Raw genomic sequence first — 126,898 nt, forward strand, 5'->3', positions numbered from 1 at the left:
TTTCAATTGCATGATACTCTGAGCTCCACCTAGTCACTGAAGGTACCAAACATCTCATTCTGGCAATTTCCTCAATTGCATCAGCAGCACCTGATGAGCGATGAGACTTATTCCATATTGCAGCACATTTTGACAATGCACTTCTGTATATTTTTCGAGAAACACCCTGTGAGGCGACTTTGTCAAGATCATTCGTGGCAACAAGATTCAAAGTGTGCGTGGCACATCGATGGTGAGGTGGCAAAAGAAAGTTGAGCTCCTCTTCCTCTGGCTCCTCCTGAAGAACTGCGGAGACATCAGCAAACTGCACATCATCTGTGCTAACCTGCTGCATGTCATCATCCATTTCACAGCCTCCATATTCATTGAATGCCTTAATGAAATTGCTACCATTGTCAGTGACTGTGGCACTGACTTTGCCTTGGATCTGGAATTTTGCATGAAACTGACAGATTGTTGCAGCAATGACATCATAGGTGTGGCGGCCCCTTATCCTTTCACATGCCAACGCAGCAGACTTTCGATCTTATGTCTCTCGGTCAATCCAGTGACACATGATTCCCATGAAACTCCTATGATATGCCGTCCTTATATCTGCTGTTGTACAGACAGTTTGAACATCCTGAAGAGTTTCAGTAAATGCCTCCTTCATATTTAGAGATCCCTTTTCAATGCGCAGCATCAATGTTTTTCTGTTTACATGGATGTCCTACCCCCACTAATTCCTTCAATCATCATATGGAATGTGGCTTTCTCCACTAATGAAAAGGGCAGCATATCTACAATTATGAACTCAAGCACCAAGGAGTTTACTTTCCTTTGGGTGATTGCTGAGGTGCCGAGTGTTACTTGTTTGAGAGGAGGTGTGGTGGCACTTTGTTCACCATCATCTGATGCCATTTCTGCTCTTTGCAAGACCCTGGAATGCCTCCTCTGAAATAAAGAAAGACAGAAAGAGCACAAATTAATTACACTTTCATTGTTTTATGCTGGGAAGAATAAAGAGAACTATTGTAAATACAACGTCCTAGAGGTGCTGATGGTGACATTACACATCACAGTAATTATTATGCATACTCATAATAATAATCATCTGCTTTAAATGTAATGTTTGAAGAAATCTAAAGTCTAAAACTAACTAGGCTATTCAACATACAATGTTGAATACATATTTCATACACAGGAGGTTTTGACATGTAAGGAAACATAAGACAGTAGCCTAACTGACAGTAGGCAGTAGGCTAAATGTAACTAACTGCAATAACTGCACATTAATAAGTAGATAGAGATAATAGCTGTATCACGTTGCAACAAATGCACAGGTAGTGGAGCTAAGCCATGAAGCGAGCTTGAGAGCTGTCAAAAAAACAATGTGCTCTGACCGCCGGGCAGCAACACCTTTCTACCTGGCGAAAGGTTCCCATCTAAATAGACTTTAATTGTAACAGATCGATTTTTGTATTTGTAGACCCGAACTGCATACTACAAAAATCGAACCACAGTCTAAGCTAGTGCTACCACAACAAATTTTTAGCTACCATTAGCTAGCATGTCAAACAGGGCTAGTCCGCCTTTCAACTGCACTGGGGCTAGTAAATCAGATTCAGCATGTAAAGTCGCACGTCAACTAAGCAGGTAGTCGATACAAATAAAAAATAGCAAGGTGACCAATAAAACAACAGCAGAGGACTATCCCTGGCTAATTAAAAAAATAACTTACTTTAAGATTCCTTAAGTTGGAGGTTGAGTCTTTGGATGCTGAAAGGAGGTTGGTTGCTGGCAAGCAGAGGTTGCACTTATATGTTTTTCTCTGTTCTCTTTCTTAAATGTGAAATGCTTTTTGAATTTCCAAGATAGAAACGCATTCCTGCTCTGGCTCTGTTGTGTCTGTTCCGGCTCCAGCACTACCTCTAGCTCCTCTTCCGACTCCATTGATGATCACTGATCAGCGATCAGTCATGCAAATAGATCCGTTTTTTTCGTTTTCATACAGGGGCTTCTGGGAAATGCATGGGGTTGCCTTAATGTATTTAGAGAGTGAATAAACTTGCGAAACAGAAGTATCGTCATGTAATCCATTGATTTCAACAATGTAATTGTATTCTGAATACCAACTATTTAAATTGTAACTAACGGAATACAGTCACTTATAATTTGTATTCTGAATACGTAACGCCGGTACATGTATTCCGTTACTCCCCAACACTGTCCATAGTTAAAAACACGGAACAAGCTGAGTTCATTGTAATCAGGGGAAGTGGTGAACCACTGCTGGGAAAAGAGACAGCAATGAGATTGGGGGTCCTAAGAATCTGTGCCAACATCGCTGCCGTCACAAGCACTAAGCAAATACTCCAGCAGCAGTACCCGAAGTGTTCAGTGGAGTCGGAAAACTAAAAACAAGACAGGTCAGTCTACACATTAACCCAGAGGTGAAACCAGTAGCCCAGCCACTCAGGCTCATTCCATTCCACCTTAGGGGGGCAGTAAAGTCCAGAATTCAAGAATTGGTGGACTTGAACATCATTGAGCCGGTAAACTGACCCACCCCGTGGGTGAACCCGGTTGTGATTGTCCCAAAACCTGGGAATGATGTCCGACTTTGCTTGGATATGAGACGGGCCAATGAGGCCATAGTGAGGGAACGCTTTCCAATCCCGACAGTGGATGAGCTACTTCAAGGCATGAATGGCTCAATCGTATTCAGCAAGTTAGATTTAAAATGGGGCTACCATCAACTCAAACTGACTCCTGATTCATGTGATATCACCACATTTGCTGTGCACAACGGAGTGTACAGGAATAAAAGACTTGTTTGGTGTGTCCTCCGCCAGCGAACAATATCAGCACGAGATTGCCAATGCATTAGCTGGTATTGAAGGAGTGGACAAAATATCTGATGACGTGATCATACACGCATCTGACCAAGAGACGCACAACAGATGGCTGCACGCAGTCATGGCAAGACTCAGAGACACAGGATTAACACTGATATCCGGAAAAGTGTCAGTTCTACGTGGACAGATTGATTTTCATGGGCATTCTGCTGTCTGAAAAGGGCATTGGCCCGACAGAGGAGAGAGTGCAGGCTGTGACAGAAGCACGGGAGCCGGATAGAGGCTGTTGGTCAGTCTGTTGGTCCTGGAGCGGATGGAACAGTATCCTCGTCCAGAGGGCAGTTTCTGGAAGAGATGGTGCACTGGTTGGAACGGGTCCTGTAGGATGTTGTTCACCCGGCGTAGGCAGCGGGAGTTGAAGACTGTGGAGATCTCTGGGAGGCTTATCCCAATGATCCTCCCCACAGCCTTGACCACTCTGTGGAGGGCCTCCTTTTCTGCCCTGGAGCAGCTGGAGAACCACACCAGTAGTCCGTAGGTGAGTACGCTCTCTACTGCGCAGTGGTAGAAGTTGACCATCAGTCCCTGTGGAAGTTTTGCCCTTTTAAGTTTCCGCAGGTAAAAGAGGCGTTGTTGTGCCTTACCCACGGCAGAGGTGATCGTCGGCCACAGTCACGCCCAGAAAGTTGAAGTTGGACACCCTCTCTACCTCCTCCCCTCCGATTAGGAGTGGAGAGTGGCTGAGGTGTCTGGCCCTGCGGAAATTGGTGATCACTTCCTTGGTCTTGGTGGTGTTGAGAACCAGGTTGTGATCACCGCACCACTCTACCAGTCTCTCGGCCTCCCTCCTGGTATGAGGTCTCATCATTTCCTGTGATAAGGCCAAGTACTGTTGTGTCGTCAGCAAATTTCACTATGAGGGTAGATGGAGAAGAGGGGCAGCAGTCGTGAGTGAAAAGAGTGTAGATAAGTCGGCTAAGCAGGCAACCCTGAGGGGCCCCGGTGTTCATGGGCAGGGTGGGGGAGACGTGCTTTCCAATCCTGACATGTTGCGTGCGGTGTGTTAGAAAGTCCAAAATCCAGTTGCATAATGTGGTGTTCAGGCCGAGTTTGTGTAATTTGCTGTGTAGCTTGTTTGGCAGGATAGTGTTGAAGGCTGAGCTAAAGTTAACAAAAAGGAGTCTCCCATATGTGTTCCTGTGCTCAAGATGTTCTAGTAGAGTGTGTAACATAATCGCAATGGCATCCTCTGTAGACCTGTTCTTCCGGTAAGCAAACTGATTATGATCTAATGATGGCGCTATAGAGGCTTTAATGTGTTTCATGACCAGTTTCTCAAAGCATTTTGCGATGAAAGGAGTGAGTGCTACAGGCCTGTATTTGTTCAGACCTGCAACATTTGGTTCCTTGGGAACCGGGACTATTGTTGCTGCCTTGAGACATCGTGGGACCCAGGATGAGGCCAGAGACAGGTTTAAGATGGTGGTGAGAACTGGAGCTAGTTCAGCCGCACAGTCCTTGAGCACCCGTCCCTGGACTCCATCTGGGCCTGCCGCCTACCTGGTGTTGATGTTGCGTAGGCTGAGTCTGACCTCATGAGTGCTCAGGACTAGGGTGGAGCCGTCAGAGGTTTAACTCCTCCGCTAGGGGGGCGCTGCTGTTGAAAGGGGGGATGTTCTTCCCTTGTAGTCTTGTAGTCCGTTATTGCCTGACGCCCTCCAACACCTGCCGTGGGCATGAGGCGCTGTTGAACTGTGCTTCAATGCAGGTCTTGTATGCTAGCTTGGCAGATCTGATGCCTTTCTTCAGGTCGGATCTTGCTGCGCTGTAGGCATTGGTGTCATCGGTTCTGTACGCTGCATTCCTGGCTCGTAGTAATGATTTGACTTTTGGTGTCACCCAGGGTTTAACGTTTGGGAAGACACAGATCTGCTTCCAGGTTGTAACAATATCCACACAAAAAATGATGTAGTCAAGGACTGAGACAAGAGAATTTTTCAGAGACCTACGTGTCAACACTCCCAGTCCACTGAAAATGTACCAGTCTGTGGAGCTGAAGCAGTCCTGGGGCCTAGGGATGGCGTCGTCGGGCAAAATCCTGACAGACCTGACTTCGGGCCTACTGGCTCTGTTCATGGGTGTGTGCCAGGGGTGCAGGAGGAGCAAAACATGATCTGAGAGACCTAGGTGGGGGTATGCCTGGGTTCTGTATGCATGGGCTATGTTGGTATAAACCTGATCAAGTGTGTTGCTCCCTCTGGTAGCACATTTCACATTACAGTGGAAAGAGTGAAGTACAGACCTTAAGTCGGCATGATTAAAATCCCCAGTTTAGCATTGGCGTCGGGTGGAATGTAAACAGCAAAGATGTAAACAGAAGCAAATTCTCTTGGTAAGTAAAACGGTCTGCATTGAAGCAGCAACAATTCCACGTCAGGGCAACAATGTTTGCCAACAACAGTGACATTGGTACACCACGAGTCATTGGTATAGATACACAGACCTCCTACTAGCTTCTTACCCGAGTCAGCTGCTCTGTCCACTCGATAGGCAGTGCGGGCAACTAGCTCAAAAGCCGAGGCCGGGGTCTTGCTATCCAGCCAGGTTTCCGTAACAATTAAGCTGCAGCAGTTCTCGATGTGTTTTTGAGTAGCTGGTTCCAGTCGGATCTCGTTTATCTTCTTGCGGATCAAACGGGCGTTAGAAAGATGGTAGGAAGCGGGGGTTTGAATGGGTTAGCTTTGAGCCTAGCCCACATTTCTCTGCCTCTGTATTCCCCTCTTCTGCAGCTGCTCACAGCATCTCCTCCTCTGCTTCTCGGCCTCAGGAGTGCTGGATGGTGATCTGGTGATCTCGGCTGGGATGGTGAAGTCCGCTGGGAGTTGGCGAAATGCAGCGTTGTTGAGCTTTAAAAGTTCATTTCAGCTGTACTTCACTGTCGGGGTTTGAAGGCTGTGTGAAATAATATTAAGTGCTACCAAAATAACAAAAAACATATGCCAGCTTTGGGGGCTCTGGGCCGCTGCAACTCCATCTTCGAGACAATACCCAAGGGATTGTCTGATTATATTCTCAAATGATTTAAAAAGAGAGAAAGAGAATTTTCACATTGTTCATGGGTTAAAACCTGTAGGTAGATATACAGAATGTTTGACTTGTAGCAATAGAAGAAATTATTAAAGTTCATGGTTTTGAAGGTTTCTTAAAGGAAAGCAATATGTTTACTAAGTAATGAGTTCTGACTAGTACTAACAACGATGTGATTTTGATTGATTGATTGACTTTTGAATAGGTACACGTTACTTTCTGGTGAAGTTATGTTAAGAATCGGACTATTCAGAAAGTAGAAAAAACGAGCATTCCTGGAATGCGAAGTATAGTCTTGACTTATGTTTTCTGTAACTGAAAAGAGTTTAATTCTAAGAAATGGAGGGATGTCATCTGATAGGAACACGCCCTATCAAAATGTTCGTAGGTATTATGGGTGGGGAGGAAGTTGTATTCAATTAAATTACGCACCCAGCAAGCAACTGACGTGTCTATGTGTAGTCCATATTTAGATTCAATTCTGCAATCTCTGTTTAATTCAGAAGTAAAGTAGGGATAAAACAATATCCAAATGGAATTTCGATATCATTTAAACTTTATTCGGAATCCATAGGCGTCAATTACCCCGGGGACGCTCCGTTCACTTGCATGGGCTCTTCACAACTTCCGGCAGTGAATTATATTTGATAATTCACCGTTGACGCTGTCAAGGAAAACAAAGGACTTTTTGCCTATAATGACTTCTTTGGTATCACTCCTCAAGTAGTCTGGTAACTTTTCAACCCCAGCGTCTTCGGTTGCTAAGCGACGTCAACGTCTTTGGCGGACTATTTCTCTGCTGATCAACACTACGAATGCTGGTAACATATAAATTGTAAAAAGACACACCATGTGAAGTCATTTTTTCGTTTTGGCACGTAGCCGTGTAATAAGCGGGATAATGTATAGAACGTCGCCGGTCATTATCGAAAATAAGCCCCTTCAGGGCGAACCAAGACACCTTTGCTTCGCGTCGGTGTCCTGTTCGCCCTGTCGGGGCTAATTTTCCTGATAATGACCGGCGTTCTATACTGTTGCGTTCTTGAAGAAAGTAGTCTAATTCGGATCGCTTTTAACTCACTTTATTTGTTGAAGTATTTCGGTATGGTAACTATGAAGCAAAAGGAGGGGAATTGTATGGATACGACAAACAGCAAGCCTCTGTACCTAACTCCCTAGTATGGACTGCCGGATGTTTCTGATTTCGTTGGCTCCAGGCCCTGCTTTAATACCGAGTAGGCGTGGCCAGAGGCGAAGCTAGACCTTTTTTGGGTGGGCTCAAGCCCACCCAAAACCTGCCTTAGCCCGTCCTATCGTTTCGTCCTCAAATCGAATATTCTACCGGTTTTTTTTTTACACAAGCAACGAGAGGATGGATGCTGTACAGTACACTAATGAACAGGCTCAAATGGGCTAGTGAAATCGAGCGCAACATTCCTGCAGGAAACTCTCACCTCTGATTGGTGGGTGGGCGTCTCCTGTTTGACAAATCCGAAATGCAGCTCGAGCGCTCATAACATAGTTTCTGCTGTTTCGTCTGTCATAACATGACCAGGTAATAATTCATTTTAAAACCTTGACATAATCTGTTAGATATCTATTAAATGACAGTTGACCGCAAGGCGATTCTATCTATGCCTCTTCTTGAATTGCTTCATGCTTTAGTCGGGCTTGTAATGGTCCGTACTCTGTAGCATGATAAGCTAAAGCATGATAAGCTAACACACCGGCGCCGAAGCGCTGCGGTGCGCAGTTTGCACGTCAAATGCCGCCCCTAGCACCAATAGGAAGCGTCGCGCTCCAGCACCGTTGTGATTATGTTTTGAAAGAAGCAGATCACATAGTCGGTATAGGCTAGCATACGATGTACCAGTTGTTTTATGACTACATATATGGCCCTGATGCCCATGATCATCTGTTTGTGCTTACAATGATAGTCATTTTAATTCATAGTTTCTTTATGCAAATTTCTGCTTTCCATAGATGGACATACGTTCTTTTTTTAAAATAAGTCAGCCAGGTGAGATAATATAAATCTAGCAACAAATAATGTGTTAGCCTTTATTTCTTTGTTGTTAGTTGTTATACTGTATTAATTTGTATTTTTTGCTGACAGCACGAAGAAGGGGAGATGAGAAGAGGGAGAAAAAAAGAGAGCAAGATGAAACAGGTGATAACATGATCAGGTAGTCAAGAAGACCATAATAAGCATATTTTTGACCACATTTATTGCATTTGCCCATATTTATCTACTCAGTCTTTACAAACTGCTCTGTCCCACTGCACATGGACAGGTTATAGTGTAGGCCTACTTTATTTACCTCAGACATTTGCCCCTCGGCTTGTTTGCTTTATTTATTATTTCGAAAGTTTATAACTACTTCCTTACTAAACGTTTGAATGTATGTAAAGAGCGAGATAGGAGCATGGAGAGAGTGCGAATGCAAAGAGGGCAAGAGCAGGATGGAGAGATGGGGGACACACTGAGGGTGCGAGACCTGGAAGAAGCAGGTGAGAAAAAGGCATTGATTGTTATAGGGGCAAACAACCTCACTAACTATATAAAGAAAGCACATTATATCTAAACTTCATTTCATGGATGACTGTCTTTAAATATTTATGTTTATGTTACTAAGGAGAAAGAGAAGAGCAGGGAGAGTGTTTGGAAGGTGAGCAGCAGACCAGAGAGGTGCATGAAAAAGCACAGATAGAGGAGCAAGTGGAAGCAACAGTGTCTGCAAATATGGCTTGTAATTTAGGTGATAAGGACACTGGTCCTAAACAACTGAAGCTGCCTCAGTACCCACGAGATCAGTTTGGAATACAAAAGAGAGCCTTTCAGTCTAACTGGTTCCAGAGTTTTACTTGGCTAGAATATTCATTGAGAAGAAATGCTGCATTCTGTTTTGCTTGTAGGGTGTTCGGCAAGAGATTAAAAAAGGAGGAATTTGTGAATGGTGGGATCAAAAATTGGAAACATGCACTGAGCATGTTTCAGAAACATGAAACCACACAATGCCACAAAGACAGTGTACTCTGCTGGCATAGCTATAAAGCAAGTAAATCAACAGGCAGTGTTCTACTGCAAATAGAGTCTGCAAGTTCCAGTGAGATAACTGAGAGAAGGGAATACTTGAAACGTATTGTGGAAGTGACACGTATGCTGGGGAAACAGGGTATTCCATTTAGGGGTCACGATGAATCACCTGAGAGCAATAAGAGAGGGAGTTTCTTGGAGTGCATGGACCTCCTGAAAAAGTTTGACCCTTTCTTGCAAAGCTACACGCCTCCAGCAAACACAACCCATCTTTCATCTGACACTCAGAATCAAATGATACAGTGTTGTTCACAAGAGGTTACAGCAACTATTGTTCGAGAGATGAGGAAATCAAAGATGTATGCCATCATGGCCGATGAGGCCAGGGACGGAAAAACAGAACAGCTGTCACTCTGTGTGAGATATGTTGCAGATGGTGCTCTAAGGGAAAGGCTCCTATCCCTTACAGACTTAAAATATTTTGATGCTGCGTCAATATGCATTGCAATTGAGAATCAATTATTAGTGAATAATATTGATGACTTGAGATGTGTGGCACAGACTTACGATGGAGCAGCTGTCATGAGTGGGGCACTGGGGGGCGTACAAGCCCATTTTCGAAAGAAGCACCCTGAAGCCATGTATGTGCATTGTTATGCACATGAATTAAATCTCGTCTTATGTCACACGTGCAGAGCAGTTTCTGAGTCCAAAGATGTTTTTGACATGCTGGAAAATGTCTACACTTTTTTCAATTCTTCTCTTGTGAACCACCACATTTTTGAAGAAACTCAAAGAAATCTAGGGTTGCAGTAAACTGAACTTGTCCAGTTATCCAACACACGCTGGGCATGTCAACTGCGTTCCGTGAACACAGTACTTGCCAACTTCCCTGCCATCATTGACTGCCTCTCCACTATTAACACACCCCTTGCTGTGGGAGTGAAGGCAAAACTCTGTAAATTCTCTTCAATCTATTTGCTGTTTGTTTTCCAGTCTCTCCTCTCAGTTACAGAAGGTTTGCATAGATACCTGCAGAAGGAGACCATTGATCTTGCCCAAGCAGTGGCCTACAAAAATGCAGTGACTGATTCTCTTAAGGAGAAACGCAGCGATGCCACTGCTGCTGATCTGCATGCTCAGGCTATGGCCCTATGTGAGGCCAATGACATATCAGTGCCAGAGCCATCCTCTTTCCAGAAGAGGAAGGCAAAACGGATGGAAGACTTTGTTGTCGAGTCTTCTCGTGGGGCAGGTAGTGAGGTTAGTCATTCCTCAAGGTTAGAAGACCTTAAACAAAAATTATTCTTTCCTTGTTTAGATACAATGATTTCAGAAATTGATAAAAGGTTTTCTGATGTGAATGAAGAATTGCTGGAAGGAATTATGGCGTGCTGTCCAACGTCTAACAAATTCCTTTCTGAGCCAGATTTGACAGCACTGGCACTTCACTATCGCATTGACCTTAAGTCAGAAGAGGTGATAGCCAGAAATTTTTTGAGGCACAGAAAAGAGGGTGGTGGTGATGTTGGGAACATGCTTGCAGTATATAACCTGCTAGATGCGGAAATGTTCCCCTCTCTCAAGGCAAGGTAAAGTAATTATCACATACAAAACTAATCCTATATTGATGAAAGCCCCCCCCCCCCTAACATTTATTAGCTCACGTTAGCCATCAATCTAAAGCCACAAATATTATCTGATCAATCTTTGTACATTAGATTATTATTCATAGATTAGAAAACAAAAGGAGATCGTCAATACTTGGGAATAACTGGGAATGAATGAAACGCGCATGCGCATTTAAAAGACAGCGTCTACAGGAAGTGCGTCATTATTGCGCATCTAGGACCCCGAGTCGATCTGGCAGCCGAGTCAATCCTGTACCCACACCGGCTCGCTATTCTCTTAAAGACACACACTCTCACACACACACACACACACACACACACACAGTGCAGGGCAATACATTTGACATTTCAGATTCTTCAGTTCAATTCATTTTACATTTCTGCATCTTTAACAATTCTTTGCGCTTTTCATTCAGCAGTCACTTTATTTGTTTCCAACCATTAACTTTTTCTTAAATGGTGTGCATGTTTACATTGTTTACTCCATTTAGACTTTTGAACTTTTGTTCAAATCCCTTCACTTGATTTAAGCCATTTAAGGTTTCTTTATGTCTTAATCTATTTGGCTTTATTAAAAAATATTTTCAACCTCACTTTGTACTACAGCACACACTTTTTACATCTAGATTCAACTTGGGTTTTGGATTGTCGGGGCCGTTAAAGTAGTTAACTATTATTGATACTAACCGGGAGCTAGTTCTGATCTGCGCAGACTTCATACGTCATACTTGTTAGGAAGGCCGGAGTTGCTCGCAACCATTCACAACCTAACATGATTGTCATTTCACGCGTGAATGGACGAGCAGTGTTGGTGCCACCTCCTCGTAGGCGGCCTCTGGTGCCATTTCGGTGAAGAGAAACTATGACACATTGCCGTTGCTATGCAACCTTGACTGGGAGAGTCGTGACGTCCTAAGTCGGCGCAGTTCCGCATTGGCATAATGCTTCTTTATAATAGTTCAACAATCCAAAACCCAAGTGGAATCTAGAAGGAAAAAGTGTGTAGTTAAAAACCTGTGCAGCTTTTACTTCTTCGCCACCTACAGAGTTTGTCAAGTACGATCATTCAAAACCCCCATGTTATTTTCCATAGACATTTTAAACATGGAACCAAAGAGCCTTGGAGGCGGGACTTATTCTTCAGAGGTCTATTGGAGTGAACAGGGATATCTACTCCTGGGACTCCATGAATCGAGGGACCCGTCCACAGCCCGCTAAAACAGCTGCAATACCAGGCTTGGCCGCTGAGCACTGGTGGCTTGCGGAAGTATGCACTGCTCCTGGGGGCCTGGGTTCAGCCCCCCCACCCCATCAACGGTCGACTTTCTGCTCGACTTGCTGTCGGACCAGCAGTCCGCCTCCGAAGAGGATGTTGTGTCACCGTTCGTCTTTAGGACTCTGACGTGTGGAAGCCGTTGTAGTCAGTGATATTCGTTTGCCTGACTGTTACCCTAATTCTCGCCAGTATTTCATGGAACGGTGTGGAAAAGCAGAAGTCGTCTATAATTGACGTACAGGGCACCACTGAGAGGGGCCGTGAGGGGAATCCTACAGCTCAGTGTCTGTCTTATGCAACACAGTTGAGTTCATCTTTAGGACTGAGCCGATGTCACTGAAAGTAAAGACAGACTCAAAGGGCGAGATACGATACGATGACCCCGTCTGGCCCCGGGCCCCCTTAGGGAAGGGGAACACTTCATTGAAGAAACCTTGAGAGGAAGGGAGGACTCCAGGAATCATCCCTTCATTAGACACTTCTCATTCATTCATTTTCACAGAGGCCAAAATCAGATTTTAAATATAATAGGAAATAGTTGGGGGGAGAAAGCACGCCAGGGTAGGCTAATATTGCAAGACTCGTGTTCGATATTCATGCAGAGGCCCACAATGAACATAAATGTAATGACTTCGTTATTCTCCTGGGACACACGTGGATGTCAGGAGGACGGTAGGAGACCTTCAGCCCAACATGAATATTGATAACTTTCGTTGGTAAAACATATCAAATGTCTAGTTGCTGTAAATGTAGACATGCGCACCGAAGTACTCGCATGATTCTGGTAATTTCTGGGGTTTTATCTTCGTCATTGATTGCACTTACACAACGTGTAATGAAGTACACGGTGGCAGTCAATTATATGCATCGAGCTGACTCTTTTGGTAGCTAAATGAATGTAATTTTCTGCCACCGTGTGATGTCAAATACGCTTGGCGGTGTCCAACACACGTCCACTGTGTTGACGACATGCAGCGCTTTGCTGCCCCCGTGTGGTGACAAGTAGGTGGTGTAGTGCGGTGCTGACCTTTTGTGGTGACCAGTAGGCGGTGTAGCGCGGTGCTGCCCCCGTGTGGTGACGAGTGTGCGGTGCGGGGCTTTGCTGCCATAGTGGGTGACCAGTGGGCGGAGCACCGCTTTGAGGGAAAAACGTGTAATAAAACGTTGTTATCAATCGATAACCAAGTAAACCAGAACGTTTACACCGCCAGTTAACCTTTAAGTCCAACAGCATTAAGCCGCTGAGTGATGTTCAAAGACGTCAACATTGTTTTACTAGTTTGGTTCAAGTCTCATCTTTCAATGTTGAAATCGTTGCGATACTGTGTACGAAGTGTCCCATATTTATATTGTAGCGACGTAGTTGGTACATATCGATGTCACAGTTTACAACTACCGACCCACCTCATATAAAATCATTAATATAAAATTAAAATTGTACTTCGTTGTCGGCAGGATTCGAACCTGCGCGGGAAGATCCCAATGGATTTCTAGTCCATCGCCTTAACCACTCGGCCACGACAACTCGATACCATATATGTGGTTTATGCAAAAATTGTAGAGTGGTTAAACCATGTAAATTAAGGTAGTTTAAACAGGTCATTCGTTATTTGAATTAATCTTTTATACACGCAGGTGATCAAGATAACACGTAAAGACAAGCCCTGCCTGTCAACACAAAATAAGGAAATAAGCCTATCCTCAACTAAACCTATCCTTTACTACCACAACACACTTATATTGTTTCCCCAAAAATATAGAATGATATGAAATACGATTTATTAATAAATATTAATAATAATAATATAATAATAATAATAATATACAATTCCCGTTGGTCCCTCCCATTGGTGGACGGCAGACCACGTGACTCCGGGTTCTTCACGGCGGAGAGAGGAGACAAAGATGGCGGCTCAGTGAGGCGCGGAGCGGGACGCCGGGCCAGGGACTATAGCATCACACACCGGGGCACCAGGGACCGCAGGACCGCGTCTACCCACCACACACCCCGCCACCGTGCTCCGCACACCACGCTTGATCGGACCTTCAACGGCTGAGAACCCGCAAAGAAAGATAACCCCAGCCAATTTGTTACCATGAGAGGGAGAAGGGGCAGGCCGCCCAAAGCCCCGCCGGCCGAGGAGCAGCGGAGCCCGGCCCCGGTGCACGGGCTCAGACCCCGCAGGAACCTGAAGCCCCGGGCCCGGGACAGCGGGGACGAGGACATCGAGAGCCCCAAGAGGGAGAGGTCCAAGTCGACCCGGGGGAGGAAGCGGGGAGGCGCGGGGGGGGGGACAACACGGGGCCGGGGCCGAGGCAGGGGGGCAGGCCGCGGCAGAGGGAGATGTTCGGCCGCCTCCAGGACCCTAGTGTACGACGACCACGAGAGTGAGGACGACGAGGACGACGCGGTCAGCCTCCGGTCAGAGGAGGAGGAGGTGGTCGAGGAGGATCCCGTGTCCGAGGAGGAGGCGGAGGAGGAGGAGGAGGCCCTGAAGGAGGAGGTGGAGGGCTTGGAAGATGTGCTGCTGGAGGAGGATGAGGCTGTTGATGGGGATGACGGTGCCAGCCACTGCACTGAGAGCAGCGGCCACACCAGCACCCCGGGTAAACAATCACCGGGTGTCCCGCTTCGGTCACGGCAGGGCGGGTGTGGGGACCCAGATGTCAGGGCAGGTGTTGGGGTTCCAGATGTTAGGGGGGGGGGGGCAGATGTGCAGGGGGTGTTGGGGCAGGTGTGGTGGGCCCAGGTACTTCCAGGTGTGGTGCGCCAAGGTGTCAGGGCAGGTAAGAGGGGTCAGGTGCCCCAAGGTGTGGGGGGGGCTCCAGGTAGGTGTGTGTGTGTGTGGGAGGGGGGGGGGGGGCGCAGATGTGGTGCGCCCAGGTGGGGGGGGGGGGGGGGGGGTCAGGTGTGCCCAGGTGTGGGAGGCCCAGGTGTCAGGCCAGGTGTGGGGGGCGCCAGGTGTCCACTCCTGAGGAGCAGGGAGCTGTATTGTTCAAAATGGAGACTAATATGTATGAAGCAGGCCTCAGTCAGGGCACTAGAGTGCTGCAGGCTGGCTGAACACCCGACGGGTACTCGGGTCGCCTCAGCACAGCACCGGTCCATCATGAGACGGTTTATAACCCGTCTCCGTGTGTGTACTATACGAGGTGTTGTCAGCGGAGGTCTAGCGTTAGCTCGTCGCTAGGCTAGCTGCAGCTAGCGCGGAACTAACGTCAGCTTGGCGCTAGCACGCTCCGGCTAATACTAACGTGCTGTCATCCGTACGTTAGCAGTAGCTGCAGCTAACCTAGCGACGAGCTAACGTTAGCAAACTCTAGTGACGTGCTAACGTTAGCTCGTCGCTAGCTGCAGCTAATGCTAACGGACTGTCATATGCACCAGGACACGTCGAAAACAACAATGGCAAGGGTCTGTTGAGGAAACGGTTATTTTATCTGATGTTTTCGCCTTTTATTATTTATACTTAAGAAATACAATTATTAAATGTGCCACGTTTGCAATTCCCTGAGGCGGAATAGTTGTTAAGAGCGCTTTTACCTAACATACGTTTTAAATCATGCACAAAATATATAAAGTGTATTCTGGCTTCTCTAATGAATTCAACAGTGGTTTTACTTAGGTAGCATCACTACTGTGTGTAGACATATGGAGTAGTTTTGGACAAACGTCTTAAAGTTTTAATTAGATGGTATTAATGAGAGGATGCTCGTCAGCCAACACAAGGCTTCCTCTGTGATGCTTTATGAGCAGTGTTCTGCGTTTACGTGATTAATATTTTAAGCTGAATCCCTTTTAGAGTACAATATCTATAAAGCAACTGCACATCCAACGTTATGAGTACTATATATATATTATAAAACAAAGCTTCTTTTATTACGAGAGGTTCTCTTTTTGCTCTCAGCTAAGGCCTCCCATATGGACTCTCTGTTGACGTGTTCTTGGCTGTGTTCTTCTGTCAGGGAGAAGGAGACCCCGGGCCCCCCGGGCCCGCACCCCCCTCCTGGAGCAGAAGGAGGTGCCGCCCCTGGTGCTCCCCGAGAGCTCGGATGACCTCCTGATCCCCCGGAGGGAGCTCCTCAGCGTGGCCTCCGTCTACGAGGTGCTCCGCAGTTTCAGCGGCGTGCTGCGGCTCTCGCCGTTCCGCTTCGAGGACTTCTGCGCGGCGCTGGTGGGCGGGGAGCAGTGCACGCTGGTGGCCGAGACACACATCGCCCTCCTCAAGGCCATCCTGCGCGAGGAGGACTCCTCCAACACCTCCTTCGGCCCCGCCGACCTCAAGGACTCGGTTAACTCCACGCTGTACTTCGTGGACGGCATGACCTGGCCCGAGGCCGTGCGGGCGTACTGCGAGAGTGACGGCGAGTACCGCCACGTCCTGCCCTGGCAGGAAGGGGAGGAGTTCCCCTACGGGCCACTGCAGAGCAAGGTGAAGGTGCTGCAGTTCCTCACAGACCAGTTCCTCACCACCAACATGGCGAGGGAGGAGCTGATGTCGGAGGGGGTGGTGATCTCCGACGACCACTGCCGCGTGTGCCACCGGCTGGGCGACCTGCTGTGCTGCGAGACCTGCTCGGCCGTCTACCACCTGGAGTGCGTAAAGCTGGCCGCCGTGCCGGAGGACGAGTGGCAGTGCGAGATCTGCGCGGCGCACCGCGTGGCCGGCGTCACGGACTGCGTGTCCGAGATGCAGCGCAGCCGGCCGTACATCCGGGCAGAGCCGGTGGGATATGACCGGCACGAGAGGAAGTACTGGTTCCTGAACCGCAGGATCATAGTGTGAGTGCGTGTGGTGGTGGTGGTTGTTGTTGTTGTTGTGGTTGCTGATCAGTTATTGGAGTCATGTTTAATAATCGAATGGATTTAGAATCCACACTTTCACATATTGAGTAATTATTTCTTATAAAAGGATACAAAAATTACCTTATAAAATTGATTATTTCAAGTCCATTCACCAAATATATTGAATGTAAACTCTACTATTTACATTAATTATATGTATAAACTATCATCAATATATATATATATTTTTAAACCTTGTGATCCTTCTGATCACTTCCTGACACAGTGATGGACTGGCAGTTGAAGGGTTGCAGATGGTTGCAGATCCTGAGAGTTGAGGATCTGTCTGTCTGACACCATATGGTGTGCGTGGGAGAACAGGCATGTTAAAGTGTCGACTCCTCTCTAACTCGCTGTGTAACGCCACTCGACTCAAGGGAGCAGAACCAGTTAACATTCAGGCTGGCCCCCATTGGTTCAGCCTCGGCACTATCATGGTCGGAGTGTTCACTGGCGGTTTAAGAAGCCATCTCTCAGAGTAGTAATTCAGTTTGCGCTGAGGGAATGTCCCACGTGCTGCAGTGTAAGTACCCCAGCAGAGCTCAGGTCCCGAAGAGATTGCAACGCTTCCCTGCTTCACAGGTTCAACCCATTCAGGGAAGTGGTTTGAATGTGAACTAGTAATGCGCGATATAAACGATAAAAAAATGGCCTACGATAGATTTTAATTCTATCGCTCTATCGCGATAATGCATGTTGATGACGCAAAATACAATGTTTAATTTTTGGTTTGGTGCGGTTCCATTTCACATTGCAATTTTCGCAAAAGTGCCAGAATTTGTCAACTAACTCGCATGTGTGCAAAGAACGTTAAATCATTGGACAAAAAGGTCCGGGGGGGGGGGGAAGCACCGGTGAAAGTAAACAATCATGGATATCCAGCGTGATAAACATTGATCTGCGGAGCGATCCAACTCCTTCTCCCTCATCCTGACTCGGAATGTGTTAAATGCATCGGAATTTTTAAGTTATGTTTTCCAGCATACTTTTCACTTTCTTTTGTCGGACCGTCGGGTGGTGGCTCAACATGGAGCTAAGAGGAGAGGGAATGTCTTTTGGATATCGGACCCAAATATCCAATAGACGTTCCGTCTCCTCTTTGCTCCATGTTGAGCAACGTCTCCGAGACCACCTCTCCGGCTGGGTCAACCTCCTTTTGATCGATAAAAATATCACGTAATCGACAAAAATCTTAACAATCAATGATCGATCATCAATTAATCATGCCCATCCCTAATTGTCCGTGTCTGTTCCTTATCTAAAAAGACACCTGCTTTTCCTGTTCTCTGCATCTTGGGTGGCATTTAAGAACCAAGGACTTAAACTAAGTGTAGTGCCTTTTAGAATGGTTTGCACTTAAGGAAAGAAACCCAATACTAATTTTATTTATCTGCAACATTATGTTGAATGATTACAGTGTTTCACAATAAATGTTCTCGAAATGACATGCTATATTTCTCTTTTTTTAAAATACATTTAGCAGTTTGGCTTTCCTTAGAGTCTATGTAACCTGTTTTGAAACGGTTATTTTATGATTTTATATCATGATATATATCGTTATCGCAAGATGCTGCAATGTATATCGCAATATGGATTTTAGGCCATATCGCCCATCCCTAATGTGAACCAGTCAATTCCAATACTTAGTGTGTTTTTGTGTGTCTCTCTCTCTCTCTCAGTGAGGAGGAGGGGGAGAAGGAACAGAAGGAGGTGTGGTACTACAGCACCAGGCAGCAGCTTGAGGAGCTGATGGAGGTGCTGGATGGGCAGTACTGGGAGGTGGACCTGTGCGCCGCCCTGGAGGAGGTGAAGGAGGAGGCGCACGCGCACATGGACGTCACCGACGAGCTCACCGGCAAGGCCCGGGGAAACAACAAGGCCTACCTCACCGCTGCCAACGGTGAGCTGGGGCGCCCCCTGCTGGGAGGAGAGCAGAGGAGGACCTCAGTGGGGGTCCTTCCTTTTAGGGAGGGTTCGGAGAGCAATGAGGGCCGTCATTTACAGAAATGATAGAATTACAGGGAAATATTTTCAATACAAAAAGAGGAGGATACCTCTTGTCTATGGTGATGGGGGGCTGACCTGTGGGGGGACCCCCTCGAACAGGGGGTCTTAAGAGGCGGCCATTCAAGATCCCCGCGAGACACTAAAACTCTGTTGCGATAAGTTGTGAACTCTTTCAACTCACTTACCGTCTGTAATGGAGTTGAAAGAAATGACCGCTTGGTCCACAATAAAAATATACTTACAATTTAAATTTTCATTAAATTTATATTCCATGTCGTTTAGCATTGATCCCAAAAAAGCCACATTGTTTTCACATATTATGAAGCGGGTATGGGTTCGGCATCTCGGGGAACCAAACCCAGTACCTTCCAGTTGGGAGTCGATCAACCTAACCAGGAGACCGCCCCCGGAATCCTACATCCTAAAAATAAACTCAAGTCATAGGATTGGTTTAGTTTATTATCTTTCCTTTCCTTGCGGTGTTTGCAGAGATTATCACGGCGCGCCTGAAGCTGAAGCGAGAGGAGCAGGAGGCCAGGAAGAGAGCGGAGGAGGCAGAGAAGGCCAAACCGGAGTTGGAATGCGCCCCAGATAGAGCAGAAGGCCCCTCACAGCCTGAGGAGCCGGGAGGAGAGGAGGGCTCGGGGCTGGAAGGTGAACCTCATGCTGCTGCTGTTCCTGCAGTCTTTGTGTCTTTCTTTATTCTTGTCTCCTTCTTGCTGTATGAGTTTCTTCTTTCTCTCGTTCGCTCCTTTTTCACATGAAGCAAATTCACTTTACTTTATCAATATCAGGCGGAATTGCTCTGCACAATTTAATGTGTTTATCTAAGTGTTTTATATTTTATTTAATCTTGAGCAGATGATTGTAAGCTAAAACAATTGCAGCATGATTGTTTTATCATACCAAAGACCTAAACGCAAAAAAAACGAGATGAAAACGTTTAATTGACTCTTTATGTTATTTTACCTCCTGTAGATGTCTGTCCTACAGCGCCTCCTGCTGGAGAGGAGGACAGCAGCGACCCGACCCTTAACCCTGCCATGGACCCCTCGGACTCAGCCCATGTTGACCCCGCCTCCAGCCAGGAGAACCTCGCCCCCTCTGGAGAGACCTCACAGGAAGAGACCGGTATGCTTAAACCTTAAATAAACCTGCATAGCATCACACCAGAACACTACGGTTAGGGTCAGGGCTAACCCTGGTAGATGAGGTCTGTGTCTCAATTCAGGGGACGCATCCTTCGAAGGCTCCATTCAAAGGCCGATTGCGTCACTGCGACGCGTCAAGGCTGTCCCATTTCGAAGCCTCCTTCAAATGCGACCGACAAATGCAGCTTTCTTTTCCCGAATTTGAAGGATCCACCGGCTGGATCCTTCACGGCCCAACGTATCCCAAGATTCATTGCGCGTTGAATTTTTTTAGAAATGGCGTCGGAGAGAGTGGAAGCGGCAGTTGCAGCAAGTTACATATTTAATGACAAAACTATGTAAAAACATTTTATTATATTAAAATAAAGTTGGGACTATTTTAAATTTGTAACTTTATTGTCAAAGTTCAATGACATTAACACGAGCCATATAACGTTAAACTAATTAACGTTATATTTTATATAGTTATATAATGGCTCCATATTTCTCGTCCGCCGTCCGGTTTGAACCGCAGCTGTCAGGGTTGCTAGGTGACAGGAGCAGCGCGTCGTCACGCGAGGTAAAGGGTGTTAACGGCTTGTTACGCAAACTGGAAATGCTCCGTAGGCCAGACCGTCTCATTTAAAAACGTTTGTTCGGCCTTCGGCCCGGCCTTCACAGTCTACGAAGGCCACACCTTCATAGACCGCATCCTTCGAAGGATGCGATCCCTGAATTGAGACACAGCCGTAATAATTCAAGTGTTCACCCAAAGTGTCCTGCAGTGGATCGAGATGCATGTTATTGAGGAGCAGTAAGGGTCAGGGGTGAGGTTGACTGCTGGTCAAACTGCTGACCACGGGGTTCGAACCCAGAACCTCCTGGCTGCGAGGCAGACCCCCTAACCACCCACATCATACCAGCTCTAACCTGAATTTGTAATCCATCTGGCAGATACGAGTGGGAAGGAGGTGGAGGGGCCCCAGCCCGCTGAGGAGCAGACCAACGGGGCCCTCAGGGTGCCGGAGGAGCCCGACCTGACGGACCGATCCTCCCAGTGGTCCTTCACCAGCAAGGACGGATCAGGTGGGTGGTTCCACCCCGGTGGCACTGGGCCAGGGAAACTGTCTTCTAGTAGTCAGAGAGTTAGACACCATATTGATGAAGTTCCCAACATGCTCATGAGTTCACCGTTCAGTCGGCACTGGGTTAACTGTCGAGCAGGGGGTCGTTCAGTTAAATTTTATGGAGATGGGAGTATGGTACAACTAGTAACTAACCCCTTCTCACTTTTAAAACATAATTTTGATCTTATATTTTGTCTTCTTCATTAATTAAGATGTAAAAAAGATGAGTAAATGCCTTGATTTCACGACGATACAGTACCATTCAACGACCACAATATGGAATATTGCTCAGCCCTTCTTATAGTCTCCTGTACTCCTCAGCAACCTTTCATTGATACCAAACTGGATATCTTTGTGCCATTAATAAAAAAAAAAAACGATTCTTATGGTACTGTTATCAATAATCAATAATAATCCTTGTAAATATCATAGTGGCAGCAACATTAAACCAACGCAATATTTAATAAATTCAACCAAGATTCATATTTCACGTTTTTTTTGTTGTAAAAAATCAGCTCTTTCAGTGCTGGTCTAGGGAGGGTGGAGGGGCTTATTGCTCTAGAAAAGTAAAAGTTTCCCACCCTGCTACAGAGAGAATGCCGATGTGGGGGATTGAACCCGGAACCTTTGGGCTGGCGGTTGGGCTCTCTAACCACTAGACTAGACAGTCCTGCTTGGTGTGTCAACATTATGGTCTATTTCGTCTCTCCAGAGGAGGGAGTGAAGCTCTGTGGGGGAAGAGCAGCGTCCGGAGGACCTGGGGCTGTCGACCAATCGCTGAGCAGCAATAATGGGGTAAGGGTGTCTGATTGGACAGATCCTGACATGGAAGGAGCTGGTGACGCTGGACCCATGGTTCTGCCATGTGTTGGGTTTTGATAATTTTTCATGATTATATAAACTATTAAACTACAATACTAAGATAAGGCATTCTGACATTTGCATGGCAAAATGAAAAAAAATCGAAATAATGTGTACATATAGTGGGAAATATGTTTTTATTAATTTTATGATGATACATCAAAGCCCAACACCTCATTCTCCTGTCTCCCTCCTTTCACCCCTCCTGTCTCCGGTCTCCTCCCCCCAGCCGTCCCTCTCCCTGTCCCTCCCCCCGCCACCCCTCTGCTCTGACTCCTCCCTGGCCAAGGAGCAGGCGGAGCTTCGGGCCAACGCGGCAAACCTGTTCCGCCTGGGCCAGGAGGGGAAGTACCGCGTGTACCACAACCAGTTCAGCACCAACGTGCTAGCGCTGAACAAGCACCAGCACCGTGAGGACCATGACAAGCGCCGCCACCTCAGCCACAAGTTCAGCCTCACTGCCGCCGCCGACTTCCGCTGGAATGGCTCCATCCACGGCTCCCGCGTGCTGACGGTGTCCACGCTGCGGCTCACCATCATCCAGCTGGAGGGCAGCGTGCCCGGGCCCTTCATGCACCCCAACTGGGCTGCACACAGGTACACACACACACACACACACACACAAACACACACCCCAACTGGGCCGCGCACAGGTACACACACAGACACCCCAACTGGGCCGCGCACAGGTACACACACACACACCCCAACTGGGCCGCGCACAGGTACACACACGCACACCCCAACTGGGCCGCGCACAGGTTCACACACGCACACCCCAACTGGGCCGCGCAGAGGTTCACACACGCACACCCCAACTGGGCCGCGCAGAGGTTCACGCACACACACACACACACACACACACACACACACACACACACACACACACACACACACACACACACACACACACACACACACACACAACCGAACTGGGCCACGCACAGGTACACACGCACGCATGCACACACACCCCAACTGGGCTGCGCACAGGCACACACACACACACACATACACACACACACACACACACACACACCCCAACTGGGCCGCACACAGGTACACAACCCCCGCATGGCCGCACTGGTCAGCGTCTCAGATACCTGAGCTTAAGACGACGGGGACGCACTTCCTCACGCACATTCTGGTGTGTTTGTGTGTGTGTGTTCCTAACTGGTTGTGTGTGTGTGTGTGTTCCTAATTGGGTGTGTTTGTGTGTTCGTTCCAGGTCCAACTGGAACAAGGCGGTCCAGATGTGCAGTAAGGCCCGTGAGTTCGCTCTGGCCCTCGCCATCCTGGAGTGCGCCATCAAGCCCGTGGTCATGCTGCCCGTGTGGAAGGAGTCCCTCGGACACACCCGGTAACCTGGCAACCCCCGTAGCCCTAGCAACCCCCGTAGCCCCAGCAACCCTAGTAACTACACCCAAGCAGCTCATATGAACAGTAATGACCCGAACCATGGTTTTGACATGAGGTGTGATCGGGGTAATGTGATGTTAGTAACAATGCCTAATGATCTGGGTAATTTGAGTAATGATAATTATAATATGGGTATTGTTGGTAATAATAATATTAGTAGATTAGTAATGCTAACAAAGATTCAGTTCAACACATCAAAAAAGGTTAAGGTGCAAGGTGAAGAGAGACATTGAAGCTCATCGGGGCTCTGGATAGTCTAGTCTAACACTTAGGGGGATGGACTCAAGGACGGAATATTCTGGGTTCAAACCCCAACCCCTACCTTGCCCAGTGACCTCGATCGTGGCTTTCGATGATGATTAAATGGAGTCATGGTGCAGAAACTCACAGTGAACCATCCACATATTATTAATCATCCATCCCGTTATCACCTCTGACCTTTGTTCTCTTCCTTCATTGGTCTGTCTGTCCCTCTGTCTGTCTGTCCCTCTGTGTGTCTGTCCCTCTGTCTGTTTGTGTGTCTGCCTGTCTGTCCCTCTGTCTGTCTGTGTCTGTCTGTCGGTCCATCATGCTGTCCCTCTGTCCGTCTGTGTGTTTGTCCCTCTGTCTGTCCCTCTGTCTATCTGTCCCTCTGTCTGTGTGTCTGTCTGTCTGTCCCTCTGTCTGTCTGTCTGTGTGTCAGGCTGCACCGCATGACGTCGATGGAGCGTGAGGAAAAGGAGAAGATGAAAAAGAGGGAGAAGAAGCTGGAGGACGAGGAGACGCTTCAGCAGGCCACCTGGGTCAAGTACACCTTCCCCGTCAAGCACCAGGTACACACACACACACACACAGGCCACCTGGGTCAAGTACACCTTCCCCGTCAAGCACCAGGTACACACACACACACACACAGGCCACCCGAGTCAAGTACACCTTCCCCGTCAAGCACTAGGTACACACACACACACACACACACACACACACACAGGCCACCTGGGTCAAGTACACCTTCCCCGTCAAGCACCAGGTACACACACACACACACACACACAGGCCACCTGGGTCAAGTACACCTTCCCCGTCGAGCACCAGACACACACACAGGCCATCTGCATCAGGAACAGCTTCCCTATCAAGCACCAGGTACACACGCACTTCAACAAGCTTTAAAACAGTGCCATCCCACCTCAGTTCACCCAATGCCCCCATGCATGTTCCTTATGATCCTCTAACTCGGACCCCCTGTGGTGTCGTGACCAGGTGTGGAAGCAGAAGGGGGAGGAGTACCGCGTGACGGGGTACGGTGGGTGGAGCTGGGTCAGCAAGACCCACGTCCCCCGCTTCCTGCCCCGGCTGCCCGGCAACACCAACCCCAACTACCGAAAGGAGCTGGAGGGTAGGGACGCACGCACACAAACACACACATTTTATTTGAAAATTAACAAAAGCAAAATTTGGTTGCCACAGACTTTAGGCAAACTCTAAACAATAATTGATTTTCTGATAAAAATAATTTATTGACCATTTATTTGAATTACGTTTAAAAATCTATTAATCGCCAGCTGTTCCCCGCCCTAACCCCTCCTGCATATTCATACTGTAGTAGTTAAACTGATTCTGTATGGATTCTAGGCCTGATCACATTGCCCCATAGAACGAGGACATCTCTTATGGGGCTCTGGGTTGCTGGAAGGACAGTGTGGGGCTTGACTCGCTGAAGGGTACTGGGTTTAATCCCTGAGGTCTTCGGACAACCTGAAAGTATCAATCCACCAAACCCACACCTGATTGATATCGCCCCGTCTTCTCAGTCAATACAGGAGATCAGACCCCGTCCTGAACCGTCCTCACGTTGCCGTTCTCCTCCTCTGCTGTGTTTGGTGTTCTGCAGCTAAAGCCAGGCTAGAAGGAACACCGTCAGGCAGCACCAAGCCGGAAGACAAACCCACAACCCAGAGCAGCGGGGAGGACGAGAAGCCCCCACCCTGGGCCCACACCGGCGGGGAGAAGGAGAAGGAGGAGCAGCAGCAGGAGGAGAAAAAAACGGAGGAGGAGACAGAAACTAAGATGGAGGTCGTCTCCTCCAGTGGCAGAAAAGGTTGGCAGTTGAAATCCAAGTTGTTATTATTGTGTTCAAGTCACCTCATGTTGATTTGGTCTCTAGTTTTTCTTTCACCCTTAAATTTAGTTTCCTGTAGAGTAAAGTTCCCAATTACGATGCCTCTCTCAGGTAGTGGTCCATTTCAATGGATACCCGGTCCTTGCTATCAACCAGCCCGTTTCCAGTAGACCTCCTCTGAAACCCTCTTATCCTGCTGTGTGTGGTTCTTGACTCCTGACCCTCCGTGTGGTTCTTGACTCCTGGTTCTCTGTGTTTCACAGAGGAGCAGCAGGGAGCCTCCTCGCCCCCCACCGCCGCGGCTGGGCAGCCGGTGAAGGAGGAGGCCATGGAAACGGCCATGGAGGGCCCCGTGGAGACGGCCACGAGCCCCAAGGAGGGCACAGTGGAGAGGACCGTCGAGGGCCCGAAAGAGGGGGCTGTAGAGGGGGCCATGGAGGGCTCAATGCAGGGCCCCACACGGGGCCCCATCGAGGGGGCTATGGAGGGGGGCCCGACGGAGGTTCCAACGGAGGCTGCCACGGAGGGCCCCGGTCCCGTGGAGAGGCCCACAGAGGGGGCCGAGGAGGGGGCCAAGGAGGTCCCTGTGGATGATGCCGGGCAGGGCCCCAAGCCCTTCTACCACGACGTGGTGAACGTCAGCGAGGGCTTCCAGCTGCGCACGGCCTACAAGAAGAAGGTGCGCCCGTCGCGTCTGGACATGCTGCTGGAGCGCCGGGTCAAGCAGTTCACCCTGGAGGAGAAGCAGCGGCTGGAGCGCATCAAACAGGCTGCGCTGCTCGGCCGCTTCAGCAGGGCCAAGGCCGACACCCCCGAGGGCCCGCCGCCCGCGGCAACCCCCAACTCCACCCCCGCCACGGCGGAGGAGGAGAGCCCCCCGGGGAGGGAGGGGAGGGAGAGCGCGATAGTGAAGCGGCTGGAGTTCGACCAGGAGCAGACGGAGAGCCGGACGCGGACGTCAGGAGAGACGGACAACCTGGACGTGAGGTTAGGCGACGCCCCGCCCCACACGGAGCTGAACGGAGGGGTGCGGCCGGACGACGAGTCGGCCAAGCGGCCCCCACCGGACGCGGAGGGGGAGGGGCCACGGGCGGGCGAGAACGGCAGGAAGCGTCCGCTGGGGGAGGAGTCGGAGGACTGGGGGTCAGGGGTCAACGGGACGGCGGCCGACCCCCGGCCCAGCGCCAACGGGGGCGACCGGCCGCACGTCAACGGGACCGGAGCCCAGGCCGGCAGCATCCCGACCCCCGCCAAGCTCCCCCGCCTGGAGAACCACCTGGGCAGGGGCGACGGCGTCGTCACGGCGACCAGCAACAACCTTGGCACCGCGGCCCCCGCTGCCGCTGAGACCCCCCTCAAGACCGTCAGCCAGGTCACCACCATCACCACCGCCATCACCACGGTGACCACCACCTCCCACGCTGTGGTCTCCGGGAACGGCGCCCCTGCCTCGGTCTCCGTGGCGCGCTCGACGGCGCAGTGCAGCACCGTCACCACTATCTCCTCCGTCACCACGACGACGGGGGCAGGCCGGGGCCACCACCGGACGGTGTCGTCCCGGGCCAGCGGCTCCATGACGCTCAGCAAGGAGTACTCGACCCGCGACCGCGTCAGCCTGCTGCGCTTCTCCCGCTGCCGCAAGGCACGCTCGGGCACGGCGCTGCCCTCCTACCGCAAGTTCGTCACCAAGAGCAGCAAGAAGAGCATCTTCGTTCTGCCCAACGACCAGCTGCAGCGGCTGGCCCGCCGGGCAGGGCTCAGGGAGGTCCCCATCTTCAGCTACACCGCTAAGCCCGCCCCCGACATCTGGCCCTACCCCTCGCCCCGGCCCACCTTCGCCATCACCTGGAGGTCAGTGACCAGGAGGGGGGGGGTTTTTAGTTTTAGAACTTTAAGTGTGAACTGTCAGAATGGTTAAGGGTGGGGTTTTCTGTTGGGGGAGTTGATATGATACGAGGAACAGGTTCACCTGGATGTTCGTGTTTAGGTTAGAGTTGTTCCGATAACAATACTAGTATCGGAAATTCATCCGATGCTGCATTTTAGGCAGTATCGGCGGGTACGCAAGTCTATGCACCGATGTATAGACTGCATCTATGCACATCACGTGACTTCTTTACTGCACAGTAGGGTTGGGAATAATAATAGACTCTTCAATGCATCGCGATTCTCTATAGAACGATTCCGTCTCGATGCAGATCAATTAATAATCTGAATTTTAATTTAAAATGTTTTTGTTATTTTTTATTATTATTTATTTTTTAATTTGTTCACCTGCTGTAACATTCTGTTCGCCAGAGAGGGATAATTTTAGTAATTTTAAAATTAGTTAATTTATTTTCAGTGTGTATTGGTCACGATTGCGATTTAGCCTATGCATAGCATGAACGCAAACTCACAGCCAGACACAAGAACTCCTTCTAATTCAAGAGCAGCTTTTTCTTTAATGACATAGAATTGTGTTGTAATGCAAGCTGCATTGATCATTGCATTGTTCATAGAAAGTAATATTTGTGACAAAAGCTTTTTTCTCTAATAAAATATTAGATAAGTTAATTCATCTGTTGATGTCTTTAATGATCATCACAGAAGTAGAAAGTGATTAGCAAACTGAGTAGCAAACTCAGATCTATATATATATTTGGAAATCACGCATGGAAATGTACATCGATTTTTTTGTTGCATCGATAATTGTTTTAGAAACGTTGACCTCATAATCGGAATAGAATCGAATCGTTGACCTCTGAATCGAAATCGAATCGTGAGGTGCCAAGATATTCCCACCCCTACTGCAAAGGCAGAGAACACCGCAAACACTACAGTGTTATGCTGGTCGTTATTGTCAGAGGTGGGAAGTTGGAATGGGAAACGCGTCATCTCCGACCGACGAGTGTGAGAGCTACCAAGAAAAATATAGACTACAAGAATACAAATGTATATGCATACAAATGTATTCTTATAATTATAGATTTTAAATGTAAATGATCTAATTTTGAAAGATTTTAGACAGTTAGTGAACCGACTGCTGTCATCGTAAGAAAACCCTCCAATAAGAACAAGTGCAATTAGTAGTTACAATGCTAGATGCTGTATCGGTACTCTGTATCGGCCAATACTCTGGAATCGGTATCAGAAAGAAATGGTATGGGGACATCTCTAGTTGGGGTTAACCAATGGGTTTATCTCCCCCCCCCCCCAGGTACCGTCTCCAGACGGTACGCTCGCTGGCCGGGGTCAGCCTCATGCTCCGCCTGCTATGGGCCTCTCTCCGCTGGGACGACATGGGGGTCAAGCCCCTCTCTGCCATGGGGACCACCAGGAAAGGTAAACCCTTTCTGTCTCTCTCACCTTCCCTTGACCTCTCACTCACTCACGCACTCTCCTAGCCATCGTTCTCACTATGAATCTGTTAATGTAATAGCTTTGGCTCATTTACTCCACCAGTCTTTTTGCAAATGTACGCCTTTTCTGGGTTACTTCTGGTTTTGACCTGTTTATTTATAAAGTAGTAAACAACCATTAAACTGTATTGAAATTGAATTCCAATACCCACATTGCCCTGCAGAGACCACGGAGACAGACATCATCACCACGGAGATCATCAAGCGGCGGGACGTGGGGCCGTACGGGATCCGCTCCGAGTACTGCATCCGCAAGATCATCTGCCCGCTCAGCATCAGGGACACGCCCAGCAAAGGTACCTCCCCCCGTCTTCCTCTCAACCCCCTCCCCCCTCACCCATCCTCCCCTCCCCTCACCCATCCTCCCCTCCCCTCACCCATACTCTCCTCTCCCTTCCTCCCCCCCCCTCACCCGTCCTCCCCTCCCTCTCACCCACCCTGTGGTCGTCAGGGCGGTTGGGGGCTTCTGAGGAGGTGGTGTGCAGGGAGAAGGTAGATGATTTTAGAGGTGGGGGGGGTTGTCATGTCGTATGAGGGTCTTCAGGAGGGGGGAGGAGGTGTTCAGTAGTTATGGGGGTGGGTTTGAGGAGGTTGGAGGGAGGTCTTGAGGAGACTTGGGAGGTACAGAGGAGGTGTTCAGGAGATTTGATGTGGGGTATGGAGGAGGTACAGAGGAGGTGTAAAGGGGCGTGCGAGGAGCCGGTCTGAGACTGTTGTCCCCTTCCAGCAGAGACCCCCACCCCTCAGAGGAAGGGTCTGCGCTCCAGCGCTCTCAGACCCAGGAAGCCTGAACCCGCCAAGCAGACCGGCCCCGTCGCCGTGGAGACGTGGGTGACGGAGGAGGAGCTGGAGCTGTGGGAGATCAGAGCCTTCGCTGAGCGGTGAGGCCCCCACTAAAACTAGAGATATCAGCACCATGTGGACCCAGGGACCATTTCTTCAATAATGATTATTAGTATTATCGTGATAGAATAAAGATGATATGAGATGTTCCGATATGGATCCAGAGTGGAGACATGTCAAGAGTAATGTGGGGGGCATGTGGCTCAGGAGATGGAGCGGGTTGGCTGGTAACCGGAAGGTTGCAAGTTCGATCCCCGGCTCCTCCTAGCTGTGTGTCGAGGTGTCCCTGAGCGAGACGCCTCACCCTGACTGCTCCTGTCGAGCTGGCTGTCGCCCTGCATGGTGAATGTTCTTATAGAGTTACTATACTTTTGTGAATGGTCCTGACGTCTGTGTGTCCCCGGGTGGAGCAGGGTGGAGAAGGAGAAGTCCCAGGGCGTAGACCCCTCTAAGATGGGGGGCAGTCTGAAGACGGCCGAGGACGTCAAGGCTCACCTGGAGGCTCAGCTCAAACAGGCGCGGCTCGCTGCCCAGCAGGTAGACCCTTAACCTTAACCTGACCCTTACCCTTAACATGAACCTTACCTTGAACATGACCCTGCTTGTGAACCAAACAGGTATGACCCCAGGTTAACCCTCAACCTGCTAGTTAAGGTTACCTATTCTACTTTGTATTCTGAGTGCAACAGGAACAACACAACATTTAGTTTGATCCTATTCATCGTGATTTAAGGACCACTACACTACCCCTGCTGGTCCCAGCAGCAGCTGGTCAGCTTCCACCTTACCCTGACCCTGACCCCTCTCCTCATCTCCTCCACCTTGTGTTCCAGAAACGTCTGGAGCAGCAGAAGGCCGGCCTCACCACCTCCATCTCCTCCATCACGGCCACCTCCCCCGCCGTCTCCATGGCCACCTCGCCCTCCTCGTCCTCCTCGTCCTCCTCGTCCTCCTCCTCCACCTCAGCCCTGCGGGGGGCCGGGCTGACCCCCGGGGCCAAGCTGGTGCTGGCCTCCAAGCTCAGCTCCCCCGTGCCCTTCCAGAAGGACAAGGACCTGCACCAGTCCTTCGCCTCCTGGGTCAAGCAGGGGCAGGCCAGCCAGGCCGCCTCAGGTGAGAGGCCTGCTCGCTCACTCACCCTCTAGTGCGACTCTCTCACTTTCTCACTCACTCACTACATCTCACACACAATGTCTTCTCCAATGGGTTTGTTTGCTTGTTGTCAGTTCTTGGAACACACTGGCCGGCCCAACGCCTCTCTGGTCTCCACTGGTCTCTGTGTCATTCATCTGCGTTTAGCTATGAACACTCACTCACTCACTCACACACACTCATACTCTATATAAATATATTGTGTGAAGGCAGGGTTCTATCTAGTGCTGGCTAGGCTAGCGGTTGCAGGAGCTAGCGGTAGCAGTAGCCTCGGTGCGGTGGTGCGGTGCTTGACACCGGCTGTCCTGGTGTGTGTTGCAGCCGGTAGAAGGGGCGTCTCGTCGGCCAGGGGCCCCGTCGTCCCCAGGGCTGGGCCGCTCCTCGCTGCTAAACCGCCGCTGGCCGCTAGCAGCGAGGTCGAGGCGCCTGGCATTCCCGCCGCGCCCGGAGGTAGGGCGGGAGGCGGGACGACCTTTGTTATAGTTGATTACTTTATTTTTTCCCAATTTAATTAATTTGAATTGTAGTTTGCAAAAGCAGCATGGCTCTGCACAGGCATCTTGGCCCTGATCTGTTTTTGAACAACAACAATAAGAAGCTTGTTTTTATTGTTGGGACAGACCCACTGCTGGTTGATTTGAACAGAGTTCTGGAGGATTTCACTGTTAACGTGGCTTCTAGGATGATTCCCAATTCATAATTCACCTATTCATCCACCCGATGGTTCTGTGGTCGTCTTCTACAGCTAAATAGAGTATGTAAGGACTTGGCATGTCTGTGCTGCTTCATGTTCCAGTTTGACGGTTCATGTTGTACAGAATCAGAGGAACCTGCTCGGTCCGGTCTCCATGGTCCGATCAAAGCCTGAAGGCTCAGCTCTCACCCCGCCTGCTTTTCCTCTGTCCACGTTTCACCGGGAAATCACACTTTTATTTCTATTTCCAATGTCTTACGGAAGTAGGTTGAGATTGGAATGACATTGCATGTTGCTTTCAGTGAAAGATAAATGCTTGGTCTTCAAAACCGTAAAACCTTTTTGTTTAGCATCCTTACTTATACTAATCAACTAGGACAACTCTTTTTGTTTCAATCCACCCCTTATATCTATATCTATATCTATATATCTATATCTATATATATATATATATATATATATATATATATCTATATCTATATATATATATATATATATATATATATATATATATATATATATCTGGGATTAGTATTTTTTTTCATTATTATTAGAATCTCAATTTATTTATTGATTCCCTCGCCAAGCCTTTTGTTTGTGCATGGAATGTGCTCTGTGATAAAGTTTGGTACCTGTCTGATGTCTGCCCCTGTCCTCTCAGCAGGGGGCGCTCAGGACGCGGTGGGGATTTTCCCCTCCGGACCCCCGGCCAACCTGCGCACCTACAGCACCCTGCACCCCACCACGGGGAACCTCAACCTGAGGGCCTCCACACAGAAGGTCCGACACCCAGAGGGGCTCGCTCTCTCTGTCTCACTCTCTATTTCTCCTCTCTCTCTCTCTCTCTCTCTCTCTCTCTCTCTCTCTCTCTCTCTCTCTCTCTCTCTCTCTCTCTCTCTCTCTCTCTCTCTCTCTCTCTCTCTCTCTCTGCCTCACTGTCTCTCTCTCTCTCTCTCTGCCTCACTGTCTCGGTCTCTCTCTTTTTCTCTGCCTATCTTTCTCTGACTCTATTTCGTTGACTCTCTGTTGCTGTCTGTCTCTCCTCTCCTCCGTCACATCTGTAATTTCTCTCCGGCGTTCCTCATATCTGCGAGACGTCGCCACAGCAACCAGCTCTGACTCCTCCTCCTCCTCTCTGTTGCAGAACGTGGCGTCGTATCGCTCTCCGGTCCAGGGGGCCGCGCCCGGCGTCTCCGTGGCCGGAGGTCCAGTAGTGACCCAGCAAGGTAGTCTCAAACTCTGTGGTTCTGATATGCGCTCTCTAGCGTGTTGAGTTGACCTGTGAGACGGGGTTCTGCCCCAGTAGAACCAGGCTCATCAGGAGTTCCTCCCTGTTCTGTGTTTTCCTAGGTTCCCCCGGGTCGAATGCCGGCCCCGTTCAGACCGGCCTGATCCAGAGAACGGCCCAGGCCACGCCCCCCTCGGCCCCGCCCCCCAGCCCCCAACCCGGCCGGCCCCAGCAGGGCCAGGTGAAGCTCACCATGGCCCAGCTGCTGCAGCTCACCCAGGGGGCGCAGGCGGGGAACCCGGGCCTGACGGTGGTGATCCAGGGCCAGGGCCAGACCCAGGGCCAGCTGCAGATCCTCCCCCAGGGGGTCACCGTCATCCCCGCCCCCGGCCAGCAGCTGATGCAGGCCGCCATGCCCAATGGGGACGTCCAGCGCTTCCTCTTCACCCCCATGGCCCCCGGCGCTACGGCCCTGCCCCCCGCAGAGACCTCGGCTCCTCCCCCCATGGGCCCGACCCCCGCGGGCCCGGCCTCCGCCGTCCCACCGGCCCCTGTCCGGGCCCCCTGCCCCGCCCTGACTCCCAACACAACCCACGTCCCCTCCCCGACACAGGCGATAGCCCCGCCCCTGGTGGCCCCTCACCTGGCCCAGGCCGGGGCCCCCACCGTACCCCAGACCCGGGTGCTCACCAGACCCCCGCAGCCCCCCATGGCGTCCCCTCCGCCCACCTACGCACAAACCCAGACTCCGGTCCCTGGACCCGGTTCAGCACAAGCTACGGCCCCGCCCCCCCCACGGCAGGTCTTCACCGCGGCCCCGCCCCCTGCTGTGTCCTACGCCTCCCCCCCGACCCCCCTTACCCCTGCCCTCACTCAGGCGCCGGCGCCCCTGCAGACGCCCGTCGGAGCCCCCGCTGTGACGACGTTCCACACCTCCCCCCTGGCGGTCCCGGCCACATTCCCCTCGGCGGTCCCGTTCCCCGTCCGGACGCAGCCCGGTCTCACGGCCCCCCTCGCTGTCTCCCCCCCCGCTCCGGCCGCACTGCATGCCCACGCGGCCAAGCCCCTTTACGTTCCCATGGCGGCGGCGGTTGTCACGCCAGTCACGGCCACGGCGACCACGCCCTCAGTGCCAGGTAAGACCCGCCCGGACGCACGCACACACCTGCACTAGTACCGCCATGTTGTTCTGTTGTGTCACCGTCGTTCAGGGGTATCAGCTGTTTTGGGGTTAGGGGGCTTGGGGGTGGTGACCGTGTCCTGAAGGCCCTCCCTCCCGGGGATGCAGTGGATCACTGTGGATCATAGTGGATCATGGTTCTGTAGTGGTGCAGCCACATGGTTTAGAAAACACCCAAACTTGTTTTCTGGGGACCCATCATTGTTAAAGCAGTGTTGGAGAAGTCATGAAACCATCTTGTCCTCCTCTGGTTCTCACCCCCCCTCTCCCCTCTCCTCTGGTTCTCTCCCCCCCTCTCCTCTGGTTCTCCCCCCCCCCCCTCTCCTCTGGCTCTCCCCACCCCTCTTCCCTCACAGCGCTGGCGGAGCTCCGGATGGCCCAGCCCCCCCGAGAGGCGGGGGTCTGGACCCCAGCCCCCCCTCAGGCCCAGCCGCCCGCCTTCCCCACGCAGCCTCCCCCGCTGGCCCCTCTGTCCAGCCTCGGCAGCCTCCCTGCCCCTTCGTCAGCCATCAACCAACCGGCCGCCTTTGCTTCCTCCCCCGTCAGCCCCCCGGTCCCGCCCCCGGTCCAGTCCCACCCCCTGGTCCAGCACGCCGCCCCCACACAGCAGCTCCTTCCCCAGAGTCCGGTCTCCCCCATGCACGCCCCCCCTCAGACTCTCCTGTCCTCGCCTGCGGTCTCCCAGGCCGCTGTGAGGCCGCCCCCCCAGACTCAGGCCCAGCTCCGGCCTCAGATTCAGGTCACACAGGCACCGCCTCTGGCCCACATGCAGACCATCAGAGTCCAGATCCAGCCCCAGTCCCAGGTGGCCACGCCCGCCCAGCAGACCTCTCCGCTCCCAGCTCAGGCCCCCGCCCAGACCCAGCCTCAGGTAGTGTTCCAGAACCACCAGACCCTCTCGCCGGCCCCCCACCAGCCCCGGCTGCAGCCCCAATATCACCCCCAGATCCAGGTCCAGTTCCAGACCCAGAACGCCGCACCGCAAGGCAAGACCCACGCCAATATTCAGCCCCAGCAGCAGATCCAGATCCAGGCGCAACAGCCCCTCCAGACGCAACCCATCCAGACCCAACCCCTCCAGACGCAACCCCTCCAAACACAAGCCCCCCTCCAGCCCCACCTCCAGCCCCACCTCCAGCCCCAGCAGCAGATCCAGATCCAGGCCCAGATCCAGACGCAACCCCTCCAGCAGCTCCAGACACAAGCCCACCTCCAGCCCCAGCAACAGATCCAGGTTCAGACTCACCTCCAGCCCCAGCAACAGATCCAGGTTCAGACTCACCTCCAGCCCCAGCAACAGATCCAGGTTCAGACTCACCTCCAGCCCCAGCAGCATCCGCTCCAAACACAACTCCAGCCCCAACAACAGATCCAAGCCCACCTCCAGCCCCAACCACAGCAGGTCCAGACACAAGCCCTCCTCCAACCCAAGCAGCAGGTGCAGACGCAGCTTCTGCCCCAACAGCAGGTCCAAGGCCAGCTCCAGCAGGTCCAAGGCCAGCTCCAGCCGGTCCAAGGCCAGCTCCAGCCGGTCCAAGGCCAGCTCCAGCAGGTCCAAGGCCAGCTCCAGCAGGTCCAGTTCCAGTCCCAGCCCCACATCCAGGTGATCCCCCAGAACCCCCAGCAGCAGGTGACGGTCCAGCCCAAACTGCAGGTCCAGTTCCAGCAGCAGCAGCAGACCCAGAGCCCGCTGCAGGCCCCCCAGCTCCAGGTGCAGTCCCCCCTCCGGCACCAGCTTATCAGCGTGCCGGGCCTCCAGCAGCCCGTCCAGCTGCTGTCCGCCCTGCCGCCACACGTAGCGGCCCAGATCCAGGCCCAGATCCAGGCCCAGATGCAGGCCCAGGGCGGGGCGGTGCCCCAGCAGATCAAGCTGCAGCTCCCCATCCAGATCCAGCAGCCTGGGGGGCAGGTCCAGACCCACCAGATCCAGAACCTGGTGACCATCCAGGCCCAGGCCAGCGTGGTCCCCAGCCCGGGGGAGCTGGGCCGGCTGCAGCACCAACCGCAGCCACAACAGAACCAGCTCCATCAACAGCAGCAGAACCAGCTCCATCAACCACAGCCGCCGCCCAAGAAGAAGAAGACCGAGAGCAAGAGGGAGCAGAGAGAGCAGGCCCTGCTGGGCTCCAGCCCCGCAGACAGCCTCAACAAACAGGTAGAGCACAAGGATCCAGGGGCTGCTGGGGCATCTGGCCATGGTCTGACTGACCATCTAGGTTCTATCAGTCTGTCTGATCATCTAGATGTCTTCTAGGATGTGTTGTGCTGTGATGATCTAGCCCCACCCGCTCCAGCCTCTTGTTGATGTGTTGTGCGTCTCCTAGGCGACGGTGAAGCAGACGGCCTCGGAGCAGCAGAAGCAGAGGAAGAGTCTGGCGGCGGCGGAGCGCGAGGAGAACCACAGGTCAGGACTCTCACCGCGGGGTCGCCGGTTCGGTTCCCGGCAGCTCCTAACAAACTGCCATCGGATATTGAAACGGGAATCCCATCTTAAATGGGAGGTCACCAACCACAGACCATTTACATTCAGGGCGTTTAGCAGAGGCACTTACAATAAATACATTAGTCTGAAGAAAGTTAAACAATATACCTCTACAGTAAGGATGTTCATAGAACCAAGTGCCAAGCACTAGGTTAACCCATTCCCCATACACAACAAAGATAGCTAGGATAAGATGCTACACAATGCTAAGTACTATTTTTAACTGCTAGGACGTACAACTTACAATAAGTGCTTAAGAGGGGGGGTGTAAGGAGGGAGGCTAAGACCAGAGGGAGAGACCCCCTGGAGAAAGACCATACAGCTGATCGAGGGCTCTGAAGGTGCGGCGGCTGACTCTCCTTGCCCCCTCCCCCAGGATGATGGTTTGCAACCAGGTGATGAAGTTCATCCTGGACAAGATGGAGAAGGACGAGAAGCAGGCGGCCAAGAAGAGGAAGAAGGAGGAGGTGGTGGAGCAGAAGCGCTCCAAGCAGAACGCCACCAAGCTGACGGCGCTGCTGTACAAACACAAGGAGCAGCTGAAGGCCGAGATCCTGAAGAAGAGGGCGCTGCTGGACAAGGAGCTGCAGCTGCAAGTACAGGTGGGTGACACAGCGCCCCCTAGGGGACCGGAGGTCCCACAGCGCCCCCAGTAGACCAGAGGGCAAACATTTACTGTGCGTTCACACCAAAAAGCAGCGCAATATTTGTTGAGTTTCCTCGCGTAAGTACACAAACCTACCTCTTTTGAACACCATCTTTTCTTTCCGCCAATTCCTTCTCCACCATGACCAAGATAACCACCACTGCGAGTCTTTACTTGTTGTGGAAGTACCAGAGACGTCGGAGAACTCAATGCTGTCGTTTATGGGTTCATAATATCATAATATAATATCATATAGATATTATATTATATTGATTTGAGACTTTCAGACCAAGGAGACCTCGAAGCTTAGCAGCCTGCGGAGACATGACACTGGATAGAGTCTAGAGCAGTCTATAATCTTGGTTGCCACCTAGATGTCAATTTGTGTGTGTGTCTGTGTACATGTGTGTGTGTTTCTCTCTGTACGTGTGTGTGTGTGAGTTTCTGTATGTGTGTTTGTGTGTGTGTTTCTGTACACGTGTGTGTGTGTGTGTGTGTGTGTGTGTGTGTGTGTGTGTGTGTGTTTCTGTACACGTGTGTGTGCCCTCCAGGACGAGCTGAAGCGGGACATCGTCCGGCTGCAGAGGGAGAAGGAGAAAGCACGGGCGGCCATCACCCAGGCCGCCGCCGCCGTCGCCAAGGCAACGCCTCACCCCGCCCACCCCCTGACGTCGCCGCCGCCCCCGTCGTCATCACAACCCCCCGCCCACTCCTCCCACAAACGCAAGCGGGAGGAGGAGCGGAGCCGGGAGAGAGACAAGCACCGCGAAAAGAGCAAGAAAAGGGACAAGGAGAGGGAAAGAGACCGGCCCCCGGAGAGAGACCGGCCCCTGGAGAGGGAGAGACCCCCCCCGGACAAGGAGAGACCCTCGGACAAGGAGAGGCCGGCGGAGAGGGAGAAGGAGAGAGACAGGCCCCCCGAGAGGGAGAGGGAGAGAGACAAGCAGCGGGAGAGACCGCGGGACAAGGAACGGGCGGAGCGGGACCCCCTGAAGCACAAGAAGAAGAAGGGTCTCTCGGCCTCCAGGGACCACAAGAAGGAGGCCAAGCTGTACTGCCTCTGCAGGACGCCCTACGACGAGGCCAAGTAAGACTCAAACCCCCTCCCCCCTCCTCAGACCCCCCCTCCCCACGGTGCCCTTGGCCTCTGATCAGCTTCAGAGGGCCCCTCATACAGTGTGTGTTTGAGTTTAGGCCCAGTCTGACAATGCTAGAACCGTTTTAGTTTATGAAGTTTAGTCTGGAGCCGCTCTGTCAGGACTCTGCTCTGATTGGACCTACAACCAATTAGACTAGCGTCCCTGCCAGATCGCTACTGGTGTCCAGGTTCTGTGGTTCTCATGCCCTGCGGTTCCTCTTTGGTTCTGTGGTTCCTCTGTGGGCCTCTGTTCTGTGGTTTGCATGCTCTGTGGTTCCTCTGTGTTCTTATGCTTTGGCTCTGTGGTCTCCAGGTTCTACATCGGCTGCGACCTGTGCTCCAACTGGTTCCACGGCGTGTGTGTGGGCATCACGGAGAAGGAGGCCAAGAAGTTGGAGGACTTCGTGTGTCCGGGCTGCAGGCGGGGCCAGCAGGGGGGCGCCGCTGCTGACACAGGAAGCTGTCCCGAGGCCGCAGGAAGTGGGACGGAGGCGGGAGACGGGCCCGAGGCGGGAAGCTGTCCAGAGACGGGAAGTGCTCAGGAGACAGGAAGTGCCCCCGAGATGGTCGTCGTGGTGGAGGAAGTGGGCGGCGGCCAGGAGCTTTACTGCATCTGCCGGACGCCGTATGACGAGACGCAGTAGGTCCACGGTCACACTGGAACGACGTGTTAGAACAACATGTTAGGACAACATGTTGGAACAACATGTCAGAACAACATGTTAGAACAACAGCAAAGTGAGGTTGAAAATATTTTTTAATGAAGCCACATAGATTAAGACATAAAGAAACGTTAAATGGCTTAAATCAAGTGAAGGGATTTGAACAAAAATTCAAAAGTCTAAATGGAGAAAACAATGTTAACATGCACACAATTTAAGAAAATGTAAATGGTTGGAAACAAATAAAGTGACAGCTGAATGAAAAGCGCAAAGCATTGCTAAAAATGCAGTAATGTAAAATTAATTGAACTGAAGAATCTAAAAGGTCAAATGTATTTCCCTGCGTGCATGCGTGCGTGTGTAAGAGAATAGCGAGCCGGTGCGTGACTAAAAGTAGCCCAATAGAGTGGGAAAAAAACAGCCCAATCTGGCAACACTGCCTGAACGTCCTTGAAAAGTAGCCCAATCTAGCGGGAAAAACTGCCCAATCTGGCAACACAGGTTGAAGTACCACTCCGCCGTCCTCTCATTGACTCCCATGTTAAAAAAAAGATAGTATTATAAAAATAGAATATCTTAAAAAGCATAAAATATTTTAAAAATCTGAAAAGAAGCGCGCAATTTCAAGCTATTCTGAATATTTTAAAACTTGAATGGAGTCTCTAGGTGAAAAATTGAGGAAGGAGATAGGCCCTAAAGTTTGTAGAGAATAATAAAGAAAGAAAGAAAGAATAAAACTTATGAAGAAGGAGGGAGGGACCGAAAATACCCGAAGAAACAATTCTTGGAATGTTTTCCTCAAATGACTAATATCCGGAGAACGTCAATTCAGTTCTGATAGTCTAGTGGTTGTTGTGTTGTTGTGTTGATCTTTGCTCACACACTGAGCCTATCACAGTGAGTAAAGGACCCTCCAGCCCTATCCTGAACCTCTGCCCCTCCCCCAGGTTCTACATCGGCTGCGACCGCTGCCAGAACTGGTACCACGGCCGCTGCGTGGGCATCCTGCAGAGCGAGGCCAACCACATCGACGTGTACGTGTGTCCGCAGTGCCAGTCCACCGAGGACGACATGACGGTGCTCACCCCGCTCACCGACAAGGACTACGAGGGGCTGCGCAGGATCCTGCGCTCGCTGCAGGTACTGGGGGCGGGGCACCGGGGGATGGGGAACCAGGGGGCGGGGCACTGGGACACCTGAGACATATTGAAGGTCTTCAGGAGTTTGATATGGGAAGTTGTGCGGCGCCCCGTGGCTCCCTGGGCAAAGCCTGTACCATTAAGGCCCAGTCCTTATCGCAGCAACCAGGGTTTGATTCCTGCCCGCGGTCCTTTGCTGCATGTCCTCCCCACTCACTCCAAGACCTTCATGTCTATCTCTCTCTAGAAGGCATAAAAATTTAAAAAATAAATCTTTAAAAAATGATAATAGTTAGTCATGAAAAAAGGGTAAATTTTTCATGACAGCTAGTGTTGGTTATGTTTCATGCTGCCCAGGACCAAGAGAAATTGTTGCTAGCAGCTATACTGTTTTTAAGTCATCCCCGTGTGATTGAGCATTTAATTGCGTCGTCTCCTCAGACTCATAAGATGGCGTGGCCCTTCCTGGAGCCGGTGGACCCCAGCGACGCCCCCGACTACTACCGCGTCATTAAGGAGCCAATGGGTGAGCAGCAGCTCGCCAAAGAGACACCTTCTTGTTTCTGATTGGTCTTCCATGCTGTCCAGAGATGTCACTTGTATAATCAACCAATGTCTGGCCAGAAATGGTTCTCTACTGGTTCATGTTGTGCAAGGTTCTTTCTATAAATCAAAATCCACGGCCATCTTTGTACAACACCGTTGTTGTACGTCTTGGCACTTATAAACAGTACTTGGCATTGTGTAGCATCTTATCCTAGCTATCTCTGTTGCGTATGAGGAATGGGTTAACCTAGTGATGGTTATTGCTTGGAGATTGGTTCTATGAACATCCTTACGGTGCCAACAGTGATATATTGTTATTTCTCTTTCTTCTGACAACTTTACTTATTGTAAGTGGCTCTGGATAAAAGCATCTGCTAAAGGCCCTGAATGTTAATGTGATCAACTAATGGTTTAAAACCTGATATAAGAGCGTCCAGAATTCAACCCCTAGTTGTTCCCCAGACCTAATGGTTTAATACTCTGTATTAGGGCTGGGCGATTAATCGAATTTCGATTTTAGCGTCAAACGATCACAAAACTAATATTATCTAGTTTTCGATTTTATTTTAATTTTATTTTTATTAAATGTTTTATAGAAAGCGCCGAACAGCTGGATACATATCTGTACATTCTTTTAGATTTGAACATTTTCTTTTTGACCATTCTGTGTATTTTTTTAAGCCGAATTTCAAAGTTCTCAGTTACTAAGTGCTTTTGGGAGAGACATGCTGAATAAATGCATCATGTTTTCAAACTCAAAAAAAATCGTTTGAATAATCGTGATTTCAATATTGACCAAAATAATCGTGATTATGATTTTTTCCATAATCGAGCAGCCCTACTGTAACACAGCGTTTAACCTAGTTTAACCTCTAGGGGTTCTCCCAGGACCTAAATGTTTAATACTTGGTATATCACTTGGTTTAACCCGTGCTTGTTCCCCAGACCTAATGGTTTAATACTCGTTATAACAGTGTTTTACCTTTAACATTGTTCCCCAGACCTGGCCACCATGGAGGGCCGGCTGCAGCTCCGTCACTATCGCAAGCTGACAGAGTTTGTGGCGGACGTGACCAAAGTGTTCGACAACTGCCGCTACTACAACCCCAACGACTCGCCCTTCTTCCAGTGCGCCGAGGTCCTGGAGAGCTTCTTCGTCCAGAAGCTCAAGGGGTTCAAAGCCAGCAGGTAACCACCCGTCCGGTTCACAGCTGATCCCTGACTGGTGGCCCAGCATCGGGGTCTCCCTAGACACTCAGCATCCTGCCCAGGCCCCGGCCCTGCCTCCAAGCCCCGCCCCTACCTTTAAGCCCCGCCCCTACATCTAGAAGCGCTGGGCGGAGTTGATTGGTTACTAAATAAAGCCTCATCCTGTTGCTTGTTTAGTCGCGGCTAATCAAAAGCCTATATTTGGTAAATGAGTTAATAAAACCTGATGTTTTATTAACTCTGACCGTTTGACAGCGGTCAGGTTTGGCCGTATAGTCAAACGGTTCTAGATGACAAACGGTTAACGAATACTAGTGGAGTAACAGGTTAGGTTATGGACTGGTGAGTCGAAGGCCTTTTATGTCTGACCTGGATACAGTCGGGCATCCAGAGGAATGCTTGGTTGCTATGGAGACCCTTGAGCTGTATCTGCAGCCTCCCCATCAGCCTCAGGGGGGCGTATACCTTAGGGTCCTCAGGTCTCCACTGATCAGTTAGATCTCCATCCCCCTCACAACGTCCTCCTCCAGCGTGTCTTTGGCCCCGCAGCGCTGTCGCGTTTCTCCAGAGTTCATCTCCACTGCTGTCTCTAGAGTTCATCTCCACTGCTGTCTCCAGAGTTCATCTCCACTGCTGTCTCTAGAGTTCATCTCCACTGCTGTCTCTAGAGTTCATCTCCACTGGTGTCTCTAGAGTTCTTCTCCACTTGTGTCTAGAGTTCATCTCCACTGGTGTGTTTTGCTTCTGAATGCCTTCCGGTCGTGTCTATCATGTTCCTCAGTGTGTGTCGGCATGTGTTACTGAAGTATGCTAGGAGCTCGTCGCTCCACGCCTCCTCCACCTTCACCGACGTGTTACCACCACTGTGTTACCTCGATGTTCTCAATGTCCTCATGATGTGTCTGTGAGTCCATCTGTCTCGTGCTGCATGCCCCTCTCTCATCATGGCTGCCCGTTCTCTCTCTTCTCTTCCAGATTGTCCGCCTCATAAGTGTCCACCTAGTAGCCTCGGAGGCTGGATGCTGGGGGTCTTGGTAGTCATGGAAACAGGCAGTCTCATGTGTTGATTGTTTGATTTATCTGTTTGAAACACACATTTCTTTTTAAAATGCTCCAAACTTGCATTGACAAAAACAACACAAATCCCTCAAAATGGCCGCCGTGTTGGCATGTGTTCTGAATGCTTTTTTTTGTCTTTTACTTTTTTTTGCTTTTCTTCTGACCGTTTAAAAAAACTCTCAAATCTCCCCCTGAAAACAGTCCTCTGCAAAATGTCAAAAATCATTCTCAAATGTTGTTTATGTAATGTAGCATTGGGTTGAATCAGACATTTTTTATTTTTATGTTGGGCTGTACATTTTATTATAATATAATGATAATATTAATAATAATAAGCTATGACCTCCATTTCTGACACTTTACACCAACCCATTTTCCGTTCAATAAACCTGATGTCAACGTTGAGACGTTTTAAAACACTTATTTTGAAAGAGTTGTACTCATGGATCACCGACTCAGCCATTGGCTGGAGCTGGGTCCAAACCCCAGCCTTACTGGGTCACCTGACCTGACCTGTCACCTGACTCAACCATAGCTCTAGAAGCACGCGTAGCTCACCGTCTGGCACCATTCAGGCATTCTCTGTACCAGACACCAACATGGCATCAGCCCCTCCCCCCGCCCTCATCCTCCATCATGCTATCACATGTCCGACCATTAACCGGTTAATAAAGCCAACAAGTACCTTAACATGTCCCCCCCCCCCCCCCCCCCCCCCCCTCTCTCTGTAACAGGTCTCACATCAACAAACCACAGCCCGCCACCACCGCTTAGAACACACACACACACACACACACACACACAGCATAGAAAAGCACTTGCCAAGAATGCGGCTTTTGACTGAACTTTGGTCCAGGCGCGGGGGGGGGGGCTGCTCAGACCCCCTGCCCCCCCCCCCCCCCCACCTGTTCTTCCCGGGGAACGTCGGGAATACCAGTCCTTGGGGCACGTTGGGGCCTCGGGAACTATCTCAGAAGAAGAACGAAGAAAAGACGTTTAGAACAAAGACTCCTAAGGAGTTCTTTCATTTCCATGTAGTTTTCTTCTTTTTTATGTTATCACTTTGTTTTCTATCATTGCCTGATTGACGGTTGGGAGGCGGGACTCCATGCGGACTCTAGCGGAACACGGATGCTCATTGGCTGTTGGACCCTGAATATGGCCCGCAGGTTTCCTATTGGTTGCGCCCGGAAAGCTTACTGACACGGAAACATTGACTAATAAAGATTTGCTTTGCAGTATGTTGAAGAAGACACTATGTGTATCTGAAGGTATCATGCCCTGTTTGTATAAAAACAAATGTCCCACTTTGAATCTTCTTTTTTTTGTATTACTGTTGAAGAATATTGATGTATATGGAACATAATAAATTGAAATGTCCTATCTGTGCTGTGTGACTTAAACTGAAGCATTGAGTTAATTACACACTCACAACAGACCCAGGGCAAGCAGTTTGAGTACGCTATTGAAAATGTTTTTTTATCAAATGGAGCATAAAGGATGTCTTCAAATATAACTAGACGGCTTTGTGAAAAACAGCAAATCAGAATCACACAGATACTTTTGAAAGGTAGGATTAGTTGGAGGAGAAAAATAAAGTATGTTCTAAAAGGGTTTACAGATTGTGAAGCCCTCAGTTCTTTAGATATACACGGCATCATGCTGCCATCTATCCAGAGTGTCACCAGATCTACCAATGATGTGTTAATAAATCATTTGACAGATTGGTTCTCCGATACTGACACACTGCTCTGACCTTCACTTCAAAAGAGCTTTCTTGTTATAAAAAATACGATTTACATTACAGACAGCCTAGTAATATAATCAAGTTAAATATAAAATAATGAAAAGAAATATAAAATATAAAAAAAGTATAATCTAGAACAGTGGATCTTAAACTTTTTGTCTGGCGACCCCACGAAAATGTATGACGAAGTCTGACGACCCTACTTTCCCCAAACCCACTCTAAGTCCTTACTCAAAATACCCCCTCAAACGTTAACAACTAAACCAAGCAAAAAATAGTAAGCAAAGTAATTAGTTTTGTTTATTCCATATGAACAAGAACCGAGAAAACCAAACAATCACGATTAAACAAGTGTAGACTGCCGCTATCAGATCAGAACGCTATGTGCGTGGCGCGCGCGCACACACAAGCACACACACACACACACACATACAGCATTAGGCCTACAACGTTACATGGATTATATTCATGGCGATAACAATAACGGTATTTTTTTATTTCGCTTTTCTGGTTTACTATCTTTAACAATTTCAATGGGAAGGGTGGGCCTGCTTCCGTGAACATAGCAAGTTAATTCTAGGAGGAATGCTGCATACGGCGACACGGAGATTTTCCTCCACGGTGCTGAGCCGACATCTGTATTTATTTTTTATATATGCGAGGGACGAAAATGTCTTCTCGCACAGATAGGTTGACCCGAAAGGCGTTAGAATTTCCATGGCAGCCTTGGACAATCCGGGGTATTCCTGCGCAACAGACAGCCAGAATTCATCCAGTGATTTTGAGGCAAACGATGTCTGTATGGTTCGGTCACTGGATAGCTCAAGCAGCGCATCTTCGAGCTCAGATGACAGATCGTTTGAAGAGCAGCTGGTGAATGGTTGTCGTATCCAATAATGATTCTCCACATTTTCCGTCGGAAAATATTGATGGAATTTTTCGAGGAGGCTTTGGAGATGAGCGTTGATGGAGGCCTTCAATGAATTGACATTCACGTCATCCTCCTCCAAAAAGTCATGCAGCTCCGAAAACATCTCAAAATCCCCACCCTCCGCACGGACTGCCCAACGCTGCAGCTTTTTTGTGAAAGCATTCACTTTGTTCGAGAGGGTCAGGATGTTAGTGTTGAGGCCTTGTAGTGAAAGCTTGAGCATATTTAATTTGTCGAATATGCATGACAACCTCGCTTCGCAACTCAAACAGGCCTGTAAGGACCTTGCCCCGTGAAAGCCACCTAACTTCAGAATGGAAAAGAAGGGATTCGTGTGTAGACCCCATTTCCTGGCAGAGAAGGGTGAAGAGTCTAGTATTGAGTGGGCGAGATTTGATGAAATTCACCATTTTAATTGCTGTCTGGAGAACATTGTTAAGCTCGGGTGTCTTGGATGCCAGGGCCTCTCTGTGGATAATGCAATGGGTGAACTTGGCATGTGGTGCAACGCTAAGGACCTTTGCTTTCAGCCCTTTATTTTTCCCCAACATAGCTGCCGCACCGTCTGTGCATATGCAGTTGGCCCATTGCAGCCCTGCATCTTCCATCCAACCATTGAGACAATTAAAAATGTCACTGCCGGTACATCTTCCTTCCATCGGAGAGCAGAACAGCATGTCCTCGTGAAGTTTTCCTTCATAAATGTAGCGAACAAACACCAATAATTGCGCGACACTTGTCACGTCAGTAGACTCACCTAACTGTAAAGAAAACCTGCAGTTTTTTACTCTCTCGATTATCTGACATTTCATGTCATTAGCGATCTCGATAATGCGCTTGGACACTGTATCATTGGAGAGGGGGATTTGCTTGAGCGCACTTGCAATGTTTTCACCATACGTTGCGGTGGTCATCGCAATTGCTGCAGGGAGGATGAGGCTTTCGGCAATTGTGTGTAGCTTCTGTGCTTTTGCCACAAGGTGGGCCACTTCGTAGGAAGCTGCCAAGGCTTTGGTGGGCAAGGTAGCTTGCCCATGCACTACGGTCTTCTGCCCTTGCAGGGCAGGTTCTTTTCGCAGAAAGAAAGTAATTGGTATCGTAGCGTCCTCGGGATGGCGGGTTTCGAGATGTCGTTTCATTTTGACAGGTTTTAAGCTCTCATTCGCCAGAACATCGCCGCAAATCACACATTGTGGGTGGTCGAGGTTATCTTTTACTTGGCAAGTGAATCCATATTTTAGAAATTCTTTCTGATAATGCCGACGCCTCGTTTGTTCCTTTTTATTCTCACCGGCCTGTAGACTTGTCCCATCTGAGGATCGCGGAGGAGTAGACGCACTGGTAGCTGGCACTTCCGAGCTTTTGTTCGATTTTTTAAGCAGCCACCTCTTCATTTTGGCTATTAGGCTACCTATGTCTTTTTATTTTGTTTTACTTGAAATACCGGGAACAAGTTGAGTTTGCATATAGTGGGAGCAGATAGTTACATTGTTTCTATCAGCGGAGTAGCCCATAGGCAGAACCAGATCTCGTTGAAAGACGAAAACATATGTTCTCTCTTCTCTTAACTGCGTGTAAATAAGAAAAAGGCAGATTTTTTCCCCCAATATGATTTTCCTTTGTTTCACCTGGCATAATAATAATTTTAGACTGAATACAGAAGATAATTGGCGACCCCACGGAAGTTTTTGGAGACCCCATTTGGGGTCGCGACCCCTAGTTTAAGAATCACTGATCTAGAATACCAGGGATGTACAAAGGAATTCCACAGCTTTACTATTTGCATAAGATTTTTAAGGGTAAAAATAATATAGAATATAATTGTTATAATATTTAGAACATATAATTCTTAGTTCGCTAAATAATAAGAACATATTATGAACTTCCGAATTTGCCACTTCCCCCTAGCCGCACTTAAAACTCGCGATAGTTGTAAACATGACATCACGTCCTGTGATTTTTCAAAACGGTCCAATGGCTGAGCGGCCCGGGATGCTCCGGCTCGAACGGACCAATCACAGAGCTGCGTTGCAGAACTTTAAAGGTCTGAGCCGCTCTACGCTCTCCAGACACACTTCAGCACGACCAGGGTGAGTGCTTTATGAATTATTATATCACAAATATGAGTTAAATTTGAAGTGATTTTGAACAGAAATTATATATTTTTCATCTTAATGTACTTGAAGTTGTAATGGATGTCTTTTGAAGTGTGACTAATATGGAACTCAACGTGTGACTCTATTCGCAGACGCCTGAACCACTGCTTTAGGTCCATCACGACGATCATTAAAATGGCTGAGAACGCAGCACGTCTGAACAAATTCAAGAACCATGGCAAAGACGCCAACGTGAGTGTTTTCCTAAATTCTTCTACATCCTCTTAAACTAACCCTGTAGATTGGAATGCTAATCCTCGTGTTCTGCCTGTTTTGTGAAACTCCAGGAGCTCCGACGAAGGAGAGTGGAGAGCAACGTCGAGCTCCGCAAGTCCAAGAAGGACGACCAGATCTTCAAGAGGAGGAACGTGTCGATCCACCCGGACGAGGCCACCTCCCCCCTGCAGGAGAAGAACCCAAACTGTCCGGTAGGTTCTCACCGATGAGTGGATCAGCCCCTGTTCCTTAGCTTAGAAGCTAATATTAAATGCACCGTTAAGGCTTTTGTAGCCTTCTCTTGTGTGATGTAATGAACGCGGTGTATTGAGCCTCTCCGTCCCGCTATGCAGGCCAACCGGCAGTGGACGGTGGAGGAGATCCTCACCGGGGTGCACAAGGACGACGGGGAATCCCAGTTCCAGGCAACGCAGGCCGCAAGGTAGAGTACACCGCGATCTTTATACTGATGCCTCTGATGCATACTGTAGGTATGGAGAACATTTCAGTTGTATCTAAAGTCAGTTTATCCCATAACAGTAAAATAAATATGTGGACAATATTGGTGTTGCACTACAATCATGTAAAACGATCTATAACTATTACTAATTTAAACTAACACGTCCTCACGGACTCGATTTGTACTTTGTGTTGTCCAGGAAGCTGCTGTCCCGTGAGAGGCACCCCCCCATCGACAACATCATCAGCGCGGGCCTCATCCCCACCTTCGTGTCGTTCCTGGGCCTCGCCGACGCCCCCCCGCTCCAGTTTGAGGCGGCCTGGGCGCTGACCAACATCGCGTCCGGGACCTCGGAGCAGACGGCCTCTGTGGTGGCGGGCGGGGCCATCCCAGCCTTCATCAGCCTGGTCTGCTCCCCCCACCCCCACATCAGCGAGCAGGCTATCTGGGCGCTGGGCAACATCGCAGGTAACAGGACCCCCCCCCCCAACACACACTACCTCCTTATACTGCTGTCAACAGATACTGCGGTCAGAGTTCAGTGTCCGGGTCGTATAATCCAGTTTTCCTTCACACCAGTAGATTAATGGGAGGTAAAAGATACATACAATAAAAAATAAGGGTAAACAAATCATTGGATACATTGACTGAACCAATGAAGTTGCGTAGATGGACTGCAATCAATTCAAAGTCGTTTTAACTCTAATAACCCTCTGACCTCTTCCAGCACAGACAAGAGGGTGATCTATAGATGAGCCATATCTTTGAAGGGATCGTCATTGTATTGTAATGATGATGAACCGGTTTTTTCTGGTTGTCAGGTGACGGCTCGGCCCTTAGAGACAAGGTGATCAAACACGGTGCCGTGGCCCCCCTGCTAAGCCTGCTTGCCGTCCCCGACCTCAACGAGTTCCCTGTGAGTACCGACGCACGATGACGACCCTCCACCAGGTGTTTAAATCAGGGATCCTCTGCTGACGTAACGTGTAGTGCTCGCACCGACCACTAGAGGGGGCCTGTGGTCCGCCGTAGTGTTTAAAGTCGGAGTTGGCCCACGAGGGGAAATTGTTCGTCGCTTGAGTGCTCTTGCCAAGATGGATAACTACTTGGTGTCTCATGCTTAAGAAAAGCCTGAGAAAGCGTTTAGGGGGTTGGGGCTTTAGTGTTTTCACAATCTCAACCATCAGGAGGAACTATGAACACTATGAGGAAAACATAGTGTTCCCCCCCCCCCCCCCCGGACTTAAGGTAAGGTTAAGTACCTTAACCTTACCTAGAGTCGATGGATCCATAACCCTAGTCTGTACCCGCTACGTCAGAGTCTAACTACATGCATGGTGTTTAGCTTCGTCCTCCTCTGACTAACCCTGGTTCCCCTCTCCCCAGTCGGGCTACCTGAGGAACGTGACCTGGACGCTGTCCAACCTCTGCCGCAACAAGAGCCCGTCCCCCCCGCTGGCGGCGGTGCAGCAGATCCTGCCCACGCTGGTGCGCCTGCTGCACCACGGAGACAAGGAGGTGCTGGCCGACACCTGCTGGGCGGCTTCCTACCTGACGGACGGCGCCAACGACCGCATTGACGTGGTGGTGCGCGCCGGCATGGTGCCGCGCCTGGTGGAGCTGCTGGGCTCCGGGGAGCTGTCGTTGGTGGTACGTACGCCGAGGGGGGCCATAGGGGCTTGGACTAGGGGGTTTACAGGGGGCCTGCTTTAGGTGCCTGAGCTCCCCTGTGCTTGTAGATAAAGCTTGGTGGAGTGTAGTCCTTATTTAATGTTTTTATAGGGATGACTATGGTTCATAGTAGTTTTAGTGGTACATGTATTCCAACACTAACTACTTGAAATCTGCCGTTGACGACCTCTCCGCTCAATGTTAACGTCACCCCCACATGGTCCGGTGAACCCTCTGCTGACTCTCACCTCCCCTTTGCCCCGCCCCCAGACGCCGTCGCTGCGCGCCATCGGGAACATCGTGACTGGCACGGACGAGCAGACGCAGACAGTGCTGGACGCGGGCGTGCTGGGCGCCTTCCCCACACTGCTGCGCCACCCAAAGGCCAACGTACAGAAGGAGGCGTCCTGGACGCTGTCCAACATCACGGCCGGCCGCGACTGCCAGATCCAGGCCGTCATCGACGCCGGCCTCGTGCCGCTGCTGGTGCAGGTGCTTGCACGGGTAAGCTCCGCCCCCCCCGCCCTGCATCGCTCCAGAGGCAACTAGACAACGCACCACTAGACTGGACCGACCAACAAAATGCTTTATTGAGACGCTTTGCATAAAAACTGTTAAGACTTGAACATTTACATTCAGGGAGTGTAGCAGAAGCTTCCATCCAAAGCTGACAATAAATACAATAAGTCTATTGGTCAGAACTGAAACAATAATATATGTAAGTATGACATACAATAAGTGTGTACATCGAGTACCAGGAAACAAAATACAATAACGACCACTATCCGTATAGAAGTGAAAAACATTTTAATCTCAGACTAGCTGTTATCACATCAACCTGTACTCTTTTTGTTTGTAGCTGTACGGTGTCGAAGGTACAGGACCTTGTGTCATGAGTATTTATATCTCCTGCTCATCTCTGGTTCCAGGGGGAGTTCAAGACCCAGAAGGAGGCAGTGTGGGCCATCACTAACTTCACCAGCGGGGGCACGGTGGAGCAGGTGGTGTACCTGGTGCAGGCCAACGTGCTAGAGCCTCTGCTCAACCTGCTCTCCACCAAGGACAGCAAGACCATCCTGGTCATCCTGGATGCCATCACCAACATCTTCCTGGTCCGCACCTCCTCCTCCGTGCTTGATGTTGTAAATCTGTACATGTTTTAAAACGCCATTCAAGCCTTGGGCCAGTTAGTTTCTTGTTCATCACACCGTTGTATTGCATCCAGAATTCGAGCCCACTTCTTTTACTTATATTTAAAAATTGTAATGCATTTTTTAAATTTGTCATGCAAGGCCAAAAAACAGTTTGTATTTACATTCAGGGCATTAAGCAGACTCTGTTATCCAAAGCGACTAACAATAATTCCATTTGTCAGATGAAAGAGAAACGACAATATACCGCTGTCGGTACAGTAAGGATGTTCATAGAACCAGGTGCCAAGCACTAACAGTCACTAGGTTAACCCATTCCCCGTAAACAACAAACCTCTTGGTGCACTTGGTGGATGATGGAAAGTGTCTGGTCAGCTCAAAGGAGTGATGTTCTGCTGTGATTTGTGGTTGAGCTCAGAGGTGTGATGTTCTGCTGTGCTCTGTGGTTCCACTGCAGGCCGGGGATAAGATCGGGGAGTCTGAGAAGCTGTGCCTGATGGTGGAGGAGTGCGGCGGTCTGGACCGCATCGAGGCGCTCCAGTCCCACGAGAACGAGACGGTCTACAAGGCCTCCCTCAACCTCATTGACAAGTACTTCTCTGGAGAGGTGAGCGGGCTCTTCAGTTTCTGATCTCCAGTTTCTGTTTTCTGGTGTATTTAGTGGCGGTGATACACTGTTTGTGCGTTGGAGTAACCCTTTGCATTGTTCCCAGGACGAGGAGGTCCAGAGCGTGGTTCCTGAGGTCACCACCGACGGCTACGCCTTCGAGATCAGCGACACTCAGAGCACTTTCAACTTCTAGAACCACTGCCTCTACCTGACCTGTTGTGTCCTCTATCGTCTGTCTCATGTTCATGTGGTGCACAGCTTCTGTGTGTACTGTAAATGTGTACTGTTTTAAAGAAAACGACTGTAAATAATAAAATACTGACTAAGCTTTTGTGGGTGTTTGCGTTAATGATGTTTCCAGTAGGAAAAGACAATATGGTTCAGCATTTTTTCATGGGGCAGTTAATATTTAAAGGTATTTTACTGCTTCGCTAGTCTGTAGAGGTTCTCCAAAGCTGAGCCCAGTTATATTGTAATACAATCACCGGGAAACGTGTACACAGCGCTGTATTGATCTCCAATCTGGTGTAATGTTAGCGTCGTAGATCAAACTGTTTATGAAAAAATTGTCTAGTCACACTCTGGTGCCACATACGACAAATGTTTGACTCCCTGTGTGTGTCGTCACCGCCGAGCTACCGAGAGTAAGGCGGGGGGAGGGTGGCTGAAGGCGGGTCGGAGCCCGGCTGCCCCTCTACTGCGCTGGCCCGACGCGCAGAGAGGGAGATCTCATTCTGCTCCGAAGATCCTCCAGGAGATGTGAACACGAACCCGTCCGCCTGAGTGTTAAAGTGGCTCTAGTTTTAGTGGGAGCGTTCAGGAGTCGCTACGGCTTTTTAAACTCACTTCTTTGGGGATAAGGACGCTTTGTTTGCGGTGTTCCTGAAGGTTATTGGAGTCCTGTCCACATCCGTGCCACCCCGCCGGGACTCCATGATGGTCTGAACCGGCGAGGAGCTCCTGAACCCGGGCGCCCCGACGCTTCATCTACTGGTTTCAGATACTGGTCCTCACCGAGGCTGGGAGTCGAAGATGTCGAACCAAGGAGTCCGGCGGACCGGGCCCGTGAAGCTCCGTCTTACAGGTACAGTTCCTCCGTAGCCCCGGGGTTAGACCCGCGGGTCCGGGTATGTACCGGGCTCCGGCTATCTACTGGTTCAGGACGGTTCCCAGTCTGTTACCATTACAGAGGGGTTTCACTCTCCTGTACGTTACTATTGTTTTTTAAGGTTATTTGTAGGCGTATTGATTTCCATCAAATGATTAAAATGTCATAGTGTCGTTTCAACACCCAGCCAGGAAGTGTAACGGATCCAGGGTTTAGTCGGCGCCCAATGACCACCAACCCCGTTGCCAGGGGTCGGACCCGGGTTCCCTGGCAGCGGGGCCGGTGGTCGCTGGGCGCCGACTAATGTCTGGCAGGACCCTGAGGCCCAGGTCCTTCCCGGCTGGTCCTAGCTGTGTGGTCGGGGTTTAGGTCCAGGCTGTGGGTCATACACGCCCCGGGTGTACCGATAACTTAGTACTGCTATCACACACCGTGTAGTGAAACGGGCGGAACTGTCTGGGGGTCCTGTGGTTGAGTTAGCCTAGCCTGCTAATGCTAACAGCAGACGCTGAGCCTCAGTGGAGCTCCCAGTTCACACTGGTTTTATCACCAGGAGTCCTCAACACATGGGTCAACTACGCAATGAATATAAGATATATATATATATATATATATATATATATATATATATATATATATATATATATATATATATATATATGTATATATATATATATATGTATGTGTATGTAGCTATAGATGTGTATGTAGGTAGATAGTTATAAGATATCATAGCCCGTTTTAAAGACGTATTACATTTGTTCTAAGGTCATCTCTAATCCTTGGCAGAACTGACAGGGTAATACAACTCACAATGTGTTTCAGACTTTAGATTTATTTAATGCCCAACAGATCATACTTTCTCCAATGTTCAGTGTGTATCTGCACATGCCCCCGATATCTGTCCTGGCTGTGTGCTTTTGGTTCGTAACATTTCAACACAAACGGGGAAAAAGGGGTCAGAAAGTGAGGAGGTTGTTTGGTCTGCAGGAGGGAGTTGACAGACTGTGTTTGATGTGCTGGGATTGGAGCCCAGAAGGATTCCAGGCCGGGTCCAGTCTGCCAGCCGAGCCAAATTAAACACCGGCTCCGTTTGTTTCCCTTCCTCCGCTAATGCGAGTAAGATGAGAGAATGACTTACAAGGGCAGGAGTGTGTGGAGGACCGATCTGACATGGAAAAGCCAACGCCATCTCTGTGCTTCTGATGGGAAAGCTTCTTGTGGTTCACTGTATTTGAGAAAAAAAAACATTTATGTTTAGCTCGGTAGAGAGTTCCGTCAGGAATTATGCTAAAATAAGATCCATGCGTGAAGGCAGATTATTGGTTATGAGGGCCATGTTTCCTAAGGGCCATGGAGCTTGGCTTTTTAAGCCCTTCAGAAGAAGTATCCAGACTATTGTTCATTTTATTGGATGGTGAGAGCTTGCTAACAGTGTGGAGGGAGTCAGATATTCAGTTTCTGTCTTAATCCAGTAGTTAAATGATGAAAACCCAGCCCTCGACTATTCAACCAAGCGATCCCATTAATTGAGTTGGAATGCATCAGTTTCTGTTCTGAACCTCAGCTTCCCTCATCCTGACTCACATCAGGGGCTGCGGTCAACATGCTGCTGTTCAGGTGTTTCGTATGACTTCATTCATTCACGTTCTTGTTTTATCATGGATATTTGTCAATACTGAAACATATATGTCACATTTCAACATAAAAAATATCCAAAACGACTAGACCGATGATATGTAGTTGAGTTGTGGGCTTGTCTCAGATGTTTCCCCACCAACATCTTTCGTCGTGACCACAAACAGCCAGATGTATGACGAGTAGATGATTTTAGCAGCCTGCCCAGTGGAGTGTGCTGGTAGGCTGATTCACTGAGCTGTCCACCACACATCTGGACGTGATGTGTGATGTCATTACAGTGTAGGCTTTGACAGGACTCGTAATGGCTCATCAACATCACACCTGGGGCTGATAACCCAGGCCCCCTTCAAGTCTGAGAAGGATGTGGTCTCCAGAAGCAAGGCTCAGTATGTGTTTGCTTCCTGCGTCTTGAGAGAGCTGCTCCTCTCAGACATCCTCCCATCCCCTCCCAGTGGGGCCACAACACCAGCCTCCGCCCAGACACACAGCTGCTATTGTCACCAGTCGGTTAGAGCTGCTGGTATCTCTCTCCCTCTCTCTCTCTTTCTCTTTCTCTTTTCTAGCTCTCTATCTCAGAATAGTTGTCAGGGTGTGAATGTGTTGTGTGTGTGAAGAAGAGAGATGTCTGGGGTGGGTTGGTGTCCCTGGCTGTCTGAATGGACGCAGTCTGTTGGATGTACAGGTCTTTCATGTGTCTGGGTGTTCAATAGAAAGCAGGGCTTTCTTGCTGTTGGCCTTGGTGTGTCTGAGCTGATGCTCCTTTAGGTGTAGTGTGAGTGCTATGTCAGTGTTAGCGCTGTGTTAGTAGTTTAACTGTGGAGTAGAGTCTTTGTTCCGCACACAGGGAGAGTCAAAAGGCTGCAGTCCTCTGGTTTCTGGTGGTGTGGTCCCATGTACACTTTTAGCCTGCAGCTCATATAGGTCTACTGTACACTGTCATTATGTGTGTGTGCTTTATTTGCGTGGCCCAGCTGTGTAAACCAGCGCTGGTTTGCTGCAGCGGGGGGGCACGCCACGTTTCATTGTGACATTACGGTAGCTTGTAGTTATCGGCGGGGCAGGGTATTTTAAACATGGCGCTGTCATGCGTGTTTTCTGCCTCAGAATGATGAGTTGCTACACGGCGCGGCGCGGTCTGGAGTTGAGACGTTGTTGTTCCTGCTGACAGACCCCTCGTCTATCCCCGCCAGATGTTGCATACGTTTGCCAGCTGCTAAACGGAGCAGTTAAAAAAAAAAGCAGAGCAAACAAGGCAGTAAAAGAGCAGAAGCCTCTTGTACACACGGCCGTGGGTCCGGACCCTACGATGGGAGCGGGTCACCTAATGATCCCATCTGTCGGCACCACGGCTAGCCGGGTCCAGCGGAGTCCTCCATGGAGACGGTGTGGAGCCCTGGTCCATCTTGAGGAGGGGTGCATCCTCTGACGGACCCTGCTCTCTGAGCTACAGGCTAATGGCTCCAGGACAGGCTGCTACATCTCTGGCGTCTAATGATTGGAAAGTGGAGCAGTGGAGAAGGTGTTCTGTGTTCCATTCCCACTGAAGGCGGCCTATTGCCGTCTGCACCACTGAACTGTCCCGACACCAAAAGCACCACCACTACTCCAAGCAGCACCATCATCAGCACCACCTACACCACCACCAGCACTACACCACCACCAGCACCACTACACCACCACCAGCACCACTACACCACCACCCCCAGCAGCCCCGCCACTGTGTGTCCTGACGAGGGGGAAGGACAGTGCAGGGACCAGGGTGTTGAGCCCTCAGCCGTGAGGTACCGGGTTTGATCCCTTGGGTGCTTGTGCTATACGTCAAAGTAGTAAATTATAAAAGTAAAGAGAGGATTCTTCAGCTCAGGAAAAAGTAGCAGGATAGGAGCGTCCCGGCAGCGTGATTTATCTGTGTTTGAGTGAGCGGCTGCACTGGAAGTTTCCTTGGTGAGTGTGGGAGCAGCAGATGGTTTTCTCCTCTGGATTCCTGGGGCCATGTGTGAGGAGAGCTATCTCTGCGGGCTTCCCTGGAGCCCTCCGCTGGCTGCCCCCGGCTCTCTTCCTCTTGCCGTGACTCAGCCCACTTCTTTTTTCCGACACTAATATTCCCCCCCCCCCCTCCCTCCCAGCCTCCCCTCAGACGGTCCGGCACGTACATCACCCCCTCGCACCCCCTCTCTTCCCCCCCTCTTCCTCCTCCTGCTGCTGAGGCCGTCCGGTGTCTCTCCTGGCTCTCCTGTCTCTCCGGTCTCTCTCTCCACATCGTCCTGTCTGCAGACGCCACTCCGTCTGGACAGCGCAGCGCTCGTACGTCCATAACCGACAGGACAGATGATAAAACGGAGAAGGAACCTTTTTGTGATGTACCCCATGAATGAATGAATGAATGAGGGAGTGAGTGAGTGAGTAACGTAGGCCTCTGCAGTATGTTTGGGGTCTCCTGGTCGTGCTGTAGGGCCTTTGTTGTTCACCTCTGGGAATCTTGTTTGTGGATTCCAATGTGATACTAGAGGTCAGGGGGACGAACCAATGGCGTTGTGCACACAACAGGAGGGTCTGTGTTTGAATGTTGAGGTGGATGCTAAGGCACCTTCACCTCCACCTGATCCCTGGGTTTTCCTTAGAAGATCCTCAATCCCTCCCAGGGCTGGAAAACAGGACGGCTGTAGGGGAAGAGATTGATATCAAAACCAATCAAGAGAGAGCAACAATCGAGTCATCAATAGTCTGAAGCTGAAGCCTGACTCCTCCTGTTAGCAGGGTAGGCACACTGATAGCAGGGTAGGCACACTGTTAGCAGGGTAGGCACACTGTTAGCAGGGTAGGCACACTGTTAGCAGGGTAGGCACACTGTTAGCAGGGTAGGCTCACTGTTAGCAGGGTAGGCTCACTGTTAGCAGGGTAGGCTCACTGTTAGCAGAGTAGGCTCACTGTTAGCAGAGTAGGCTCGCTCTTAGCAGGGTAGGCTCATTCTTAGCAGAGTAGGCTCACTGTTAGCAAGGTAGGCTCACTTTTAGCAGGGTAGGCTCACTGTTAGCAGGGTAGGCTCGCTCTTAGCAGGGTAGGCTCGCTCTTAGCAGGGTAGGCTCGCTAGGTAAGCTAAGCTAGTGCTCCGTCCCTGACCCTGCAGTCTCAGACGTCAGACTGCTGGAAGCACGCAGACGGAAAGACATCACAGTGGGCTAGCGTGTTGAACACTGGACCACTGTTTGTGTGTGTGTGTGTGTGTGTGTGTGTGTGTGTGTGTGTTCCAGACGGAGAGGCATGTGGACCCGCTGATGAGCGTGTTTCATGTGGGTTCGTCTGGGCGTGTGTGTGCATACGGAGCCTTCATTTGGCCCCGGCTTCCTGTCGGCGCGTCCGTTCAGCGCAGCCGCATGGAAGTGATTTGGGGGGAGGGGGGGTGAGTCCTCTGGCTGGGGCGGATCTACTGTAAATATACAGTCATTAGCTCCATGTGGACCTCTCCACCGGGCCAGGCTGTCAGGGCATCTCCTTCCAGGGAGAAGGTGCCTGGCCCCAGGGCTCCAGGGCTCCAGGCCGGGATCACACACGGTTTAAATGTTCCCCCCGGTCTCCTGGCCCTTCTCATTAATAAGACACAGCTTCATTAATGAGTGACAGTTGACCTGCTGTTGGTTCAGCTGCCCTGTGTCGCCATGCCAGCCCTCTGGACGGTTGCAGGTGTGAGGGGGGGGGGGGGGGAAATTATGGTCAAAACATTTTTTTATTTTCCACCGACCTGCTCATAAAAGGTGGAGTGTATTCTTTATTTTATATACTACAGCATTTCTGCCCATCTGTGGACTCTGTGGACATAAGGGTCTGAACCCAGAACCTTTCGTCTGGGACTCAAACCCCCCTTTCGTCTGGGACTCAAAGGTCACTCTGCCCAGACTGTGTTGCCAGAAGGCTGGAGGGGATGGAGGGGACCTCTTTAAAGGGTCCTGACTCGGGTCCTGACCCGGGGACCTGACCCGGGGACCTGACCCAGGGTCCTGATCTGGGTCCTGATCTGGGTCCTGACCCGGGACCTGACCCGGGACCTGACCCGGGACCTGACCCGGGTCCTGACCTGGGTCCTGACCCGGGACCTGACCTGGGACCTGACCCAGGGTCCTGACCCGGGACCTGACCCGGGGCGCTGACCTGGGTCCTGACCCGGGGTCCTGACCCGGGGTCCTGACCTGGGGTCCTGACCTGGGACCTGAACCAGGGACCTGACCTGGGACCTGAACCAGGGACCTGACCTGGGACCTGCTCGTGGTTCTGATTGGGGGGGATTGGATTAGCAGAGCAGAGAGGAGAGACCAGCGTTCATCAGCCTGTTGTCTGCGGGCGTTCTGCTATCTCTAGCGCCTGACGCCCCCCCCCTCTTCAGTACATCCTCTATGCCAGCTCTTCCTTTGAAGTGAGCGCTGGTACTGGGGGCCGTGTTTTATCAGCGTGGCCCGGCCCTCAGTACCCCAGGCTTATGTAAACCCTTAATAACCCCGGGCCTCCTCAAACTGGGAGTTCACTTTCAGTTCTCCTTCATTCTCAGTTTGTTTTCCCCCATTCTGCACTCCAAGCTTGGTTCCTGGAAACAGGAACTGTTTGTTCTAACATGTTTGGTCCTTCAGGAGCTAATATAAAATAATATTGGTTCTCTCCAGTCGGCCCCCAAACATGAGACATGTGACGTTGTCTCTTGACTCCGAAGCAGTAACAGGATGAAGAGGAAGGCAGGGAGGCCTCTTGGCTGTAGAGGCATGGAGGCTCTCTGTGTGCTCATTTTGGACCCATGTTGGTTGACCGTCATGTTCATCCAAGACTTAACCTACAACATCTGGGTGTGGCCTTGGTTTAAAACTCACTTCCTTTATTATTGGAACGGCTGTCCTCCTGGTAGATGTAGAGGTCATCCTGCTCCACTAGAGGCTTCTAAGGGCTTGGTCTGAGGTTTATGCTGGCCTATAAGTGCTTGGTCTGAGGTTTATAAAGGCCTAAAGGGCCTTGTCTGGGGCCTGTCCTGGCCCTAGACAGGCACCATATGACTGGGGCCAGCTGAAGGGCAGGAGCTGGTCCTGGGTCAGCAGGTATCAGAGAGCCAGCCGTCCTGTCGGCCTCGGCCAGCAGCCCCCACAGCCCTCCTCACCCCTCCTCACCCCCACCACCACCACCCTCCTCACCCCCCACCACCACCCTCCTCACCCCCCCACCACAATGCTCGTCACCCCCTACCACAACCCTCCTCACCCCACCACCACGCTCCACTCGGTGTTCCAGCAGGACGTCTGAGCAGGAGGTTTACGAGGCAGACGGGCGGTCAGCTGACCCCTCTTGTTTAAACACGGCCTTACTGGGCCGCGGCCAGGCGCTCACCAGGCTCTCTGAGTGCCAGCGTCAGAGCAGCCAGGAAGTCTCAGGGAAATGGGAGGGCGGGGGGGCACCCATTCTTCACAACGCTCTGAGCCTGCTGGGTTTGACTCTTTATTATTCAATCGTTTAGCAGAGGCTTTAGCAGGTGACTCACAGTTTGGTATTTTGAGGTACATGACATTAAGGAGCAGGGCGACCAGGGGATCCAGACCAAGAGAGGCCTACAGGTAGACTATAGATGTTGGGGTTCAAACCAGGAACCTATCAGCTGGAGGTCAAACCACCCTCAGGCTTTACCAACTTTGCCTGTAGCCTTTAGCCCGTAGCCTTTCGCCTTTAGCCTGTAGCCTGTAACCTGTAGCCTGCAGCCTTGAGCTCGTAGCCAAGAGAGAGGGATCCCAGAAGAGATGTTTGTATTCACACTGGATCCTCTTTCAAAGGCATCCTAAACAAATACACCAAGGGGAATCCAGCGCACTGAGAGATACAAGAACTGAGAGGAGGCCAGGGCCAAATGACCACTCTGTATGCCCACACACGCTCAGACGACCCCACATGAAACACTCATCAGCGGGTCCACAGCCACTCACGTCTGGGGAGAACGCACGCACACACACATATGTAAGCGCACAAATGCACACGCACACATGCATATTTACGCTCACGCACATGTACACACAACATTCACTGCCTCGTTTCTACTGAGGTTTTGAAGTTTTGTTTCTCCAAGGTTTTTCCTTAAATATAGAACCGTCCTAACTATATAAGACTATAGTTTGACCCCATTTTCTTTTTTTATCTTGTGTAAACACTTTGAGGTTGGCTGTGGACAGCAAGGCTGCTTTTACCACAAGGTTCCTGGTTGGAGAAGTCTCTCCTGGTTAGAGAAGTCTCTCCTGGTTAGAGAAGTCTCACCTGGTTAGAGAAGTCTCTCCTGGTTAAAGTAGTAACTCCTAGTTAAAGAAGTCTCTGTGGGACCCTCTGTGTGTGAATGCCTGGTCTCCCTGTGTTGATGACCATGGCCTTTCCTTCTTCCTGCAGAACCTACATGATTGGGTACCTCCAAGTGCTAAACAAATTATTGAATTAGTGTCATCACACTATGGACTGAGTCTCTTCGGACAGGTGAATAAGTGTCATCACACTATGGACTGAGTTTCTTCGGACAGGTGAATCAGTGTCATCACACTATGGACTGAGTGGCTTCGGACAGGTGTATCAGTGTCATCACACTATGGACTCTGAGTGTCTTCGGACAGGTGAAGGTCGTAAGCCGTAACCGAGTCTGATCGGACGATGAGCGGATCCCAAAGCCCCTGGCGTCCACTCAGCAATCCTACGGGAGGTTGTTGTTTTTCTTTTTGCGTTAATAAAATAACATTGTAGTAACGAAGATGAAAAACGATCAGTGGATAAGAACAAGATTCTGCAGCAGGAGTAAAATAAGCACTATGAACTCACTTTTTATGTTGGTATCATTCCTCTGAATATTCAAATATTCCTTCCGGAATAGCCAGCGAATACTGGAGGCCTGAACTTCTGTGTTGGGGCCAGCTCTGATACATTCAGATGATCCTGATGTGTCCGATTACAGGACGGAGACTTGGATTTCTCCGGTCATTGCGCCACCGTTTTCGGGAGACATCCTGTAGGTTAAAAAAGAACAATCGATAGAATTATTGAGCATGAAAATAATATTCAGAGCCCTCCTAGTCCCTAAAGGGGCACCGGGGGACGACATGTGATACCTAGGCCCCCCCCCCTGACCAGACCAAAATGTAGGCCTCACAGTGGTCCTTACTGAAGTGGACCTGCTTGATAAGAGGGGCAGCGAGCTCAACAGGAAAGCCATCATTTTATTACACAGCCTCCAGGAATCCAGGAGCCTGCACGGCCTCAACAAGGTCTGATGCTGCCGGTGATTCACCGGGCTGCACCCCCGTGATACGGGCCACTCATCGATGAGACGGACGGGGATGAGCGCTAATGTTGAATTTTAACGCTTAGCTTCACCATGTCATTTATGGAGGAGGGGAGAGGGGAGATGATGCAGCCCTCCACATGGCTGATATCACTGATGGGGAGGCAAGGGCCATCTTCGTGGTGGAAACAAGAGGTTGCGGGGATGGTTAAAGGACTGCATTTATACAGCACTTTTCTGAAGAGTGGCCAGTCAAAGCGCCTTGACAAAATTAGCTAACATTCACTCATTCATACACAGAGGGTGGTTGGTGTCTTGCTCATGGTTTAGGCGTGTTGCTCAGTGACACGTTGACAGTGCTAGAAGGAGCCGGGGATCGAATTAGCAACCTTACGGTTACCAGCCAAGGTGACGGTGTAAACTGTGACCAGGTGTAAAACTGTAATGGGTGGGTACCTGTAGCCAGACTTTTAGGTGCAGCATTTATTGGTGTTTAGTATCATGTATCATGGTAGTCATGCAGCGTTTAGTATCATGGTAACCAGGCTAGGGGCGTAGCAGAACTGTTCCCACCTGATGGGTGGTGGTGTGTGGGCGTAGCTGAACCTTACCCACATCAGACCCCTTGAGAGTCTCTCAGCCTCGCTCGTATGACATCATGTCGGCTCACCAGTTGTATATTTAGTGCGTGACAGGCTGAAACCGTCACCCCATATCAGATCCTCTTTGAGCAAGACGTCAAGCAGGTCGGGACTAACACCTCCACCTGACGCGACAGCCCGGATCACATGGTCTTCAACCGAGGAGGTGTCTGCCAGTGACTCACGTCCGCCTGGCGTCGAAGACCACTGATGAAGATCAACACCTCGTCCCGGATTGAGGCCTCAGATGTCCCACACTGGAGGGGGGGTCCTCATGACCCGTCGTTTGGTACACGACCCGCATGCGCGCCAGTCGGTTTCCCCTCGTCTCGGACTCTCTCTTTGTAATGTAGTGTTTTCCCAGTTCTCTGTCCTTAGTGAGGCGGTGGAGCTGTCTCTGCCTGGGCGTGGCGCGGCGTGGTCACCATGTACTCCAAGTATGTCTACTCCAGGGGAGCGGGCGGCGGTGATGCAACACAGACTTGTGAAACCTTTCCTGAGGACCTCTGTGGAAAGTGGCGGAGAACCGGGGGAACGGACTCTGGCAGCGCGGCCGGCGGCGGCTCCAGACCCCAGGGGGGCGGTCTTCCTCCGGCCCTCTGCTGTGAAAACGCTTAGAGCCCCCCCCCTGGCAACACAGCCCCCTGCTGCTCTCCTCCATGACCTCACAGAGGGGCAGGCAGCCAGGGCGCCCAGCCAGCGCATGCTGCCTCCTCGCTCTGCCCCAGCCTGGCCGTGTTCCGGGCTTCAGAGGAACCCCCAAGCGGGCCTCGGGTTCCGTCCACTCTGCCCTGATAAGAGCACTGCAACAGAGTGCTGGTGGTGCTGGTTGTGGTGCTGGTAGTGAGGCAGGCTTTGGTGGCAGAATCGGTTGCTCAGGGTTACAAGGGGGTCAACTGCAAGGCCAAAGGGTACCGGGTTCCGGCCCCTATACCGTCAGCCTGAGCTGTCGTCCACCGTACCCCAACCACTTCCTGCTCCTTAACGGCATCTAAAGCGTTCACACAAGCGTCTCTTAAGCGTTCGTCTCAAACAAGCTTCTCTAAAGCGTTCGCCTCTAAAGCAGCATCTAAAGCGTTCACACAAGCGTCTCTAGTGATGGAAAGACCCCTCAGGTCTCCTCTGATCTCCTCTCCCTGGTCCTGGTCCTGGTCCGGGTCCCTTGTGATGACAGACCCCTCTGCTCTCCCCTGGTCTCCTCTGGACCTGGTCCTGGGTCAGGTCCCGGCTGTGGACAGATGCAGCTGGAGCTCTGTGTTGGGGGGTGCTCTGGTGGAGGAGGAGGAGGAGGGAGGCGGGGGCAGCAGCGACCGGCCTCCTCCCCTCTATGATGTCATGACAGAAGGTCTGCACCGCGGAGGAAAGGGTGACGTAGGGGGGATGAAATGTTCTCAGTCAGAATGCCGTCAGACACCTTTCCTTTACGTGTGTGTGTGTGTGTGTATGTGTTAGACTGGTTGCCGATCCCTGTGTCGTCCTTAGTGGACTCTGTGACTCTGGGCGTGGTGTATTGTAGTTGAAGGTGGGGTCGGTAGGAAAGAATGCATTTGCACGCAAACAATGACAGTAAATAGGTCACCATTAAAGGGTTTTAATTTCTGAAGTGGTACAGGGACACACAGTAGCTCTAGTGCTGCTAGCTTAGATCAGGCTGTCATTAATTCATGTAACTGTAGGGCTGTGTGTCGTGTGAGTCACCTCTCCAGCATTAGTGATAATAGTGAGGACTAGATGTATTGTAATCTATAAGCCTCATCACCGCCTGGGGAGCCAGGAACAGGCTCAACAGGTATGCCCAGAGAGCCTGCTGCCTCTCTCACCACCACCCCTATCACCACCACCATCACTACCACCCCCGCCGCCCCCACCACCTCCGGCCAGGGTGATCCACGGTGCTGGCTGGCTGTCTTTAGTCACCGTAGACATTTGGCCCCTGAGATGCCCTGACTCAGAGAGGGCTGTGCTGCTGGGGGTTTGGGGAGGGGGGTGGAGGTTTTCCTGAGATGCCTGCTCCTTTCCTCCCCTGTGTCCGGACACTCCGGTCCTTAATGCACATCACAGGGCTGCCGAGGGCCTCACAAATTCAACCGGGTGTCTGTCTGACCGCCAGGGGATGACGGCCTCCCTCCCTCCCACTGCGGCGAGACCGGGATGGGATGGGCTGGGCTTATGTCTTAATGGTGGGATTTATTTCCTCAGCGAGGTGAAATAAAACGGTGTAGAAGAGACGACAGTGAATTAGAGAGGAGCGTTCCTCCTCCTCTCTCTTTTCCAGAGCGTTCCTCCGCCTCTCTGTTTTCTGGAGCGTTCCTCCTCTACTCTGTATTCTGGAGCGTTCCTCCTCCTCCCTGTATTCCAGAGCGTTCCTCCTCTCTGTTTCCCGCAGCGTTCCTCCTCTTTTTTTCCGCACCGTTCCTCCTGTTTTCCGGACCGTTCCTCCTCCTCTCTGTTATGCGGAGCGTTCCTCCTCCTATCTGTTTCCGGAGCATTCCCCCTAATCTCTGTTTTCCGGAGCGTTCCTCCTGTTTTCCGGACCGTTCCTCCACCTCTGTTTTCCGGAGCATTCCTCCACCCCTCTCTTCTGGAGCGTTCCTCCACCTCCCTGTTTTCCAGAGCGGTCCTCCACCTCTGTTTTCCGGAGCGGTCCTCCACCTCTGTTTTCCGGAGCGTTCCTCCACCTCTCTGTTTTCCGGCGCGTTCCTCCACCTCTCTGTTTTCCAGAGCGTTCCTCCACCTCTCTGTTTTCCGGAGCATTCCTCCACTTCTGTGTTTTCCGGAGCGTTCTTCTACCTCTGTTTTCCGGAGCGTTCCTCCTGTTTCCCTGTGAGGTGACGTGCGGCCGTGGTCTAGTTTCCATCTAGTTTCCTATCTCTCATTTAGTGAATCTTGGCAAACAGCGCTGCTGTTTCACAGGGAAAAGGAGATTTTCCTGGCAGAGGGGTTTTCCTCGATCACTTTGGCTCGTGGGGCCGACTTCAGGACCGGGGGCCGTACGGGATTAGCACATTTACATAAGTTGGTTTGTTAAGGAGTGGTTAAAGGGCCGTTTGAACACCGCTGTGGTGGAGCGGTCGGTCCTGGCGGTGCTCGTTGCCTCTCTGGGGACGCTTCGTCCCAGGGCTCTGACTCAACCAGCTGCTGGTGACTCACCCTGGAGGCCGTGGGATGGGGATGTGTGGACCTGCACTGTTAACGCTAGCATTAGCTAGCGGCCCCTCCATATGGAAGCATGTTTAGCATTAGCACTCTCTGTACCTGGACATGAGGTCTGTGGAACCGCTGCGTTGGCTAACCCTGTCCCGCGGTATGTGAGTTTGTGTGTGAGCTGCTATGTTCTGCATTCGGATCGGCGGTCTCCTCCTTCCTGACTCTAGCAGACAGAAGGCTCTCCTGATTGGTCTGCTGGGTCATAACCTAGAAGCCATTTAGACTCTATTTGCTTTCGCTGTTTCCTACGAAGAGACAACGCTAGTCTTTTGATATTTTCTGGTACGTTCTTGAACACAACACCCTGAGGACAGGTAAAACGGTGCTGAGAGACTTCTGTGACCCAGGGAAGCCTGGGTTAGAGCTGGGAACCAGAGGGTCTTTACTGGTCTCTCTCTCTGTTCCCACACGCTCACTTCCTCTTGCTGTTACTGGTTAACCACAAACTTGCTCCCCTCTCCCTTTCTATTGCACTCTTCTCTTCATCTCTAACTCTCTGTACTTCACTCGTCTCTCTCTCTGTCTCTCTCTCTCTCTGTCTCTCTCTCTGTCTGTCTCAGTCCCTCTTGGGAGGACTAGGATGCAGGACCTTTCTCATTTTGTTTTGGCTGGTGATTGTTACCATAGTAACGGCCCCCCCTCTCCCCTCGTCAACCAATTACAGAGTTGGGTCACATGACCGGTCTCTTCCCCAGGTGTATGCTGGGGTTCATTGATTCTCAGGCACAGTGGGGCTCTTTGTGCACTGGTCTCTCTCTCTCTCTCTCTCTCTCTACCCCGCTCTCTCTCTGTCCATCTCTTTTTCGTCTACTTGCAGCCCCAGAGAAAGACGTTCCTTGTGGGGGGGATGAGACGGATCATGGTGTGTTTTTTAATTGGTTTTCTAGACTAGTTACGGTTCTGATGAACCTTCACCAGTCCTATAAGGTGAGATCATATCTGCAGGTCGTATTGTGGAACTTAGTCAGAACGTAGCGAAAGCAGAACTCTGCCTCCCTCTGGTCAGTCGTAGCTCTGAACGTGGTGCAGCACGTATCACACATAGAATATCATTGCTGTGCACTGCCATAGATAGGAACCGTTCAAGCAATGCATCATGGGAATCCCCACCAGAGAAGTCTGAGTGGATCCCCTCGACATCGTTACAGGAGACACAACCTGGTTCAATCACTATCACTCCTCTTCTTGAGTGCTCTTATGCACATAAGCAACGTGTCTTGAAGTGACGCAGGTTGGATTCCCAAACCCATTCCTTCTCTTCTATTGTCCTATCAACCCAAGGAACAAAAAGCCCATAAAAAGAGATTCTGCAATGATGAATCATTGTGGAAAAGAGCAAACAATGTTATTCAAGAGAGGCTTTATTTAGATCCATTGCATCACATTTGAAGGACGTTTGAATGAAGTGGAGTTGAGGACAGCAGGCCCTGCAACCAGACACGGCCGTGCTGTCTTACAAGCAGCGCAATCATCAAGATAATGGGCATTTAGAAATGTACAAAGATATGAGAAATGAGGACGTTGGCCTTCAGTCGGGCTGGGTGCTGGGGAGGCTGGTTCAGCCCGCAGGTGTGACCGGAATGAAGATCCAGGAGAGCACAGAGAAACCCTTCTCTCAGACTCTCTAGCTCCATCATGCAGTCACCATGGTAACAGGGGAACTTTGAGGTGTGTGTGTGTATGTGTGTGTGTGTGTGTGTGTGTGTGTGTCAGACAGACAGACAGACAGACATATTCACAGTTTCACCAGTAATTGCTGTAGGTGGTTTAGTAGTTCTGAGTCATGGCAGCCCTTCCAGAATGCCTGTTTAAAATGGATGGATGTGTTGCCGATGTTGCAGCATTATGAGGGCTGTACGTGTGTGTGTTGGTCTGAAACCATACGGCCAAGGTCCGAGCTGCAGGGCCTGTCCAAAAAATATAATAAATAAAAATGTTTAGCCATAAACCGATGCTGGTATGGACTGGACATAACAAGGGGAAAGTATCAGATCAGCGACGTTGGGCTCCAGGTTGTGGCGTGGGGTCAGGGTGTGGTCAGTCACCTGACGGTTGAAGACCTCGCTGGGCTGAGAGGTGAAGGGCAGCGACTCTCTCCAGAGTCGGGTCCTTCCAGTTGGTTCATGTAAACGTCTCGAACCATGGGTTAGGGTTAGAGAGTCCCTGACACTCAGGGACTGAGTGTCTGTTAGTACACGCACGTCAGAGCGCTGGTGCTATCCCCCATCACCTCTCTTCGATGCCTTACCTGGGATCCTGTTTAAGTTGACATTAGTTTAGATCGATTAATTTAATCCATAGATTCTGCATCCTCCTGCATGTAGGGAGGCTGTGTGGGTCCAACAGGATGCTGCAGTGATCTGAGTGTAGCAATCGGGCCTCCTTCCTGTAGCAGTTGTCCCGGTCAGAGGGGGTCGTTGGGTCTCGTCCAGTGAGGAGCAGCCAGGTCGTCTTGACTCGAGGCCCATTCCGTCCCCCCTCTTTCCCTCGTACCCCCCGGAGCGAGAGAGCCCTTTATTTGATCTGGTTCTGTATCTGCCAGGCTGTCTGGACCCACGTTACTCTGGACGTCTCTGTCCGAGGCCACCAACCAGCTGGCAGCGGGATCACCATGGTAACAGAGCATGGCCTGGCAGTAGGATACGGGAAACGTCTGGGTTTGTGAGGACGGGGGGCAGGCTGACCCGGTACGTCCTGTACACCTCAGAGTGGATCATAGAGATGAGGTGGTTCATCAACGGCGCTGGGTTCTCCAGCAGCTCAGCTTTAAAACAAACACCATCAGCTGTGGCTCAAAACAGTCTTGCTTGTTGAACATGTTTTAACCTGGAAGTCAGGGCTTTAGCCAACTGACCCTAGGTCAGGAGGGGTGGGGGGGGTCACCGACTTCAATCTGGAGCCACAGTAAACGGAGTGGGTGTGACAGCTGTCCAAATGCCATCCCTATGTTGTTCACACGCTGCTGGTGGCCTTAAGTTTGCCGTATTCTGCTTATCAATGCATTCCCTGTTTACATGACTTTTATTTTTGATGTTGTAAAACAGGCATTGTTTTTATACTCCAATGTGTTCGAGATATTGTAAAGTAACTCGTTAAATGATGCTGTTAAGTAACTTATTTTTAATGTTTCAGGTTTGCTTTTCAAGAGGCTGCCTTCTCTAGTCTTTAATGCTTTCAGCTCTACAGTTCCCGCTTCGGTCACTAGGGGTCTCTATGGAGCACATTGATTAAGACAACTCTGAAGAAGCTGTTAACCTTTATTGATTTAAGGGTTATTAAAATGTACCAAATTCATGGGCAATTCCATTTTTAGAAGGGATATTGACTTTTCTTGCTATCCCTTAATAATACCCTATCAATATACTAATTAAGTATCATTTATATCTTAAAATGTTGGGTCATCAAACTGTCCAATACTTTATTTTTTATAGAAGTTGTATCAGTGTTCTTTAAATATGAACGGTATTTACTCCCAGGGGGGGAGTAGTTGGACTCCAACCCTTTCAGCAGTGAGAACCCTACTCGGTGTGTGTGTGTGTTGTGTGTGTGTGTGTGTGTGTGTGTGTGTGTTCCACTGAGCGTTTCCACCAGGCCAGCATTCTGTGGCACAATGCACACTGTGTTTACTAGAAGACTGTCAACAAAACGTTGCTCCTGCTCTGCAGACAGCAGCATTCCTGCCTCGCAGGCTGTGTGTGTGTGTGTGTGCCTGTCTGGTGTGTGTGTGAATGAGGCTGTGTGTGTGTGTGTCCTCCCTGACAACTCGTGGCTCCTGCATTGTCAGGTTGAGCCGATCATCTCAGGACAGTAGAAGCTTCATCCCCAAACCGCCGCTCTGGGAGGAATAAAGAACTTCTCTTATCGCTCCATCGGACCAGAAGGTCGGCCCTTCTCCCAAAGACCAGCTCCCACATTCTCCTGATGAACGACCAGAACCGTCCAACTATTCACTAGAGATTACGATCCACATTTGGTGTTGATGAATCAACGTTTAGAGAGGAGAGTAGCAGCTTCTCTTCTGTGTGTCCGTCAGGCTGACATTACGTCCACTTCTCATATCTAACACCGTGAGACCTCATATCTCATACTGTTCGTGGCTCAGGAGGTAGAACGGATTGGCTGGTCACCTATATGTTGCTAGTTTGATCCCCGGCTCCTCCTAGCTGAGTTTTGAGGTGTCCCTGAGCGAGACACCTCACCCTGACTGCTCCTGACGAGCTGGCTGTCGCCCTGCATGGCTGACACTGCCGTCGGTGTGTGAATGTGTGCATGAATGGGTGAATGTTGGGAAATATTATAAAGCGCTTTAAGTGGCCACTGATTAGAAAAGCACTTTATAGATGCAGACCATTTAACATTTACTTCTAATTGGTTGACGGTGCCTTCCCCCTCCCCTTCCAGCCGTTCCTCCTCTGTGTCTCCAGCATTATGCGCTGGTCTGTTCCACGTGGCGCCCGGCCGGTCTAATTGTAGCATGGGGCCATTCCCCGGTCGCCCCGCTGTGGTCTGGGTACAGACACGTCCCGGGAGGGTGCTGTTGCTCCGGGTCATTCCTGAGGGGTGCTCTGTAGGTCTGTCTGGCTGCCTGCGTCTGAGATCCGGTTCCTCAGACAGACAGACGCTATTCGCATTGCCTGCCCATGCTGCTGTCGCCGTTCCCTCAGACGCTGGAGTTAAGGTCTAGAGTTTCACTGGTCAGCCCCAGAAGATGTTCGGGCAAACAGCAGACCTGCCTACAGGTCTGTGTGTGAGTGGATAAGGGAGGTAGTCCGTAGGGAGGAAGGTCTTCTTATGCATCACAGCTGGACCGAGCTTTCAGTCCCCGCGTATTGGCTGGAGAGAACTCCACCTCATCAAGGTTCATCAGTCTTCTGTGGTCTGCGCAGCATTGAGATATCACCCTCACCTGGTGTGTGTGTGTGTTGTGTGTGTGTGTGGAGATGTATCCCAGATGGCTGAGTAATGAGGTGTCTTCCTCTAGAAGCCAAGTTGTTCCCAGCCATGTTTGTGGTAAGGCATTCCCCCTCCCTGCCGCACACCCACACACAGACACACATACATACAGATACATACATACCAATATAGATACACACACACACATTCTATCATTAATGGCACTCATTTATTAATGGCACTGATGTTAAATTTTAACTGTGTGTGTGTGTGTGTGTGTGTATTTGGCCGTGTCTGCCCCTATTTCTCCTAGTTATGCATTGTAATTCCCTTTGGTGGCTCTCTCTCTACCTCGCTCTCTTTCTGGTTCAATAAACGAGAATCCACTGCTAACATGCAGTCATAGCATAGCATCAGTGCTACACACAACAGAACAGAGGAATGCTATGGGGCTACAGGTTGACCACGGCCCAGTCACTGTCTGACCAGAGACTCCAGACTCTAGACTCTGTAATTCAGGAGTCTGCTGTGCTTGGTTCTCAGCCAAAGGGGGCTGGTGTGATCCCAGCCTCCTTGGTTACTCTCAGTGCGGCAAGAATACCTGCACCTGTATTCAGAAGGTCCCTTTGAATAGAAGCCCCCCAGTGCAGCCCCCACTGCAGCTCCTCCCCAGAACACAGCCTCCTCTCCATTCCTCCTCCGGGGCCGGCCGGGCACATCTGTGGGGTGGGGAGGTGAATGCAGATGTGCTGGAATAAGACCCATGCCTCCGAGCACTGTAATGAGGTCATCTCCTTCCAGAGCTATGACTGACAGACGTGTGTACGTTACCGGCTGGACAGGCGTGTATCTGAGTCGTGTTACTATGGCGGCGTGCGTGAGTCCCTTCATAGCATCGGTGCCCCGGGAATCGAACCCTGGTCCCAGAGCCGGGGCGAGGAGGGGCTGGGTTTGCGTCGCTTGTTACAGCCTGCGTCTCTGTTTCCACGCAGCTTCAGAAACACATTAAAAAGCGTTTAAAAAGGCGGGGATGGATTTGCGATTGGCTTATGATGACAGGAAGTAGAAATAAATACCGTGGCGGTGATGTCATGGCAGGCGCTGTGAACTGGTGCTGATTGGAGGGGCACTGCGCCGCCGGTATGCAGGGTCTGTCCGACGGTCTCGTCCCCAGAGGGGCGGACCTGCTCTGCTCTCATGACGTCCAGAATTAATGCATCAAGCTTGATGTTAGACCTAGTGTCGTCAGTGGGAGGAGGAGTTATCCGTCGGCTCCCTGCTGACGTTAGGACCGCAGAGTCGCTCCAAGCTTCCACAAAGACTGCAGACTCACTTGTTCAGAGTTCATCGAGACTGTGCATAGCCACCCCCCCCTTACCCCCCACACCACTCTTTCGTACTTATTGTATGTTGTACATCCTTGCATTTAATAATAGTACTAAGCATCGTGTAACACCTTATCTTAGCAGTCTCTGTTGAATACGGGGAATGGGTTAACCCAATGATTGTTGCTTGGGACTTGGTTCTATGAACATCCTTACTGTACCCACAGTGATATATTGTTGTTTGTAATTTCTTCTGACTAATGTTCTTATTGTGAGTTGCTCTGGATAAAAGCGTCTGATGAATGCCCTGAATTTAACCGTTAATGTATACCGACGTCTGTGTTCTCCTCTCTCTTTCAGTGCTCTGCGCCAAAAACCTGGTGAAGAAAGACTTCTTCCGTAAGTAACCTTGTCTGCTCTGCATGTTCTGATGTCTTTATGACTCTAGACTGAGGTCAGCTGGTGCTGAGGAAGGGGTCAGCCCTCAGTGGGGAACCAGGGAAGTCTGGGTCACTGAGCATGCTCGCCCCTCAGTGACCTCTGACCTGGCTCATCCTGTGAGGTGACCCGTGCTGGGTGATGTTTGGGTCTGTTTGGATCTGGGCTGTCATGGTAAGTCAGCATCACCACCCCCACCACCATCCAGGTGGTTGCCATGGTGCCCATTCCTTCCATTCTCAGCGTTCCAGAGCAAACAGTCAGCCAGTCTGGCTGGCTGCTGTCTCTCCCCACATGTGTGCTATTAGCTGACCGGTCAGGGGCGGGTCGTCTGCACAGAGCTTAGAGCTTATGAGTAGCTTATCAGCAGGAACACATCGCTGTCTGTGTTAAACAATGCTCCCTGGTCACATGTCATTAACCCGGGGAGCCCGTCTGTCCAGTTTGTCTAGGTGTGTCTGTAGTTCTGTCTGGTTGGTTGGTTGGTTGGTTGGTTGGTTGGTTGGTTGGTTGGTTGGTTGGTTGGTTGGTTGGTTGGTTGGTTGGTTGTTTGTTTGTTTGCGCGTGTCTGTTTGTTTGTGTTTGTTGTTGGGTTGTGTTAGTGAGTGTCTGTTTGTTTGTGAATGTTGTTGGGTTGTGTTAGTTAGTGTCTGTCTGTATGTTAAGAGTGTTGCCTGGTGTGTTGGGTTGTCCCTAGGGTGTCTCTGAAGGTCTGTGTGTCTCCAGGTCTCCCGGACCCCTTCTCCAAGGTGGTGGTGGATGGGTCGGGCCAGTGCCACTCCACCGACACCGTCAGGAACACCCTGGACCCCAAATGGAACCAGCACTATGACCTGTGAGTCCCCCCCTCCGAGTCTACTGCAGCGCTTCAGGCAGACAGCTACTGCAGCCGCACTGTGTTCACAGACAGACAGACAGACAGACAGACAGACAGACAGACAGACAGACAGACAGACAGACAGACAGACAGACAGACAGACAGACAGACAGACAGACAGACAGACAGACAGACAGACAGACAGACAGACAGACAGACAGACAGACAGACAGACAGACAGACAGACAGACAGACAGACAGACAGACAGACAGACAGACAGACAGACAGACAGACAGACAGACAGACAGACAGACAGACAGACAGACAGACAGACAGACAGACAGACAGACAGACAGACAGACAGACAGACAGACAGACAGACAGACAGACAGACAGACAGACAGACAGACAGACAGACAGACAGACAGACAGACAGACAGACAGACAGACAGACAGACAGACAGACAGACAGACAGACAGACAGACAGACAGACAGACAGACAGACAGACAGACAGACAGACAGACAGACAGACAGACAGACAGACAGACAGACAGACAGACAGACAGACAGACAGACAGACAGACAGACAGACAGACAGACAGACAGACAGACAGACAGACAGACAGACAGACAGACAGACAGACAGACAGACAGACAGACAGACAGACAGACAGACAGACAGACAGACAGACAGACAGACAGACAGACAGACAGACAGACAGACAGACAGACAGACAGACAGACAGACAGACAGACAGACAGACAGACAGACAGACAGACAGACAGACAGACAGACAGACAGACAGACAGACAGACAGACAGACAGACAGACAGACAGACAATGCTAACGCACCAGACAGACAGACAGACAGACAATGCTAACGCACCAGACAGACAGACAGACAGACAGACAGACAGACAATGCTAACGCACCAGACAGACAGACAGACAGACAATGCTAACGCACCAGACAGACAGACAGACAGACAGACAGACAGACAATGCTAACGCACCAGACAGACAGACAGACAGACAATGCTAACGCACCAGACAGACAGACAGACAGACAATGCTAACGCACCAGACAGACAGACAGACAGACAGACAGACAGACAGACAGACAATGCTAACGCACCAGACAGACAGACAGACAGACAGACAATGCTAACGCACCAGACAGACAGACAGACAGACAGACAATGCTAACGCACCAGACAGACAGACAGACAGACAGACAGACAGACAGACAATGCTAACGCACCAGACAGACAGACAGACAGACAGACAGACAGACAGACAATGCTAACGCACCAGACAGACAGACAGACAGACAGACAGACAGACAGACAATGCTAACGCACCAGACAGACAGACAGACAGACAGACAGACAGACCATGCTAACGCACCAGACAGACAGACAATTCATGCTTATTTTCTAAACATGCTAATACATGAGAGACGGACAGATTATGCTAACACCCTACCCTACACACACATGTACACAGACCATTGTAACAGGCTATGTAGCTAGCCCCTTCCGTCGTGCTAACCTGTTGTGATGACATAACGTCAAAAAATGGCCACCGGGACGGAACGGACGACGCCAAGACAGCGGGGGGAACGTCTTGGGCGGAGCACTGGAGCACCAGGACGTTCCCACAGATGGTGTCTCCGGCGGGGGGGGGGGGGGGAGGGAAGGAAGGAGGGAGGGAGAGAGAGAGAGAGAGAGAGAGAGAGAGAGAGAGATTCCAGTACTTTTCCAGCACCCCCCCCCAGCAGGAATAGGAAGAGAGTGTCTCTCGATTTGTTTGGTTGCCACGAATACAACTGCCACTCTATGGGTGGGTTTTAAACTTTTAACTTCACCTGATGACACATACACGCGTAAGCGCGCACGCACACACACCCGAGCTGTCACATGACCATCTTACATCACACAATCTCTGTGTGTGTGAGGAACATAAAGTCTTTGGCCCTGATCCGGTCTTCTCATTCTGCTCGTTGGCCTCTGGAGCGGCCGACTGGCCAATGAATTATGCTTGTTGCACAATGTGGTCAAAACGTGGATGTGTCAAGGATGGCTGACGTCTCTCCTCTCTCGAACCCTCTCATCCTCTGTCTGCTCCTCTCCCCTTCTCTCCTCCCTGCTCCTCTCCTCCCTGCTCCTCTCGTCTCCTCCTCCTCTCCTCCCTGCTCCTCTCCTCTTCTTTTTCCCTCTCTTCTCCCCCAGCATCCCCCCACTGCTCCTTTAACTTCTCTCCTCTCCTCACCTCTCCTCCTCCCTCCCCCACTCCTTCTGCCCCCTCCCAGAGAAACAGAGACTTCAAACCTTCCTAGTTCCGGTGTAATCTGAGTGATTTAATTAACACCCGTCCCCTCCTTACCGTTCAGAGCCCAGAGTGGGTCTCACCTAGACTGGGTAGCCCTGCCCATCTTGCCAGCGATTTGAGTTCGCCCTGCACAAAGGTCAGGAGAAGAGCAATACATTTCTTTCTGCTTCCGATATGTTTTTTGTGGGAGCCAATCACAAAGCTTGCTTTTCCCCTTGGCGCTCTATTGGCTGGTTTAACACAATGACAACAGGGAAGTGATGGCAAGCAGCCAATCGCGTTCAGAGTCAGTTGAACTAGGCTCGTTGATCACGCCTCTTGTGCTGAAGAAAATGACGGCTTCTTCCCCAGACCAACGTGCAAACTACGATTGAGCTTGACTTGCTAGACTAGGTCTCACATGGTCTGTCCTCCAGGTGAGACCCACTCTGGTCTCTGAAGGATGTGAAGGTCCTGGCGGTTCCCAGCCGTCTCACCACCCGTCCCCTGGCCGCCTCATAGATAAGGCTGATAAGGCTGGAGCGGTTGACAGCGCTTCACGTCTCCGCCCTCCAGGCGGGATGGCGGTTAATGAGCCGTCTGGTGAGAGACGACGGGACCGCAGGTCCAGCAGAGCAGAACCTCTGGGTGACGCAGCTCGGTGGTGAGGAGGAGGTCTCTGTCTGGTCAGAGGTCTGCAGGTCAGGGTCTTAATGACCGAGCAACATGTCTGACGACCCAGGGGGTCTCAGACAGGGGGGCTACATTCAACCTATCTATCTACTTTCTCCGTATACAAACCCCTGTTTTTAGATTGCTAAAGGCTGCCTCCTCAAGGTTTTCCAGGCGTTTATGTGCGTGCTTTATGGCTTTCAGACGCTATTAAAAGCCTGTATCCAGACTAATGAGCTGCATGGCTGTGAGTCAGCTCTGGTTTAGTAGGGCTGTGATTGTAATGCTTCCTTTCCCATTCTTCTAAATGGACCTTATGTGTGTTCTTTGTTACTCCTAGCTGCATCTAGCTACTCATATAGGCTCATAGGTGGACCTAGATCATCCTAGCTTATCCTAGCCTCTTCTAGTGGCTGCTAGCCGCTCTGAGATGCTTTGCCGGCAGCTTGTAGCCACTAGCCGCTCTGAGACTCTCCCAGCCCAGAAGCCTCTTGGCCCGGAATCAAACAGTCTGGGCCACAGAGGAGAACACAGAGGAGGTGATCACAGAGGAGGAGGAGAACACAGGGGAGCCTCTCTTATAGAGGGAGAGGCTGGGGCCGCTCAGGGAGGACAGGAGGAGGAGGAGGAGGAACATGTGAAGGAGACGATCAGGGAGTGGAGGATGAATAAATCTGAGTGCTGAATCAGTGTCTGTGTGTCTGTCCCTTGCGCCTGGCTCTCGTTGTCTCCTCCCCACACCTGCATGCTGGGAATCCACTCCTGGGGAGAAGCCACTTCCTGCTCTGGGGCTGTTTGTGAGGGCCTGCAGCTCTTCCCTCTGTAGTCATAAAGAGCCTCTTGAGTTTCACTCTGAGTCCGTGTTCTTCCAGGTTCCTCCTCCATGTGAAGCTGATCTATAACAGCATGTAGAGCAACAGGATGGACAACATCCCAGTATCAGTCAGGCTCTGACCACCTCATCAACCAGAGCTGGTTCTCTTTGTCTCCCGAAACGAGCCAGAGGAGGTGACTCCGCCCCTTAAAGGTTGTTTCTGTGATTCTAGGCCGAAACATAAATGATCACATTCGTCTTATCTTTCCTCAAGATCCGCTAGCTGCCCGCCCCATAAGCAGGCCGTCAAAAACCTGCGTCTCTGTAGGCATCCTGAGCTCCGAGATCGTACACAAAAACAAATGGTACAACCAACCACTCAAAACCAAAATGAATAGTATTCTAACCAATCAGCGACAAGGGGTGGGTGTTGTGGGGTTTTGCGCTGTGTTCATGATAGTTTTTACTGGATGCATGAAACACGGAAGGGAGGGGCGAGCTGGCTCTGTTTGTTTGGGATCTCGCTTCAAATACCAACGGTAGTGACGTCACCCAACATCGCTGATACAACCTTTTATGTGGTTGGTTTGCGTCCCAGGCCCTTTGGCGCCTCCACACAGACTTTGTATTACAACATGGTCGGAACCCAGAGGACCTATGATCCGGATGACATATGACCCATGTGACCTATGCTCTAACCCCTGTCTCCAGGTACATCGGTAAGGCGGACTCCATCACCATTAGTGTGTGGAACCACAAGAAGATCCACAAGAAGCAGGGGGCGGGCTTCCTGGGCTGCGTGCGGCTGCTGTCCAATGCCATCAACCGCCTCAAGGACACGGGCTGTAAGGACACACACACACACACACACACACACACACACACACTAGTGCAGGGAGAGGGCCGCTTGGTGGGAGAACCACCATCTCTCTTTCCTTTTTTCTCTATTTGATTTCTTCCTCTCTGTTTTGCTCCCATCTCCCCACACACTTACTTACAGACAGACTGACACACACGCAGACAGACTTGATAGATCTCTCCAGAGTCTCCAGACTTTGGCAGGACGCATTGTCCGTGTTCAGAGGGAGTGTGTGTGTGTGTCTCTGTGTGTGTGTGCATGGTGGGAGATACCACCAGATCAGTTAGAATATATACCGAGCCCTCTTTGGTGGACCCCCCCCCCCCCCCCCGTTTCCTAGAAGCCTCTGTCTGAACGCTGCAGGAAACCAGAGAGCCTCGCCCAGCTGCAGGAGGTAGACGGCTCTCCCTCTCCCCTCTGCCTCACCCCTGCCGCCCCCCTGTCCCGGCTCTCCCCCGGTCTGGCCCGCTGTCAGATCCCAGGAGACTCTGTCTGGTCCCTGTCTACAGACGAGGCAGGCGGAAGGTCTAGAGGGTCCATGTGGTCTCTCCCTCCTGGACTGGCAGACTGGTCTCTAGGGTCTGTGTGGTCTCTCCCTCCTGGACTGGCAGACTGGTCTCTAGGGTCCGTGTGGTCTCTCCCTCCTGGACTGGCAGACTGGTCTCTAGGGTCCGTGTGGTCTCTCCCTCCTGGACTGGCAGACTGGTCTCTAGGGTCCGTGTGGTCTCTCCCTCCTGGACTTTGTTGGCAGACAGGTTGTTTGTTTGTGGGTTTTTGAGGTGCACGTGGACAGCTGTGGCGGTCGTGTCCTCTCCTCCAGTTCCTGTGTGTGTGTGCTGCCTGCGTGTGCGGTTGTTTAGCTGCCTGTTTAGTCTAGACATGCATCCTGGGTTGCTGTCTCTCAGCCAGACACCGGACCCTATGATGGTGGAATCAGTCTGCAGGAAAACCCCTTTACACTGACCTCTCTGTCAGTCTCTCTCTCTCTCTCTCTCTCTCTCTCTCTCTCTCTCTCTCTCTCTCTCTCTCTCTCTCTCTCTCTCTCTCTCTCTCTCTCTCTCTCTCTGTCTCTCCCTCTGGCTCTGTCACTGACCTCTGGCTCTCTCTTTTGTCTGTCTCTTTTTGCCGATCATTCTGGCACTCTCTCTGTCTGTCTTTCTTTATTTGTCTCCATTTCTATTAAACCACATCTCTCTATCACTTTCTTTCCTTCTGTAACTCTTTGTTTATATCTTTTTTTCTCTATTTTCTCTTCTATTCCATGTTGTTCTCTGTTGTGTTCCTATCTCCACACACACACACACACACACACACACACACACACACACACACACACACACACACACACACACACACACACACACATTGTTTTACACTCAATTACACAGGAACTTCACACACACGCAGCCAGACTTGGTATATCTCTCCAGAGTCTCCAGACTTTGGCAGGACGCTGTGTCCGTGTTCAGAGGGAGCGGCTGTGTGTGTGTGTGTGTGTGTGTGTGTGTGTGTGTGTGTGTGTGTGACCTCTCCGCTGAACCCTCGTCTCAGACAGAGCTCTTTATGAACCATGGTGCTCCACATCGCGCGGCACAACATCTGCTCCACGCACACACCACAGAGGAAGAAGGCTTTATAAGGAAATACTCAATACACTGATTTGTATTTAAACTACAAAAGTTTCCAAACAGTAACTGTTATATTATGTTATATTGGACACGTTTTTGTCATGCCAATGAATTCATTTAATTAATTTGACAGATGGGTGAGGGAGACATTCGAGAGAAGTTTACCTCTCTCTCCTTCTCCCATTTCTCATCTATGTTCTCTCTCTCTTGCCCTCGCCCCCTTTCTATCTCTCTCGCTCGCTCTCTGTCTCCCTCTCACCCTCTCTCCTGACATTGTCTCTCTCTCTCTCTCTCGCCCTCTCTCCTGACATTGTCTCTCTCTCTCCCTCTCACCCTCTCTCATGACATTCTCTCTCTCTCTCTCTCTCTCTCTCTCTCTCTCTCTCTCTCTCTCTCTCTCTCTCTCTCTCTCTCTCTCTCTCTCTCTCTCTCTCTCTCTTGTCCTCTCTCCTGACATTGTCTCTCTCTCTCTCTCTCTTGTCCTCTCTCCTGACATTGTCTCTCTCTCTCTCTCGCGCCCTCTCTCCTGACATTGTCTCTCCCTCTCTGGCCCTCCAGACCAGAGGCTGGACCTGAACAAGCTGAGCCCCAGCGACAGTGACACGGTGCGGGGACAGATAGTGGGTGAGTAGGGGGCAGCACCAGTCTATCAGTGGGAACAAACCACCTTCTGGGTGGGCACTGCCTCTTGTGATGTCATTAGTGGGTTGATTTTGAAAGGGCAGGTAATGATAGAATATAATGAAAGATATCACTTTATGAATGAACCATTGCATCAACATAGTATTTGGTGTGTGTGTGTGTGTGTGTGTGTGTGTGTGTGTGTCCAGTGAGCCTCCAGTCCCGGGACAGGATTGGCAGCGGGGGGCCGGTGGTGGACTGCAGCCAGCTGTTTGACAACGACCTGCCAGACGGGTGAGTATCTGGTTCTCATCAGTGACCTCGTGACCTCAGCTGGCTGAGAGGACAGAAGGGGAGTGAAACTCACTCCCCTTCTTTGTGTGTGTGTGTGGGGGGGTCTGTGTCTGTGGCTCTGTGTGTGTGTGTGTGTCTGTGACTCTGTGTGTGTGTGTGTGTGTGTGTGTGTTTCCAGCTGGGAGGAGAGGAGGACGGCGTCCGGGCGGATCCAGTACCTGAACCACATCACACGGACCACCCAGTGGGAGCGCCCCACCAGGTGAGCCCCCAACCCCCCCCCCCCCCCTCCTCACACCCAGTGGGAGCACCCCACCAGGTGAGCCCTCCCACCCTATCCCTGCCCCCCTCTGTTGGGTGGGTTAAGGTTAGAGACTGTAGGTGATAGGTTAGTGATGGTGACCACACCCCAGGCTCGTTAGAGGCTGTAAGGTGATAGGTTAGTGATGGTGACCCCACCCCCAGGATCGTTAGAGGCCGTATATGATTGGCTGCTGACGGTGACCCCGCCCCAAGGGTCGTTAGCGTCCGTAGTTGATTTGTTGCTAACGGGGACCCCGCCCCCAGGCCGGCCTCAGAGTACTCCAGCCCGGGCCGGCCCCTCAGCTGCATCGTGGATGAGAACACGCCCATCAGCGCCAACGGGGCCACGCCCACCGCCGTGGCACCGCCCACAGAGCAGCGTGCCCAGGAGAGGCGAGTCCGGTCGCAGCGCCACCGTAACTACATGAGCAGGACCCACCTGCACGCCCCCCCCGACCTGCCCGAGGGATACGGTACACGCACGCACGCACACGCTCACAAGAACATGCACTGCACACACACTGCATAGTCACAAACATGCACTCATGCGCACTCACACACATGCACTCACACCACATACCCACACACACACACACACAAAGGCATGCGCTCATGCGCACACACATACAGACACGTTATTTACACACACACACGTACTTGCACATACACACACGTGCATTCCATGCGAACAAAGAGAAACTCACAGGCAAGCATTCATGCAAACACACAAACACACACTCCTACGATATACATATACACACATAGGGGTGTAACGGTACACTGAAGTCACGGTTCGGTTCATACCTCAGTTCAGACATCACGGTTCGGTATGAGTTTGGTACAATGAAGGGAAAAGAAAGAAGAAAAATGCAAAGTACCCCACATCACCTCCAGGCTCCATCCGTAACTTGTAAACAAAATAAGACAATCAGTTATAAAACTGAAAATGCCTTATTTATGAAAGTGCAAAGTACACAGAATTGGCTTATTTCCACCGGAGGGTGCGCGTCGGTTCGGTGCGGCTTGGTGGAGTAGTGAAGGTGCAGCTCGGGACAGCTCAGTTACGGCTCGCGTTCCCACCGCCGACAGTACCCATATGGGGGTGGGGGTGAAGGTGCGGCCGTTGTCCAGAAATACCTGGCGGATAATGTTTTTGTTTGTTAATATCCCCCTGTCTCACGGAAGTGCGATTCTGTTGACCAATCAACGGACGGCGTGTGTAGTTCGAAATTGCCGGCACCCTTTCAGGCATCTCAGTACCCCAACGGAGGAGTACAGCGAGACGAATAGGCTCAATAAGACTCAGTCCGGGTCACACCCACTTTCGGCGGTGGAAACACGATCCTTGCTGCACCTTAGCGAACTGAACCAATGCGCACCCTCCGGTGGAAACGCGCCATTATTTGTCCCTGAAGAACTCGCATATCTAACATTTGTTCCGCATTACATTAATTAATTTGCACACCAGTTTTATTGAATTTTATACTGTGTATTCTCCGTGTAAATCACTGCACCAAACCGTGACGTCCGTAACGATTCGGTTCAATACGAATACATGTATCGTTACACCCTTAATACACACACATACAGAGAGACACACGTTAAACACGCACGCAGACAAACCCTCAGACACACACAGGCAGACACACACAGGCAGACACACATATGCAGACACACATACGCAGACACACAGCTCCAGGGAGTTCTTGTTTATCTGACTTCATGTCTCAGACATGATTAACAGACTCTGATTAACAGACTCCAACCACACTGGTCATCGGTCTGCCTATCTGACTGTCTGCCTATCTGACTGTCTGCCTATCTGACTGTCTGCCTCACGGTCCGTCTCTGTTATTCTCTGGCACGTCCTGTTATGTTCTGTGTCCTTCGTCTATATCTGTGTAGGTAACTCTCTGTCTCTCTGTCTGTCTACATCTATGTCTGTATCTCTCTCTGTCTCTCGCTCTGTCTGTCTTTCTGTGTCTACATCTGTGTCGGTATCTCTCTCGGTCTGTTTGTCTATATCTGTGTCGGTACCTCTCTCTTTGTCTGTCTGTCTGTCTGTATGTATGTCTGTCTACAACTGTGTCGGTATCGCTCTCTAAGTCTCACTGTCTCCTTCTGATTGGTGATTATTGATCTCCACAGACTCTCTCTCTCCCTCACCTTTTTGTGTCTCTTTTCTATCATCCAGTCACACGTGTGTTGCCTCATGCCTCTCCTCTCTGATTGGCTGTTCTCTCTGATAAGCTACCCTCCCATGTTGGCTCTTTTGATTGGTTGTTGAAGTCCCTATTTAGATGGGCTCCCTCTCTGATTGGCTGTCCCCTAACAAGCTTGTCGTTGGTGTGTTACAGAGCAGCGGACCACGCAGCAGGGACAGGTGTACTTCCTCCACACGCAGACAGGGGTCAGCACCTGGCACGATCCCCGGGTCCCCAGGTACACACATAGACACACACACACGCGCACACAAACTGACTGACCACCAAAGCTTTTCACATCAGGCTGCAGTTCCGGCTCCTCGTCATTCTTCGGTGCTTCAGTGTTTTTTTTTGTGTTAAATATGTTTGGATCCAACTTAATCTGGAATGTATGATATGTGATGAAGATTCATATTCTACCTGATAACCTCCTCCCTTTCTCCCTCTTTCCCTCCCCCCCCTCACCCACAGGGACCTGAGTAACGTGAACTGTGAGGAGCTGGGTCCGCTGCCCCCTGGCTGGGAGATCCGGAACACGGCCACGGGCCGGGTCTACTTTGTGGACCACAACAACCGAACCACGCAGTTCACTGACCCGCGCCTCTCCGCCAACCTGCACCTCGTCCTCAAGTGAGCCCCGCCCACAAACCAGAGCCAATCCTCTGGAGTCTGACAGCAGACCAGCTTACATATGGGTTCACCTACATGCAGGTCATTCAGCAGACCCTTTTATCCAGAGCCACTTACAATAAGTAAATCTGTCAAAAGAAAGAGAAACAACAATAAATCACTGTCGGTACAGTGAGGATGATCATAGAACCAAGTGCCAAGCACTAACAATCACTAGGTTAACCCATTCCCCATAGACAACAGAGATAGCTAAGATAGGATGCTACACCATGCTAAGTACTAATTTTTTTTAGTGGCAGGACGTACAGCATAAAATTAGTGAGTAAGAGTGGTGTGGGGGGTTAAGTGTTATGCAGAGTCCGGGTGAACTCTGAACAGGTGAGTCTTGAGTCTCTTGCGGGAGCTGGTGAGGGACACTGTGGTCCTGAAGCCGGCAGGGAGCTCCCCCCCCCCCGCGGGTCTCTCCTGGAGGTCCTCTGGTGTAATGTAGAGTCTGGACCTGGTGAATCTGACGGTCTCCCTTTGTGCCCCCCAGCCCCGAGCCCTGTCCCAGTCCCAATGGCTCCCGAGGGAGCATCGAGACCCAGAACATCAGGTGGGACACACACACACACACACACACACACACACACACACACACACACACACACACACACACACACACACACACACACACACACACACACACACACACACACACACACACACACACACACACACACACACACACACACACACACACACCCACACCCACCCCAGTCTGAGGTCCACAGCAGTGGGCGATGGTTCAGTGTTATGAAGAGAGAGGCCTCTGCCCTGTTGATCCACCCTCTAGCCTACCCTCTGCCTCCCCTCCTCTCTCCCCCTCAACCCCCCCACACTCCTCCCTGGCCCAGCATCACACAGCAGACCCCAGACGGCTCCTCTGGCCCAGGACGCGTTCTCTCTCTCTCTCTCTCTCTCTCTCTCTCTCTCTCTCTCTCTCTCTCTCTCTCTCTCTCTCTCTCTCTCTCTCTCTCTCTCTCTCTCTCTCTCTCTCTCTCTCTCTCTCTCTCTCTCTCTCTCAAGGTACGGCCACACTGAGCGCATTAGAGGGGTTGAAAATTGGCATTTTTGCATAGGTTTAGGTGCGTAGATGCGTTACACGCACTAAAGCAGTGCGTTAGACGCATTTTACGCACCTAAATAATGCATCAACTTTTGACGCGCCTACACGTGGCGCTTAGCTGCGATAGCCAATCAGCGTTGAGCTTGACCTGATGTTACTGGCACAGAGACGGAGGACGCACAGAAGCAGAAAGAACATGGACGACCAAGTCATCGTTTCAGTGTATGCTGTAACGATGAGGAGGTGGTGAAACTCACCCAGCTGTGAGCGCCTACGGAGTACGTCATGCACTAGAGTTTAGATTCTCTGCCCGAGCCCGAGCCGACCCACGGGCCTGGTCGGGCCGATATTTCCCACCACTATCCTCGGGCCGGGCCTTTGATCGAGCATTTGTGGGTTTTTTTTAATCATTGCTTTATTGGCCTAATCTGAGGAGAAATCTATGCCATAAACAGAAATATTATAGGCCTTTATTACAGGGGTCTTCTCAATGCCGTGAAACGCTCCGTTCACTTGCATGGGTAGTAGTCTGGTAACTTGTGAACCCCAGCTTCTTCGGTTGCTAAGCGACGTCAACGTCTTTGGCGGACTATAAGCGGGATAATGTATAGAACGTCGCCGGTCATTATCGAAAATAAGCCCCTTCAGGGTGAAGCAAGACACCTCCACTGGGCGGGCTCATCTAGCTGCATAGGCACGTTAGGCGCGTTGAACCATTTTTGTGACACACAATGATCAAGCGTCAGGCGCGCTACTTGTGGCTGTCTCTCTCTCTCTCTCTCTCTCTCTCTCTCTCTCTCTCTCTCTCTCTCTCTCTCTCTCTCTCTCTCTCTCTCTCTCTCTCTCTCTCTCTCTCTCTCTCTCTCTCTCTCTCTCGGAACGCTGCAGCTGTTCAAACAGAACATAGATTTTCGGCCAACTGCATTACCCAGAAGCCCCTTCCTCTCCTCCTGATAGCTGCAGTGTGGAAGGAGGAGGCTTTCGCCTCTCCCAGGCCATGACCTCATCCATGCACCTCCGAGGGTCTAGTTTGTGTCTCCTGACGGATCAGAGCAGCTGGTCAGCAGATCCCTCTGTCTTCTCCTCCTAAGAGAATACACTGAGGAGAAAGAGTTCCTTTCTCTGTTCTTGTTTGTGGTTGTGTTTATGTTTGTCAATGTGTTTATGTTTGTCGTGTGTGTGTGTGCTAGCATCGGAGCGGGCGAGTGTATCCTGCCCCCCCCGTGAGGCTGAACTCTCTTGACAGGACAGGTGTGGGTCTGAAGACAGCTCCGTCGACCTGTCGTGTGTGTGTGTGTGTGTGTGCGCGCGTGCGTCCCCTCCAGTGAGTTCACCTCAGTCTGCCTCTCGCCGGTTTGAGGCTGTTTGACTTGGCGCTCTTCCCAGATGACCTCAGTTTGTTTACCCATAATCCTCAGCACACAGATCTACCCTGCCATGCCCCCCCCCCCTTTCGTGTCGGTTTGTTATGGTTTTCTCTCCTGCATCGCTCCTCTAAACACACAGTTAGGGCTTTGTTCACAGTGCCTTCCTCAGCCAGCTCTCTCTCTCTATATATGTCTCTCTCTCTCTTTCTGTCTCAGTGTCTCTGTGTCTCTGTCTGTCTCTCTCTGTCTCTGTCTCTGTGTGACTCTCTCTCTCTGTCTGTCTCACACTCTCTTTCTCTCTGTCTCTCTCCCTTTTACTCCCCATCTCTCTGTCTGCCTGTCTCTCTGTCTTTCTCTCTCTCTGTCTCTCCCTGTATGACTCTCTTACGCCCCATTTCTCTGCCTGTCTCTCTCGCTTTACTGGCATCATAAATGTCCCCTCTTGCTGTGTCCATCTTATGTTGGTCCCACAATGAGGTTTACAATCACCCATGGATCATCTCCCCACACCAAACCTCATCCTTCATGTTGATCAACTCTGTGAGATGTGTCTTTATGTCTGAGTGAAGTGAATGAGCTCATCTCCACAAACCTCCATCTCAAACCTCACTAAATATCATCAAACTGATCAAACAACATGGCCATCATAATGACCTCATGGTCATTAGTGTATCTACATTTCTACTACTCCTATGGTGTGTGCGTATATAAATACACACATATAGATGTATCCTCTGTGTATGGTTGGTAGTTTTATGTTACATGTGTATCTTATTTTATTCTACTACTGTCTGGTCCTTGCTGTTGTTGTTTTTTTTTTGCTGTTTCTGTATGTACTTATTGTAAGTCGCTTTGGATAAAAGGGATTTTTGCTAAATGCCATAGATTTAAATGTTAAAAAAAGTCTCCGGCTGGGATCAATAAAGTTCCTCTGAACAATAATGTACCCTGCCCCCCCCTCCCAGCCGTCAGAGCGCGCTGAAGGAGCTGCCCCCCACCCCCCCGGCGCTGCTGTCCCCCAGCCTGCTGCCGGCCCCCAGCCTGCTGCCCCTGGAGGAGGCCGAGTGCCTCACGGTGCCGCGCTACAAGAGGGACCTCGTCCACAAGCTGAAGATCCTGAGACAGGAGCTGGGCCACCAGCAGCCGCAGGGCGGGCACTGCCGCATCGAGGTGTCCCGGGAGGAGATCTTTGAGGTGGGTGAGGGGAGGGGAGGGTGGGGACGGTGGAGGATTGAGGGTGGGGGGGAAGAGGACTGGAGGGTGGAGCTAGGGAGGGGAGGATGGAGCTGGGGAGGGAAGGACGGAGGGGAGGGGGAGGGGACAGGTCAGGGAAGGGTGGAGGTGGGGAGGGATGGAAGGTGAAATGGAGTGAGAGGCTCTTTGGGGAAGGGGGACCCGGGGAGGTCACGTAGCTGGAGGGTGGGGTGTAGGGGCCCTAGGGTGGGGGTGGGGGTGGGGATGTAGGGGCCCCAGACAGCGAAGCGTTGTGGAGCACGTTGGTCTGTCGTCAGGAGAGGTGCATGCTCGGCTTGTTTGCGGTGACAGCGGGGATGTAAACAGGCTTTGTTTACAGCAGCAGTGAGGGACAGACCTCAGAGTAGCCTGACCTCACAGAGGAGCAGAGGTACAGATCTGGGATGTGCTGCTTGATGTCCTCTGTCAACCCATCTAGAATATTTACAGAGACATGTACATTGGTAACACAGTCATGTTTCATGTAAAACCCCCCTCCCTTTAGGTTAACACAAAACAACGTCCACCATTTTGGATCGAAAACATAATTCATAATTTGTCCTCCGAGCAGCCAAAGAATCAGACTATTCTCTTGTATGGTGGGGTTATCTCCCTAGTCATCGTTCAGCAGACCCTTTCATCCACCGCAAGCTGCAGGGATCTGGAGTCATGAGGAGGGTTAGACACGAGGCGCAGCCGTCTGCAGGTCAGGGCCGGCCTGGTGGGCTGTTTCAGAGGCTATTTAAAGGACCCAACGCGTCTCAAAGTGAACACGCACATGCACACATACTTAAACACACACACACACACAAACTTGTACTCAAACACAGCAGTCAAGCACAGAGCTTTGTGTAATTTTCAGAGGTAGTGTGTTTTAAATCTAAAATAGAACTGTTGTTTGAAACGTGTGTGTGTGTGTGTGTGTGTGTGAGAACACCTGCACCGTCCTTCGTGACCCAAATAAAAAAAACATGGCGTGGAATGTGCTGGAACCGCGGCTCCGGTTAATCTGCAGCGAGACGTTTGCGTTGGCTGATCTCACCCGGGAGGGAGGGGTTGGGGGAGGGAAGGGTGGAGAGAGTTGAGGTGGAGTGAGACATAGCTTCAATGCTTCTTGTGGGGGTTAGCCAAATATTTTTGAAGTTATGCTGCCTAGCAACCACAGGATCCCCCCCAACTCCCTAGAGATGGTGGTCACCCCTGGTTGGGGTGGGGGTTAACTCTATTACAATGTGTGTGTCTCTATCTGTGTGTTAACTCTATTACAATGTGTGTGTTAACTCTATTACAATGTGTGTGTCTCTATTACAATGTGTTGCAGGAGTCTTACCGGCAGGTGATGAAGATGAGGCCGAAGGACCTGTGGAAGAGGCTGATGGTGAAGTTCCGCGGGGAGGAGGGCCTTGACTATGGAGGCGTGGCCAGGTCAGTCAGCGGCAGACAGACCAATCACTGCAACCAGACAGACAGCTGCCCCCTTGTGGTTCCCCGTGGCAGTACACCACAGTTCACCACAGCAGAATGGACCAGAATGATTAAATAATTTTTGTTTTGTTGTCTACTAGAACGAGGATAGTTGTCACATGAAGTTAAAATTTAAGGAAACGTAATATTTTACGTTTCCTATTTTGATAGTCCACTTCTATTCCATTTCTCTCTCCGTCTTTCCATCTCTATCATTCTCGCTCTTGTTCATTCTCTCTCCTTTTGTTTGTGTTGGTCTTTCAATGTTTCTCTCACATTCGTTGTCTGTGTGTGTCTGCGTCTGTGTGTGTGTGTGTCTGTCTGTGCCTGCGTGTGTGTCTGTGCGTCTGTGCCTGTGTGTGTGTGTGTGTGTGTGTGTGTGTGTGTGTGTTTGTGTGTCTCTAGGGAGTGGCTGTACCTGCTGTCCCATGAGATGCTGAACCCGTACTACGGCCTGTTCCAGTACTCCAGAGACGACATCTACACACTGCAGATCAACCCAGACTCTGCTGTCAACCCGGTGAGAGAGAGAGAGACACAGACACACACACACACACACACACACACACACACACACACACACACACACACACACACACACACACACACACACACACACACACACACACACACACACACACACACACACACAAAGAGACACACAAAAACACACACATTGAAAAGAGACACACAAAAACACACACCCACACCCTATCAAACAGAGACCCATGACAGATAGAGTCAGCCCAGTCCCGGTGACCCCCCTGACCCTGTCTCCGTCCCCAGGAGCACCTGTCGTACTTCCACTTCGTGGGGCGCATCATGGGCGTGGCAGTGTTCCACGGCCACTACATCGACGGCGGCTTCACGCTGCCCTTCTACAAGCAGCTGCTGGGGAAGCCCATCACCCTGGAGGACATGGAGGCCGTGGACCCCGACCTGCACAATAGCCTCATCTGGATCCTGTAAGACACACACACTCACATCTATAGGGACACACTGCATCACTAGACTTATTTGTGTTTGTTAATATATATATGTTTGTGTATATGTGTGTGTGTGTGTGTGTGTGTGTGTGTCTATATATGTATGTTTTTGTCTGTGTGTTTATATATGTGTGTGTGTGTGTGTGTGTGTGTGTGTGTGTGTGTGTGTGTGTGTGTGTGTGTATAAACGTATGTATGTGTTTGTGTATAATGTATGTATGTGTGTGCGTATATGTATATGAATGATGTTTATTTCTGTGTCATGCCACATAAGTGGACCATCCCACATAGGATTACAGGACACTGATATAACTACACAAAGCGTGTAGTACATTCACTATACAATACATTTCATCCAGCACTGAATAAAGACACTAAATATAAGGAGACATGTTCCTCTTAGCCCACGCCTTTTCAATAAAGTCAGCAATCAAAAAAGTTCTATATTGGAACAGCCAAGCTAACATATCTGCATCACACATATAATGAACTTCTTTTACATCGACGTTCTTGAATAAACTTAATCGCAAATCATGATAAAACGGACAATACAAAATAAAATTAATTAAATTTTCAATTTCATCGAGCTCACAAAAATGACACAGCCTATTCTCCTCACTGGAGCCCACCCACCGGCCTTATTCAATGTGCAGAGGGAGAATTCCTGACCTAATTTGAGCACATAGGGACCTCTTTCTCTTAGACAAGTTATACAAAATATAGTTTTCTGTATGAAACACATGTTTAATTTGACAAAAAGTACGCAGCTTAGGCATACACCTCACTTCAGAAAACCGGGTCTCTCTCTTTTTGAAGGATAGTAGTTCTTTACCTATTTTAATATCCATTTCAACTTTGTCTGTAAAAAAAAACCCACAACCCAGTCGCACATATAAATCATACACCTCACTTGCCCATCCTCCAATTTTATGCATGTCACATTCAATAACCTTTTTGGCCACGCTGTTGTCATCCATCCTCAACAGCCTGTTCCACAACCTCATAATACACACACTCCAACGCTCCCTACAGGAGTCCCACCCCATGTCTCCGGTTGTAGCTGGTATTGGTGTGAATTTATGAACACCCATAAAATATCGGATGGCCCTGTTTTGGATTTTTTCACTCACAGGATAGTTTTTATAACCCCAGACCCCCGCCTTCTAGTCCAACACAGGACACACACAAGCCTGGAAACGTTTGGTGTATGTAGAAAAAACTATATCTTTCAGCATCTTAGTTTTGCCTATAACTCCACCAAGAGCTCTGCTGGCTGACTCAGAGAGAATTGTAGTACCCTTTGTGAAATGCATATGTTCATCCAGGTAAGATCCTAGGTATTTATAACATATTGTATAGTTCAGCTTTTTTTCCCTGAAATGAAATTGAAATGTAGTAGTAGCTGAACGAGGATTTCTAAAATGCATTATTTCTGTTTCCTTTTCATTCATGGTCATTCTCCATTCACTGCACCAAGCTTCTGCACATGAGAGCATTCTTTGCAGATCTTCTTCTGAGTCAGCCATCAAAATAATATCATCTGCATATAAAAGTACACTAATGTTTTCCCCTCCAAACTGTACCCCACATCCTAATGATTTAATTGTACTGGCTAGATCATTTATATATACAGCGAAGAGAGTAGGCGATAAAGCATCTCCCTGCTTGGTACCAGAGGAAGTGAAAAAACAGTTTGTAAGAAATTCATTCAACCTCACACATGGCTCAGGTGCACTATAAAGGGAACAGATTGCATGTTAAAATTTGCCATTTATACCGTTTTTTTTGATTATTGTATATGTATATGTGTGCATATGTATACATACACATATATGCATATATATATATATATGTTTGTTGCTGAATGTTACTCCACACATGTTCATCTTTAGACTCAAAAACATGTTTTCTATCTTGAGGAAATGATCTGAAAAGCTGAAAGAGTGCCCTCCCCTCTTGATCTCGGTATCCAGGGACAACGACATCACGGGCGTGCTGGACCACACCTTCTGCGTGGAGCACAGCGCATACGGCGAGATCATCCAGCACGAGCTGAAGCCCAACGGCAAGAACGTGGCGGTCAGCCAGGACACCAAGAAGGAGTATGTGCGTCTCTACGTTAACTGGCGCTTCCTGCGTGGCATCGAGGCGCAGTTCCTGGCGCTGCAGAAGGGCTTCAACGAGGTCATCCCCCAGCACCTCCTCAAGGCCTTCGACGAGAAGGAGCTGGAGGTGAGCGGCCTCCACTCTCTCTATAGACAGGATGTGTGTGTCTTCTTTCACACCAAATACCCCTGTGTTAGAATCTCCCTGCCTGCTTTGCTGGCTGCTGATTGGCTAGTTCGCTCTTTGCCCAGCCCTCCAGCTGGTGTCATCTGTAGAAGCCCCAGAAATGGTGTGGCTGATTGGATGTTACATATGTCTATCAGTTGTGATGTAGAATTATAATGATTCAGATTTATAATGATAAACCACAATCCCATGCGGAGCTCGTGGTTTGTGGACCTAGTTTCATCTCCCTCCCTCCCTCCCTCCCTCCCTGCAGCTCATCGTGTGCGGCCTGGGAAAGATCGACATCGTGGACTGGAGGTCCAACACGCGGCTGAAGCACTGCACCCCTGACAGCAACGTGGTGAAGTGGTTCTGGAAGGCGGTGGAGTCGTACGACGAGGAGCGCCGCGCCCGCCTGCTGCAGTTTGTCACCGGCTCCTCCAGGGTCCCCCTGCAGGGGTTCAAGGCCCTCCAGGGTAAATACACCTGGAAAACCACGCCCTGCCTGGGGCCTTACCTGTACAGTTACTTGGCCAGTGACCTGGTCATCAGCTAACTGCCTTGGGCCTTACCTGGTCAGTTAACCTGTACAGTGAGCTGGTCAGTGACCTGGTCATCAGCTACCTGCCTGGGGACTTACCTGGTCAGTTACCTGGTCAGTTACCTGCCTAGGCCTTACCTCTCCAGTTACCTGGTTAGACAGTTAAATCTGTCTTATTAAGGGCCTTACCTGTCCAGTTACCTGGTCAGTGACCTGCCTGGTACCTGTGAAGTGATCTTATTCCCTGGTTGTGTTCCTCCAGGTGCTGCTGGACCACGCCTCTTCACGCTGCACCAGATCGACGCCAGCAGCAACAACCTGCCCAAGGCCCACACCTGGTGAGAGCCCGCCCCCTCACGCTGCCACGGTCCAGCCCGGACCATGGTCCTGTAGGACTGGACCATGGTCCTGTATGGTTCAGTCCTATAGGTCATGGTTCAGTCCTATAGGTCCCACCCTGCACCCGTCATCTAATCCTATGCATACACCCTTTAAACTATCAGAATCAGAATCATTTATTGCCACTTATGCTAACAGAGTACGAATTTGTCTCAGCGTTCCAGTGTGTGTGTTTCAACAAATATAGTGCAACACGACAGGACAGTGCTAACAAGACATAACAGGACAATCAAAGCAATGCAATGGGTGATGAGATACATACTAGATAATAAAGTGCAAGTGCAGAATTAAGTCCAATGTGATTCTAATCCTGGAAAGATGTCACGGAGGGGGGGGGGGAGGGGGAGGGGGGGTTGGTAGCCAAAGTCGTTTACCAGCCTAGCGGCTGAGGGGAAAAAACTTAGTCTGTGACGGGTCTTTGCAGGTTGAAGGATGAAGAGGCTGTGACCTAGGTGCGAGGGGTTGGCCATGATATTTTTTGCCCTTCTCAGAGCCCTGGTGTCATGTAGGGACTTGAGGGAGGGCAGGGGAACGCTGATCACCCTCTCCGCTGATCGAATCACCCGCTGCAGCTTGGCCTTGTCCTTGGCCACTGCAGCGGGGAACCAGGTGATGATCGACTCAATGATGGCCGTGTAAAACTGGGTCATCATCGTTCTCGGCAGCCTACATATTTTTAGGCTGCCGGAGGAAGAACATCCTCATGTGGGCCATCTTTGAAAGGGTCCTGATGTTCAGCTCCCACTTTAAGTCCCTGGAGATGGTCAAGCAAAGAAAGCGGCAAGACTCAACGGAGGCAACCAGGGTTTCACCCGGCATGGGTGGAGCTGCGTTTCTCCTGAAGTCCACCACCATCTCCACTGTCTATCGTGCGTTGAGCTCCAGGTTGTTGCAGCTGCACCAGCTCTGTAGCCGCTCGATCTCCCTCCAGTATGCAGACTCGTCCGCCCTGGAGATGAGGCCCACCAGGGTGGTGTCGTCTGCAAACTTCAGGAGCTTGACTGACGGTTGGAAGGAGTTGCAGCTGTTGGTGTACAGGGAAAACGGCACGAGACAGGACGCAGCCCTGCGGGGAGCCAGTGCTTGTGGACCTGGAGCTGGAAATGCTCTTCCCCAGCTTCACCCGCTGAGACCTGTTGGTCAGGAAGTCGGTAATCCACTTACAGGTAGAGACCGGCACCTGCAGCAGGGATAGCTGGCGCTCCAGGGTGTGGGGAATGATGGTATTGAAGGCCGAGCTGAAGTCCATGAATAGAATCCTGGCGAAGTTCCCTGCAGTGTCCAGTTGTTCCAGCACGTAGTGCAGAGCCATGTTCACCGCGTTGTCCGTGGATCTATTGGCTCTGTACGCGAACTGCAGGGGGTCCAATACCCGATCTGTAATGGACCTCAGGTGGGCCTGGTACAAGGCGCTCCAGCCCTTCATGACAACAGAGGTCAGGGCGACTGGTCTGGAGTCATTTAGGTCTGTGACCTTGGCCTTCTTGGGGATGGGGATGATGGTTGAGGCCTTGAAGCATGCTGGGATGCGACACAGCTCCAGTGAGGCGTTGAAGATGTTGGTAAACACCAGGACCAGTTGGTCGGCGCAGTCCTTCAGGGCTGAGGGAGAAACGGAGTCCGGACCGGCAGCCTTCCGGGGATTCTGACTCCTAAACAGATTTTTCACCTGCCTCTCTGTGACAGAGAGGGGGGGTGAGGAGGAGGTAGAGAGGAGAGGGGGAGGAGTAGCAGGGGGATCATTGTGGCCCGGGGTTGTGGAGGGAGGGGGCCAGGGGGACTCCTTCTCGAACCTGCAGTGGAACTCATTGAGCTCGTTGGCAAGGGGGAGGCTTTCGGGTGCCTGCGGGGACTTTGGTTTGTAGTTGGTGATCTTATTGAGGCCTTTCCAGATGGAGGAGGGATTCCCTTCAGAAAGCCGTTGCTGCAGTCTCTCCGTGTAACGATCTTTTTCCTCCTTCACCGCTTTGGCGAACTTGTACTTGGCCTGCCTGAACAGATCACCGTCCCCGCCGCGCCTGGCCGCCTCCTTCTCCTGCCTCAGCCGCTTGAGTTTGGCTGAGACCCAGGGCTTGTCTTTGAGGTGCAACTTCCTGGAGCGGAGGGGGACACACACCTCCTCACAGAAGCCGATGAACGATACCACAGTATCTGTGAATTCATCCCGGTTGTTTTCAGCCTCTGGCCCCGCCCACTCAAAGTCCTGGTCACAGCCTGTCCACTCCAACCAGGCGCGTAGTCGCTCACATGCTTCACTTGCATGTGAACCGACTCACTACAGGTTTTGAGAGTTTCAATCTCTGCTTATAGCGGGGGATCAGGTGAATGAGGTCGTGCTCACTGTTGCCCAGCGCAGCACGTCGGACAGAATGGTAGGCCTGTTGGATTGTGCAGTAGCAGTGATTGAGGGTGTTCTCTCCACGGGTGGTGCATGTGACTTGCTGCCTGTATTTGATGCCTTGTCTCCCAAAACTACAGCAAAACTGTCCGGGTGTTGGCGTTCCACACTCATTAACTGCTCTGCCAGTGTGTCCTAACTAAACACTGTTACTACAAGAAATATGAAAATAATATCTCTCCTCCCCTCTCCTCTCCTCTCTTCTCTTTCCCCTCTCTTCTCCTTTCCTCTTCTCCTCTCTCCTCTCCTCTCCTCTCCTCTCCTCTCCTCTCTTCTCTTCTCCTTTCTCCTCTCCTCCTCTCCGCTCTCCTCCCTCCTAGCTTCAACCGCATCGACATCCCGGCCTATGAGATGTACGAGAAGCTGTACGACAAGCTGCTGACTGCCATCGAGGAGACCTGTGGCTTTGCCGTGGAGTGACAGGCCGCCGCCTCCCCGCCAAGAGGGTCCAGCCCCCGGAGCCTTGCCTTCCAGACCCCCATCCCCCCTGAACACGCCCCCCCCCCCCCCCCCCCGCTGGGCTCACAGACACGCCCTCCACTGCCCCCTGGTGGTTATGTGACTCCTCCCCTTTGTCATGTGATCTATGGAGGGACAGTAAGGGGAGGGGCTTGTTTCAGCTGACAGAAGGACAGACGAAGGCACATCTGGGTGATCCGACTACACAAAGCCCCCCCCCCGACTACACAATGGATGATATGATCACTAACTGAACCTTTCAGCTGCTAATTCTCTCGTTGGACCCACCCCCCTCCTTGTTTTCTATACTCTTTTCATTCGTTTTTTCCCACACATAGAACGCCCGTGTTCCGTGTAGAAGGGGACATCCTGCTTGGCAGAAGGTCTGCCACCGCTGCCGCTGGGATCCAGCGGTGACCACCGCTGGGATCCGATCCCCTCCCTGGGCCCAGTGGTGCCCATAGTGGTCAACAGGGGGCCTAACGTTTTGTATTCATGCTCCTTGGAGGGAATGTCTCCAGAGTTAAAGAGGAACTGTGTGACCGCTCTCCGGGGAACCGAACGCATCAGGTTTAGGCTCCGCCCCCACCCATCAGGTTTAGGCTCCGCCCCCGCCCATCAGGTTTAGGCTCCACAGCCAACCCCCCCCTCCCCCCCATTACACAGAGAAGAGAGAAAACCAACGGCTTGAAATGTGTTATTTTTATATGATGGGGGAGGGGGGGGCCAGGAGTAGAAAGAAACAGAAACATTCAAATTATATATAATATATATAATTTATTGTTATATTCCAAACGTTTTGCCGTTGCTCCAGATTTAAAAGAAGTAGAAACTAAGCCTTAAATGTAAGTCGTAACTGTTTAAATTATAGAGGACGATTCGAGGAGACCGAAATAAGCTTGACTAAATTTCAGTTAAGATGGCCGCCGGACCAGGGTTTGTGGTCGGAGTGTGAAGAGGTCCATCCCGGTCGGGTGAACAGACGGTCGCTGCGAGGCCCCCGGTGTCGGCTGGAAACCCTTAAGAGACTCAGAGTAGTTAGACATGAGAGTGTGCCCACACTATCCCTCTGTGACGCAGCTCCCAACACGTTCCTGCTCGGGCTGAACAGTATTCCTCGTTTCTAGATGATATTCAGTTCTGCATCGCCGATTTTAAAAAACAAACTAAGTAATATGATATATGAATATAAAAATGTAAAGACAGATGGATTTCTTCAGGATGTGTTCTGCTTGCATCTTAAAGAGGATTCTCATCACGAGACCAAACCAAGTAACACTAAACGACATGCTGGTCTCCTGATGAATCACAGACTACTGCTAAGATCTACTGCGCAAACACCCTTTACCCAACACACACACACACACGCAAACACACACACACACACCACAGTATTTGAGCCCCATCTCTCTCCAGGGCGGAGATGTCTTCTCTACTTCCTGGTCACGGAGAGCCAATAGGTGTTTTCAGGGGGGGTCTCCAGGTTTACATGTCCCCCTTTGCTGACGACCTGCCCCCAGAGGGTCGTCAGCACCGCGCTTCCCACCATGGCCCCCCTCTCAATGACAACCATCCAGGTGGGGGGGGGCGTGGCCGACGGAGAGATTGTGCGAGCGCCTGTACTTATGCTACATGCTACATTTTACCCCGTGGCTATATGCTACGTTTAGCCCGTCACTAGCACACAGGCCGGGGATTCTTTTATACGATTTGAAACTAAATGGATGAATGTTTTTTAAAGTATGCTGCCTGTCTCTCTGGATGCGACCACACAAACAGACTGTTGTTCCTGTCTGTGTTCCTCCAGCGCGTCCCCGGACGCTCTGTACAGTCGGTTTGGTTCTTGTATGTGGATCACAACGCCCGTAACTTATCTTTAACTTAAGCAGAAAGACATAAGTTCTTTTAATAAAGGTGATGGATGGGGGGATTAAAGACAGAACGACCACCCTTGAATTTCACACTTAACTTAAGTATGTGTTGTGTTTCCTACCGTCGGGCGGCGGGGGCGCTTTGAACCCGCACGGGTCACGTGACAGACAGCTGTCCGTCCCTCCACACTCTACTGTCCATCTGCATCCAGCATGATTCACTTGCAGGACTGTATCTTATAATTGACTGATGCAATTTCATGTATTATGTTAACACTATCATTTTGTAAGAGTATTTTATTTTTGTGTGTAATTAGTTCTAATTAAAACGGCCAATGTCCAACGACATGAGGCACCTTGTAAAAAACAAAATATTTGTATTTGAGTATTACCTAGGACACTATTTGGTTTCTGTATTCATAACATCATCGATCTGCTTGGATTTTAAACAGATATTGACAACCAGTAGAAAAAAAACCTCCCCCCCCCCCCCCCCCCCCCCCAGACACAAAGCATTATTCCTGAACAAGCACACAAGAGGGTTTGTCGGCCTCCTTTGTACCTGGGGGCCATTGTTCAGCCACCAGACGCACAGGACTCCATGAATGTCAATGAGAAAGCTTTAGTGCTAAACTGCACAGGCTAGTGGGGCCCGTCATGTACTCAGGGGCCACCTTTAGTAGGACCGTTTGGCTCTATAATCGTGTCTACATTCCCACAAAGCATTCCCGGAAACTTGGAAGAAAGATGGGCAAGGCAGGATTAGTCTCTCTCTCTCTCTCTCTCTCTCTCTCTCTCTCTCTCTCTCTCTCTCTCTCTCTCTCTCTCTCTCTCTCTCTCTCTCTCTCTCTCTCTCTCTCTCTCTCTGTGAATAACTCACCAAAAAGTTAGGACTACTTTCATTCAGTAACCCTGAGTGTTGAGTATACATTTTGAAAAGCTTAGATTTGTCCATAATTCATACAGAACTAGATCATGCCCAAGTTAAACAATATTTACTCCACCTTGATAGGAGCCGTTATTTTGACCGTGCCTCAGGACGGTTAGGATAAATCATAATATTTACAGGCAGGTAGTGTGACCAGTGGGGACTGGTTGATGGCTCGGATCAACTGTTGCTGCTGTAAGTGTCAAGATAGATACAACTTTATGAATCCCCCAGAGGGAATTGTTTACAGCGCAGCAGCAGTGGAAGTTACAGGATACAATACAATATAAAGTAGTGCTAAGGAAAACCAAAATAAATGCAAGGACAAACAGAACAAATTTTATCAACAGTATAAATTAGAGTTGCCCAGTGCCAGTACTTAACAAAAGTAATCATATAGGCTTAAGTGTAGTTTATCCTCTGGTCTTTGTCAGTGATTCATAAAGTAGTCTTGAGTATTATGATCGATTAATTTATTGGGAGATTATTATTATTTGGAGATTGGCAGGTATAGGGTATGGTAAGTATTATAAAAGAAAAAGTCGTTCCCAACTGAAAATACTTACTGATGAGAATGTGTTATTCCCAGTCTCCTGCTGGTGGCGACCACGTCGCCTGCGAACAGTTTGTCTTCTCTGACGTCACTTTTGGTAATAAAGACGGAAGTGACCGAGTTACCCGTTTCTATTCGTACATATACGTCCGCCATCTATTGTTATAGAATCACAGGAAACCAATTAATTCTTAAAAAATAAAGATGTGGGTTATTCGTTTATAGACTTGAAGAGTCGGATAATAATCTACTTAAAACGAGCCGGTCCATACATCGTCCCGATACGTTTGGTCAACATTACGTAACCTTTACGTAACCAAAATTACGAACATTTATTGAATGTTGTGTTAATTTTTGTCGTGTAACTATGATATATGATGTGTTTATGTAGAAATACGATGAGATATGAGAAGGACACTTTGACAACAAGCCGATTGTCATAGTCACAGACGCCATAGTCTAGCGGATGAATACTTTCCACCTCCATTGGGTTCGGCCAGACTTCCTACGGTTGCCGCTCGATCCAAGGGTCCGTACGTCAAGTGGGAGGTACTGCTCCTTTCAAACCAACCACAGTGCCACACACACAGTGGGCGGTGCTTTTCTTCGTTTTCGACCAATCGTTGGTCGGGTGGTTAGTGAGCCCACCATACTTCTGGACCCTTGGATTATAAAGAGCCATACTTCCCACTGAACAAAACCGGTTTCCATTTTCCGCTCACCGGCATTTCAGCGTTCGCACTGCCGCACCGAACCGATCTGCTCCTTATTCTATCGTATTTATCCCATTTTTTTTCAAGATGCCAGGATTTTCTGATAGAGATCGCGGTCGGGACAGAGACAGAGGGTAAGCACCGCTCCTCGGGTTGTTTTATAGGTATTTTGTCGAAGTTTACCGTCGTTCGTGGTACATAAAGATGGCTGACACGAACGAAGCTGGCCACGGAAAAATAGGAACAGGCCTATTATGCATAATTACGATTTGGGGTTGAAAACGTGTCTCACTCAGTTATAAGTTTAACATCGTGATATTCGATCGGTGTTGTCTGAATTTCGTGCTTCGCGAGCGACGCGTTGAATAAAGTCGTTGAGTCGTCTGAGCGCGAGCGGCGGCGGCCCGCTGGCCTCGTGCCACCGCGAGCAGCGGCTAGCTCGTTGCTAACCTCTGAGCTAGTAGTCTACCACGTTCAATAAGACACCCGACAAACTGCGGTATCGGTATAGCCTGGCTGCGGGCCGCCTGGGTTAGTCGTCTAACTACGGTCAATTCTTTGTAAATGCTTATTTGGCCCATTTAACATGGAGGTCTAATGTCGAACATTTCACATTTCTAAGGTTTGGTAAAATATGACATCGAGTAAGTGCATCATGTATTAAATGCCGGAGAAAACGAAGCCATGTGGCTTCGTGAATGCGGATACAAAATGCCGGTCTGGTTTCCATTGTTCCTCTGCTGGCTGGAAAGAATAGTGCAGCGTTTAGAGGCTGTGACGCAGTTACTATACCCGAAACCCGCGGACCATGTACCGACTCCAGCCGCAAAGACCGCAGCGATAAAGGATCGGTGGATCTTGTTTTGTGACCGTATACTCGACCCTGTTTGTTAACGCGGTGAACCTTGATGTCTTCCCCAGCTATGGCAGTGGGCCTCCCCGGTTTGGAGGCGGTGGCGGCGGAGGCCGCGGTGGAGGAGGCGGGGGTGGAAAGTACGGAAACCCCGGAGAACGTCTGCGGAAGAAGCACTGGAACCTCGATGAGCTGCCCAAGTTCGAGAAGAACTTCTACCAGGCGCACCCGGACGTGGTCCGGCGGCCCCCGGTGAGAACAACACGTGGTATTCTAGGAAGTGTTATGTAATGCGTGGGTGGGCCCTGAGCATGCGTGGTCATTGTCTGTGTGAACTCTGCCTCATGGCGACCACATGTTTGGCAGATCTTGACTGTTTACTTATTTTTTTATATTTACAGCAAGAAGTTGAGCTCTACAGAAGGACAAAGGCCGTCACAGTGAAGGGAAGAGACTGCCCAGACCCCATCCTGAAGTTCAATGAGGCCAGCTTCCCAAGTAAGTCTCATGTCCGCTGGAACCAGTCTGAGATGAGGTGTGGTTCCTTGGACGGTGTCTAACTGACCTGTACTGTCCTGCAGCCTATGTCATGGATGTGATCAACAAACTGAACTGGACGGACCCGACCCCCATCCAGGCCCAGGGCTGGCCCCTCGCCCTCAGCGGGAAGGACATGGTCGGCATTGCCCAGACCGGCTCCGGGAAAACGCTCTCTGTGAGTTGAATGTCATTTCATAATATTATATTAAGTATAAGGTTGAAGAGAAGAAAATGTTGCACTTATTCAAAGAATAGCATGCCTTTCACAGGCAAAAATTTTACTTCCCTTATTCAGAATTTTGATTCCCATATTTAATTTAGCTTATTTATATTTTCTTTTCTCAGACACGTGTATTTGTTTGTACACTAGTTGTACGACAGGGTCACTGCTGTATGATGAGTTTATGTGGATATTGGGTCCGTGTTTGTATTCTGGTGTCATGACGATGTGATGCTCTTGTTCTTATTGTGCAGTACCTGTTGCCGTCTATCGTGCACATCAACCACCAACCCTTCTTAGAACGTGGAGACGGACCAATTGTGAGTAACGACAAAGCAATCATTAACGGGGCGTGTGCTCTGGGTATTATCAACGGGGTTTCTAAGTAGTATCGCAGAACTGTTCTGTGCTTATCTGACACTGTCTTAATAGAAGTGCTAGTGTAGTATTGAGGTAAATAAAAGTCCTGACATTAGAAGGCAGTTCAATAATATTATTATACAGTAAATATTGGCATGAAAGATATTTAACTAGTTTAATGCTTTTTTGTGGAGTACCATTTTGGTCAAAATGTATTTGGGCCAGACAGAGCATTGAGACACTGCTATCTAGTTGATGGACTCATCATTGTTCTAATAAACCTCCCTCTTCCCAGTGCCTGGTCCTGGCCCCCACCCGTGAGCTGGCCCAGCAGGTCCAGCAGGTGGCAGCAGAGTACGGCCGGGCTTCACGCCTGAAGTCCACCTGCATCTACGGAGGAGCACCCAAAGGACCACAGATCAGGGACCTGGAGAGAGGTCAGTAGATCATCCATTTGTAGCCTTAAAACCTGATTTTTTTTTTTATTATTTTTTTTTTAATTTAGGATTAAACAAACAACCAAAAGTATCTATGGGGTCTATGCTAATTGATGACCTGCCCTTTCTGGCTAAGAGAATGATGTTCACTGACGTTCATTGGTTGTTCTTTAGGTGTAGAGATCTGCATCGCCACCCCCGGCCGTCTGATCGACTTCCTGGAGTCTGGGAAGACAAACCTGCGGCGCTGCACCTACCTGGTTCTGGATGAGGCTGACCGCATGCTGGACATGGGCTTCGAGCCCCAGATTAGGAAGATCGTGGACCAGATCCGGGTAGGTCCACTTCCCTCCTGAATCATCGGAGTCCAGCCTGTACGTTGTGAAAGGAATGCTAATCTAGATGTGATGCTTCAGCCCGACAGACAGACGCTCATGTGGAGCGCCACCTGGCCCAAGGAGGTTCGCCACAGCTGGCAGAGGACTTCTTGAAGGAGTACGTCCAGATCAACGTAGGCGCCCTGCAGCTCAGCGCCAACCACAACATCCTGCAGATTGTGGACGTCTGCAACGACGGCGAGAAGGAGGACAAGTGAGTTTGGTTGCCATGGTGACAAGTGCGCTAAGCAGAGCTGATTTACTGGTGTAATAATAGTTTGCCAAGTGTTGCAAGTACAACGTCTAATGTAGTACTCTTGTTGCAGACTTCTGCGTCTCCTGGAGGAAATCATGAGTGAAAAGGAGAACAAGACCATCATCTTCGTCGAGACGAAGAGGCGTTGTGATGAGATCACCCGGAGGATGAGGAGAGATGGGTATGTGTCTCCCTCCACCTCGTCTGCTCCTGGTTCTGTCGCTGGGTCTGTTGCATAACCTCTAATGACTCTACCTCCTGTTCTCTCAGGTGGCCCGCGATGGGTATCCATGGAGACAAGAGCCAGCAGGAGAGAGACTGGGTCCTTAATGGTGAGCTGAAGCATTATTCGTTGGTCTCGTTAAATTTAAAGTCTTAAGACAGAATTCCTTTATTGATGGTGTTGCTGTTGGATTTCAGAGTTTAAGTTCGGGAAGGCGCCCATCCTGATCGCCACAGACGTAGCCTCCAGAGGTCTAGGTTAGTGTTGTTTTGTTCTCTTCTTGGAACAGTCTTCAGTACATCACAAAGAAAGTATTTGCTTTCTTTAACTGTGTCTGCTTCTCTCTGAGTTTCTCCCCGGCCCGACGGAGCGGTGCGCGTGGCAGGGCCTTGGCATGACAAGCCCAGGTCTCCAAAGGGGGATGGAGGATTCTTGGAGGTGTCCAGGCTAGCGGTGGTCTCTGAGGCTGACAGAGGTGACATGGCTCCAGTGTAGCGTAACGTACTGCCCTGACCAATACCAAAACAAACCCTTGGGAGCTGCGCACAGTATCTCCTCAATTCGCTCATCGTCGGACTGCCCCCACCCCCACACCCAGGCCCGTAACTCCTGTTCTCAGAGCCCAGAGACTGAGACTGTTTTCTGTCTGGGCGCCGCCACGCTGCAAGTCTCTTGAGTTGCAGCCGGCGGTACCATAGTGGTTAACGTGGGGTGGCCGTAGCAGCTGCGGTCTGCTAACATTGTGTGGGACGAGCGGTTATGACGGGTCAGTGCTGGCCTTCACCTCTGTACAGACGGCTACTGGCGCTTCGGTGACAGTGGAACACGCTAGTTGCCCACGGACAAAATCCAAGGCCACACTCCTCCCTCGCCTGCGTTTCAAAGTCATGTCGAGACCTGCCAACGAGAGACTTTTTGATCAAGTGAACACTGGTTCTGGAAATGTCTTGCCAGGACGATTTGTGGGGACGCGACATCTTTTTCCGTTATGGCTCCGGGGAGTGACCCGTCTCCTTCGGTGGCCTCCCCTTAATTCGGTTCAGTTCGTTGCTGGCAAGAGACTGCGGCGGCTCTAGTGGTAGAGCGCTCGTTGTGAGCCGCCTTGTAGCGGGAGCTTGGTGGAGCCATCAAGTCCTGGGTTAGACCCCTGGAGGCCCGGTGCTAGTGGCCCTCCGTTGTGGCCCCGCTGGGGTCCACTTGACTAAATTTGGGGGCTTGCGCTGCAATGGGAACGGACTAGTGATTGCATACTCCAACATGGTAAGCCTTCTGATCCATCCTGGGTTCTTGGATAGGGGCTGTTTTTGTTCCTGAAGTAAAGGGAGGGCTGGTTTTTTTGTTGGTATCCCATGGATTGGAAGCAAGCGGAGTGTGCATCGTTTCTCTCTTCCCACCGTAGTGGCCTCATGGAATGAGTGTGTAGCCCACTCTTCACCGGCTGGTGTCTGAGCCGGGAGCTGTAACTAACGTGCCTTGTTTCTCTCTCTGATCTGCCGTGTTGTGGCGGTGTGTGCTTTGGTCTCGCTCACTCCCCCCTCATGCACCACGCCGCAAAACAACACCTTCCACAGATGTCGAAGACGTGAAATTTGTCATCAACTATGACTATCCCAACAACTCTGAGGACTATATCCACCGAATCGGCCGCACAGCTCGTAGCCAAAAGACGGGCACGGCCTACACCTTCTTCACCCCCAACAACATGCGGCAGGCCAGCGACCTGGTGGCGGTGCTGCGAGAGGCCAACCAGGCCATCAACCCCAAGCTCCTCCAGATGGCCGAAGACAGAGGAGGTAAATCCAATTGGTGAGATACAACAACTGTGGTGTAAGCTGCAGCCATTCATTTCCTTTCTCTTGGGTTTCGTTTTTGCTTTGGGGGTTTTTTTCTGAGAGAAGGGGTAGTTTCACCACAGAACGTTTTGGGTATCTCAAAGTGCATGTTTAGTGGCTGTCCTGTTAAATCACCTCATCTTGTTGTCTTCATCCTGTGTCACCCCGCTGTCCGTCCGTCTCTAACGACCGCGCCGGTCTCCTGTGTTCTCTTGCAGGGCGTTCAAGGGGAGGCAGAGGTGGCGGGTTTAGAGACGACCACCGCGACCGCTACTCTAGTGGCAGGAGAGATTTCGGCGGTTTTAGAGACAGGGACAACGATAGAGGCTACGACAACGGACCAAAGAAAGCCTTTGGCTCAAACTCTCAGAACGGAAGCTACGGGGCGGGGGGCGCGGCCAATGGTTTCAGCGCCGGTGGCGGGGGCTACCAGGCCTCCGCCCAGTCGGCCTTTCCCACCCCCAGCGGCGCCTTCCCTCCCCCCATCAACACCTTCCAGAACCAGCCGTTCGCCGCGGCCCAGCCGGGGGTCCAGAACGGAGCCGGCCACCCGCCCTTCCCTTTCCCCCAGGTCCCCCAGCAGGCCCCACCCCCCCTTGTCCCCTACCCCATGGCCCCTCCCTTCGCGCAGTAAACGCACAGAAAGAATAAGTAACTTATTGGCGTTTTTGTTTCCCTTGTTTTTTATTTGATAAGAGATGTTTGGTTTATGTTGCGACGAGCGTGTGAACCAGTTGGAGCCTCTATCCTGTCCTGGGCCCTAGGGCCGGCGGTGCAGCAGTAGCGTTGGTGCACTTCTATTGTTTTTGTTTATTTCTTTTTAATATTTGTTACATTCCTCAGTAACGTTTAGTCGTGTTTTGTATTTAGGTATAATTGCGAAGTTGTATTTTCCACGTGTATCATCGAAGGTTATGTTAAGCTCCAGAAAACGGTGGCATTGCATGACCTTTCAGATTAAAGTTTCCAAAAGGCATTTCAGCGTCTGTGTTTTTATTAATTCTATAAAAGACATTGATACACACACTTTGAACTTCATCTTCAGTGTTACAAAACTGGATTATACTGGGACACAAACTGCCCTAATGGCTGACTTTATCTTTATCTCGGGCAAACACAAACAGTGAAATAGGAGTCAAGACACTTCCGGGTGGCAGAACACGAGCAGGTTCAACTGACTTGAAGTGATCCAGCCGGTTACTGTAACGTAGGTACAAACTTTGAACGTTGTAACTGACACGATAATACTAAGATATATTGACGTCCCGTAGCACCCGCAATAAGAAATATATTCAGGGTTTCCGTGGGGTTAAAGGTATTAAAAGGTAGTAAATGAAATGAGCCCAAATTAAGGCCGTTTAAAGTTTTAAATGTCATCTGACGAGGTATTGAATTTCCAACAAGACCTAAGTTTTTCAATTTGTAATTTACCTGCAGGCCTATCTCCTAAAATTACTAAAACTGGCGTCGATTTATTTTTATGTTGCAAGTAGGACCTGAGTATCAATGTTACGTGGTGCGTGCGCTGAAACAAACTGGATATACCCGGCTGGCTTGCTGCCAAACCACCTCGCGAGTGCGCTTCTGTTAGTCATTTGAAAGACAATGGGGAAATGCAAATTTTCGGACCTCTGGCTGGACGAATCGATATTTAAAGACTTAAACGGTATAAACGTATAGGGGGATTATTTGTTTATCAACACGGATTGCGCGGATGCGCGCGCCGAATGATCGCAAAAAGAACATTTGTTTGACCGGTTGCCATGGTTATCTCTGGTTAATTTGCAGTTGCGTGTTTATTAGCGATGTTTTCAGCTTACTGTTACATCAAACTAGTCGGAAAACGCGGTTATATGCTATAGACCAGGGGCGATTCTAGGGTCAGAGCTTTAGAGGTGCTGAGCACTCAATGAGCCCCACTGCCACACCACCCACCCTTTTTTCACACAAAAACAAAAAATATTTCTATTGAAAAATAACTTCATAATTTTAACATTGGTTCAACTAACTCAAAAGATTTTATGTTTTGGACATTATTTAACAATTTCAAAGACGAACAAATATAATTTTTAGAATAACATTTCTTACTCCCAAGTTTTAGGGGTGCTGAGCCCCTTTTTAGGGGTGCTTCAGCACCCCTAAAAATGGGCTAGCCTCGCCCCTGCTATAGACCCTATAGTATATGTTGTATAAATGCTGGGACGAATTTCGAATTATAAATATGTACACTTTATGGTGAAAGTATAGACCGTCGCGATTCCCATTGAAACTAATGGCTCGGTGATTATTCTTCAAAACGAGAGCTGGTAAATTGTGAAAAATGAATTAAACTGTAATCTGACAAAGCGGTTATATGCTATAGACCCTAGAGTATCTGTGGTATAAAGGCTGGGACGAATTTCGAATTATAAATATGTACAATCCATAACGTTAGCTCTCTGGCTCATAGCTCATCTGACTAAAATACCTCCCATTGCCAAGTCGTAGCTAAGGTCCGTCCTATTTATGTGAAAAACTTTATATTTGGATTGTAAAACGCATGAAAATATAAATTAATAATCTTAATTTCTTTTCTTTGGCAAGTGACCATGTTATAAGCGAGATAAAGCCCTTAGAGGTGTCAAAAACATGTTTGATCGATCGTAATTAAAGGGGACTACTTTTAGAGGGAGATGAACTCAAACAGAGTATACATTTAATAAGCATGCAATACGAATAAGAAAAAGCATAATTATTCAAGTATTTGAATTGTTTTATTATGTTGGTAAGCAAGAAGTAGAATAAATGGGATAATCAGTCTTAATAAAACGGTTTGTGCAACCAACCGCACAACAAGACATGATTGCGGCTCTTGTCGCTCTCGTCTCTTTCTGCATATGACATGCACGTAAAGCGGGGAGTGACGTAGACTGATAATCCCTCTATAGAAAGTACACTGGTGTGAATTTGCGCTACGGTATGTATTTTGACGTTACCGTGAGACCGGTGTGACCGGTAGACAGCCGTGTTTACATGGACACTTCTGATCCGATTAGAAGTGGAAGAACAGCTCAATCTGAATAAAAAATGATCATAAATACAGCTCAATCGGAATACAATTCTCTGATCAGAATATAATTCCATGCAGAATAGAAGAGGTGGTGTAGTCCGCTATAATCGATATACATACACTTATTCCGATTGGTTTGGGGTGGGTGCGGCTACTTTTATAACTTAGAGAGATGGCATCAGCAGCTGCAGTATTTCGCAATTGGTCAGTCGGTACTTTTATGCATACCGAACTTGACCGCTGTCAAGGAACGTGGATTTTTTTTGCCTGATTCACGTCTTTCTTACCACTCTGTAAGTAGTACGGTAACTTATCAAACCCAGCGTGTCCGGTTTCTAAGCGACGTCAACGTCTTTGGCGGACTATTTCTCTGCTGTTTTGGCAAGGAGCCGTGTAATAATGTAGAGAACGTCGCCGGTCATTATCGAAAATAATACCCTTCAGGGCGAAGCAAGACACCTCTTTAAGTCGTGAAGGTATTAAAAAAGATATTAAAAGGTAGTAAATTCCACTTAAGAATTTCTGTACAAACCCTGATATTAATTCAAGCAGTTTACTGTTTTCTCGCTTTTCCCTGGTCGAATGACATGGAAGGGTTTGTTTACTAGTAGCCGGAGAGCCAAAGTCTCAAAAACGGGTTGAACCTGACATGGTCTGCCATACTTTTTATTTGTGGTTTTGTTGCCATTTTAGTGTAGTGTTTTTTCAAGTGCCATATCTGTCCAGACACCAATTCAATTCAATTTCAATTCAATTTTATTTGTATAGCCCTTAATCACCATTACAGTCTCAAAGGGCTTAACAGGTCAAATATTTATGACACCCCCCTTTACCCAAGCCCCCACAAGGGCAAGAAAAAACTCCCTTGAAATTAGCAAGGAAGAAATCTTGAGAAGAAACGCATAGTGGGGGATCCCTGCTTCCAGGGATGGTCAGGAGTGCAATGGGTGCCATAATTGACATACAGGTAAATACATGCACATCATGTTAAAATGGTGATTCCAGGCATCCAGAGTCCAGGCATCCAGTCCAGTCACCGCAACATGCTAGAACAGACAGAATAGTGAATTAGAACGGAACAGTACATAGTGAGAATGTATACTGCATTAACAAAGCACAAACAAACAGAGTGGTCTTCACTTCGCATCTGTCGTTTTCAAACTCCTATGTTCCAAATGCAAGATCGTAGAGGTGCGTTTTGAGCTTTCCTTTGAATAGCTCCACAGAGTCAGCTTCCCTGATCACTTGTGGCAGCCTATTACATAGGAAGGGGGCTCGATAGGCAAACGCCCTCTGTCCAGCCGATTTCTTTTTAACCTCCGGCAGTGAAAGAAGGCCAGCTCCCGAAGACCGGAGGGACCGAGAAGGACTATAAGGAATGATCAGGTCCTTCAGGTAGGATGGAGAAGATCCATGCACGGCTTTATAGGTTAGCAGTAGCACCTTAAAGTCCGACCATTGAACCGTCCTTCTGTTTGACGTACAGTGAACTTCCCATCCTTGAATTCCCTATAGATATTTGGAGCCAGTGTAGGTAAGCTTCTCATAGCTTCTACATAGTGGGGCAGGCAGGATACGCACTTGTGGTGGCCAGCAGCTACAAGGTATGGTAACATCTTTTCCACTTCAGCCAGGTGTTCCTCCCACAGACCTGCACGCTCAGCATGGATGAACCGTCTAAGAGTCATCGCCATATCCATGTAAATTAGCCATAGCTTTGTGGTAGGTGAGGAACGTGCTTCATCAAACTCAGCCATCAAACATGACAGCTTTTTCAGCTGTTCAGTTGCATCAGCACACGCAGAAATTGCCTTCTCTACATCCTCTTCTGACAGGGTATCTAGGAGTAGCTGGACATTGTTTGCTAAGCACACACGTACTCCAGGTCCTTCTCTTCATCGACCAGCCATCTGGCAAATGCTTCCCAGTGTAGGGAAAACATGGCTGCATACACCATAATGTGGGCGTGCAGCATTGCATAGTAGTCTTTCCCACTGATGATTTTGTTTGCTGTTCCACAGAGACAGACAGCAGCTTGGACCATGATGTCTTCGATTCCAGTGGACGTCATCAAATGCCCAATGGTTCCAAGGAAATTCTGAGCAATATGGAAGCCACCCATGCGCAAGATAAGTTTGGCATACCTCTCTTTGTTCATCTTTTGCAGACCCAGAACCACCTCATAGATTGCTTGGTCACATGTGATGATGGCATACTCTTGACCATGTTTTCTCGACACATCCATGCAGTACTGAACAGACTGTTCAACCGCATATGGGTTTGTTGGTGACTTGGGGAAGAAGGGACCATAGCTGATCACAGTTGCAGGGGTGGTATCTGGGATGCGAAATACTTGGAATGAACTCCATGTTGGAGCAGCGCAACTTGGTTTCAGGTCCTCCAATAGTACAGTAGGGCAGCTATGCACCAAATGCCAGAGGATACTCAGGTGGTCAAGAGGTTATGCTAGACACACAGGAAGCTTAGGCTCTGCTTCAACTCTAACCAGTGAGCAACTCTTGGCGATCTTTTAGACTTAGGTGGCTTTCCTTGTTGTGAAAAGGCTGAGAAGATTCCAGGGCTGTTTGGCGGGTTTTCAGTAGAGGTAAACTAACTGTTGGTGGGGGGTCTTCATCTGGGTTCTTGTACTGGAATATGACGTGCATTGTGCCATGCAGTGTTCCTCCATCCTTTGTGTACTCTTGGAAGTCAAGGTTATCAAATGCAAACTGTATGAATCGTCCAACCTTCAAGTTAGTTGGTATGAAGGCACCATCCCTAGTTGTCTGCTCTTCAACTGCCATTGCCATTGTTGTAATATATCTCTGTGCTTCTTCGTCGCTAATGCTGTTCCCAAATCTATTAAGGAGTGACACAGTCGACTTGCTTCTGGTTTCCTTAAGGATGTGCAAAGCTGTCCCAATGTGTTTTGGTGTTGGGATCTTGGCAACTGCTTGGCAGACATCCTAGGCAAGGTTGAGAACTTGTTCTTGCTGCTTAGGAGTGCCTTTCACCCGGCAGTCCTCACCTAACTCTTGAGATGCATCTGTTATCATCCATGCCAGGTGGTTATACAGGTTAGAGATCACTCTTCGGGATGCCTCCAGGTAGGGCTGGGCGATATGACCAAAATACCATATCCCGATATAGGTCATTCATATCCCGATAACGATATATATCACGATATAGTACATTTTCTGTAAATTCAATGAAAAATAAATAGTTTATATAAAATGACCACATGGAAAGGCCTATTTCGTATTACATTTTGAATTATATACTCTACAAATAAAGATAACTTACTCATGATTATTTTTCTCCTTTTATTTAGAAACTTTGTGCAAATTATGCATGCAACAAAATATAAAATATGAATGTATAAATATAAAAAGGTAAATAGAAAACACCTTTTTGGTTGGTTTTCAAAAATATTAAAACCAACCAAAAAGCTCTTGAGTCGTGGGGACTGCGTGAGGATCACCTAGTCTGTGTCACCAAGGATAACGCCACTAACAACATCCTTGCACTTCGGCTGAATGACTGGACACGCTTACAATGTTTTGGTCATCGTCTTCATCTAGCCATGGTGAGTGTCTAAAACAATGTAAAAATATATTTCAGCAAGAATAAGAATTTTTATAGTAACAGCCATACATGGTAAAATATGTCAATTGAGTTTCTGAGCATTTAAAAGCCAGTTTAAAAGCTTAAAATCCAGAATACTCCCCCTGACTTTGTAAACAATCAAGTCATGATTTTTCCCACCCCCTAGTGCGCACCTCTATAAAATACAGTAACAATAAAATATAATTTTTAAATTAAAATAGTGGTTGGTTTGTGGCGTTATCCGTGGTGACACAGACTAGGTGATCCTTACGCAGTCCCCACGACTCAAGAGCTTCCCTGAGACCTCTGGCTATAATTTCTCCCGTGTGGTCATCTGAGAAATAGCTTGTCTGTAAACACCGACTGCAGAGTGTCCAGTCTCGAACAAAGTGTATCGTCAGGCTCATATAGGGATGTGTCGTTCGGCTCAACCACATATCTGTTGTTGTAGCGTAGTACAATACCTTGTGGATTTCCTCCTCTACTTTGGCCCAACACTCTTGATATAAATGAAGAAACTGGACTCGAGTGAAGTATTTTCGGCTTGGCATTGTGTACCTTGGGTCGAGTGTTTGCACCAACTCACGAAACCCCTGTTTCTCGACCGTGTAAATTGTGGCCATGTCTTTGCAGATGTAAATTGCAATGGCAGCCGTTATCTCCTTCCATCGTCGGGAATCTTTGTCATATGGTGTGCCGCGGGCAAAAGCTTCTTGCACGGTCTGGCGTTTGTTTTGAGCACTCGACGACTGTATTATTTTGGATTTCATCCGTAGACTCTCTCCGTACTGTTTGTCGTGATTCTTTCGTAGGTGGTAAAATAGGTTGGTGGTGTTTGAGTCTGGTGTGGGGACCGGTTTGCGGCATACTTTACAAAGTACGTTTTTCTGGTCCGTGTCCGACTTTTCAAACCCAAACCACGTCCATGCGATAGAAGTAGCCCCTCTTTTAGGTACAAGCTCACTTTGTCTTGGCTGGTCGTCGGAGTCCTTCTCCTGTTCAGAATTGTCATGTCCACTCTCCTCCATGTTTGTTTGTGTTGCCTTCACGTGCCGTGTGGAAGAATGTAAAGCGTCGTCCAAATGACGAAAAATATTACCGTAAAGAGTGTGATTTGCGGCAAGACGATATAAACGATAGAGCATCATATGAAACGATAGACGTTTTTATATCGTCACACGATATATATCGTCATATCGCCCAGCCCTACCTCCAGGTATGATATCTCTAGATGCAGTGACGGGTCTTCAGTCAAACTACCAGGCATCTGTTGACTTCCACTGACTTCTCTTGCTTCCTTCAGGGCCTGCTTACGTTGGTCCTGGAGCTCCTTCCGTATTGTCTTTGCAGTGTTGTAGGAAGAGACTATGGTGTAATCTGGTGTCAACTCATCATCACTTTCTTCTTCATACTCTGCCTCTTCAGTTTTCTCCTTAAGTTCCTTCAACCTCGAGAGCATGCAGCCAACATTCATTTCTGCTGAGAAAATCAGACTAGAACATACTTTCTGTGGCACAACCATTATTTTACAATTGCCACCTACTTCATAGTGCCTTATAAGGCGGGCAATCAAGGACTGAGATCTGTATGAGGTAACATTGTGAACTCCATGGCTTTCCAAGTATTTACGGAATTCATCCCTCAAAGCTGTGATAAAGAATATGGCATTCTCTTTGAAAAGGGGCTCATCTATCCGAGATATGAGTTGGTTCATTGCAGCATCATATGGAGTGGTGACAGTAGGCTACTAGTCTTTTCCTGTGAACGAGGACGCTTTGTCAGGTAGTTCGTGGTACCGGAAGTCCTCAGCAATCATATCAGTACACTTGTTTCCATCAGGACAGCGAATCTTGTCTAGCATCTCTTCATCTTCAAGTTTGTTTGCTTTTTCCCATAATGCATTATGTCTGTCATAAGTTGCAATCAAATTGAGGGATCTATTCCCCCTGGTCGTGTGTGCTCTTCCACAAATTAAGCACTCTTCCTTGTGTTTGATGGACTGTGACATTGACATCTGTGTTTTTCTAGTAGGCCTGCTGCTGTCTGCCTCAGGATTAAGCTCATATGAAGTGCCTTCTGGCTTTTTAACTTTTTTCCTCTTCTGGTCAACAGTTTTACGATTTGTGTACTTCGCACGACATTTTGTGTGCCACAAAGGATTCCTCCCCAGAAAGTCACATTGAGGTTGCAGCTCATTGTCAAGTCTGTATGAGACATCATCCTTTCTGTTGCTTACAGCATATAGGAGGAAGGGGTACCCTAGATTTGTCAGTTTCTGAAGAGGACGAGTGTCACTGGTTGTTTTCTGACATATTATGAAAGAAGTATAGTTGGTACTGAGCAGCTTTCTCTCCAGCTGCTTGGTTGAGAACTCAAGCTCCATCCTTCCTGGACAATTCACAATTTTCTCCACTATTCTTCTCTTCTGTTCAATCCTCCACTCTCCTCTCCACTCCACTCCTCTTTACTGTCCTTTCCAATCCTCTGCTGTCTTCTCGCTAACTTTTCCTCCACAGCAAACCCAAAAAGTTCAGAACCAAATCTGCAAATGGGAAATATTGTCCATTCAGGTGAAAGAAATCTAGGTGTTTGACACTACTAGCTAACTAGCTTTGGACAAAGCACTCACTATATACTGTACAGTACTATATACAAAAACAAACTATGCATAATATATAGTATATTTACATCTCACATAACATTTGTATTATTAAGTATTGTGTACAGTCTGATATCCAATATAGCTACATATAGTTTTTGTGTCGCCATTCATGCCACAAACTAACTAGCTACAATTGTTCTAAACCCTGAACGTAACAACTGGCCATGTAGCTAATTGCTAACGGCAGCTAATATTTAGTGCAGCCTTTAGTTATCCTTACTAGCCTACTATCTGTCTGACATGAAAAACATTTCAAGGACCACACCAGCCTTCATACAAGTTTATTTCTAATGATTCCTCGCTTCAAACGTAATCCTGTAGCAGCATTTATTCTCTTATCTATTTCTTTGCCTAGCAAGTCCAGCTGATATTTTCGCAATTTCTCAACTTCCGGTTGAAGCAAAATGGACACATACCATACATACGATTCTGAGCATTTTAAAAAAGAAAGTAAAAAGTAAGTCTCTACCCTATTCCTGTGAGTTATGGCTGTTTACAGAAACCACCCAAATTAGCTAAAACGGCTAAAGCTAGCTAATTAAACTAGAAGAGAATGAATGCTGCTGCTACAGGGATATGTTTGGGATGAGGACTTGTTTGAAGACTGGTGTGGTCCTTTCAGTTAATTACCATTACAATATCCATCTAACCATTCTTTTCCCAAAATGCTGGGGCAGACCTGCCGGTATTCACTGAAGTCACTGTCACATACCTCAGATAGATGAGCAGCTTCGAAGTCCGTTGGTAACCGTTGGTTGGTTGTTCCAAAGTCATTCAAATAACTAAGACCGTGTGTGTGTGTGTGTGTGTGTGTGTGTGTGTGTGTGTGTGTGTGTGTGTGTGTGTGTGTAAATGTGCCATGATGCTAAATATCCTTGCTAAATGTTTCCATGCTAAATGCCATGATGCTAAATATCCATGTTAAATGTCTTTCGGAATTTTGAGAGTAGCCTAAAATTCTATTGAGGTTCTAAGCCTGTTGATCGCCAACTAGTAGTGAAATCATCACAGATCCATTGATTTTGGTAGGATTTTTATAGTTTTTTTCTGTGGAATGAGTATACTGTCTGGTGAAGAGAATGGCATATTGACTGATGTCATAACTTGGGGAAATAATTGATTGCCAATGAAGTAAAGATGAAAATATTGGAAAAAAGTGAGAAAACGCCTATTTCTTTTGCATTAAATTGATGCAAAATCATGTAGAAATGTGTTTTAAGAGTTATTTTTTCATTGGATGTTGTCAGCACGTGTATCTGTATATCTGGAATGCATTTATTGACAGCCTACCCAACCCACTGAGGAATTGAGGGAAAAAAAACATTTTTCATTTTTTTCTGATAAAAAATATAGGGTGCATACAATAAAATGGCCACATTTTAAATAAAAAGTATGGCAGACCATGTCAGGTTCAACCCATTTTATTGAGCTTTTGAGACTTTGGCTCCCCGACTATAGTGGTGCCATCGGAGAACGATTTGGCTTTTGCCACCCGGAACAAGGTTAAGTGATGCCATGGTGAATTGTAAATTAACCTGTTCAAAGCGTATCACCCATGGATTATTAAAGAAAGGACAGCGGTCTTAAACATGGCCGCCCATTCATTCCTATGAAAACCGCTCAATGGCGCAGAACATCCATGGACATATAAAAGAATGGACCAAGGACTGAAAAATGGCAGCCCATTAAGGAGAGATTTGCTTCTTTATCATGGGCGCCTAGCCACTCGCTCGTGCATGACGTGCCGGATGCAGAAATATTCTCGTTATCTAGCATTGTAGCATCATCAGCGAAAGGTCTGAGCGAGCACAGTCGCATTGTTTACCAACAATGGAAGTATAAGTTAATAACCCCCCGCCCCGATGATTCTTTATATGTGATCTTTAAATTACACTCCTCCTGCCATCTAGACAACAATTAGTATTAAACAATTATTATGCCGGGCCGAAACAACATTTGTTTCACTACGACCCCTTTCAGCTGCCCACTCCTCCTTCAGCTGCAAAAAATACATAAATAAAATAAAACACTTGAGCTGGCGTTTTGAAAAGAGAAAACTTACATTTTATTAGTACATGGTATAAAGATAATTATGAGTCTTTGATTGATATCCAGAATTTTTTTGCGGGGACACATTCCTGTTCCCCACTGGTATTGGAGTGAACGGGGATATCTACTTCTGGGCCCCTTGAATTGAGGGACCCGTCCACAGCCCGCTAAAACAACTGCAATACCAGGCTTGGCCGCTGAGCACTGGTGGATTCCGGAAGCATGCACTGCTCCTGGGGGCCTGGCGTCATCCCAGGCCCCCAGGAACAGTGCATACTAGAGATGGATTCAATGATTCGTTTACGTGAACCAGTTCGCGTCAGTCAGTTCGCCAAGATGAGTCGTTCGCGAATCGTTCGTTCGTTCGTTCAGCCCAGTTTCCGGTTCAGTCCAGTTTCAGTTTCCGGTAGCGGTGAATCGCATCATGCAATGCACCCATTGCATGGTTCTCAGCTGAGTCAGTCAGACTCAGTGCTACCGGAAACTCGACTGAACTGGTTCAGTCGAGTTTCCGGTGAATCGAATGGCGAATCGAATCACTTTATCCTGAAAGTTGAGTCAATATCGTTAATTTTATATATTAAAAAAATACCCGAGATAAAGGAACAATGTGAAACCCTAACCCTAAAATGTAAACACCAGGCTACTTGACAAGAAAATGTAACGGACCACCTGAGGCTTTACTTCACCTCAGAGATAATGCGTTAGTTAATAATGATATGCCTTGCGGCATATCATGCGGCATCACCTGCGCATAGTGCTGCTGCGTAGGCCTACATGGACGTTCCAAGTATGTTTACTTCATGTATCGTTGAAGCTAACTAAGTAAAGCCTAGTTATAACTATAACCTGCTCCTGGTGCAGTGCAAGCAACAGTGTGTGCCGTGAGTCGCCTCGGTCCCTCGTCTTCCTGAACGAACTGTCTGCGAGTCGTGGGTCTGGGAGGAGTCAATTCTGAGTCACGAACGACGCGAACGAGACGACCGACGCGAACGAGACGACCGACGCGAACGACGCGAACGAGAGAGAAGAACCAGTTCGGATCGTTCGTTCTAACGATTCGTTCGTTCGAACGAATCAGTTCGCGACCGAACCACCTCTAGTGCATACTTGTGCTCGCTCAGACCTCTCGCTGATGATGCTACAATGCTAACAATGCTAGTTAACGAGAATATTTCTGAATCCGGTATGCCATGGACTAGGGCGTGTCTAGGCGCCCATGATGCGGAAGCAAATCTCTCCTTGATGTTCCCTTCATGGACGTATTAAAGAAAGGACAGTGGACTAAAACATGGCCACCCATTCATTCCTATAAAAACTACTTAATGGCGCAGAGAAACATCAAGGAGAGATTTGCTTCCGCATCATGGAGGTCTGAAGCCACGCCGTAGTACATGCATGGACCTATTAAAGACGAAGAGTGCATGACGTGCCGGATGTAAAAATATTCTCGTTTTCTAGCATTGTTAGCATTGTAGCATCATAAGCGATAGGTCTAATGGTCTGAGCGAGCTCAGTAGCATTGTTTACCGACCATGGAAGTATAAGTTACTAACCCCCCGCCCAATGATTCTCTATATAGGTTCTTTAAATAACACTCCTCCTGCCATCTGGGCAACAATTATTATTTATTAGTCAATTTATCTCGGATGCCGGGCCAAAACATGGACCTATTAAAGAAACAACATTTGTTTCACTACGACTCCTTTCGGCTGCCCACCCCAAAATAAATAAAGAAAACAGCTAATAAAACGTGTTTTGAAAACAGAAAACGTACATTTTATTAGTACATGGTGTAAAGATAATTATGAGCATTTGATTGATATCCAGACTTTTTTGCGGAGACAGATTCCTGTTCTCCACTTGTATTGGAGTGAACAGCGATATCTACTTCCGGGCCTCCATGAATTGAGGGACCCGTCCACAGCCCGCTAAACAGCTGCAATACCAGGCTTGGCCGCTGAGCACTGGTGGATTGCGGAAGTTCCCCTGCGCCATTGAACAGTTATCATAGGAATGAATTGGTGGCCATTTGTCAGTCCTTGGTCCATTCTAGAGCACCAAATATGCTTTTTCGACTTTTATGACCTATAAACGTTGTTCTAATGATTTATATTCATGTTTAACCATACTAAAGTGTCAAATAATGACGTACATGCATTTAGAAGTATTCCCTGCTGACCGCCTGGGGTGGCTGTGCAAAGCGCTAAACACTAGGGACGCCGGTCGCGATTCACTTGTTCAAATGTCCGGGATTTATCTATGTAGAACAATCCGGATTTTCCATGTATGGTAATGCTACAACATGCTCTTCCAGAAGGTAACCAATCACAACGGAGTGGGGTTGGCAGGAGGGGGCGAGGGGGCGGAGAAGAACGAAGCCGAGTGCAGAATACTGTAAGTGCCCAGATGAGAGGAAGAATTTCCCAAAAATCGACAGTTTTTTGTGCTGTGATTTGTGTCAGGTTGCTCTATAGGAGTTATTAATAAGAAATTAGGACCAGAAAAGTAGCATAATAGGAGATCTTTAATATGTCAAAGGGTATCACCCATGTCTGCTAACTGTCTTGCCACCTCTGGCCGCTAGAGGGAGCAGTACTCCAGCTTTATGTGTGCACCACCACTTATAATTCAAAGCCCCGGACTGTTAGTTTGTAGTCTGGTCCTACCAGACTCTCGTACTTCATTTAATTTGTACAGAGAGTCTGGGCAAGCCTGGCTAACGCCAGACCTCATCTCAATCTACATTGAGATGAGGTCTGGGAACCACAAATTCATTTTCTCGTATTTGAGGCGTGGCTTACGATTGCCCGGAGCCGTTCTTTGGGCGCTATGAATGTCTATCATATGAGTCTGTACGTAGCTCAGAGCCAATCAGGGCAAAGAGCAGGGCAAAGACATCCTTCTTGGTAATGAAAGTTTAACTCCGAGAGTTGCTCTTTTTTCAAAATAAACTTGTGTTCTAAATTACTTAGAACACTATCTTAGGCTGCATCGGAAGTCAGCCACTCCCTCTGTTCGCTGGTTGGACGCAGAAAATTTAGACGGAGAAAACCCACTAACATACCGCAGAACCAGACCTAGTACTGAGGCACTTAGGTGGTTGGAGCCAGGTTTGTGTAACACTGTTTAAACCTAATTGAGCTTATAAATATTAAGATGACAGGAATTTGAGTATTAACATGGCAACTTGTTTCTAATCACACTAGCCAAGAAAGCTTCTCGTAAAAAAATTCAACAATTTATAAAGGTGAACTCTATAATTCAGGAGATGAAATAAAACCTGAAAGCTTTGAACTGGTTTCTACCATAGTCCTCGGGCATGGTATTTTAAATATTGACAATTTACACAACCCTCCACCCTCCAGCGTTATACAGTCCTCTGGTTGAGAATCAGCCTTTAAAATACCAACTCACTGTTCTTCTGGTTCAGGATCAGCCTCTTAAACACCAACTACATTTTAACTGCCGAGCCTAGCCCTCTCCCCGGACCAGGCCAACAGGTGAGTCAGAGTGGGATGGAGGCCTGGGTTCATGTTGATGGCGGTCTTGGCTCATTAAACTGTCTCTGGGCGTGCCATGTTGAACCTACTCCTTTTTGAAGAACCATCAGGTATGACGGAATGGTCAACACCTTGTTCATCTCCCAGAAACTCGCCCAACTATTTCCTCCACAGCCTTTCATTCACTCTAATTCATACTGGTCATGTGAAATCAGCAATCAATTCATTGTGAGTGACACACCAGTGCAATAAAGTGAGTATAGGAATTCCAAATAAGGTCCTTTAGTGTTATCAGGTGTATTATCAGTTGTGGGTGAGGCCCAGGTGAAGACATTTAAAAGGTAATTACAGTTTGTGTATCCCAGCTCCTGTAGGCGTATTGATCATGTTGCACAACGTTTAACCACACATGTAGTAGGATGTCCGTCAGATAGTTTCTCAGGTGTTGCTGTTAAGATACTAGTTTGGACCCCAGTGTTGCTGTGGATAAAAGCGTCTAATGAATGACCTTTTAACTTTTGCAAAAGACTCAAGACTCACTTGTTCAGAGTTCACCTAGACTCTGCATAGCCTCCCCCTTTACCCCCCACCCCCCTCCTACACACTTATTGTATGTTTTACGTCCTTGTACTTAATGTATGTACTTATTGTATGTTGTACATCCTGGTACTTAATGTACGCACTTATTGTATGTTGTACGTCCTGGCACTTAAAAATAGTACTTGGCATTGTACAGCATCTTACCTTAGCTATCTTGGTTGTATACGGGTAATGTGTTAACCGTTATTGTTAGTGCTTGGCACTTGGTTCTATGAACATCCTTACTGTACCAACAGCGAAATACTGTTGTTTCTCCTTCTTCTGACTAATGTACTTATTGTAAGTCGCTTTGGAAAAAAGCGTCTGCTAAATGCCCTTAATGTTAATGTAAATATCCTATTAAATGAATAAGTAGTCTAATGTTCCTGTTCATGTGACCTCAGTGTCTCTGAGTGTGTCAGTAAAACCCATTCAGCCACATTCTCCATCCCCACCAGTAGCCAAAGGGTGTCTCTTCTGGTGGATCTCTATTGTCATCCTTTATTCATTACCATTACGCTGTCATCACTTTTGTGAGCGGCTCCTCGGTGTAGGAATGGCGGGTGTGGTCGGAGTACCTGCCTGCTCTAGGTGTGACGCAGTCACACCTAGAGCAGGCATGAAGTCGGACAGCCCAACAGCCGGTCCACCAAGCCTCTCCAAACAGCCTTTGTACGATGCTATGACAGGAATGGCAGCGATTGACTCTAGTGTCGTCCACTCATACACACTCAGGTCAAGGCTACAGGTTACAGTTGACAAATCACTACCCTGTCTTTACATAAATACACACACACGTGACATAAGGCCTCAGTGAGGCCTCTGTTATCAGCAGCGGGCTGCGGGCCCATCCCTGATGGCCGCATTCCTCCTCCGGTAGACCTTGACTCGTCTGATGCCAGGAGATTGTTGGGCTGGGTGTGTGCGCCCTGCTGATAGTCCCGTTTCTGTGAGTCTGTCAGTGTGTGTTTGGGCCTCCTGACCGCTTGCTCACACACAAACACACACACACACACCAGCAAAACATGTATTGTTCAGAGCTGATTGGGACTGTGAGGATATAGAGTTGTAGAGGCTGACTAAAGGCCTACAGGACATTTTGTGCTGCAGATATATAAAGCAGTGTTTGATGACGTCCCCCTGGACTTTAGACATTATAAACCGTGAACCATGGGGAGAGTGAGACAATGTTTAGGTGTACAGGCGTGTTCGAGGATCACAAGGCCCGGTCTCTCCTTTCAGCAGTGAAAGGAACTCGTGGAATGGAGTCTGTAAAACCTGAATTACAGTTGGCAGAACTACATTAAACCAAACACATCAAGCCTGAATAAAGACAGACAGACAGACATGACAGCTGGTTTAATATCCACTCAGATTTACCTGGACTTTGCTCCAACCCTGTGACATTATCCCATGAAAACCGATGAGGTTTTGGGTTACGTTTAGTGTTAAAAGTCATTTTGAATGTGAAGTAGTTTGTTTAGTAGACCTTAGTGTCCATTGCCCTGCCTAAGGCCTATCAGCCTTAAGGCCTACTTAGGGCCAGCTTAAGGTCTTCTTACATATCTTCAGCCTCATGTGTCCTAAGTGTTTTTCAGCGGTCAAGCATCACGTCTGTTTAAATAAAACCTTGCGGTGCAGCATGGTGTAAATAATAACACGACTATATTAGTGAATAGCCTGATGCAGAATGGTGTATTAACATGACTATATTAGTGAATAGCCTGATGCAGCATGGTGTATTAACATGACTATAGAGGTGAATAGCCTAATGCAGCATGGTGTAAATAATAACACGACTATAGAAGTGAATAGCCTAATGCAGCATGGTGTAAATAATAAGACGACTATAGAAGTCAATAGCCTAATGCAGCATGGTGTAAATAATAACACGACTATAGAAGTGAATAGACTAATGTAGCATGGTGTAAATAATAACACGACTATAGAAGTAAATAGCCTAATGCAGCATGGTGTAAATAATAACACGACTATAGAAGTGAATAGCCTAATGTAGCATGGGGTAATAATACGACTAAAGTAGTGAATAGCTTAATGCAGCATGGTGTAATAACATGACAATGGTAGTGAACAGCCCAGTGCAGCATGGTGTAATAACATGACTATAGTAGTACTATAGTCATGTTATTATCTACAGCATGGTGTATTAACATAAATATAGAAGTGAAGAGCCCATGCAGCGGTGGGCGGTGTATCCCTCCGCGGTCCGCTTGGACCCAGATATGCGAATTAATTTAAAAAAACGGAGATCGGGCAAGCAGCGGAACAGGTCTGCCCGGTCTGTGGTTCATGCAGCGAGGCGGGACACTCCTGTGGGGCTCCTCCCAGCACCCACAGGTGGGTCCCGCCTCGCAGGTAGAGCCCAGCAGATGAGTGGCGCTTTAACCCGTCAGAGCACCGGAGACCCGCGAGTGACAGCACGGACCCACGGAGCGACAGGATGTCTAAAAAGGAACCTAGCCCCGTGAAGATCACCAAGTGAGTGTCCTTCAGGGCTGTGTTGTGTTGTGTTTTGTTTTGTTGTGTTGTGGGTCTCCTCTCCGATCGGACTCTTCTCCTTGAGGTTTTAAATGCCCCGGAGCGTTGATTCGGGATCAGGTTCCGCCGGATTCAGGTGCTAATACTGGGCAGAGGAGTAATGTGTGTTTGGTCATGAAGTTGTGTTTATGTTTTATTTGAATACTTAATGCAGATATTGTCGCCTTCAGGCTTCAGGCCAGAGAGTAGATCACATCAGTTTCAATATTGTTATGAATGAAGAGAGAGAGAGAGGCGTCAGTCTGATACTGTAAAACGTTTCTTATAGTTTATAAGACGTGAAGGGGTCTACTGTCATCATATCTTCAGGTATATCAGCTTTTAGCCTTAATGCTGACTGATAATATCCAGGTATGAGTGCACTGAGTTATAAACAGTCCGGTTTAATGAAACAGGTACTGCCATCCTGATCTTGTGTTAACTTGTGTTTGTCGACGCTACCAATTATCATGATCATCATCAGAGTTGAGACGAACATGGAGGCACGCTTTCTTTTTTAAATTAGTGTGTGTGTGTGTGTGTGTATTCTAGAAGTTGGCAGTGTCACACCTGTGTTACACATACAGAGAGAGAGAGAGAGAGAGAGAGTGGATTGGTGTGTATGTGTGTCATGATGATATACAGTCATGACTGCGTGGGCCTTCTAATCAATCTCTGTCCTACGTTGATGTTGTTAGACCTCAGATAGATGTGGTGGATGGGGAACGACCCATCATGATTAAGATAGACACGTTTATAAACAGGATTCCGATTATGTGCTCATAGAGTTGACCAACAGTGTTACCTCTGTTATGGTCTATGATGGTCGACTCAGGTCTGTTAGGGTTCCTGGGAAGGGCTGGGAAAGGGGGATAACGAGGGCGGCCCCTTCCTCACGGAACTCTTCCTTCCCTTTGGAGTGTTTCCCTCCGTGTTTGAGGGCCCCTGTGAGGAGGTGTGGTCGGGGGGACCCAGTGAGGGGGTGTGGTCAGGGGGGCCCCGATGGACGGGCGTGTTCTGAGGGCCCCTTGAGCTCTTTGAGCCGTGATAAGCCGCTAGAGATGGTTAACCGTGGAGATGAACTGATAATGACTTGCTGAGGCTCTGAGGGCGCGGGCAGGGAGGGGGCTGTAGTGGCATACAGGCCTGCTGCATTAGTCCCATTGAGGCAGTCTACAAGATGTATTAAATATATCAACAGGTCTAACATGATGAGTTCTGTTTTGTTGAGTAAGACCAACTCAACGTTAAACCAGTGGGGGGTCTTTCTGTTGACTCAGGGTTCCTCAAACCCAGAAGTTATGTTTTAGTACACACCTCAAATACACCTCCCTCCCTCTCTCCCTCCCTCCTCCCCTCCTTCCCTCCCTCCCTCCCCTCCTTCCCTCCCTCCCTCCTTCAACCTCCTCCCTCCCCCCCTCCGTCCCCCCCCCCCCTCCCCCTCCTGTTCACCTGGGTTCTGTTCCAGGGTGTGTCAGTAAAGTAGAGTAGGAATGATAAGAACAAAAGAGGGTGAGGACCGGAATGCCCCCCCTCATGAGGAAACCTCCTCCTATCAGGACTGTACACTGTTGTGGTCCCTCAGCCTCGGCCGTGGTTCCCTTCCCACTGGGAATTCTAGTCCATTATTCCCCTAATTGTGACAGTGTTGGTGTGTCGGTTGCATAACACAGATCCAATTTAATAATTGACGATTCCCATTCGGATCAATACAATGATGTTGTGAAATCAATGAAAGCAATTTTAATAAACTCTCCAGCAGTATCCAGCCATATCCCAGAGGGCTGTTGTAGTACTATGTTTCCCAGAATGCCTTGTGTGTGTGCCCAGGACGCAGGCCTCCGACCTGACGGTGGTGATCGCTCGCATGCAACGCAACGCCGACCAGGTGGAGAAGAACATACTGCAGTCAGAAGAGCTTCTGGCAGAGGTAACACACACAGATTACATTCATGTAAACATACATGCACACAAACACACACACACATACGCACACGCATGCACGCACACACAAAGACAGACGCACGCATACACAAAACAAACACACAGCACACACACAGACACCCAAATACACACACACACAAAACAAACATACATTTGCACACACACACAGACACACAAGTGCACACCAGGCGCAGATTCCGATAAACTAGGTCCAGTGGTGATAGTCTTGTGATTCAAGCCAATTAAGAGAGTTTCGAAGGAAACCATATCACCTGTCATACGTCCATCATGAGACCAGAGACACCGGTCCGGTTCTCCAGGCTGCGACCGGTTCCTCCACAGAACCATCGCTGAGCCCTGACTCATGAGAGTGACAGAGCTCCTCCGGGAATATCATTACCCTTCCCTACTGATGATCATCAGAGAGCACTGGTCCAGCCTGTGTGTGTGCCTGTGTGTTTTTGTGTGAGTGTGTGTGTGTGTGTGTGTGCGTGTGTGTGTGTGTGTGGGTATTTACATATATGTGTGTATTTACGTATGTCTTTGTATTTACGTGTGTATTTATGTTTATGTGTGTATGTGTGTGTGTGTGTGTGTGTGTGTGTGTGTGTGTGTGTGTGTGTGTGCGTGTGTGCGTTTGTGCGTGTGTGTGTGTGTCTGTGTGTGCAGGACACCGGGCGAGAGACTAAGGGCGAGCCCCTGGTCCACCAGCCCCAGAACACTGCCCACCTGGCGGAGGCTGAAGGGCTGCTGAAGGACCTGTTCCTGGACGTGGACCGCGCCCGCAAGCTGAGACACCCCCAGGTCGGGGAGATCCACAAGGAGTGAGTGGAGAGAGAGAGAGAGAGAGAGAGAGAGAGAGAGAGAGAGAGAGAGAGAGAGAGAGAGAGAGAGAGAGAGAGAGAGAGAGAGAGAGAGAGAGAGAGAGAGAGAGAGAGAGAGAGAGAGATCACCAGTCAATGGATGAATGGTAACTAGGTTCATACCTGTCTTCCTCTGACATGTCTTCCTCCAACCCCCCCCCCCCCTTTCTCCCCCCCAGTGTGGTGAACCTCCATGATCGCTGGGTGAAGGACTGTTCCATCTACAGAGAGCTCTATGAGCAGGTCAACGAGGTGGACTCAGGGCCCAGGCTGGACTGGGGCCAGCTGCTTCCAGAGAAGCAGGTCAGTCCACAATAAGAGCCTGGGGCGAAGGCGCTTCACAATAAGAGCCCGGGGCCAAGGCACTTCACCATAAGAGCCCGGGACCAAGAGACTTCACAATAAGAGCGTAGGAGAATAATTACCCTGGGAGTTTATTTTCAGATGCTTTTCCGTTGGGGGAGTTATGATAGTGTGTGGATACTTTAGAGAAACATACATATTAGAAAGAGATAAAAAATACAAAAATAAACTGGAATATTCCTTTAAGTATAAGATGCATTCAGACTCATGTCTAAGTCACTCCTGTTGTTTACATGTGGACACCACTCCTGTGTTATGCTGTTGTGTTGTTGTTTAACTGCTGTAGGTTCTGTTGTTGTGTTGTGTTGTTGATGTTTTGTGTTGTGTTGTTGTGTTCACGTGTTGTGTTGTGTTGTTGTGTTGATGTGTTGTGTTGTTGTGTGTCTGTCAGAGGGAGATAGAGGCTGAGTCCTACAGTCCTCAGCTGTGTTGTGTTGTGTTGATGTGTTGTGTTGTGTTCATGTGTTGTATTGTAATGTGTTGATGTGTTGTGTTGTGATGTGTTGTTGTGTTGATGTGTTGTGTTGTTGTGTGTCTGTCAGAAGGAGATAGAGGCGGAGTCCTATGGTCCTCAGCTTTGTTGTGTTGTGTTGTTGTGTTGATGGGTTGTGTTGTGTTGATGTGTTGTGATGTGTTGTGTTGATGTGTTGTGTTGTTGTGTGTCTGTCAGAGGGAGATAGAGGCGGAGTCCTCGGTCCTCAGCTGTGTTGTGTTGTTGTGTTGATGTGTTGTGTTGTGATGTGTTGTTGTGTTGATGTGTTGTGTTGTTGTGTGTCTGTCAGAGGGAGATGGAGGCGGAGCCCTACGGCCCTCAGCTGTCCGACGTGGAGAAGCAAGTCGCCGCCCACAACCTGCTCCATGAGCAGATCCAGGAGTACAAGGTCCAGCTGGACCCCAAGACCAACCTGTCCAAGGTACCCTGAGACCCCCCACACAGACCCCAAAACCCCCACCCCCCAGCCCCTCATCCCCCAGACCCCCAGACC

General features: G+C 49.5%; 5 protein-coding genes across 6 annotated transcripts in view; all 5 read left to right on the forward strand.

Moving 5' to 3' along the window:
• Nucleotides 1–13,774: 13,774 nt before the first annotated feature.
• LOC307082287 (nucleosome-remodeling factor subunit BPTF-like) lies at nt 13,775–44,123 on the forward strand. 2 transcript variants are annotated; one of them, XM_079745803.1, is made up of 30 exons: nt 13,775–14,475; nt 15,835–16,651; nt 18,394–18,614; nt 19,211–19,375; nt 19,700–19,852; nt 20,806–20,937; nt 21,691–21,773; nt 22,069–22,436; nt 23,068–23,199; nt 23,941–24,070; nt 24,501–24,636; nt 25,132–25,338; nt 25,623–27,210; nt 28,559–28,683; nt 28,925–29,056; nt 29,488–29,641; nt 30,017–30,140; nt 30,437–30,716; nt 32,111–32,229; nt 32,594–32,675; nt 32,800–33,813; nt 34,214–36,012; nt 36,182–36,261; nt 36,716–36,941; nt 37,537–38,072; nt 38,437–38,763; nt 39,733–39,925; nt 40,366–40,450; nt 41,472–41,658; nt 42,655–44,123. In XM_079745803.1, exons 1-30 carry the CDS (start codon nt 13,965–13,967, stop codon nt 42,668–42,670), a joined length of 10,122 nt encoding a protein of 3,373 aa, XP_079601929.1. In that variant the 5' UTR covers nt 13,775–13,964; the 3' UTR covers nt 42,671–44,123. The 2 variants fall into 2 exon arrangements, with proteins under 2 accessions (XP_079601929.1, XP_079601930.1); XM_079745804.1 differs by having other exon boundaries at nt 32,114–32,229.
• A 3,276-nt stretch (nt 44,124–47,399) lies between these two features.
• LOC307082628 (importin subunit alpha-1-like) lies at nt 47,400–51,990 on the forward strand. Its single transcript, XM_079746260.1, has 11 exons — nt 47,400–47,506; nt 47,665–47,764; nt 47,860–48,000; nt 48,142–48,230; nt 48,448–48,716; nt 49,070–49,164; nt 49,635–49,898; nt 50,190–50,423; nt 50,849–51,031; nt 51,528–51,677; nt 51,784–51,990. The coding sequence occupies exons 1-11, from the start codon at nt 47,409–47,411 to the stop codon at nt 51,871–51,873; spliced, it is 1,713 nt and encodes a 570-aa protein (XP_079602386.1). The 5' UTR covers nt 47,400–47,408; the 3' UTR covers nt 51,874–51,990.
• Nucleotides 51,991–52,413: 423 nt separating this feature from the next.
• Nucleotides 52,414–97,826, forward strand: LOC307083076 (E3 ubiquitin-protein ligase SMURF2). Its single transcript, XM_079746879.1, has 19 exons — nt 52,414–52,764; nt 72,135–72,173; nt 72,939–73,047; nt 77,540–77,673; nt 79,874–79,939; nt 80,146–80,230; nt 80,409–80,492; nt 80,798–81,006; nt 82,891–82,975; nt 83,209–83,367; nt 83,903–83,962; nt 86,808–87,036; nt 88,397–88,500; nt 88,945–89,059; nt 89,326–89,504; nt 91,499–91,757; nt 92,071–92,272; nt 92,600–92,675; nt 95,455–97,826. Exons 1-19 carry the CDS (start codon nt 52,713–52,715, stop codon nt 95,552–95,554), a joined length of 2,346 nt encoding a protein of 781 aa, XP_079603005.1. The 5' UTR covers nt 52,414–52,712; the 3' UTR covers nt 95,555–97,826.
• Nucleotides 97,827–99,630: 1,804 nt separating this feature from the next.
• Nucleotides 99,631–105,732, forward strand: LOC307082797 (putative ATP-dependent RNA helicase DDX5). The gene is given in 14 exon segments (XM_079746504.1): nt 99,631–99,792; nt 100,580–100,763; nt 100,913–101,009; nt 101,093–101,226; nt 101,526–101,591; nt 101,927–102,068; nt 102,243–102,403; nt 102,485–102,535; nt 102,538–102,659; nt 102,772–102,882; nt 102,972–103,033; nt 103,122–103,181; nt 104,496–104,717; nt 104,975–105,732. Coding segments are annotated over 14 exon segments (1,875 nt in total). The 5' UTR covers nt 99,631–99,745; the 3' UTR covers nt 105,391–105,732.
• Nucleotides 105,733–122,566: 16,834 nt separating this feature from the next.
• The window catches only part of evplb (envoplakin b), an 18,936-nt gene continuing 14,604 nt past the window's right edge, over nt 122,567–126,898 (forward strand). Inside the window, exons 1-5 of the mRNA XM_079746505.1 lie at nt 122,567–122,703; nt 124,573–124,672; nt 125,356–125,510; nt 125,729–125,852; nt 126,695–126,826. Of these exons, the coding sequence (XP_079602631.1) occupies nt 122,666–122,703; nt 124,573–124,672; nt 125,356–125,510; nt 125,729–125,852; nt 126,695–126,826 (549 nt within the window). The 5' untranslated portion in view covers nt 122,567–122,665. The remainder of the gene's footprint in view (nt 122,704–124,572; nt 124,673–125,355; nt 125,511–125,728; nt 125,853–126,694; nt 126,827–126,898) is intronic.

The sequence above is a fragment of the Pollachius pollachius genome (assembly GCF_949987615.1).
Source record: "Pollachius pollachius genome assembly, chromosome: 11".
NCBI lineage: Eukaryota > Metazoa > Chordata > Actinopteri > Gadiformes > Gadidae > Pollachius > Pollachius pollachius.

Bases quoted from the DNA above. Each gene is read 5' to 3' on its own strand.
- LOC307082628 (XM_079746260.1), top strand. From the start codon at position 47,409: ATGCTCCGGCTCGAACGGACCAATCACAGAGCTGCGTTGCAGAACTTT. The intron at 48,001-48,141 runs GTAGGTTCTCAC...CCCGCTATGCAG, and splicing joins AGAAGAACCCAAACTGTCCG to GCCAACCGGCAGTGGACGGT. The intron at 48,231-48,447 runs GTAGAGTACACC...TGTGTTGTCCAG, and splicing joins CAGGCAACGCAGGCCGCAAG to GAAGCTGCTGTCCCGTGAGA.
- LOC307083076 (XM_079746879.1), top strand. From the start codon at position 52,713: ATGTCGAACCAAGGAGTCCGGCGGACCGGGCCCGTGAAGCTCCGTCTT. The intron at 52,765-72,134 runs GTACAGTTCCTC...TCTCTCTTTCAG, and splicing joins CGTGAAGCTCCGTCTTACAG to TGCTCTGCGCCAAAAACCTG. The intron at 73,048-77,539 runs GTGAGTCCCCCC...CCCTGTCTCCAG, and splicing joins TGGAACCAGCACTATGACCT to GTACATCGGTAAGGCGGACT.
- LOC307082287 (XM_079745803.1), top strand. From the start codon at position 13,965: ATGAGAGGGAGAAGGGGCAGGCCGCCCAAAGCCCCGCCGGCCGAGGAG. The intron at 14,476-15,834 runs GTAAACAATCAC...TTCTTCTGTCAG, and splicing joins CGGCCACACCAGCACCCCGG to GGAGAAGGAGACCCCGGGCC. The intron at 27,211-28,558 runs GTCAGTGACCAG...CCCCCCCCCCAG, and splicing joins ACCTTCGCCATCACCTGGAG to GTACCGTCTCCAGACGGTAC.